The following is a 126,979-nucleotide window of genomic DNA, read 5'->3' as shown; positions in this document are numbered from 1 at the left end:
AAATGATAAATATTGTCATTAATTTCTATGACTATATCTATTAATTATATGTACAATAACTATAATATTGTAAGGATTTTTATTAAAACATTAAATTGTGTGAAAACTATATGGCATACAAATGTCATATGAAAAATAGTATTTCGATAATATCACTATTGATATATCAATATTATATTTTATATTGATATACAGTATAGTTATATATATCTTAATATATAAAGCAAACAATTTGCTGTCTGTTTGAGCTCAAATGCAATCAATTTAAGCCATTGACAACATTACATAATACTTATGAAATGGTCATCGCTTATATATACAATATTTATTAATATTACAAATTTCTATTATTTTTAACACTGCATTTTAACCATTTATCATTTCTATTATTTTGAAAAATAATATTAACGAAACATTTGATGAGTTGTATTTTACTGTATAATATTTTGTGTACTTTAATATTAGTACTAAAGTATAATAGATTTATGGCTTAAGATATGTTAGATTATATAGATTTTCATTCATTGCATTATAATTAAACATAAATGATAATATATTATAAAACAAATAAGCATGTAAAAATTATTATTTAAAAACAAAATAATAATATAACAAAATTCTGAAATAACTAATTATTTTAATATTGTCATATAATTTATTAATTTTGAAATGAATGAATACTTTAAGAAATATACAGTATTTATAATTTGTTTTTTTCAGAAAAATTTCATTAAGAGTCTTAATTTAAGACAATTATATGTTTTCAAATTTGTTATTTAAATATATAGTATGATATAATGCATTTATATTAATTATTCATCTATGATAATCACACTTATAAATGACTTTTTGAATTAAATATTAATATTAACAACAATACAATTCACATGTTATTCTCTATGATAGAGATATTTAAGGAATTTCTAAATTAAATATAAATTAATATTTAGAGGATTTATCATAAACTGGATGTGTTATCATATCATATGCTATGATATGATATGATTGCCAACACATCACATGTCAGTGAATGTGATCTTAAATTTGTGAGAAAATGAATTTCTATATAGAATTTTATCATTTATTATATTTTATTGCCTTATATTACATATGATGTCATATCAAATAATGCATTCATTTGTCATTTTTTTCAAACCAATAGATATAATAAGCAAAATATACTGTTATTGGCCAGTCATTCATTATTCATTTGATTTTAGCATTTTAAATAAATAGATGAGTGTTTTTATGTAAATCATACAAATAATAGGTTTACAAATTTGATTAAATGTTGTTTACATGCATTGTCAACAATAAGCAAATAAATATTAATTTTTTGTTGGATCAAAACAATAGAAGTAATTTAAAAATAGTTTTTCTAATTATTGTAACTAAACATCACTACAGTACTAATCATTACAAGTAATAACAATAGAGTAATGTATTAAAAACAGTGGAAACGTGTGTTTGAATTAATTGAGTGCCGAGAGAACAGTCAAAAGACAATGTAAGGAATGTCAACAATGCGTTCATTAATACCATTTGGATAACACAGCAAAGGTATGGACGACAAGACAATAGCCCATCAGTTCATCTCAACTACAAAAATGAGATCACTTTCATTGTGATGACTCATAGCATAGCAATGTTAGGGATGTATAGTATTTTGATTGTTAAATACATTCATGTCATCTCACATGAGGCAAAATTTTTTAAAAATATATATACAATCCATTTAAATGTATAAAATTCTTTAAAAAAATATTTAGCGAAAAACATTATTTTTTATAAATTATAAACACGTCATTAATTTTAATCAAAGTCTTATTTTTTTAACTGAAATATTATTTAATAAATTGAGCAAACAATCAGATTTAATTATAAATGTTTAACAATTTAATATTATTTATACATTAAACATTAATAAGTAAATTAACAATATATTAATTGATAATTAGAAAAATCTTTATATTTGATTTCCAGTAGTTATTTGCCATATATTGTAGCGACTGTAGGGTCACAACAATTGATTAGATTAAATAGGAATTTCCGCTCCGACAGCACTTTTAGCTAAATTGAATGCCTATCCATAAGTGGCTTTGGGTTTGGTATAGACTATCGTATAGTATTTGAAGATAACTGAGAGACAAATTATACGATTCAATGGTTGCATTAAAACTAATATTTAAATTCAGTAATCAGTAAATACTTTCATTAGTGTATATGATATGTTGTGTCATTCAAACTACTTGTCGTTTGCATATCATTTGTGATTGTTATTTGCACTGCTGTTCAAAAATACATTTACAATAAATGCATTTATAAATAAAATACTGTATTTAGGTTTAGTATTGTTTGCATTTATTTTGTTAACATATAGTCAGAGAATGATTTAATTTGTAAATTAACATAAACTAATACATTTACAAATGTCCACAATGTTTAATATGCTTTTATATAATAACTATAATATCATCGCTAATAAAGTACTTAAAGTATTAGTGCTTTTAAAAATTCTAATTTAAATATTAACTAATAATTATAAACAAATGATTGAAATATAAGCAATAAATGAGATATAAGTATTTTAATGAACAGTTTAATAATTTTAATATTACTAAATATAAATAAAATATTACATAGTATTAGGGTAAATATAATCTTACTTCAAATTACAAAATTATAACTAACTATTTAAAGATTAAAATCATGGTTTATTGTAGTACTGTACAAACCAATACAATACAATATGTATTAAATGATTTTGATTTTGTTTAGTATATGACATGATATTTTAAATACAGTATTTATCAAATGAATCCATTTTTAAAATGTATTGTAATTATTATTTTATTTGTTTTATGATAGACGTTTAGCATAGTTAATACTATAGTGTATTAACTTAATAGTGTAGAGGATTGTTGGGCTGTAGTACCAGGTTCAAATCTCACTTACGACTGTATTACATTTGTGTTACATTTGATGTATGCATACTATAGTATGCACTTTGATAAAGTTCAGTCATTGCCAATCTTAGATGGTCTGGTCCTCTGTAATTAGGTCTCTCTCTCTCTCTCTCTCTCTCTCTCTCTCTCTCTTTCTCTCTCCGATTCAATCAATTGCTGCATTAACCCGATTGAGTAGAAAAGACTAAATTTAAGGTACTGTCTCCTCAATCTGGGAGTTGATATACTGTATCCCAAATGTCTATTTTATACTAACGTAAAATTACTGATTGTTTATAAATTTTAAAAAACAAAATTATTTATGATTTATACGTTTATTTGACTTTAAGCTTAATGTTATTATTATTATTTTTTAATAATTATCAATAGTAATTGATTAATAATTACCAAAATTATCATATCACATTTATTTAATATTTTATGATTAATTTAGGGTAAAGTGCAGCATAACATTAATAATTTATTTATTACTGTACTTTTAATTTTCTTTTATTTATTAAACTTTGAAAACTATAACTACTGTATTTAAATTACATAAAATTTATGTTAGTGTATATACAGTACTATCAATATATTGTTGACCTAAAGCTATATTGAAGTTTTAAAAAGTTTACTAATTATTATTAAAATAGAGTTTATATTAATTGAATAGTTTATTAATTCATGTAATTTTAAAACATTGCAATCAGTGAGTGTCAAGTAGTGTTGTTTTCACCAGTTTGTAATGTTTTCAATTTTGAACCAAACTGTAAGTATTGGTGTGAATCATATGAAATGAAACATATTTACAAATATAGTGACAATTGTATGCAAAGTGTAACGGATCTGTATTTGACATTCAAATTGTTGGTTTTGTATGACAATAGCGTCAGCTGTCGTTTGAATGCATTGTCGGGACATTAATAGGGCTTAAATTTTTTTCTGCTTTTGGCGACTTATTTTAACCGCAAATATATTGAAAAATATTTTATATTTTTATTTATTCAATATTGTATTGCATGTTATAATGATATATTTGCTATAATACACAATGAATCAGTCAGTCCTATAAGTGCCAATTTGACAACTAATACACTGCTTATATGAACCATCAATCCATACATAAATCACAAACAAAACACAGGTTTTCCCACAAAAAAAACTGTATATATTTATGTTTGAATATTATATCAAATATCTCATATTGTACTCAATTATATCTTATAAAGACTTTAAGTTATAGTGTATATGTTAAACACAATATTCAGTGAAATATAATATCAAATTATTAATATCAAAATGGCTTAAATATTAATTCTCAATAGATTGCAATATTAAAAAAACAATTTAAAAAAATTGATTTATTAATGATTACATTAGATTAAGTTACGATTTAATACAGTAGTATTTGCGGTTCAATCTCAAAGTACTACTAACTTATTCGGCACTCCCGGAGCACAACACCTATAGACCCACTGATTCATGCAATTCATATGGTGTCGGGGTTTTAGTTGTAATATAATGAGGACACACCCGAATTGGTTCAAAACTCAACTTATTTCAACCATTAAATAGAGTTTATATCAAACAAATAGTCATTAGGTCTGATCCAATGGCTAACTGGGCTGAGCTTCACTTGCTTTCACCAGTTATATACAGAGTGACAAATGGCTTAACACTACTAAAAATATTTAAATTATATTTATATTAATCACACAATCTATTTACTTATTGAACATTGTTTTACTTATAATGAGCGTATGTATAATATGTATACATTGTATGATAAATACCTGTTTTAAAATTTATTGACAAATCGTAATATATAATGTAGTATTTAATAACATATTAGATAAACAAATAATAGATAAGTAAATAGTGTTGTATAACAATTTAAGAGATTGTCAAACTATTTTAACTTTACTATTAAACAAATAGAAATTAAATAAAAACTAATTTGACACCAACTATCAACAAAATAAATATATTTTTTTAAATTAATGTTTAAAATTCAATAAATTTTAGTTTAAAAGATTGCACTTTTATTATAATATATTAGTTGGAAATGTTATTAATAGTACTTTAGTGTAATGATGTCTAGTGTTTGAAGCATACATTCATTTAAATGTTGTCTGTAATGCCTTACAGCCAATTAATTGCCACAAATGTCACTAATTTATGTTATTTTCTCGTAAACCATCATTTTTTCAAATATATTGATCACAACATTTTCAAACTATTTTAATCTCTCTCTCTCTCTCTCTCTCTCTCTCTCTCTCTCTCTCTCACACACACACACACTCACTCACTCACTCTCCATACTTTTTAATTATGAATAATGTAATTATGAATCAATTGTGCAAAGATTTTCATTAATTATAAAAATTTTTGATATGTTTGAGGTTTAATGGCAAATGTAAAACACTAGTCAAGTACTTAACAAATAACATGATATTTAGTGATCAACTAATGAAAAGTTGTTTTTGAGTAACATTTTCTGTACTATCTTTAGGCAATATTTCGGTTCCATTTGTTTGACTATTAAAGATATTGTCACTAATAAAGAGCTTTTAACACAACATATCCATACAATAGTTATCTACAATACTTTGAATGAGGAGAGGGCTCATTGAGTGGGTTTGGGTTGAAACCCCTGTAAACAATATATATTTCTATAGCAATATATGATTCATGTGATGCACGAATCAAATTTGTTATCCAATAAATTGTTAGTTAGTTGTGCTGTTGTCTCGTTACACACCATTATATACTACAATAGAGACAAAAATATTATATGTTATGCTCCGGGCTTTCAAAGTGGGAACAGCATCTCTTTGAAAATACATATACATCTCTTGTTATTGTCAATCGTATAGTTGTGATGCACTGCCCTAATCATCAAATGTAGTGCTAATAATAATGAGACATTTGCTTTATATCTATAACTAATAGAAATATACTGTATCTTTATATATTATAATATATATAGCATATGGGAATAGTGTTATACATATGATGAAAGGGTAGGCATTGTTTTGCATCCCCTGTTGCTAATGTCATTGCAGACACTTTCGCTTAATGCAGTGTTTTGTAATAAATGTATACTTTTTTGTTATCGAAAAATGCATTTAATTGAAGCCACAAATCATTTGCAAATGCTTTCCGTTTACGCAATTCTTCTATTATTTAAAGGAAATAATATTTATATTTTATTGTAATATTCTTTCTTTTGAATCATTGAATATTATAAAACTTTAATTATATATAATTTTATATTTATTACCACTGAGATATGTTACATATTGCATTGATTATACTTTATTATGATAATAAATTATACAAAATTATAATGAATTATAAACAAAAAAGCTATTAAAAATTGTCAATTAATTATTATTTATACGATATCTATTGATCTAATACTGTACTATATATATTGGAAATGTTATATATAAAAATTAAAACTTGATTTGTTAATATTATTGTTAATATAACTTTTTATCGCATGTATGTCCCTTAAAGCAATGTAACTCTAGTTGTAATTTATAGTCATAATTTGAGTGTCTTATCAAAAAAATAGTTTTTATCGGAAAGTTATTTAATGGGCTATTTTCGGTGTTTGGCATTATAGTCAAAATTGCTGTCAAATTATCACAATTGTCTGTTATTATATAAAATTAATAGGGTATCTTTAAATAAAGTATAGCGACAATATATAAACTTATAAAATACAACATTTAATATAATGAGTGAATCATTAAAATAATGTTTCAACAAATTAGCGCCAGTGCTGCGGAAACATTGGATGCTATGAGTTATATGCAATTAATATGCTGTCCGCGTATATACCATATATATATACAGATATTAAGTTAATAGAAAATGTGATTCTGTGGTAACAAAATTGAGATATAATTGTGTATTCAATTGATGGTCATTTGATGAGCAAATGATGTGCCATTGATTTCTACTGTTTTTACGTGTCTTTTCTCTCTCTTATCTATTTTATGCTTCAATTCATTCTCTATTTTCTTCTTTTACTTTTGTCAAACAAAAATTACACTAAAAATCAAAACAATTGTAATCGCAATTATGTATAAAAGCATCGATAATACTATGAAAAAGAGAGAAAAATTGAGATATGTTTTGTATGTGTAGTGTTCATCACTGGTCACAGACATAGATCTCTCATTAGTGATTGAGTTGGCTTTGATTGAATTGAATGCTTCACTAAATAACACTCTATATTATAGACAGTTATCAGAGATTAAGAGCATAACTCTTAGGCAAACCTCATTAAACGCTTACTTTCAAATACCAATCATATTGTAGTTCATTGTAGTCACTAATGTATAGTATATACTCAATATATATATATAATATACAGTATTTATCTCTTTTTCTATTAAGTTAGTTATCAAATATTAGTCTCTGATATTAATAATTAGATTTTTATAAAAATGTCTGTATCGACAAAAAAAAGTTGGTTCTAAATAATAGTAGTTTTACATAATACTACTTTAATAAAGTTTATAACTTTTATAAATATTGAAAATTTCATTTAAACTATTTGTTTAAGTACCTATAATGAATTTTATTATTATATTTTTTTAATACTTGATAATTTTGCAAATACTTTATTATTAATGTAATATATATTTTTGAAAAAGTTTTCTGACTAATAATATTTAATATTAAAATTAGTATAAAATGTAAAATTTTCATAATTAAGTGATATTTAAATTATTTAATAACAATATAACTTATGCTAACAAACTAAAAACATGAATACTTACGATTTGATTGCGTGTATAAATCGTTTATATAAATATATGATATTTTAGGTCATAATTTTTAAATTAAGATAATGTTCACTACATAGCATATTATGATAAGATTCTCGTTGACATTATGTCATTATGTTGTGCTTAAACTTATCAAAAATAAGCTAAACTTAAATTGAGAAAAATTGTGCTTTTATATGATTGATATGCGCCAGTTATAAGTTATTATAAACTTTTTTTTAATTTTATCATTATTAAAACATTATTTTATAAATATTTACCATAAATTTTTATTTTATATATAATTTAGTAAAACAATTATTTAACTAAATATTTCAACAGTATCAAAATTATTTATGAATATATATTTAATCAATCTATACATAATATAATAGTTTATTTGTCTAAAAATCTATAATTTAATTAAATTATACATAAATTACATAACAAAAAATATGAGATATAATATATAGTAAATTTGTAATACATAAAAAATTAGATATATTCAGAAAGATTAGAGATTTATTTTTGTATAAATTTTACATAATTTAATTTTTTTTAATGTTACAGTTCTTAACAGTAACTTTTTTCATTGTTATTTAATGTACTAATTTCTATCAATACTTATATTACGTTACTTAAAAGTTTATAAATAATGTCTATTATAATTTACCATAGTTATATAAATAAAATTAAAATTATTATTTTATCTTAATACAATAATTTATTGAATTAATAAAATTGTTCATGATAATAGTTTGATTCAATCTTACTTGTTAGTTGAAAGTTACAACTTGTAACTCAATAAAAATATAAAATTGAAATATTTATTAAGTTATCAAAAATATATGCTATTTTAAGACAAAATAAAATTGAGTTTAAAATTCTGATGATTTTTCATACAACTAAATCAAACTATAACTCTCTAAAAAATCAAATTTTATATCAAAAATAATTCAACCATTTATTTAAATTTGTTTATTTTATCAAATCAAATATTGCATTTTTATTTAAATCAAAATATGTAGTAATACTGTAAAAATTATTTTTTGTTATATTAGCATTTGATAAATATGGTCCAGAAAAATATTGAAACTAAAATTTATGCTGACTTTTATCTAATATTATCATTGTGATTAAATAAATTTATGTAAAATTTATAAAAATTATTATATCATAGTCTAGTTTTATAATATTTGTATACAAAATAATTCTATAAACTAATGAAAGAAATAAACAATTATATATATATATTAATATACAATCAAAATTATATTTTAGTAACAGATAGTGTAGATAAAATACAAATAAAAGTTTTTATATAACATTTTATTGAAGATTTTAAAAATATTAATATACAGTATACTGTAATTTAATAATATATGTTAAAATTCATTTTTCATATACATTAATAAAATATAATGTGGAAATAAAATAAATTTAATGTATTATAATTATTCACTGCCATTATGAGGACATATTTTACAAGATTTCTATCTATCTATCTATTTATCTCTGACTAAACAAAATCTTAATATAATTTATATTTTGTAATCATTTTTCCGTGAAATTCATGTCTGAATGATTTTATTCACTTTTTCTGTAGGAATAACATATCAATTAATTATCTTAAAATTTAAAAAATGACAATTTTTAAATATATTGTCATTAAATAATGTTATTTAGGGATACACATAATAACTACATAAAAATCAATATCATTTTTAGATCAAATCAGTGTATAATATAAAAATATTGTCTTTTTCTTGTTTTTATAGTATTATATAAAGTGCTTATAACAATAAAGACTGTCTTTAGAGTCAAAACAAGTGTATTGTTATTATGGATACAAAAGTCGTTAAAAGTCTTATGTTTCAAAACTACTACAAAAAGGGATAACCTTATAGTTAACATTATATACAGACAAAAAACAGTTAAAAGTGCTAAATGAAAGAGACAGACATAACACATATGATTTGATAGATATAGTGGTTGTAAAGTAGTGGAGAAATCAAAAGAGGAAAGACATTAGAGATGAAAAAATATCACAAAATATCAGAAATGCCAATAATATTGCTATAGATTTCTGGGCACAAATCACTTACACATATATTTTCTATGTGTTTATTATATGGTTTATAATAAGTGACAAAATGTAATAAATAAGTTTGCCTTCAAATCGACTATAAAAGGAAATGGCTGTACATTTGGTGTGCATTGACTGTATATTACGGACTCTGATTCCCAAAAAAAATCGTATATATTTCTCTGTAAAAAATAGCAAAACTTTATTTCAAAACATCTCATTGATGTACAGTGTGTTAGTCAACCAACACTTGATTGTACTTATAGTTTGATATCAAGTTTGAAACACAGAAATCTCTCTCTTTCTCTCTCTCTCTCTCTCTCTCTCTCTCACACACACACACACACAAACACACACACACACACACACACACACACACACACACACACACACACACACACACAAACAACACATACTCCCACAACGAACCATAAAATACATTATTATTACTTTAGGGACTCATGAGTTTGAAGCTGAGCGCACAAAACTAGTCTGAACCTAACCTACCCTAACCTACCCTAACCTTCACTCTTTTTAGTTTTTGAAATTTTTTTGAGTGTTTGAGTATTTGGATGTGAAGAAAATAAGGACTCAAAAATAGGAGATCATCTCATCTACCATTACTACTAAGTGTCGTTCCCTAAGGATATCTTTTTTTTGTAGAAATGCATTATAAATACTATAAATGTATAATGTTTAATATAATAGACACATTCAATATATACTATATACTGTATATATATATAACACAATGACTTTCACATTAAAAAGCTTAAGTATGAGATGAGATGACCCACTCTTTACAGATGAAACACAAACTCATTGTTTTGTGAGCCGTTTTTGAGTGCTTTTATCAAACAAAAAGCATTCAAATACCATATCATACCGTAACCCACCCTCACTGTCATCCATATCCCTCTTTCGACCCCTTATTCACATTTGTCTCGACTCTCCTCTACAATAGGAGTTCGCATTAATCTTATTATTTGTGAGTGACTTCTCTCTCTCTCTCTCTCTCTCTCTCTCTCTCTCTCTCTCTCTCTCTCTCTCTTCTCACTCACTGTTTTTCTCCTCATTGCCCAAACTATCACATTCACTAATAGGCCGATCTTAAGCTATAGTAATCTCACCCAAATCTCTCACAAATGACAAAAAATATTATTAAAACAATATTAATGAACTAAAATAATATTGTTTGCTCTCTTAACCAAATAAAAAGTGTCCATTACTTGGATATATCAAATGTAAAAATTAATAGCAAATTAATTATTGGATACTGCAAACATCATCAATTACAATTATTTCAATTGACCATTAAATAGATATATTTTGGGCAATATTGACCAGATTAAATATTTAAATACTGCATAACAATTATTGTAGCTATTATTTTATATACTGTAAAAATTATAATAAGATAATGTTACAAATAATTTAAATAATTTATTTAGTAAAAATATGTATATAAATAAATAATATTACATCGAAAACAATGCTATGACACTGTATTAAATAATAATTTTGATATTAATATTCTCAACTGGTTTTTAAATTTTTTTGATATCCAAAGTTATATAATATTATAATACTTTACTGTATCATTATTTAATAATGTATAAAACAGTCGGTATCTAATTATTAGACGTCCATTTTATAAACATTACTTATGATTAAAATTAAAATAAAAAATCTATAATATTATATAATTGTAATATTACTAAATACTAATAATATACGAATTTAGTTCATATGATTCAAACTCCGAATATTATTTTACTATTGATTGTTATTTTTATATCTTTAATTAAAATGTTTAGAGTTTAAGAAAATACAATTAAGTTGATATCAATATTAGTAATTTAGGTTTTCTAGCATTTAAGTAATGTATTGAGTAATTGTTTAGCAATTTTTGTTTTAAATATTTGTTTTAATTAGTTTATAAATGTCGTTAAAACATTTGTGCCTTGATGAAATTTAAAATAGAATTTATTGTTGATTGAAAATTTTAATTTTCATCTATTATTTGAATGAAAAATTGTAAATAAGAATTAGAAAATAAATAAAAAATATTATTGGTGTCAAAAATGCTATTTAGATTTGTGACCAAAAATTACTTATGATGTGTCGCTTTCAAGCATTTTTACTATTATGTAATAATAATAATAATAAATGCTATTTTTTGTTAAACTTATACAGTATTATGCTACATATTATAATATAAATATATATATATATATACTGTATATAAAAAAAATCACATGAATTACAATGCAATTGACTGAATTAGATAATGTTTTTTCATATAAAGTTGAGTAATATTAAAGTGAAATAAACTATAAAAGAGTTTGCATTTGAATGATTGGCTGACGATATTGAAGCTAAAAGATAGTATTGTCTGACATCAAGTAAATGGATTGCAAGTACTGCCAGAAGTTTTTTTTAAAGTGAATACAAAATGATTTATATTTATTACAATCTCAACCCTAACAGCAATTGATTTATTACTGTTTATTGTCATACAATTTACTTATTTTTTATTTATCCATATATTTAATGATATTTTTGCCATCAAAGTATTATTTAATTTTTATGAACATTATTTCAAATTTATTATATCTTATTTTTCTTAATATGTACCAAATATTTTTATAATATAATAATCATAAATTCTAAATAATAATATTAAAGAAAATATTAAAATAATAATAAATAATATTTTAAAATACAAAAGTTTTATATAAAATATCTAATTAAATTAAATTTATAATCTAACTTTATTTGATATAAAAATATAAAAAATATTTTGAATCTATAAATTATAATTATAATATATAGTGAATAAATAGGGGTTTCAAATAGTAATACATTTGATATGTCAGCACATTATTTGAGGACCACTTTACACATGAATGACATACACCCGTGTAATCTTCAAACATATTACAGATATTTTACGAGTTTTTGTTTAACATTATATGAGAACCAAAGCATCTGTCCTTAAAACAAGTAGAGATTACATCTATTGAATCCAATCTACCAGTGCTGTGGTTCTCCTATACATCGTATTTATCAATACTATTATACAAAATATTTTAATATATTTAATATAAAATATAGTAAATATTGAATTTTTTAACATTCATTATTGTATATCACATATAACTTTCATTCAAATTATGTATTAACTAATAAATTAGGAATACTTTTTGTATATATATATATATATATATATATATATATAATTTATATATGATAATAGTATAAATTTAGTATATCCTAAAATGTGTTTATTTTTTAATATCATATTAACAAAAGTTAGTAGATTTAATGAAATACATGCAGTAAATGAAACGATTGGTTTCATAATGCTTTCAAACACTCAAAATGTATTATATATATACTCATTGTATTTGATGTACTTTTTATAGGTAAAAGACTTAGATTTTATAAATACAGTCGGTTTATATCGATTAATGCATCACTAACTCCAACTCCAACTCTACTTCAGATAAAGTGTGTATATCTGAGAGAAAGAGAGATGAATTGCACGGTTGACTGTCACTATTATAGTAAAAGACAGGTAACTATAGTTTTATTATCATTGTTGAGCATAAAAGCAAAAAGGTTTTGATCCGATAACGAGCGTCAGCGTCACGAACACAGATCTGTACCAACATTTCAATACCAATCAGTGCCCACGTATTGTCTACTTTGTATCAGCACTTGTATGTCATACAGCCATGTAGTCGCTCTTTCTTAGTGTGTGTGTGTGTGTTTGTGTGTGTGTGTGTGTGTGTGTGTGTGTGTGTGTGTGTGTGTGTATGTATGTATGTATGTATGTATGTATGTATGTATGTATGTATGTATGTATGTATGTATGTATGTATGTATGTATGTATGTATGTATGTATGTATGTATGTATGTATGTATGTATGTATGTATGTATGTATGTATGTATGTATGTATGTATGTATGTATGTATGTATGTATGTATGTATGTATGTATGTATGTATGTATGTATGTATGTATGTATGTATGTATGTATGTATGTATGTATGTATGTATGTATGTATGTATGTATGTATGTATGTATGTATGTATGTATGTATGTATGTATGTATGTATGTATGTATGTATGTATGTATGTATGTATGTATGTATGTATGTATGTATGTATGTATGTATGTATGTATGTATGTATGTATGTATGTATGTATGTATGTATGTATGTATGTATGTATGTATGTATGTATGTATGTATGTATGTATGTGTGTGTGTATGTATGTATGTATGTATGTATGTATGTATGTATGTATGTATGTATGTATGTATGTGTGTGTGTGTGTGTGTGTGTGTGTGTGTGTGTCTAACAATTTTTAAGACACAATCCATAAGTACTCAAATTTTGAACATTTTTTTCAATCGACATTCAAACCATTGATTTCTTTATCAGTAATGTTGTGTGCATTTTACAAAATCAGATGACATTTTAAATCTAGTTTTATACCAATTTATCCAAAAGTGACAATAATAGCAAAATAAATCAGTTTTCATGTTTTTAATGTCCATATGACTCAAGTTTTATAGATATGATATCATATAATATAAGAAAAATTATTTTTATTATTTATATGCAAATACATTATTATAAAATTACGGTATTATTTTTTTATAAAATATTAATTTATTTTATTTACTTGATTGAAAAAATAAATATTTGAGTTGTATAACATAAATTGAGGTAAATTGTAAAAATATAAAATCAAATATAATCTCTTTGTATATATTCACAAATATTTATAAAATGTCATTTAATGTTGATTTGAGAGGAATGCTTCTAAAGCTAATGTAAAGCTATGTCTGGCTTTACCACAGTTAGTATTACTTGAGTTTTCCAATTGTGTTTTAATGACGTCCAACAATACAGACAAATCATTGTTAAAACTAAAATCTTTAAATGACTCATAAATTGCCCGAAAAGAGGGCTGTTTTTCATTTAAAAAGACTCCGCGATTGCCATGAATTATACGGACACCAGTTTGTTCGGCAGGTTTACAGACCCGGGTATAAATGCAATGGTCGGGTCGGTAATTCCAATCACAGGTAAATATGTATAATTTGTCTACAAATACAAATATGATTAGCTTTGACAAATATGATATATTCAATATATCAATAAATAATAAAAAACCTGAATTATAATGAAAAATAATATTAATGATATCCTGATCACCCCATACTATATTGTGCTTATATAACGAAAGATATGGCTCTAAATAGTCAGTCCAACCAAAAGTTCTCATTCGTGTCAAATTCATAAGCATTACACCAGAGTTAACGCCAAGTCTCTCGACATACGGGTGTTTAGCAAACCTATGATACCAACTGCTAGCAAAGTCTTCACTTTCGGGAGACATTGCAGCCATTTGTGAACTATTCATGCTTTGAAATAAAGTCCAGATTTGATCAATCGGTGTCAAAAATAAAACATCGGTATCAACGTAGAGGACTGAGTCTATGTCCTTTAAAATTGTCTTAATAAACACAAATCAAATATTATTATCAAATAAAATAAATTATTAATTAATTGAATTACTGGTAAAAATAGTCTCTGAGCGGCACATAATTTAAACAATTTTCTCCATTCCTCAGCATTCAGTGTATTAGGAAATGAAACCAAATGTATCTCAAATGATATTCGACTTAAGATATGTTTTGGCCATTCAGTCAATAACTATAAAACAAATTACCGTAAGATATGAATGAAAACAAAATTTAGCGATTAATCAAAATATTAAAATTACAAATTGTCTTATAATCTGTCGGTTGTCTTCATCTGTCATTATTATGAAATGAAGTCTACTTTCAGTGAGAAGAGCTGCAGACTTAAGTGTTACAAGACTTTGTTGTAGTGTTTGATTACCACAGACTGTAATCGCAATCTTCATCGTATGTCCGCTATATCCACCATATCTTCAATAAGATAATTGTCATCAATATTATGATAATATATATATATATTATACAAAATTATCAATAAATACCTAATGACACGATTCTTATCTTCAAAGTTGTCTAAAAACTGAAAATCTTCGTTAATTTGATTATCACTTTTGAGATCAATTATCGGTGTTACGACTTTATAGTCGTTGACATCATTTAAGTCATAAATGTTTTGATTTAATTTCGGATCATTTTTACTATCATCTGATTTGAGACCATTGGTTGCGGAAGACGTTTCAATGAGCTTTTTGTTGACCACTTTATGGCTAATTGTGACGACAAAGACATAAATGAAGATCAATAGCAAAACCGTTACTTTCATATAAACGACAACTTTATTGTTGTTATTAAATATAACAAATCGCATCAATTTCTTGAAAATCATCGCTAAACCAATTGATCCTCTTTTTCATCATATGTTTAATCGTTTCATTACTGTTGATGTCTTCTTCAATAATACAACTTTTGATGATTTGTTTCAATAATTTATTTTATATCACATTAAGTGATCCATAAATGCTATGATATGTTGAATCAGGTGTTCAATGAATAAACAATTGGATTAATCAATGCATCGATCAATCAATTGATTTGTTATTGCATTTCAAATATAATATACTATTTGTCAACAAATATCAGATGACATCATATGTTAGCCAACCCTTCACTTCATAAATACTATTACTGTAAACACACTTCTCTTTGTTCATCAATCGACTCAATGGCGACCCCTTTAAACATATATTAATATTAATACTAAACTTATTGATAAAAGCGCTGAATTCAAAATTATTAACTAATATAAATAATATTATATTATAATATTAATAATTAATAGAAAATAACAAATAATTTATATACAGTTTATTAGTTAACTTTATTTATTAATAGAAAAAATAACAATAAAATACAAAATCAATTAACGCTATAAAATGCAAGTTTTTGCATCAACTTATCGTTAACTAAAATACCATTTCTCGATAATTGAGACAATAATTGCTGATTTGTATCATTTCCTTCAACAATATTTCTAATGGCAAATATAGACCATTGCATTATATATGGATTTTTGGCGTCAATATTACAACAATCGAGTATCACTGGTATGCCATCAAACTCTCGGACCCAGTCTTGCATTTGTTGACATTTAAAGACCAAATTCCCAATAATTCGGATTAAATCACGTTTGAAACCAAAGACAGGATTCTGTGCTTCGCAATCACTTTCGTTGATTTGTCTCAAATGAGGTATTTCTTTAAAATGAGAGTTTTCTTGTGTTTTGGACAACAATTGAATAGTTTTCAATGTATGGACCAAACACTCTAACAATTGTCTATCGCATTGCAATCGTAACAAAAGTGGTTCAATAGTTGTTATTTCACATAAAACTGATAACATTTTCGAAACGTGTATTGTTTTGTATTTAATTTCTTCTTGAATTTGATTATCATTTGTTTGGGAATCAATTTCATAGATATTGGAAATGTCTTGTTTGAATAGTTGACACAAATAGTCGATATTATTATCATTTAAATTGTTGGCATTAAATTGTTTATCACTTTTAATAAACTCATACATTATATCCAAAATTAATATTTTTTGCTGAATTTGAAATCTATTATAAAAATAAGTCATAAAATTATTACAACTGAAAAACAATTGCAAAGTCCAGAGACACCATTCAGAACCCGAGTTATGAATTACTTTTAAAAGTAAGTCTAAAATATTTAAAATTTTTGTCAAATCTTCATTTTTCTCAAATATTTTAACCATAATATTAAGGTTTTTGTGAAGACATGAGTATAATATCATACTTGAAATCAATATTATACTGTCGTCGCCCTTAAAGTCTAACAAATAACTAAATAATAAAAAAGATAACTTTAATAACAAAATCAATGATAATTTGATAAACAATTAAATAATGAATACCTAAACAAATCAAAGGCAAACAATGACCACAACTTGTCTTTAATATGAATCAAATCTTGATTCGTGTCATTCAAACCACTCAATAAATTACCGAAGAATTGTAAACAACATTTCATAGTTTGAATCAAATCTTTTCTATTAATACCGGCATCGATGGTATCTAATGTCTCAATACTCTTATAATTACTAATCAATTGATTAAATATAGAAAAACTGGTTTCAAGAATAGATCCATTGGTGATAATTTGCATTTTATTAGCAAAACAGTCAACCAATGAATTTCTCAAAAGTCGGAACAATTGAGTCAATACTTGACGACATTCTTCATGAGTTAAGAGGCAATTGTCTTGAAGTGTCATTTCATGTCCTATTTTGGTCAATAATGAAGACATCATCTGCCAGTTGTTGTGACTTTGGCTCAGATTTAAACGATTGTCTTCATGTTTCAAATGATCAGTGATTTGTTGTAAAGTCAACAAAAGTGACGACATATCTATTAAATTGGTGTCTAATTGATCCAACAGTTTGTCCATCACTTCATATGTATTTCAGATTTAACTAATACTAAATTTTTTATGATATTTACTAACATTGCAAACATGTGTTCAATATATTCAATATATTGTGTATTTGCTCTCAAAAGAGGTCACTATTTTGTGTGAAATATCAATATTAATATAATGTTAGACAAACTTATTAAATAGTTTGTAAATTTATGATAATTAGTTTAAATAAAGATAAATCATCACAAATGGTGGTTAACTATGATTACAGTATTATATGGTTAACTAAAAACGGTTACCTTTAGGGGCTTTGCTTTTAACATTATTGTCGCCTTCAATACAACACTGTATTAAATGCATTGATTTAACTATTAACGCGTGAAATGTACTAAATTTATTAAAATAAAAAAACAAATACTAATATAAATACATTAAAACATAGCAAACCACCATAACTTTCACCACATCTTAACCCCATCCCATCCCATCACCACTTCCTAACCTCACACACCCCACCCACCTAACCCCCAAACTAACCCAAATATAAAGGTATTATCAATATAATGGTATAACATATAAAAACAATATTAAAAGCGAAACCCCCTAATGTAACTAAAGCCCTAAAAACATTAAAGTAATATAAATTCAAATAATTTGGACAATTTAACAATATATTAACAAATAGACTATTTTGCAATTTTCAATGTTATTTCTATAGTATTAATACCTGTATATCAGTCAATGATAGTCAATGACTGCAATCAAGTAATTCACGCTATTATTAAAGGATAATTCAAATTAAAGTTAATTATATAACGATATATTGCTTTCAATGTTTAATAATGATGAACTCATTTATGTTTTTTATATTTCTATTGACTCTATTAGTGCACACCATTGATAGCAAAGAAGATTCAGATGATAATGACTTAATTGCATCTGAGGGGCAATTAGGGCATCAAACAGATTCTGATGAACAACAAGAGGAAAACACTACAACCGTTGACATTAACAGATTGCATGTGTCTAACCATCAGATGATATATCACAGACTCACTACTGATCCTAAAACTACAGACAGTCGACAAAAGTCAACGCATAAGACTACTGTAAGTCAAGACAGACAAACCACACAAACAACTAAAAGCTATGAGTTGTGGGGCCATAGCCTCTGGTTTTGGATTATTATCGTTATTATCGTCTTAGTTATCATTAAAATAATTCTTATTATTATTTGGTTTTTATTTTGTTGCTGTTGTGAGTAAAAAATACAATTAATTTATTAAACAAATTACTAAACAAATATAATTAAATCATTAATTTTTATATATATTAATTTTTTTTAATTTAGGGCCTTTTAATATATAAAATATTAACTATAAGTCAATTAAAAAACTATTTCTGCTTAAATTATTTATCATTTAATTTGTACAAACTTTTAGAATATGTAATAATAAAATTATTTATAAGACATAATGTTATTTTAGATTTTGTATTAAATATAGCATATTTTCAAATATGTAAATGTCTATAAATTATATTTTTAATATTTATTACTTACAAATTATTAGTATTGTAAATATTAATATATAAATTTATATTATATAGTTAATATATGTATTACGGTATTATAATTTGTATAAACAAATTATATAATAAAGTAAAATGCAATTGAAGTGTTTTTTGTGTTAACTCCAAAATATAAAATTTGTTTTATTTATTTATTTTCTTATAAATAAAATATTTATTTTGTAATACAGTAGCTTCGGATTATTTATTTATTTAATATACTGTTATATTAAAAATCAAATATTAATAAATTTTATACTGTAAATTGTAATTTTATAATACATTATATTGTTAAATAATATTTTGTATATTATAGAATTATAGTTATGAAAATCTATATTTGCTTATAATACAATTTTTATACTTATCATTTTGATTGATTAGTCAATTATTGATTTGTCCATTTAATATACATTATTAGACCATCTATTTTATTACAGTCAATAAAAATTTTGCAGAATAACATTTTTATATGAAAAACATATTTTTTATTCAAAATTGAAAAATTATTTTTTATTTTTTAGCAATTTATTTTCACAAATTGTCAAATTTTTATGTAATAGTTATGGTTTTGAGCACTCATATGGATAAGCATAGAATAATGAAAAAAACTTTTCATTGATAATGTTATTTAAATTGCCTAAAATCATGTATAGACGCCTTTTTGGTTATCAATTATAACACATTTATACATTATTAAAAAATCAATTTAAATGTAAATACTTGATAATAACAATATTTTTTATTAATCCATTGAGTTTAAATTAATACTAATTATACTGTATTTCTAATTTTATTTTGATAACTTATTAAACTAAATGTCATTTTATAGATAACTTGATTGAAATTATTTGATTTTTAAACATAAATCAATATACAGTAGTATATAATTGAATTATTGATTGATAATTGAATTACTGAAACTATTTTTTTAAATCATAAAACTTTAAAATATAAATAGTTTGAAAATAGTCTAATGTAAGTGAATAACTAATTGTGATGTTTTATATTCAATAGTTGTCATATATTATGTATTATATATTATACTGTATTCTATATATCATAAATTATATTTCGATATATTATAAATTATATAAATTTCATTTTATTGTAGACGTTGACAGAGTTTTTGACAAAATCTGATTAATTATTATAAATGATTTGTTAATGTTTTTTAACAAAATCTTTTATTTCTTTAATTTATTTTCCGTACTATTAATTTAATAGTTATTATACTGTATATCATTACATTGATATGATGTATGTTAATGTTTATATTTAATTGTTTTAAATTCATTATTAAACTATTAGAGTAAATGTGATATTGTTTTCACAGACAATAATTAATTTTTATTTACTTTAACTAAAGTTGACTAAAGTATTGATATAATATAAATAAACATTACTTTCTTTTATTAAAGTTGACTAACTTTTAATGATTTAATTTTGATTTTAATTTGTAATGTTTGCAATAAACTGTGTGTAATGAGTAAAATCATAAATGTTATACTGTATGTCAACATTATTATCACGTAATACAGTATTACTTTAGCCATATATAAAATTAGTAACAAAATAGGTGAGTTTAGTTTTTTAAAATAAATTTTATTTGGGATTAAAATTAAATAATAATATTTAATTAACAACAATTGTTTTGTTTCATTGGTTTTATTGCTTTCAATTTATATACACTGATATTTTAGTACAGAGAGGTATGATATCTCAGAAACAATTAGAACTAGTTATTAAAAATAATATTGTTTTATATAATACTTACATTTTTTATTAAATAAAATAGTTTTTGAATATTGTTTCATATAAAATAAAAGTGAAAAAGTATATCAGTATAAAAGTGAAATACTTTTTATGTATTTTATATTTCAAATAAAACATTAGCTATTTATTTATATAGTTTTAGAATTATTAACAAAAGTAATATTTCTAATAATAATAATAATTATTGATATTATTTAATAAATTATAATTTTGTCAATATTTTTAAAAACCTAATATGCAAGTTAATTAAAACAAGTGAAATGACAATATACTCTATTATTTTTATTTTATGATGCTAAAATTTAAATTTTTATAATAAATGCCATAAGTATTTAATTATTTTTAATTTTAATTTTACATAATTTTGAATATATTTCTGAGATATATTAATTTAGAATCTAAATTTTAGATAAATATACCAGTTCCCAAATAATTTTAAATATTAAAATTAATATATTCTAACAAACAATAGTTGCAAATAAGTAATTATTTTTAAATAAAATTTCTAAAATTTAAAATATAAGTATCATAAATAAGTTTTGTTGGTTCTTTTAACTTTTATTAGATTAATTATAGTATTTTTAAGATAAATTATACCTTAAAAACGAGACTCACCTATTTATCGACAGATTTATATAATTTTAATTATTTTAACCAATGACTCAGTTTGTGTTGTATTAAGTTTGACGTATCCTTTAAATGAATATTATTTAAACTCAAGACTTTAAATAAAGTTCAGTAAAATATTTCAGATATTAATATAATATAATTGTAATTAAATTGTAATTAAATAAAAAATTTATTTTATAAAAATTGTTTTTTTTTAAATACTGTTAAATCATAACTTATTGTTAGAGACGATATTCTTAATGTCTGTCACTGAGAACAAAGCGCCCACTTTTGGCACTTCTGCCGATCCAAGGGTTGACTTCTTCTTCCATATCATAGAAGACGCACAAAAAGACAAGACATTAGATCTGCTGATAAAGTCATGGGATTGCCATTCGTTGGATACTTTGAAACTGATGGCTCATATGAGGGATTGTCGTAATGGGAAAGGCATTCGCAGACAATATCACATGTGTTTGGTTTGGCTTTTCAACAATCAGTTCCCAACACTAATGGCTAATCTTAAAGAATTGGTTTCATTTGGTTATTGGAAAGATTTGCTTAATTTGCTTATGATTTTACTGTTTGACGGACACATTCCCGAGTATATGGCCAAAGATGATGGAAAAAGAAGTAAAAGATCCGTTAGTCAAATGTCGAAACAGAATAACAAATCCGTATTTCCATTGTATGATAGACTGGTTTTGAGAGGTCTTAGAAAAGAAAGACAAAAACTAAAGAAAGAGATGAAAGTTGTCATCAAAAAGACTAAATTTGATGAATCGTTAACTGAAATTCAAACAAAAAACGATGAATCGGCTGATTATAAAATGACACCAACTGTGCCAACCAGAGCACAGGCTCTGCAAATGAGTCGAAAGATTTTTTTGCAACAACGCTACCAAACGGATGACAAATATAGCAAAGTTTATGATAAAATTGTTGATTTATTTGCTAATCAATTGAAGATTGATTTGGAGAAAATGGCAAAAGATATTAAATCAATATCATTGGCCGGGAAGTGGGCGCCAACTAATGCCCATCACTTCGATAAATATCTTTCAATTAGTTTACCGATTGGCAAACGTTTGTGTCAACTGACGAATAAACTCGAATTGAAAGACAAACCGAAAGATATTTCAGAGTTTTATCAGAAGGAAGTTTGTGCTCCGATTCGCAAATATCTAAAGATTCCCGAAGTCTTTATGGCTTCAAATCAGTGGTCAGACATCGACTATAGTCGAGTCGCTTCCAAATGTATGCAAAAGAATAAGTCTGTGTTTATTAAATACGATAAACAAAGATTTGAAGAATACTTAAAATCAAAGGAAACCATTGCCGGTGCTGTTCTTAAACCCGTCGAACTCGTGGATAGGGGTCGGGAGTACATGAATATTGGTTTCAACAAAGAAGAAGATAATATTGAACAACAAGTAATTGAAAAACAATGGCTTAGTCTTTGTGAAGACATTAAAAAGAAAGGTATTTTTAAAATTATATTATGTTTTACATTTAATAGCAAATTATTTAATCAGGTGGAGGTCTCTTTGATAATGCCATTGCTGTTTGTGATGTCAGCGGATCCATGAATGGCACACCAATGGATGCGGCCATTGGTCTCACACTTCTAGTAATGTATTTATCGGCCGAACCGTGGAATTCACTCTGTATTACATTCTCTGAGAAATCAGAATTTCATTTCGTTGACAAAGACAAGACATTTATTGAGAAATTGTCATCACTTCAGACAATGAATTGGGGATATAATACAAACTTTAACTCAGTTTTCAATTTGATTTTAAACAAAGCGGTCGAACAGCGCCTCACAAACGATCAGTTGCCTAAAGTGTTGATTGTGTTCACAGACATGGAGTTTGATGTAGCCTTTCGTGACGCTAATCAAACTAACTATGAAATGGCCAAAAAACAGTTTGAAAAAAGAGGCTATAAATTGCCTCCAATTATATTCTGGAATCTCAGGTCAGATAAGACATCGATGTCAACACCCGTCCAAATGAACGAAATGGGAACCGCATTACTGTCCGGATATTCGGGTCAACTCTTATCTCTTATTTTAAAAGCCGATGACTTGGAAAATATAACCCCATATTCAATGATGCGGTCGGCTATCGATAACAAACGTTACTCTAAACTTAAAGTAATTTAAAAATACTACAGTAATGATTCACTATTGAAGTTATTTTCACAAATTGATTGTTACCTAAAAATTATTCTCAAATTATATTATTAGATAAAAAACAAATTTGAATTAAATTTAATATATATTTGATATCTACAGTATATGCTATTAAAATTTAAATTGTCTTTAATAAGACTATTTTTGCCAAATTTGCAAAATATTATAATAAATGAATAAAATTCAAAGATTATTAACGTTATTACTAAATAAATTTTGTTAATTTAAAATTTGTATTTTTTTATTCATAATATTTTATTATTTTATAAAATTATATATTTAATGCAAACAATTGTTTTCTATAATGTCATCAAAATACAGTATATAGAGTACTGTTATATAAACAGTTCAATATATCATTGCAGTTACTTATGGCAGCCATAAAATTGTCTTTAATTACTGTACATGAATTAGTCGCCAATGAAAATAACATCTTTGATAAAGTCTTCAATAATTGTGAAAAAATGTTTTTTAGTTTTATATAATTTTTTTTGAAAACTATGAATAATAGAACAAAAAGTATATATTTAATACAAAAAAGACTTCAAATACGACTCAAAACATGATATTTATATAAAATAAATTTTTTATATATTTATTTATGTATTAAAGTTTGAAAGAAATTCTGACATTCAATTCAAAGTCAATGAAGTCGTCGCCAGAAATCTGCGACCAAACGAGTCATCGACACAACAAAAAATTTAAGTCTTATTAAAGTCAAAGATAACAACAATTGAAACCACAATTCACTTAATACTAAGTCTTTTGAAATCTCTATTTCTTATTCTTCTTTCAATTGGAATCACTTCTTCTTTGTCTTTACTATCAGAAAAAAAACATTTGAATATTAAGTTTGTTAACAACAAGTCTCTCATCTTTTATAATATAGATTACATTAATTTTATCCAAAATGTCTTTCTTTTATTACAAAAAAAAACCAAAAAAGATGAGAAACAAAGTGTTGTTGTATTTAATTATAATTCTTATATGTAATACATTTTATGTCTAACACCAGTAATTTAGTATAACTTCTTGTCGTCAATAATATTGAAAATTAGTTTATATGAGTTGACATCGGTTTCACAGTTACTTCAGTCTTATTGGTCACTATTTATATATTTATGTCTTACATAAAAACATATGTAAGTTGTCTATTGGAAAACAGTATCAAATAATTCACAATTTTCTGAGAGATAGAAATAATACATTTAAAGCTATTTTTAAAACATGAATAAACAGTTTATTTATAACTATTTGTCGAAATTAAACTAATTCATGAATACATGAGTATAGTTTATAAATTAATAATTTTTAAATGATATTATGTGAAAGTATGTGTAAATAAAATAACCTATAATATGAAAATAACAATTTGTTAAATTTAATTATCAATTTATAGCATTATTTTATATGTTCACAACCATAATATATCCAAATTTAGTTTAATTAAGTAAACATTAAATTCATGTTTTATTAATACCATATGAAAATAATTAAATAAACACACAATAAAATTTATTATCCACTCTTAATTGAATTGAATTTTATTTATATTGATAATGCTAAATTTTAGTATAATTTTTTGCATCTATATTTTATTAGGATTTGAACTTTATTATAAAGATTTAGTCATGTCCTGATTTTATCAATTAATGTTTATTACTAATAAACATTTAATAATATTAACATATAATTATTTTAATATTGTAATATTATAATTTAATAATATTCGTGGCATTTATTACATTATAAATAACAAAAATTTATAAACATTCAAAATTAAACAAATAAACTAATAATTATTATATAACATATATAAATTTTTAAACTCCCTCTCTGGTAATGTTATTAAAAATATTTCACTAGAATTTATCAATTATATCATAATAGCTGATAATTACTTTGTAATTGTAAATACATGTAAAAATAACTTAAGTAAAAATATATATATATAATTAATATCTCATACCAATTACTATATTTGAATAATAGCAACTGTTATAAGTATTTAAAAATCCATATACCATATATCAATAAATTAAATTAAAATATTAATTACATTATCATAAAATAATGAAAAATAAATTACTCAAAATTGTGTATATATTTAGTATACTGTATATTCAGTATCTTTCTTAAAATAATTTTCAATGATTACAACTCAAAGTTAAGAATATAATCATTTAGTGTAAAGAGTATGTACTGTATGTTTAGGTTAAACAATAAATTGATTAAACATAGAGTTGAGACAACTTTCATTTCATTTACTCATTTAAATTCTTATGATATTTGATAATAATATATGATATATAAAACCGTTTGAATAATTATGAGTACATTTGATTGACATATAAGCGACACATTAATATATTTTCATCATTCAGTTCACTGAATGTGTCGCATAAAACCTAACAAATTTGCATATTTTTATAATAAAATAATGATTATATTCTAAAGTTTATACTATAGAATCAGTCAAATTCCTAGTAAATTACAATAAATTAATTAAAAATATATAATGAATTTGAATAATTTAGTGAATAAAAAATTATAGAATTTAAATAAACTTTTATTATATATTTAATATTATAATTTAAGTGATGTTTTATTTTTGTGATAAAGGATAGTTTATTTTTCTTTATCACATTAAACTAAGACAATTAAAATTTATTTTTAATTACGTAAATTATAGATTAATTATTTAAAACAAATAAAAGTAATTATAATAAAATAGATTTAGATATAGAAGATAATTAATATATTTTTCAATTATAAATAAGTTACATTTTTAGTCTTTAAAATAAATTATATTATAAATATAATGTACATTTTTGTCAATTATTTATTTTTATGTTAACTTTAATTTAATTTTAATCTTTCAATAAACTTATATTATTTTCATAAGTTATATAAAAATTATAATATTATGAAATTAAATCTATAAAATTTTTTATTAATTTATCATTTGGTTAATATATTTGTTATTAAAAATTGTCGCTTTTATTGGCAAATGTCAATCATTTAGTAGTTTAATCAATCGTAACATTAGTATAATCAGTGAAACGACGCGAATCTCAATAAGAAAGAGAAGTCAATAATCTTGAGCTCTGTTTCTATATATTATACAATACTATACTATATATTAATACTATTATATGTTATGCCATTCTTCGCATTCAATGATTTGTTTGAGAAATGAGTTACCACTGTATAACTGAAATGATAGGGAAAACCTAAAACATAGGCATACATACACTCACACAAATGACAGACAGACGGACAGACAGATAGACAAACAGATTGACAAACAGACACGCAGACAGACAGACAGAAAGAGAGAGAGAGAGAGAGAGAGTACAGTTAGATTTTGATAGCCTTATCCATTGGCATCGCTATAAGTCAATGATAGACTCGTCTGTATCCGCGAAGCTCAAGGATTTGATGGAAATAGGAGGCGGCGATCGTCGTGTATATTGTGTTATATATTGCTGTTCATAGCACAGCAATGGTGGTAACTGTGCCGGTGAGACAATGCTCTACTCACACAAGTGGTGGCAATCACTTAATAGTGGGACAACAATCCTGTTAATGATAGACCAGTTCAGCACACATGTTGGCCGAGCCCTGTCCGCCGCCGCTCCCGACGTTGTCTGTATTGAGAGAAAAGGTCCGACACATCTTCTTCTCAAACATGTTGTGTTGTGGACGTAAAAAGGTCTGTCCAATACTTAACATCTTTGATAATATTATATTAATATCTAAAAATTATTATTCATTTTATTAAATAATTGAATAACTCATTTGTCAATCAGTTTAATTAATACAGTATTTACATAATTTTATTACATTATTATTATTATATTTGTTGCTTAATATAAATACCGTTTATTATTTTGCAAAAAAATTACATTACTATTATATTAAATTAATAATTTATTTTATTGAAATATGATTAGGGATCACGAGATGTGAGGGGACAGCATATAATAGGTGAGGGCAGTGCCGGTGTATACACGAATTTGGCACACCATCATCACCATCAACCAGCTGTAAATGCCACACATTTTAGGAAAGCCATACAACCTACCAATGTTTATCACAGCCAACAGTTGCCATTGAGATCACGTATGCCTGAAATGGTAGTTCAAAGTGATTTCCGCAAAGTTAGTGGCATTACATCCGAAGTGTTCCGACAAATAGAGGCCGTCGAGAATGACTTCGACTCGACGACCGCCGCATACTTCGAATCAGTCGAGAAAAGAGGAGAAATGGTTATCCGTCTCCTTAATCCTCATTCACTGGGAAGGGCTGGCATTGATGCTCATCGTCGGTATGCAAATACTTCAGGCGGAAACACACAGTTTGTTGAGATCATTAAAAGGCCGGGACAGACATTAGGACTATATATACGTGAAGGCGATGGATATCGATGTAGTGATGGTGTCTTTATATCCCGTATTGCATTAGAAAGTGCTATATATAACAGTGGTTTACTTAAAGTGGGTGACGAGGTATTAGCAGTTAATTTAGTGGATGTGCGTCGCATGTCTTTAGACGATGTAGTCATCATTATGTCGATTCCCAGAAGACTTGTGTTAACCATCCGTTCCCACATATATTCGGGAAGTCAATCGGCAATAATGGCCAGAAAATCATTAAGTAATGATTACCGAAACCCTCCGATAGTTGTGGTCAAGACTGAGGTAGAAGATGAAACATTTGATGACAGCATTCATCGCGACACAGAAAACGGTCACTTAATGCAGGCCAGACTTAAAGGATTGCCCGATAATATTCCAGCCACGGCTGTGCCTTTAGATGGCCACCAATATAGAGCATTACCTCCTCGTCCCGGTATAGATGATCAGGTGCTTCATTATAATCAACAACCGTTACAATTAAGAACATCTATGTCTGGCATATATGAAAATCCGGTGCAAATGAGAGAAGACGCGTGGAATGAACAGCAAAGGACAGGTATGTCTCGACATTACGGCAGTATTGTTACACAACAACCAAATTTGTTGCGTCGACATTATCCACGAACTGCTGATAATCTCTGGGAATGTGTCTATTCATCGGGATATACATCAGATGTGCCGCTAACATCTTCATCACGCCGTAGTGGATCATTAGGTGTAACCCGTGCTGCCATTCATAGACCTCCATCTAATGCTCCTCAGCGGTATTGGGAGGACTATGCTATGGCCGGTAGTATTGCTAGTAGTGATCCATTAAGAAGACGAAGACTGTTAAGGACAGAGAGTGATCACGCAATACCCCCGACAATGTCTGATGACTTTCTCGACAGATATCTTCGACCATCGAGCAGATCAAGTGTGTCAGCCGGATATCCTTCAAAAGCTTCTATGCAAGACTTGAAGTTCAGACGATTAGACGAACTAAGAAATCAATTGACAGCAAATCAGGCCATTAATAATATGTTAAGACGTAGGGCTTATTATGATGGAAGTGCTTCAGACACTGAGGCCAGTTCTGGACCCTCTCAGTACTTACTAAGACAACGAAGCTTAGGGTCATATTCTCGAATGACTAGAGGAGGGGGCGGTTCGAGGGATTCATTTCAACTGAGAAGTAGTTCACTTCCACGCACTCGACCCATACATAGTGACTATCAATATTTACGACCACAAACAAGACGCCCTCCCAAACAAACTGTTCGCTTTGAAAGACCTCCTATTGGTTATGATGAGGATAGTGATGGTGCTGTGTCTGCACCAGAATTGCCGGCCAATCGATCGCGAAGATACGGTATTTTATTTTTATTAAATTTAATTTAATTAATATAAATATAATGTTTAAATAAATACAATAATTTCATTATAAATTATAGTAATTTTTAATAATTTAAGATAAAACTGACACTTAATTATATTAAATAATTTATAGGTCGGCGCACGGTTTCACCAAATAATTACTCGTCAAATGACTACCAGAGATGGATGGTTAGGGCGCCGTCCACTTCAGCTATTTATGAATGTGTGCGCAAAGGAAAGCAAATCCCTTTGAGCTCCGATTCAATCACCAAAATCGCTGTTTCGGCGGAAAGTCTTCTCGACACAATACGATCGGTCAGTTTTTTTGAGACAATTTTTATCTAAACTTTTATAATATAATATAATTATTATTTGCATTACAATAACGACTAACATCTATACATCTATAAAGCTTACAAATACTATTTAAATGTTAATTTTTAAGTCAATAACATTACAAATATAATATGAATTATATATTTATTAGGAACAGAAGCGAACACTTTTGGCTGATTTATATGCAAGTCGTGCAGCAATTCTCGGAAAGACATCACAACTGCTTCCCATTAAACGCGATGAGTCTAACCGATCGCTTACCAAAACTCCGATACTATCACATAATATAGGAGTGGACTACTTGAGAGCATCTATACCTAATCCGACACCAGTGAAACCCAGTGATGACAGTCGACTTAATTTGGTGACATTAAATCCGCGCGAATTCTTTAAGTATAGACCTGAGAAGCCGGACCGTGGACTTCAAAGTAGTGATGGTTTTAGTGGACTATTAAATGTGCATTTATTGGCAGGACGTGGCCTACGGGCCAGTACTGGACATGTGAGTGAACACTATAGGGACGTGTATTGTGTCATTGAATGCGATCGCATACATAAAGCTCGGACTGTTGTCCGAAGCGGTGAACAGAGCTTTGATTGGGACGAAGTGTTTGATTTAGATTTATTTGACACAAAAGAAATTGCATTTTTATTATACACTTGGGATCCACAGTTCAGACATAAACTCTGTTATAAAGGAATACTATATTTGTCTTCATTATCATTGAATGAAACTCCAGCCCATAGTTTGGCTTTAAAGTTGGAGCCCAGAGGGACACTGTATGTCAAACTTAGATATAAAGATCTTCAGTCAACATTCCAAAGAACAGTTATCAGTCCCATCGGTCAGACAGCGAATGCCGTCTTTGGTGTTGATCTCGAAACTGTTGTCAATCGTGAAAATTCTGGACTCAATGTACCGATAATTATTAAACGATGTGTCGATGAAATTGAAAAAAGAGGAAAAGATTTGCCGGGAATTTATAGGTTATGCGGGTCTTCGGTTCGCAAGAAAATGCTTAGAGACAACTTCGAGAGGAATGCGTGGCTCACGGATCTCAGTCCCGAACATATGCCCGACATTAATGTCATCGCAAGTGAGTTATCAAACATTTCTTTACTTTTAAAAAAATATTTTTTGGGTTTTAAGATATAATATAAACCTAATATTTATTAATTATATATAAATTATTACCAATATTTTGAGCCAAAATTTATTTTTATGTATCGATAAAATAAGAGTTTTCCGATACAGTATACTAATGTCTATTAACTTAATAGTATTAAAAGTTGTTTAATTGAAGTGATTTTTAACTTTAAAAATATAATTTTAGTAAAAAAGATTATACTTTGATAATCTTATGTATAATTATGGTTTTTGTAATAACTAAAGTATTTATATTAATTACACTATAAACTTAAATATTTATTTACATTTGTTACTAATTACTGCATTTCAATTTTTTTTTGGAAATTTTTATTAAATATCTAATAATTTAGAATAATGTCGATATTATTAGATTATGTGTTAATAATAATAATAATAATATCAATTAAAAATAATAATTTTAATTATCTATAAAATAGTTTTAATATTTACTAGTAATTTCAGCAATAGAAATAAAATTTCCAAAATTTAATATTTATTTGAGTCAAAATACAAACCCATAGCGTATATAACTTAGTATACCTGAATAACTGATAAAAAGAGCTATCATTTAAGTTTGACATCTCAAACAAATTACAGTCAGTCTAATGATTTGAAACATATTGTTAATATTGTTCACAATTTATATTTATAAGGTTTTTATTAAAGTTTTATAGTATATAGAGACTGACATAAGATTTTATTATTTTGACATTTTATTTTGTATTAAATAAATAAATTAATAAATTAATAGTATTCGTCTCAATTGATTTAATTGATTAATTTAATAATAAAAATGAGTGAATTTATTAGTCAAGATAGAGGCCATGAATTCTTGAGTCAAAATATAAATTCAATGATTGCAATGCGAAAGAGGTCTCATACCTTTCCGTCCGCCGCTTCGGCTATCGATTTGAGTGATTGTGACGACTGTCTGAGCGATATTAATAGCTCTTGTGGTGAAACTAATTGTCATCTGAATGCCAGTAATGATAGCGCATTCTCATCGCCACAACTGTTAAAAGTTAAATATAAGACATTAGAGGAAGAGAGCAGTAGATCTGCTAAAGAATCAAATGGAGATAAATGGACGAAACAATTAATTGGATCACCGAAGACATCCATTACACACAACACAATGAATCAATCGATTTCTCCGATACCTTCTCACCAATTGATAACCAATATTCCTTCTCCAATAATGTCTCCGTTCTTAAGCCCTTTTCTACCATTGCGTTCATATGTTGGAGGTCTTATTAGTCCGTTTTCAAGTCCGATGTATCATAATTATCCGAGTCCTGCATTTAACACAATATCAAATCAGGACCGAGTCATAGAGTCGGCAAAATCACACCGAAATGCCGCAACTCATGCAGATCCACGACACACATGGTCTGGTATATTGCCGACAACTAACAGTCAAAAAATTCCCGTCTATTCGTGTAAAGTATTTTTAGGTGGAGTTCCCTGGGAAATGACTGATCACGACATCAAACTGATGTTTTCTCGTTTCGGAAACGTGCAAATCCTACGGCCCGGTCAACACGTGAAACTGTCCCGTTCGAGTCAGAACAAAGATAAAGCGGGATATCTGTATCTCATCTTTGAATCAGACAAACAGGTTAAGGCTTTATTGAATGCCTGTATCCATGATTTTAGTAATGGCGGGAAATACTATTTCGCGCTCAACAATACCCGTTATCGACCAAAAGATATTCAAATAATTCCCTGGAATGTGAACGACACAACTTATGTGAAGAACCCATCGGCAAGAGTTGACGCAAATAAGACAGTATTTGTCGGCGCTCTTCACGGAATGTTAACCGCTGAAGGTTTGGCCACTATTTTAGAAGACTTATTTGGAGGAGTAGTCTATGTGGGCATTGATACCGATAAATATAAGTATCCAATAGGATCGGGAAGAGTAACTTTCCAAACAACCAAATCCTATACGAAAGCAGTTCAGGCGGCTTTCATTGATGTCAAATCCGCCCGATTCCAGAAAAAGGTATTTCTCTTTATATAAAAAACAAGTGTTTTGATAACTAATGCTTTGATAACTTATGTTTAACTAAAGGTTCAAATTGATCCGTTTCTTGAAGACAGCAATTGTAGTAATTGTCGCACAGAAAAAGGTCCCATTTTTTGTCGCGATGTTTGTATGACTTACTTTTGTCGCAACTGTTGGGACGGTATTCACGCAACGGAAGGCATGAGAGGCCATCAGCCTATTATGCGAACCAAAAACAAAGTCTAATTGTTTATTATTGTCTATTATTGTCTTGGATTTATTACTTATATATCTTTATTTTTATATTAATATAACTTAATACGATTTTATTAATAATAAGTATATTTAAAAATTAAAAAACTAATTAAAATAAATTATAGTAAATTTTGGCTCAATTTTATATGCAAAAAGTATTTCATTATTAAATTGAGTATTACTTCTAATGCATTTATTTTGGATTTTAAAATTATTAAAATTGAAATATGCAAAACAAATATTTTATATATCAATAATATATTATAGATTTTTTTGTTCAAATAAAATATATTAAATATAATATTAAATAATATAATATAGTATACAATTATTGTAGATTCAATACTTAATATATACCAGTAAATATCAAATAAATTTCTATATTTATTAAAGGCTTACTTAAGGACTATATCCGTGAACTACCGGAGCCATTATTTACTAAAGCACTGTTTGATATGATGGACGATGGCGTGAGTGTATGTCTGGCCGATGACCCGACCGGTAACGTGAAACTCATGTTTTCAATCCTTGAATGTCTGCCAAAGATCAATAGGGTTTGTATTGTATAGTAAACACTAATCTACTAATCATTATTTGTTTGTTTTATAATCTGTTAACTTAACGCATATCTCATGTAATATGTTATGTCATATCAATATAGTGTACGGTCTTGTATTTGATGGATCACTTGAAGAAGATTATGAGTCATTCAGATAGGAATAAGATGTCATCTCAAGCCATTGCCATCTGTTTTGGACCACTTTTTACGTGTCATTCAGAAAGTGAAAACCTTCACAAACCGATTGAAATTTTCAAGTTTTTGCTCGTTATTTGGCCTAAAAGGAGAAGTAATGAAGTGATTATAATTGAATAAAAATATGATATATTAGTAATTTTCATATCATTGGATATATCTATAGCTTCAAAAAGTGGAAGCAGTGATATAACATCTGTGAGTAAAGGATCTGTGGTTTCAAATCAAGATTCTTCACTATCATTAATGCCATCGCATACTATCTCATTATTAAGTCAATCCAATACCATTGCTACGACCGCAACAACTATTACATCGTCATCGATGGTCATAAGCAGTCATTTGCCACCCGTAAGCATCCCATCGACTTCTGCAAATATGTTACCGCCGACATCAGCTCTCACACCCGGGCCCTCACCAACAGCCTTAACAATAGAAGAAACGCCTACAACGGGTGCTATTATAGCATCGACAACATCATCGGTAACAACAACACCATTTGCAGCCACAACGACAACAACAACAAAATTAAGTTCTGCGACGGGTTTAAGCAATGAACCTGATTTTGGACATCAGGTAAGCGCTAGTTCTATGATGACCACGATATCCAAAAAGAGTGTGGCATTTGCTCAACCAAATGATCATAAGAATAATAATAATAATGGAACCGGTAGTGGAAGTGGTTATGTTAGCGGTACTGGTTCTGGTCAGTGTCGGGCACTTCCCTTTCCACCATCTAATTGCTAGCATTGACGATTGATCCACAATATTGTCTATTTAGTGATTGTTATTTGTTATAATTGTTGTGACCAACTAATACACCAATGAAATCTCACTCTAGAAGTCTATCAAAAATAAAACATTGTGTAAACTCTCTATTGTTTTTAATTTGTGATAAAACACGTAAAACCACTCAACTTATAGATTTAAGAAGTACTTCAGCGATCATTTGTTTTCATTTGATATATTGAAAAATTAACAGAAATTGAATAATAAAAATTGAAATAAATTCATATAAATTAATATAAATGAAAGACAACTATTTACTAGTTTTTATATAGTAATAGTGTGAACACACAACTAAATTCACAACTAAATTATTGTCTAATTATTACTTAATTTATTACTTGATTTTGATGGACAACTACTACATCCATACATCACTTACTTCATACACATCCACCTTATGACTAGTCATTGAATTAATTGTCAAAAAAATACTTAATTAAATCGTACCAAAAATCAATGTTTTAAAAAATAAATACAAATTTATACGAAACTATTACTATTGAACCATAATATTACCACAAAAAAACTAATTTTAACATTGTTAATAATTAAATACATTTTGTGCACATTATTAATAACATAACCGATGAAAATCTAACTTTCAATAATAAGTTAATAGTAAATATGATATTATTTTAAACAGTAAATCAGTTATTTATTGATTAATGTGATTCTCAATTGAATATAAATGATCTCTCATACAGAAGTATATAATTTTATCAAATCTATATAATTTAATTGTTATATTGCTATAAAAACCGATTTATTAATTTTATAGAAAATTTTAGTGTTAGACAAGTTATTTCTTGAATATTTAGTTATAAGTTTTATAATAAAAAACAATGTACAGTATAGTACCTCATTGTATAACTATTATATATTATTAATATTATATTATTCAGAAATAATACACAAAAATATATTGTTTACAGTTGTAATAAATATTCAATATTATATTAAGTCTAATTAAATAATCTATATATTTATTAATTTTTATTTTGTTTATGTGATACCATATCATATCATTCAATGGTGAGAATCGTTTTCTGGGAACACTTAGTTATGTATATAATTGTTAATTAATGATCTTTAGTGGAAATCTAATATAATATAAAAATTATAATTATTGTTTAAATTGACTATAATTATATAAAAAACATAAAATCAATTGTTTTACTCATAAAATATTGTCTTTAGATGATTATTTAATATAAACGCGACTCATCTGATAATTAACTGTAATATCATTATATAACTACTAAAACAAAATAATTATTAATATGTAATGATTATTATAACTATTGTGAATATTTATTAAAACAATTAATTACTATTTAATTAGACTGTGAGTTAATATAGCTAAAAACATAATATACAGTACAGTATAATAGATTGTGATTAAAAATAATAAAATTGTTAATTTAAGATTACATTATACTGTATTTGCATTTTATAACAAACATGCATTATAAATGACATTAATTATTAAAATCGTTTTTTTAAATTGAAAACAATTTTTATGTTTATTTCATTATATAAATTAAATGCACTGCCAATTATTAAATTAATTTTCAATAAATTAATTGTGATTTGAAATCTAATAAACTCTATTATTTATATAAATTATATATAATAAACATTTTAAAAATAATTATAATCGTCTAAAGATGCTTATAAAACATAAAAATGTAAATTTTATTTTTAATTTACTTTTGTTTTTTATATAAAGATTGTAAAAAATCATAATTGTTATCCAAATAAAATATAAATAGAGTAAAAACGTCTAATAATATTAATATTATATTTTAGAAACTTATAGTAATATTAATATTAATTTAACAGATTTTAATAAATAATAAATTCTTTAGATTTTATTATTAAAAAATATTGTAATAACAATTATTATTTCTAAATCTTAATTTAATGTTTATCATTATCAATATTTATAAATTTATTTAATTGATTTAATTTTTTTTAATCTTAAATTTAATTAAATTAGTTAGTAGAAGTAATCTTTTTAACATTGAATTTATTTTTAATATTTGATTTAAATTACAATTTTGTGAAAATTGCTAATTTTTATTTTTAAAACTAACTATTAATCATATAATAAACAGTAAATTTATTATATTAGTACAAAAAATATTTTTGTTTAATTTTCAATATAATTATTTATATATCAAATATATATACTCAAATAACCATTATATGACATCTATTTGTTTTATTTATAAAAAAAAGTTAAGCTGATATTAATTTAAATATAAATTTTATTTATATTTTGTTATAAAGTCTATTTAAAAGTTTTAAGTAATGAGTTTGAATATTATTATAAAATGTCAAAAAAATAATTTATCTCACACTGAGTTAGTGACCATAAATTATAGCATCACTTGAAAAGCAGTAAACATTTATTTAATAAATTATCAGATAATTTAAATATATTTAAAAATATATGCTTTTATATAAAATATAATATAATATATAATTTAGTCTAAAATTTAGTTGAAAAACAATTAAAATTTTGCATTACTTAAAAATAAAACACAAATTAGTAACTGATATTTATAATTATATTTTTTAAATTATAAAAGAATAGAAACAAAATATATTTTACAATTATTTATTTTCTAATAAAATAATGTCAAAAATCACAAAAATATATTTAATTAGTTTAATTGTTATTTAATAAAATTGTTGTATAATTTGTATATTCAAATGTACAATAAATAAGTGTAACAAACGTTTAAAAATATCTAACACTGCAATTTTAAATTAAAGTGATAAAACATGATTATATTTATATTAATAGTATACACTGTATATATTATTTCATATTTAATATATATATACAGTATATATTACTATACATTAACTGTATACATTACTAAATCTAAAATAATTGTGTTAATAAAAATTATATTTACTCTGTATACTGTATAGTAAATACAGTATATATATTTTTAAATATAAAATAATATATACTTTATATTAAAATTAGGTGATTCAGTAAAATATCAGTGAACGCATTGTGAAAATCTGAAAAATTATTCAACTAAATCATAATTTTAAATACGAAAAAACTTTATTATTATTATTAGAGTGATTACTGGTATCATAGACTCAATAACCAAAGATCAAAATGTTGTAAAAAGTGAAATCATATTTTTAGAAATTAGTATTTCTAAAGCTTTATTTCATATATTGTTTTGTTTGCAATACTAATGGCAATCATTATATACTTGTGTTGACTTTAAATAAATACTTTCTAATTAATAAATAATTGAGTTTACAGTCAATTTAAGATAGTTAATCCATTTGTTATTTTTGACTTTTTATATATATTTTTAGTTTTATAGTTTTAAATATTATTATTAATAATAGTAAAGTAAATTAGTTAATAAGTAAGTTTTATATTGAATTATAAGTAATAGTCAAAATTATATACTGTATTTTATTTATTCAATTTATCATTACTGACAATAATTGCAAATTATGTCTATTTCTTAATTTATATATCCGACTAAATTTTAATATAAATAATATAATTAACAATGTTTTATCGCAAAATGATTTATAACAAATATTATATAACACTTTATGGTTTTTACTGATGCCTTTAAAAAGCAAAAATTAATGAATAAATTGTATATAATATAGCCTTAAGTTATTGGTTTCCCTCAAAATTTTTATTTTAATTGAAAAGTTTTTTATTTTTGTTACAAATTTGTTACAAAACCGGTTCGAAAATATATATAAATTAAAATTCTCACAACAAAGTTGTAATTAATACTAACGATAACATTAATATTGCATTTAAGGTATATAATAATTAAGTTAAATTTAATATTAAGTTAAACACTCAAATGTATTGCAATTTTAATCGAGGATTTCATTGAAGCGAAACATTATTAGATTTATTTCACTGTTTTAGAAACGATTGTATGAATGAATGTAAGAGTGAGTGATTGAGAGAGAAAAAGAAGAAAGAAAGAGAGAGAGAGAGAGAGAGAGAGAGAGAGAGAGAGAGAGAGAGTTATTATTTTTATTATACAAAAACGACTATAATATTGTCAAATAAAGATATAATTTAAAGATTGCTAATCTATTTTATTTGACTATATTTTTGTTAATAATAAGGTGTAATTGTATATATTAAAAAAGTATTGTTAAATTGAAATCTTGATAGAAACGCTTGATATATGTTTCAAAGATTTTATATCTAATTATTATTTTATAAGTTTGAGTATAATTAAGTATTAATGAAAACTTAAAGTTAAGTAATATTTTTATAATTTGCTAATTTTTATTTTTTACGGTAAATAGTTTAACAAACTTAAGTTGTGGGAGTATTTACATATGTTTTTCATATATCGGAATCATTCACTTGTATTACCAAATATTATGGAAAAATTGAATAATAAATGCAATTGAAGTCAACCATCGACTGACTGGATGTTTAAATTCTCAGCAAATGATCTAATTTTGAATCAGAATTTTTGATGGCATCTAATCACACATTTTTATATAGTTTTCTATTTCATTGATATTTGTGATTACAAAAGTTATATACTCTTAACTTTAATAATGTTTATGTATTGTAAACTTTAATAGTGCTTACAAAATATTATTATCTTTAAGTTAATTTTAAAACAATAAGTTATTAAATTTAATTAATATAATCTCTATAAGAATTATTATGTCTTTTATATTATTTTTATTGTATATATATATATTGATTGATTCTAAAAATAATTAATATTATAATCTTATTATAACTGTAATATACAGTTATGTAGAAAACCAATTTCAAAGTTTTTATTTTCTTTTTAAAATATGATTTCATTTTGTACTAAATACTGTATAATTATATTTAAAACAAATGATAATAAAGATATATTTTATTTTATTTTGTTAAACTTTATTTTTCAGCATGGTAGTTTAAGCATTATTTTATAAAATATTTTTTTTAAATGTTTAATTTGATAAGTATCAGCATTTTACAAAATCTTCAACGTTTTCAAATATATATATTATTATTATTTCATATTAACATAATATTATGTAAAATTCTTTATCATATAATAGCAATTTGGATGCAAAACCTGGATGTAAAGGGCGTTAACAATTGGTCTCACTTAAGACACAATTATTTAGGGGCACTAAAGTAGACAATACTTGAAGAGATATACCAGTCATTAGACAAGTGGTGCAAACAGTGATTGTGTGTAATTGTGTTGTGTGTTATGATAATCTATCAGCTCTTTCAATGTTTTATACATACTGTATATACTGTACAACAAGCAGTCACCCGCCCAATAAAAAACGGGTTTAAACATTGCCTGTTGAGCACCGGGAGGGAGAGCTTTATTCATATAAAGTGTACTGATTTTTCTACACTAAAGTGCCGTTATGTAACATTACATTACTTTTTCATTTCATTTATTATATCAGTCATTTGCATATTATTATTATTCAACAGTTATACACATAACTGATTACATGTGTCTTTCCACTCGTGTGATTACATTATATAATATTCTAGTTATTATTTTTAAAAATGCTTTTTTCAAAAATTGTTTTATAAAATATATATTTCAAGATAAATTAATTTATGAAAAAAAGTGATGTTTTTTATTATTAATGGCAAACAATGATTTTAAGTAAATTAACTAGCAAAAATATGCTATACTAAAATTACATTTAATTATTTATTTTGTTTTAATATTTTTAATTCTTTTATTTATAATGTGTTAATAATTTTATTTTATTCTGTATTAATACTTTTTATGATTTATTTATATATGTTAATCTTATTTTATTAACTATATATAAATTTTAAAGAGATGTTTAAAATCTTATTGATGCTAACGTTTTACAAAGTATTTGATTGCACCGACAATAATGTTATTGAATTGCCAGCATTTCAGGTAAAAATCTTATTATTTATACATAGTATTTACAGTTAATTTTACACACAATATAATATACAAATTATATATATATACAGTATATATATATATATATATATATATATATACCATAACATTATTTAAGGATTATACATATATATAATAACTTTAACAAAACTATTTTTAACAAAGAGATAATCTATTTTTAATATTTTTGTATGAAAACAATAGTTTTTTTAGTTAAAATTATACATAAATAAATTAATAATATCAAAGCAGTTATATACAAATTTATTTTAAAAATATGAGAATTGTATTACAAATTGTAAATTTTTTCAGTAATTTAGGTTTCACTATTAATATTACTTATCCTTAATACTTGATTATACAATTTATTTTATTTTAAATGAAATCAGTTCATAGTTTTTAACTCATTGAAACTCATATGTTTATATAATATATAATATATTTATTGTGGTTATTTAAATAAAAAAATACAAAATACTAGACTACATTAAATTTTTCATCTTAAAAAACAAATATTTATTTTACAAAATATAAGTAAGTTTAAACATTAACTGTGGTTTTATTATATTTATTGTATTTATAATGTCAATTTATAAATATTAAACAATTTAAGATATTTTGATACAAAACTTTTAATATTTTTTTAAAAAGTCTGTCAAAAATCAATTAATAATGACTATTTTAATGTTATATTATTTTTTTAAAATTAATTAAATTAACAATAGCATTATTTATAATTTTACATAGTTTATATTTTAAATATTACAATTACAATCTACATAAAAATATGAATATCATAAAATATATGTATTATTATATAAATAATTGATTAAATCTTACAAAAACTAAAATTATTTTAGCAGATGATAATAATAATAGTACAATACGTTAAAGTTTATTAACTTTTTAAATGTAATGTAAATTATGGTTTTGTGTATATCATATGCAAAATCAACAATAAAACTAATGAACTTTTGTTTCAAAAATCTAACTTTCTTTTAATTTCAGTTAATTTTTAAACTTAAATACAATATAATATAAATATATTGTAGTTTACTGTACAGCATTATTAATAACATTACGGTATTAGAAACAATAATAATTTTAAAAATAATTATTATTGCTTTTAAATAGTTTTTATGTAATAATAAAATTGCTTTGTGAGTGTATGCATTTAATAAAATTTTATTATTAGGAATTTTTTTTAATTTTCTGTTTGATAAAATTATATAAAAATATTAATTAAAATATTGTATTTCTATATAAAAAATTATTTTAATAATTAAATTGAAAAAATTCAAAATCACTCGCAATTTTATTTGTAATGAAAATGTTTTTAGAATATTAAAAAATTTCCGCATTTATATAAATTATTGAATGATAGATAATAAGATATTTTAAAATAATACGATAACAAATGTGATATATGTATCCCATTGACAGTTATTCATGAAAAGGGCATTTAATAAATGCTATAATATTATATATCAACCCAACAGTTGCACACCTACTGTATAAGCCCTGTGCTATAACAACACTGACTCCACAGATATCTCATCCGTAACGACCATATTATACTATAATCTTTATTTTGATTCAATTTTATGACAATTTTTGTCGGGTCAGTGAGTTATATGGACTTATGATTTGCATTAATAGTTGGGAAATGAATATGTCTAGTGGTCATTACCACATCATTGGATAAATTGTTATGCTTTTAAAATTAGCTTATTATATAAACATTATAAATAAAATTAATTAATTAATTAATTGAATAGTTTGTTGAAAACAAAAAGTTCACAGTTAACAACAGTTATGCAACCATTAAAATTGGTCACAATTTGTTTAACCCTTAACTGTAAAATTTGCTTTTTGAATGTCAGTTCATGTCATCGACTTTATGCTTGACTCTCTCTCTCTCTCTCTCTCTCTCTCTCTCTCTCTCCCTTATACACACACATATGTATATAAATACTATATAAACACTGTATATACTCTCTCACTTGTTTCTATAATTTACATTATTGAAAAATAAATGTTCTTAAATATCGCACTATAATCTGTAAAACACAACTTAATGTTAAGTTTGTTGACTTATATATTTTTTTATGAATGAGTGCCAAACAATTAATATTTGTAATTTTTTTGTATGTTTGACACGATATAGGATTATAACAACATGATTGTTATTATAATTCTGTAAATTAAATTAAGAAATAAAAATTATAAGCTGTATAAATACACTTATTAAACATGAACATAATTATTATATTTAAATTAATGTAAACTTAGATTTATATAAATAAAAAACATATAAACTATCATAAATTAATGTATTTTATATAGTTACATAATTAGATTAATTAAATAAAAAATTTTAAAATTATAATTATCAACAGTTATCTAAATAGAAATTATAATTAATATAAATAATACATTTTAATGAAAATAAATGCAAACTAATAAAATTGTTTTTATATATAATTATATAATATATATAACTATATAATTATTAACAACATAAAATATATTTTAATATATTGTATAATCTGTCTATTATATTCAATATAACTATGCTAATTGAAATCTAATTAAATGTTAAAAGTTAACGAAGATTAATTTAATATATATTAATATATTATTATTATATATATTAAGTTTATCTAATAAAAAATAAATAAATAAAAAGTTATATCTTTAAACTCGTGTTTAAGCTTTTAGCTGTTTTTATAATATTGTTTTTAAATAGTTTAGTTTGTTATATTTAATTTTGTTTGTTACATTAATTAGTTTGTCTAATATGTGATTTTTTATAATATTTTTATTTTCTGTATCATATAACTTAGTTTATAATAATAGAGCTACTAATTGTGCTATTGTATTGTATTATGTATTACTATAATACAATATATATAATTAATAAAGTCATAAACATAGTATACTGACTGTGAGTGCAAATTATTATATAAAATCTGTTTAACTCTTTAATGAATTTTAGTAATTTAGTAATTTTAGTAATACAGTAGTAATTATATTTAAACACTTTAATTGATATTTTGTTAATGTTATTTATGTATGCTGTATTAGATTTATTTGTTTATTAAATAATACAATATAATTAATTTTTTTTTTAAATTATTTCTAGTATTACTATAAATTGTGTGTTATAATTATAATTTTTTAGAAATAATATTTTAAAGTACAGTAAATTTATTTATAATAATTATTTATTTTATTAACAAATATAAAACATAAATACGATATTTTGTTGAATGTAATAACTTAAATAAAGACCAAATAAAATATAATGTTTTAATATACTGTAATATATTTAAACTAATGATAATTCTTTTAAACTATAAAATTTTATTTCAGACTGCATTTAATCTCAATTGAAATAAACTAAAAATATTTATTATAATGTAAATTATTATTGATTTTATTATTAAAGTTATATTTAACTCAAAAATATAGTTGTTGTGTAAATTATTGATTAATTTGTTAAAATTTAAAATAATTGTTTTTTATTATTAGTGCTAATTATAATACAGATTATATAATTTAAAGATTTATAAAAGGCAGGGCTTTAAATAATAAAGATTTACTATTTTTTTATAATTATAATAAAAATATATTTTATTTTTAAACCTTTTTAATATAAAAATAAAACATTTTGATTCATTTAAGTTTTTTATTTTACTAAATGTTTCTAAATTTGGTTTTAATTTTTTTGCTTTGTTTTGTTTTATTGAAAAATTTGTTTTTATTTTTTTAGATAAATACCAAACAAAATAAAGATTCATCACAACAAACATTACACACATATTTATCAGATAATGAAAGATTGCTACTGTTTGGGCATCAATATAGTGGTAAAATATTATATTATTTTATGTTATATTTTTAAAAAAATAAAAGATTACAATATGTTTATATTTTAATAATATATTACTAAAAAGTTCCCAAATATGAGGTACTTGAAGGAAAGGGTGTTTCTAAATATGCTATTTTTGCAAAGTCAAGAAAAACACGCGAAATATACAATAATGATATCAATGACATGAATACAAGTAATATATTATATAATAAATCATTTGAATCACTTCCAAACAAAATTAATGTGAACTTTCGAGCTTTTGGTGAATTATTTAAACTTAAATTAAGAAAAAATTATCGACTTTTATCGCCAATGTTTACTATTAGACGTGAATTGATTGATAGAGACATGAATGTAGATAATGATGATAATGAAGTTCATGTCGGCTCTGATTGCTATTATCAGGGATACGACAGCTCTCATCAAAATAGTTCAGCCGCTATATCCCTGTGTGACGGAATGGTATGAATTATACTATAATATAATTTTATTTTTCATAATTAAAATTTATTAGACTTTATAATATTTATTATATGTAATTTATCATTAATTTTTTAAAACTGTTTCTTTAAGATTATACTGTATAATACTATATCTAAAATTTATTGTTAAAAAATAATAATAAATAATTTTTTTTTATAATAAAGATTTGCTACATATTCTCATTATTATATTCTATATTTACTAAAAAAATCTTTACACTGTATACTGTGATATTATTGTAGACAAGCTATTTAAAAAAAAAATTGAATTGTAGTTACAATTAGCACCATTGTACTTAATGGAATCTATTATTTTATTTAATATTTTTTTGTATATACAGTAAATATATATAACAATTTTATAATGAGTTTATTGACTTTAATTTGTTAATAGAGAGGTGTCATTGAAACAAAATCAGCCGTTTATGTGATTAATCCATTGCCACAAACAGTTATTAGTCGGCCTAACACATGGATGGGTGTGGATCCAAGTCATTCACATTTATCACATCCTCACGTAATCTTAAAAAAGGAAAGTCTTGATGAATATGAGTGTCCGCACAAACGTAAGTCATTTCACGCCATCACATATTTCTTGTTATAATTATATAGAGTATAGTAATGGTATAATTATCACACTTTTGTCTACAATATAATATGATGTCTGAATTAATGATATCTAATTGTATAATATTATGGTTTATGACTCTTAGGAGAGCACATCAATGAATCCAATGTTAACCATTTGTTTAATAATGATCTCAATATTGACAACAAAACCAATGGTCGTTATCGACGTTCCGCCAAAAGTCAAACCGAAGATAACATGAAATTAACGGTAGAGACGGCGGTCTTTATAGATGAGACACTTTATACACTAATGAAACAGACATTTCCAACGGATACTGAACAACATATTGTTACTTATGTGTTGACTATCATGAATGCCGTCCAACTGCTCTTCAAACAGCCGTCACTCGGAAGGAATGTCGATATATCAGTCGTTCTCATGGATATACTTAAACAACAGCCCAGAGTAGGTCTAACTTTAAGTTTTAATTTATACAAATTAAATACAATATTTTTCACACAATTTCCAGTTTTAATCTTTAAACATTTTTTATCATATAATATAAATGAATAGAAATACCGGTAGATTTATAATAAAAAATAATAAATTTATCTAAATTACAAGAATTTAAATTATAATAATATGAATATTTTATATTTAAATGATAAAAATATTTGTTGTAAGGACTTGGCGTCATCTGACAACATCGACACCTATCTGACCAACTTCTGTGTTTGGCAACACAAGAAGCGTCTTCACAGTCGAGGTGTGACTCCTCGTTGGGATCACGCCTTACTATTATCGGGGTCTGTCTGTCATTCATTAGATATTATTATTATAAAACATTTTATTTACAATTATGTTTAAATGTCAAAAGTTGTATTTGATTACATTAATGTGTGTTATATAGGATAAACATGTATGTCATCGATGGTTTGGGACGTAAGAAAAGACATGTTGTGGGTTTGGCGCCCGTCAGCGGAATGTGTAATTCACTTAACAGTTGTACCATCTCTGAAGGCACCAGTTTTCAGGTTAGTTTCACTTATTTTTGTTTTGTGTTTTATTTTTATTTATATATAATATTTAGATATCTTCAGTACAAACAAAATATAATAAATATAATACATTTTTAATGAGAAAATTATTTAATATTTATATTATTAATATATTTTAATTTTACAGACAGTTTTAGTTGCTGGACATGAAATGGGTATATATTTTTAATAAAAATTGTAATTATTATTTATTAAAAATTTATTATTTTATTATTTTTAGGGCACAGGTAGATAATAAAATATTATTTTTAATCTAAGTTACATAAGATTATTGCTTATAATAGCTTAGGGATGGAACACGACGGCACCCAAGACGGCAATTCATGCAATAATGACAACTTTGTAATGTCGCCGACATTAGGTGCGGGCAAAACTACGTGGTCATCATGCAGTAAGGACTACCTGGACAAGTTTGTACGGTCAAGTCAGGCCAGTTGTATATTAGGGTCGAGCCAACATATCAATATTATCAATCAATTTATTCCGACCGACAAACTTCCGGGTCAGACATTTACCGCAGACCAACAGTGTGTCCTTAGGTTTGGCGCTGACGCTAAACATTCACCAATGCAAGCACTGGAAGATATTTGCCGCTTAGTTAGATGTGATGTGGGAACGGGACGTAATATCATTGCATATCACGCACATCCCGCACTTGAAGGAACAACTTGTGGAAACAAAAAAGTATTAAAATTGTTTTTATTATCATTTTTTAATCAATTGTTTTTAGTTGTGTCGAGAGGGTCGTTGTGTATCTCAAGAGACTAATATTAAATTATCAGTTTATCAGTCAACTACTGTTTCCATCAACACATCCACTCCTATAGATGGAGGTTGGACTGAATGGTCTCCATACAGCTCATGTAGATCTGAGTGTATAACTAATTATAATAGAAAACCTTTGGGAGTAATGATATCTAAGAGAAAATGTGAAAATCCAATGCCTTATAATGGGGGCAAAGCATGTGATGGCAGTGACAAAAAAGTACAACTTTGTGAGGCCAGTCGGGTATGTCTTTTACACAGTCTGTACTTTTTTGATAAAACTTAGGAAACATGTAAATGATTTAACTATAAAATTATTAAATCTGTTTTAAACTAATATTATATATATGACATAAGTTATATAATTTCTATAATAGTTTTAATGCAAATTTGATTTAAATAGAAGTTCACAGATAATTTCATATAAGTTATATTAACTATAGTTAAAAAATTAAAAGAAACTTTACAAATACTAGAAATATTGTAAACTAAAATAAGTTATTTTGTTAAATATATTTAACTAATATTGAATTTAAAAATGAATTGAATACTATGTTATTTGAACTTTAAATGTCTTAAATAAACCCGAAAGTAAACAATAGTTTTAATAAAATATTTAAAAGATGCGTTAAAATCTATTTAAAAATGAATTATTTGGTGAAACATCTAAAGCTTTATTAAAGCCAACTCTAATTTTTAGTATTAAAAAAACAATAGTTTAGTCAACAATCAGATTATTTTTACATGAATTTTGCGATAAAAAATATATTATTAAAGCATTTAAAGAAGTTAATATTTTGTTGTTGTTAATACTATCACTTTATTATCTACACTTAATAATATATTATAGCTAAAAATAGAGTAACAATAAGACTATAGTATTGCTATAATAAATATTAATGATGAATCCTAATATTGGTAATACTGTTACTCAAAACCAGTCTTAAATTGATGCTAACCTCATATTAACCTTATAATCATGTCTTAAATGGTCACGAAATTTTACATAATTAGTTATTGTTACTCATATTTATTAATAATATTATTTATAGCATAACAACAACAAAAATCTCAGCAAAAAACAAATAAAAGTTTAAGAAAAACTAAAAAATTTAATTTAAACTAAATTACATGTTTTCACTAAAACTAACAATATTCATATTAAAGATATGATATATAGGCTATGATATTATTTAAATAATTTAACCATATTTTTAAAAAATGTATATCATTTTCTCGGGTTTTGTAACATTTACATAATTCACTTAATAATTGCTCTCAATTGTTAACAATAATAATGAAAGGCTTAAGTTTCAATTCAATTATTTAAATTAATTTTGTTATAAAAATATTTAGGTAAAAGTAATTTTTTTGTTATGGTAAAAATTTTACAATTTTTATCAATACTCTATTTTATTAAATCTGATTTCAAGTAAATTTTGAATACAACAAAAAAATTAATTTGAATTTATCAATACTATAATATAATAATAATAAAAAATGAATCAACACATGAATGAACTAATTTTATATTTTATAGATATGTAACTCCTATTCATATCGAAGTATTATATCAATTGAAGACTATATAAGCGACACGTGTAGAGCAGCGGCTCTAAGAAATAGCAATTTAGAGCAAAGAGGAACACAATATCCTAGTTATGACTGTAATAAATGAATCAATCATTTATAATAAATTAAATTAATTTTAATATTTATTTTTAAATTTTCGATCACAACCTATACATTATATATATGTTTGATTTTATAGTTTCACATTCATGTTATGTTTGGTGTCATAAGAAAGGAGGAGGTTATTTGACACAGGGATGGAAAATACCAGATGGTTCTCCATGTGGTGGTCACGAGGGTAATGGTCAGTCCTATAACAATCGGTATTGTTTTGATGGCGAGTGTCGTTATTTTGATTGCAATGGTTTCAGTAAAAGTGGTGCTAAACATGAAAGTGTTGTCAATGGAGAACAATGCACTTCCAGTTCAAGTAAGGCTAACATTTGGGTTAATTGTTTTTTACATACATATAGCGAGATATATATCTTTTTTATATAATATAACACTTATATAATGAATACATTTATACATAGACTTGCTTTACGAAAACCCTGAGGATCACGGGTGGGGTCATTGGTATCCCATAAGTAAATGCAGATATAATTGTCAGACAAAATCAAAGGGCTTTCGACTCGTTAGTAGAGATTGTAATTCAATGTAAGTTTTAATTAATTCAATTTTAATCAATTTCAACAAATATTTTGCAAATCCTATAATATTATATCTTTTACTCCAATTTTGATTGATCTGTAAAATTAATTTTACATATCAAACAATAGCTTTAATCTAATGGATTAAAATATATTGTTTTAACAACAAATTATTATATCATAATACACTTACAAATAAATTATTATGATATGGAAACATACACTAAATAAATAATGAAATTAATTATTTGTTGTTTTTATTATTTTATTAAAATTTATCAGATATTAACATTTCTAAATATTATAAATCGCTTAATTAGTCAGAAAACAAACTAATTTGTATACAGTATAGATAAAACATTAAAATATATTTAACTTATAATGTTTTCTTTAGTACTGTATATGAATAATTATTTGTACCAGTATAAATTTTTAAGTTTTGAATTATATTATGAGAATCTCTACATCTATAGTATAAAACTATTTTATACTATAAGTGTAAAAATAAACTTAAATTAAAACTGAAAATTTCAGATCTAATTGTGGCCCAAAAAGGGAATCATTTCAATTATGTGACGATCAAAAAGATTATTGTAATAACATTTTGGACACACCAGAGGAATACGCCAACAAAATTTGCCAAAAATATCAAATAAAATATCCGACATTACTTAGTGGACTCGGAAAGCAATTGTCTTCCCAAACAAGTATATCTAAATAATACAGAAATTATTGCATAATAAATATAATTAATTTTTTAATTATTTGAAGCAAATATAAACTCTGGGTGTATAGTTGCCTGTCAGGACAGGATCTGGAAGGACATCCACTACCAAATGGATGCTTTTATCGACGGAAAGTTCCCGTTTGGCACCGATTGTAGCTTTGGTTCCGCAAAAAATGCTTATTGTTTGAATGGGAAATGTATTAAATTTGACGAAAATAATATGCCTTTTGATTCAGGTTTAAAAATAAATACTAAATACTATAAAATTTGTGAATAAAAATCTAATTACAATTAAATTAATTTATACGCTTAGATGCAAGCGGTAGAGTACAAGTCAAACAATTAGTTAGTGATGAATATTTGCATCACAACCGACACAAGAGGTCAAACAAAATGATATTTAGGAAATCCGGTGTTCAGGAACATACAGATATACAGTCAGAAAATGCCAGTTGGTTTAGTAGAAACAATTGGACACCTATTCTACCAAATACATGGTCGGCACCTAACCCTTCACGACCTATATTACTGTCCAGTTCTGATAACACAAACCAAACATTAAGTGTTGAACCCTATGTCTGGAGTATATCAATGAGTGAATGTGACCGCTATTGTGGACAAGGGTTTAGAAAAATTGAAGTTCAATGTCATGTTGGGAAGTATAGAGTAGACGACTCCCTGTGCAATGCTAATACCAAACCAGTCCACAACACCATTGAACACTGCAATTTGCAACCATGTATTGGCAGGTAATTCATTCATTAATATTTTGCTATTGTTTCACTGTATTAATAATTGTGTTATAATATAATATAGTTTAGTTTAGGTTGTAAATTTAAATCATTATAAATCATTATAAATTAATTGATGCTTAACTTAATAAATGATGTTAACATAATTCAAAACTATTACATAAATATCTTAAAATAATGATTTATCTTTTATGTGGAAAATCTATAGAAAAAATTAGACTATTTTTAAATATCACAATATTTTATTTTATATTTAAAAGATAAATACTAAAAATAATTAATTTTTACATAAAAGATGGAAAACCTACGAGTGGACGGCCTGTACGGCAACGTGTGGTCGCGCTTATCGGACACTAACCGTGTTTTGCATTCAAAATACATCCAATAATTTGTTTGCTATAATTGATAACAAATATTGCAATTTAGATCAAAAGCCAAAACAATTACAAATATGTCAAATACCACAATGCAGTTGATTTGCAGTCCTAATTGAACATGATAATTTTTCTATTTGTAAATATTATTATATATATAAATTTATATCTCTAGTTGTATATATCTATATATTGAAAATATTTATTATATTATTTATTATTAAATTATAATATTATTTATTAAAAATGCATTTTCTACAAACAAACAAATATAAACAATAATTCACATTAGTCAAAATATTGTAATAATCATAATTTAAGATTCATATGATTCATATTTTTAAATTTATTAAATTACAATAAATGAATTTATAAACAAAATAAAACTTTTTAAAATATTGCATTTTACTAATTAAATTTTATGATTTTTATCAACAGTATTTTGTTAGTTATCTTTAAAAATATACTAAATTTTAATATGATATTAATTTAGTAGTAATAATCAAATTAAGGTATTTATTAATTACGATACTAAAAAATAGCTTATAAGTAACATATAGTAAAAATGTTAAAAACTGAAATATTAATGTAATGTATTAATATGATATACCAATACTGCATGTATTGCATTATTACTTTATTACATTATAAATCATAATTTATAATATATGTTTTATATAATTAATATTGTTAATTTAAGTTATAGTATAATATTATTATGATGCAAATCTATAAATTTAATCTAAAAAATAAGATTATAATAAAAATACAATGTTTTAAAAATTATGCTAATGTTAGATTCTATTTTGATTGCAAACATTGATAAACTTTTAATAAAAACAGTAATTTATAAGCTATACTATAGCTGCTATAGTATAGCTGCTATACAGTATTATTAATATTATATAATAATTGTAGCTAATGTTATAATACACTATATACGGTACAGTACTATGTACTGTATTATCAACTTATATAAAACTTTAAAACCTATATAATTATATATAAAAACAGTACAACATTTATAAGTACAGTATATATCATATTAATATTTACTGATTATAAATACATTAACTTTTTTACAAATTAAAAACTAAAACAAACACACCTTGTAGTATAAACTTATTAAATATAAAATTATAAATTAATAATTGCCTGAAAATCTCAAACTATAGTGTAATTGAATTTATTAAATAATAAACATTTCTTTAAAATACATTTATCTAAACAATCAGTGAAAAACCACATAAAGTTTTGCTCTCTTATAGCTTGTGTTGGTAATTTTTCGCAATTCAATTTTCGATTGCCGCAATTGCGGAAAATTGCGTGAAATTGCTTGAAATTGCGCGCATGAGGGAATGTATAAAAATTAACTTTGACAACGTTAAAAATTTTGTTTACAATAGATTAAGAGAATTTACTAATTTATTATTATTTTTACATGGTTTTTAGATGTCAACATTTTATGATAAAATAATTAAATTTTATATAATTAATTTGTTTTTATTCATATTGCTTTGCCATTTAAATTTTGTTAATTGTTTAAAAATTATAATTTTTTTTATGTTACAATTGCGATTTTCGCAATCGAGCTTTTTGCAATTGCGGCAATTTCACGCAATTTCCAAGCAATGCAATTGCGCATTTTGCAATCGGTACATCACTACTTATAGCTAATCATTCAATTAAAACATTTACTAAAGGCTTTCATAATTAATTTGATTAAATTAATATTTAAATCATTATATTTAATACTATTATTAGCTTAATGTTTGTTAGTGTCATGGATAGTGTCAATTCAATCAAATAAACTTTATATACATTTTGATGACAGAGAGTCAATATATTGTATGAAAATTGTTTAAATGATTGCAAATATGTTAGAAATATTAGTTTTGAAAATCATTTTTACAATTTTAATACATTTTATACATTATATATTATAATTATATTACAAAATTATTACTTATAAAATAATTTATACAATAATTGTATGGAGTCCATCAAGTCTACCATACTATGGACAGTAAGCATAAATAGGTGGGTGCTCTCCATTATTTTCAATACAAATATCATACAACTACTGTATAATACAGTATTAAGATTACGTAAGTTATCAAAACTATTAACTTTTAGATAAAGTTTGTGAGAGTAAAGGCATTATAAATAATACTGAAAATTATTATTTAAAAATAGTTATTGGGATTATAGGATATAGGGATAGGATGTCATGTAATTGAATGGTTGGGTTGGGTTTGGTTTGGTTTGGTTTGTGTAATATTTATGTTATATAATGACAATTGTTTGACAGTTAATGTGTTTGAGTATACAATACGTCGACTCAGTTGAGTGTAAGTGATATCCGGTTCCCAACACTAATGGCTGACAAACAATGAATCATTCAATTGATATACCATTTGACACATCACTGCACTGTTGACCACAAGTGCACCTAATTTGTTGTCAATCCAGTGATTGTCATCCAAATCAAGTGCTCTATCATTTGGTGGTCAATCACCGTAAGTGTCATTGATGTCTGGCCCACAACATCCCAGTGCTAGTGAGTCGAGTGCGGGTCAGTACTACTGAGCAAACATTGTATTTGTTTACATACAGAGACACACTATATATATATATATATAACATAAACACAACATTTATGACATTTTATATATTAATATACTTTAATTGATTCAATTATATAATAAATATTTGATATTATGATTATATTTTTAAATATAATTTATAATAAAATTATTGTTAATTTTTTTAATACTTTTATTTATTTAACATTTAATAATAATTTGAATAATAATAACATTTCAATGTTTGCACAATTGTCTTATCCATTGATTTATTTTATTAAAGATTTGAAACAAAACTTGATTATCAATTATAATTAAATTATTGATTATATTGATTGATGTATTGTTATGATGACAGACAGCGACCAGGACTTCGACCCGACGGCCGATATGTTAGTCAATGACTTCGATGACGAGCACACACTCGATGAAGAAGAAGCTATTAATGATGATATGAATGGTGACGAAGAGATAGACGACTTACAAAAGGTATGAATTATTTAATGTTTTTTTACCACAAAATGTTATCAAATTTATTGTAACTAATTGTGTGTTTTATGTAAAGGAGGGCGAAATGCCTTTAGAAGAGCTTTTGGCAATGTATGGCTATACAGACAAAGTGGCCTCAAGTAGTGATAAAAGTATAGAGAGAGCTGAGGCCACATCTACTACACCGTCGGGTGAATCCATTTCCCAATTGACGTGTGAACCCAATAGTAATTCAACTACTAGTCAATTGATCGTCGCTTCTCATGTCTCGCACTTACGTTCCTCTCAAACCTTCACTCACATCAATAACCAAAATATGGTCAGCGACTCATCTGATGATGAATCTGATGAAGATTTTTCTGCCAATGAGGAGGATTGGAGGCGTACTATTCAAGTGGGCTCCGACTATCAGGCCTCCATACCAGAAGGTTTGTCTCGATATGACGGCGCACCTGCATATGAAAATGAAGACAGACTGCTATGGAATCCGTCATTTTTAACCGACAAAGACATTGAAGAATATTTGATAAAGTTTTCTCAAACTGATGAAAATGGTGAAGAAGTTGTCTCATCAACATTATTGCCCACCGGATCTCATATTAGAGACGATGAACAGGCTCTCTTTCTCTTACATCAGTGCGGCCACAATGTTGATGAAGCCATACGACGAAAGAAAACCCAACATAATCTTCCTATCGTTAATGAATCCATGAGCTCGTGGTCTGAGGAAGAATGTAAGGCATTTGAGGTTGGATTAAGAAGTTATGGCAAAGACTTTCATTTAGTTCAGCAAAATAAAGTATTTTATTAAATGATTACTTTTTCAATAGTTTTGCTAATTAACGAATATTTATATGATTTGGGTTTAGGTTAGAACAAGATCTGTAGGAGAATTGGTTCAGTTTTACTATTTATGGAAAAAGACTGAAAGACATGATTTATTTGCCACTAAATTTCGATTAGAAAAGAAAAAGTATTCATTACATCCGGGAACGACGTAAGTCAACGATAGACATAACTTATTATTTATTATTAAATGGATTATAATTTTAGTGATTATATGGATCGCTTTCTCGACGAACAAGAAAATATGGCGCTCACTAATATGTCCTCATCGTCTTCATCACTAAATAACATCCAGTCTTCAAACAAACAGTTACATCAATCTTATCGATCATCGCCATCGACACAAAATCTAAGTCCACACAAATCGGATCACATATTAATGGACGATTTGTCGACACAATATCCAAATATAAACAGTTTATGTGACTCCGGAAGCAATAACTCCAGCCATTTAAGTGGTGCTACTATTGGCTCATATGTCAACGGATATTACAAAAAGAGTGAAAGTAGTAGTGATAGTGTCTTAAGTAGTGTCAGCAGTGGCGGTATAAGCGCTGCAAAAGTGGTTTGTCATTCAGTGAATTCACACCATCCGACACATAACAGCCATAACCCGCATTTGACGAGTGATTGGGTCGCACAACAACAGCAACACTCAGTCACAACAGCCTCACATACCATAACAACAACCAGTGCTCAAACAATTGGTTCTGATGTTAGTTCAGATTTCATCAGACGACAGCCTATTTCATCGACATCTTCACTAATTAATGACTCTAACGTTAACTCAAATACCAATACTAACATTTAAAACATATTTTATAATTATTGAAATCAATCCATCGATCATCACTCGACACATCTTTTTTGTCTAAATTTTTTGTTTTATAGTTTTTATATTTAATGATAATAGCAAATAAATATTTAACGTAATTATAAGATTATGATATACGCTATTACTTATGAATGGATAACAATTGTCATAAATTATTTAATGCCATTTTTTTGGTTTTTTGTTACAAGTTATTTGATATAATGAAAACTAATTGAAATCTTGTTATAAACAAATACCAATGATTAATTTATATAACAAATAATAATTATTATATAAATTGTTTAAATAATTATTTTATTTTATAATAATTATTACATTTTATTTTAAGCCTCTTATTTGAGATGACATTTGTGTAAAGAGTTATCTTATAATTAATAATAATAATAATAGATGAGAAAATAATGCTTATTGTTTGAACATTGGTCACTCTAATATTATTTATTTGTATATAATTTAAATATATAAACATAGTATTATTTACTGGAAATTGTTGAAAAAATTATAATTTTTGTAAACAATATAAATTTATAATAACATAAATATTGAAGAATGGGACCATTCATTAATTCATCAATTTATGCATTAATTAACATTTGTTTGGTTATAAATAATTGAAATTTAATACCATATGACTATATATATGTTAAATCAGAGAATATTTTATTTAAAACATTTGTTTTTTATATCATAATATTACCCATAATTTTCTTTATTGATACGAACAAAAAAAATATTTGATTTGTAATTACAATATATTTATTATTTCATAAAACATGAATAATTTGTTAATCTTTTTTGTTAATTTGTCAACTATTTAGTCAAATATTGTTGAAAAACTATTTTAATTTGTATTTAATTTATAAATAGCGATATAACAATTAATTGACATTAAAAAGCCTTACAAAAGTTTTCATTAGATGTCGACTTATTTATTTAAATATTTCAATGTTTACTGTACTGTATAGTGACTATAGTCTGTTTTATAGTAATATTGAAATAATATTAATTCATGAAACACATAAAAATTCACTAATAATGCCATTTATACTAAAATAATGTTATTTTATAAAACGAATCATAATTTGTTAATAAAAATAATAATAAAATACAATAATTTAGTGAAACAAAAAGTTTAGTATTAGATTTGTACTGTATTTACCATAGTATCGATTTATCACATAATTTAAATAATTCAATCATATATATCATTGATTTGCGATCAAATAAATTAAACAACAAACAAATGACAATTATTATCATATTTTTCATATGATATACAGTATAATAGTATTATAATTAAAATATGATGAAAACTGAGAAGAAATTTATCTAAAATAATATAACATTTTCATTAGTGATATTTTATTAATTATATAGCATTTACTATTAGTTTTTAAGATATCATTTTATCAAATAATTTATTAGATAATGTAATTTCAAATATGAAATGTGTATATAATGTAAATTATATATTTATCATATTTTTAAAATATAATTTAAAAGTCAATTATACAAAAATAGTCTAATTTTATTAATCAGTTTACAGATTAAGTGCACTAAAGCCAAGTCATTATAATTTATAAAATATTAATAGTGTTTAATCAGTCAAATGAATTGCCATTCAATGCTTTCTTAACATTTGATATCAAATTCAATGTTTTCATTATAATTGCAAAATATTGTAGTTTTCAATCAATGTTTTAAAAATAATGTAAAGTATTAGTAATACTACTGTAGTATTAATAGTCAATGCAATCAACTCTTGAATGTATTGTTTTATAAAATTATTTTCAAAGCATTGGGTGGAGTCTAACATCATATGTGACACCCATTCAAAGCATTAAAGGCATATTCAACGACATTTTCTGTACTTTTATATATAAGTCAATTTCATTGTAATCACAAGTGATTGTCATACATATAAAGTAGAAAAATTGTTGATAGAGTTAAGTCCTTTATTATGTTTATTAAGAAATATTTGATTATACAGATAATGCCAATTAAAAGTTTAAATTTGAGTAATTAATCGTGTATACAGTTAACTTTACACTAAGCAATGTAACATAGTATACAGTTACCTAATGTTAGATAAATTATATACAGTACCTTGGCTAAAGCATTATATAATATTACTCAAATTTAAACTTTTAAGTGGCATAAACTGTATAATGTTGTAATCATATGAAAGGCAAGTATTTATGCGACACTTGTCTACAAATTGTCGACAATTTGTTTGCAATCGACTAAACAAAACATAGAAAAAGTGAATATATGTTACATATTGTACTCAATTGTATTGAATGTCTTATTAAGTAATCTATAATTATATGACATTTAAAGCAATGATTGGTTTATTTAGTGACCAAATATTGTGTCAAATGAGTAGACATTTGTGTCACACAAAGCACTGACGAGTCAACCATTGAAGCACTCAATCGTCACTACAATTGATCCAATTTTTTATATCATATTTTCTTAATAGTTATTCAAAACATAAATCACTTTTACCTCAGATTTATCATTCAAATCACTGAAACAACTGTTTTCCCATTTTTTGGTCAATAGTTTAGAGCCATTGAAGACAATATAATAATTAAATTAATTGATAATATAATATATGAATACCTTTACGATGGCCTCCAAGAGTACGACGACTCGCGAGCCGAAGACACCTTTAAATCCATTGAATTCAAAGAAGTGGTATTCATTGACTCAGTCTTCTTCGTCCACTAGTACTGGAGGACGTTCGCCATCATTATCTCCAGAACCAAATTGTGCCATTTGTTTGGGAAAAATTGAAAACAAGTCTTTTGCTGACAAATGCTTTCATAGTTTTTGTCGTTTATGTCTCTTTGAATGGGCAAAAGTGAAGGCCGAGTGTCCCGTATGTCGGCAATCATTTGACCGAATTATTTACAACATCCGAGCGATGGACGACTACGATGAACATGTGATCCAAACGAGTCATAGACCACGAGTGGGCCCTCATTTTCATCCGCCATTTGGTTACCACGCTTTCTTCAACTTCGAGGGAAGTCAACGTTTCCGATACCCGACAACAATGACTCCATTTCGTCGACATATGATTGATCTGCAATTAAATGAATTGAATCCCTCGGTCACCCGTTATCACAATTTTTCAAATTTTCTACAAATACTTGATAACAGAAGAATTCGGGAACAAAGGCTAAGAAATGATGATTCAAGTAATGCAATCAATAATAATAATACCATAAGAAATAGTGCCACCCGTACGCACAGTCCATCCAATTCCCGAAACTCGCCACTAATTGGTTTTAATGAACGATTTCGACTGCGAGGTGAAGACCCAATGATTTCTGGTCGATATCCTGCATCTCGTGGTTGGACTCCTAGTTTTTATCCCAATCCACTTGAATTAGATATATTTCCACCACCAGTGGGTACTTCAGCGCATAGACGATATGTATACGATTCTGACCTATGGGTGTTGACCAACGGTGACGGAAATACGAGTCGCACTCGGGAAGTGTCGGCGCGATTCTTCTCTTCAAACCCCGCGTGTACTCATAGATTGATTCCATGGCTTAATCGAGAATTGAATGCAATTCTTCAAAACCCTAACGAAACAGAAACATTAATTCCGCGAATTATGAATGCATTGCTTATGTATGACATAACAAGTGTTGGTTTCAAGAAAATCATTGCAACATTTCTTCTAAATAAAACTAATCATTTTATTCACGAATTCTATAACTTTGCCCGAAGTCCACATGATATGGAACAATACACACGATTATCTATTTATGTTCCCCGACATAGAGCTGATATTGTCGATTCTGAAGCACTTCCCGTTCCCTTAGGATATCATTTAGATCCAGATATTGCTTCACCACCTAATCGTAGATCACATCGATCACAAACACCGGATTCAATATCAAGTGATGACTCGAGTATCCAAATATTGGATTGTCATACACAGGATATCACTGGAAGTCCATCAAATTCTTCAGACAACGATTTGCAACAAAATGATTCATCATTTAGTCCAAATGTTTGGCAAATTAATAACGAAGATAATTCTGATAGTTGTCGGTCATCCACAGAGATACGACAATTGATAACACCATCGCCACGAAGCACACAATCTGTTTGTGCGAATTCAAATAATTTGAAAACAAAAGCTGTTATTATTGGCTCATCTTCTGATACGACTTCACGTGAAAATAATTCGGACGTAATATTAAACAATATTGACATAATTGAAGATTTGAATAATCCTCAACCGGGAACTAGTGGTTTGTCACGAGGAAGAGAGACTGCTAACTCTAAATGGTCTGATAGTGAAACCACAGATGTCGATGTGGGCAATGAACTCGAGGCTGCAATCGCTCGATTTGAGCGCAATTACAAATCGGAAGTGAAGATCGAGACCAATACCGATAATAAGAAAACTGATGATAACAATGATGACAACAATTCTGATTGTAGTAGTAGTTCTGTTCAAATTGTTGGATACGTTAAGCCATTACATGAAAGGACTCCAGAGTTTATAGATTTAATTTCATGTGATGAACAAAATGGTGTTAAAGACAATAAATATAGTGATAGAAAAGTTGAAAAAAGTAAAAGAAATAAACAGAAACACAAAAAGCATACAAGAGTTTGGTCGCCGTCTCAAAGTTTTGCCAACAATTCTAATGATCCGAACGTTTGCACCACTAATAGGAAATACAAACATAAGAACCGAAATAAAGACAAAAATAGAAGTAAAGAGAAGCATAAATACCGATCACATCGACGGTCAAAGCGTTCGCGCTCTTCATCTACAACATCGACAACGAGCTCATCGACGAGTTCTTCGAGCAGTTGTGAAGAGTTGAGAAATTTGACTAAAAGAGAGAAAAAAAGAGGACACAAACATAAGGCTCATCGAAAATATAATTCAGATACCAGACGATTAAGATCTTCACCAACATTTGACAACAGAAGATATCTGGAGTCAAATAATAGTTTACAAACTGATTACACATATTTTGCTAACAACTCTTCGGCTAATAATCAAACAACGAGGCCATTGACGTTGAGCTCTGTTGTCATACCTAAACAACCAATTGATGAAAATCGTTTTATGCGGTATTATATATACAGTGATTCCGACTAACTTAATACCGATTCCCTGCAACTTATACCCATTCAGTAGAATTACATATTAAATATTTAAAATTTTAATTTACAATTTAATTGATTTTTTACTAAATGATTTATTATATATTTTAACTTTTTGTGTAATAAGTTACTAGGATTAAGATATTTGGTTGTTATTATATTACAACATTCATAATTGGTTTACTTTTAAATCATTAGTTTATTGATTGAAAATATGTTAATTTGTTTTATATAAAATTAATTTAATTCTTTTAATGACTATTATATTAAGAGCTAAAAGCAATTAATGTATAAATATTGTAAATAAATAAATAAATAATGATAATGATCATAATTTTTACAATTATATTAAATGAATTTAAAATTGGAAAAATTAAATAATTTAGTTTTAATTGTTAGCTAATGTATAAAAGTATATATGAAATAAAGATCATTTCAAATTACAATTCATAATTTTACATTTTATAAGATACATGTATTGAAAACATTAGAGTTTATTGAATTATTTTATTTAAATACTATTAATTAGTTTTAATGCATACAAATAATAACATTATTATTAAAATATTCAATCATTTAATTTAAATGCATATTAAATGTTATATTAATTGTTTTACTTTAGTTTTTCACTTATATTTAAACTTATATTATTGTATAATATTTATGTCTGTATTAATATAAGCACAAAATCATTTACAAACAAACAAAAAATTAATACATTTTATTATACGATTGTTTCATCATATAATAAATAGTATAAAAGCAATCGTATAATAAAATGTATTAATTTTTTGTTTGTTTGTAAATGATTTTGTGCTTATATTTCTAATATATGTTGTAAATAGTATATCAATGGAGAGACAATCCCTCAATGATTGCACATTTTGAGCGCAATTGTAGTGACATTTGGCGCTTAAATGTGTGAATCAATACATTGAATGAATGAATCAAACAATTGTCTCATTTTGAACATCACTTGTCATTCATTGCTTACACATTGTCCACACATTGGATCCACTTATCATTGTTTTGATTGTCTTATAGTCGGTGACAATACATTCATAGGTCAGTCATGTTTGAGGCACGTCTTATTCATGGAACAATTCTCAAGAAGATATTGGATGCCATTAAAGACTTAGTAACAGACGCCAGTTGGGACTGTCAACCAAATGGCATGTCTTTGCAGGCGATGGACACGAGTCATGTGGCACTTGTGGCCGTCTCACTGCTTTCCGACGGCTTTGATAAGTATCGCTGTGATCGCAATCTCACTCTTGGCATGAATTTGATTAGGTTTGACACTTTGAATCTCTTTTATTACAATTAATATTTAATTTTCTTTGTCTTTGATTATCATTAGTCTCTCAAAAATAATCAAATGCGCTGCAAATGACGATACGATTACTATTAAGGCCGGCGATGGCGGCGATAAAATCATGCTTTTGTTTGAGGCTCAGAGTATGTCTTTTGTTGGATTTGAGACCAATTTTATTTTGCCTATTAATTGAATGTTTTTTTTTGTTAATTTCCACCACAGATGAGGCAGAAGTGGCTGAATATGAAATTAAATTAATGAATTTAGACTCAGAATACTTGGGAATTCCGGTGAGTTTTGTGTTTTGGCAATTATAATGTTTTCCGACTATTGATTTGATTGTCATTATAGGATACGTCGTATAACGTGACCATTAAGATGCCTTCGGCTAAATTCCAACGCATTTGTCGTGATTTGAGTCAAATCGGAGATGCGGTCACCATATCGTGTGCTAAAGATGGCGTCCGCTTCGGTGCCACCGGTGATCTCGGTTCGGGTTCTATTCGATTGTCTCAAACGGCTAATGCTGACAAACTTGAAGAAACGGTTCAAATTTCAATGCAAGAGGCTTTGGTTCAATCATTTGCACTCAAGTATTTGAATCATTTCGCAAAGGCTACTCCATTGTCAGCTCAAGTCATTCTTAAGATGTCACCAGATGTACCATTGGGTTAGTAATTCAACCATAGGTTAAGTTATGCAAAATAAATGATAATTTTATTTATTTTAGTTGTTGAGTACAAGATATCGGACAACGACGATGAGAATCCATCTGAAATCGGTTACATTCGTTACTATTTGGCGCCAAAGATCGATGACGCAGACGTTGATATGTGATGAACCACTCATTGATACATACATTAATCGAAATTTGAATTTATTTAATGATTAATATTATTTTAATCTAATCATTATGTAGTTCAATGGTTTTGATAATTTAATTAAATTTGTTTTTATAATCGTTTACTTTTATTCGTTAATTAATTAACATTATGGAAAAAAATATTTTTATTATAAAAAATCAGTTGATATCTAAAGACTCGAGATGAAGGTCTTGTTGTGGATCAATGCCAACCAAACAAAATAGTATTATACTTAAAATAAAGATAAATGGAAACCAATGATTGATATTACTGTTGTTGTTGTGATTACTTCTTTTGGATTGACTTTGGGTTGACTTTTCATTCATATATATAAGTGGTTTTGAGGTAATTGTGTCAATAGTTTTAGAACTACTAATGATATGATTGTTTGTTAATGTCGATGATATACTCATTACCGGTGATGAACTGATACTATTGTTTACCTCATGAGTTGTGTTTTTATTTTCTTCTATGGATATCTTATGAACTTATAATTGGTTTAAATTATACTTACGGTAATTATTGTATTTTAAATAAATTTTAATCATTACTTACAAAAGACATTAGCAAAAGTATGCGTTACTGGATTCGTATGATATAAAAGTTGAGAATTATTGGTAACAGTTGTATGTCTTTGTGTTATATCAATCATTTTCATATTAATAACTTGTGGTTCTTTGACTGGAATCGGCTTATTAGTAGACAATCGTATCAAAGACAACAAAATTACTATCAGATAAAGCATTTTTATAACTAAAAAATAATTCAATTGAAATATTTGAAAACATTTATTTATAAGTTAGACTACAAAGTTAAATGTCAATTCAATATTTAAATAAACAGTTAATATAATACAGTAGTTAGCACTTTATATTAGCACACATTGATTGTTGCCATTTCACACACAAACAAAACAATTAAAATTTATAGTAATTAACTCAAAATACTAACTAATGTATATTATTATTATATAGTAATAGTTAATGATAATAAAATAGGGCCGATCGGAAGTATAAAGCCCAGTGATAAAACAGTGTTTTTTCAACGGAAAATACTTTTATGGGTCCTAAAAAACATTAAGTGATAAAAATAAAAGTGCGGAAACACCTAAAACCTACTCAAATCTAACATAACATAACTGACCCCACATACATAAACATAGTGTAAAAAAACAAACTTTAATATATAGAAATTATTAATCATGCATTAAAGCACGAGAATAAAAATTATAATTATTAACAATTATAAAATAATTATAAAAACATTTTCATAATATAATTATATAATAAATAGCTAACATGTTGTTCGTTCTCAACCTAATCTAAATTTCAATGTTAACCTAATCTATACAGTACTGGGGTTACCGAATCAGTGTTTGTCGCGTTACCTAACCTGGTGTTTGATCCGCAACCTTAACCTAATTATAATGGTATTACACAAATGTTAACTTAACCTAACCTAATGTATTAGTGTTCGCTCCGTTACCTAACCTGGTGTTCGATCCGTAACCTAACCTTATTTTCAATGGTAACTTAACCTAATCTATATAATACTGGGGGTTTAAAAAAAATTAATCTATCGAATAATTAATATTAAAAATATTAATCTCGCGCTTAGTTCTAAAAATAATGTATTATTATTAAGTTTTATCAATAGTAATATTCTCGCGCTTACAATAACAATTAGATTACTGTAATGTTATGCTATGTATGTCAGGTCAGGTATGTTAGGTCAGTTTTGAGTAGGTTTTAGGTGTTTCCGCACTTTTATTTTTATCGGAATATGTTATTTAGGACCAAAACAAGCATTTTCCGTTGAAAAAACACTGTTTTATCACTGGGCTTTAAACTTCCGATTAACCTAAAATAGACCTAACTCATCCCATTAATACTATCCAACCAATTAAAATGTCTATCATATCATGCCCTTCCATATCATACCTTACCCTATCATACCATTCCCAAACTATTGAATCTAATTCATATAAATTAAATTAAATAAAAAAATTTAATGCATTTTATAATTCAGATTGTATTGTCTGCGTGTAAATTGTTAACAATTAATATGATTTGTTTTAAACAGAATTTAATTGATTACAATTTTAAAAATCAGTTAATCAAACTATAGTCTCGCTATAGTATTTGACAAACAAAAAGTGCATTCAAACCAATTGATTGACAGTGAGAATGGATCCAAAAGTACCGACAATTGAAGAAATGTCCGCATCATTGAAGCGCAATGCCGTACCGCTACTCATTGGGTTTGCTGTGGGAGCACTGGTAGTCTGGCTTAAGACACACCATTAGTTCTTCATTTATGTCAAAAATCACTTCAAAGTACAACTATTCACTAAAAACAATATTGTGATGACTATTATTTGAAAATTTTTATTACTTTTATATTACAAAAATTGTTATTTTAATCTAATGCAGTAAATAATAAATTATTGTTTTTAAATGATTTTTATTTATATTTATTTGAAATATTAAATCAATTTTAAACAAATAATAACCGGTTATTATTGAATAAAAAATAAATTTTATGAAAACATATGTTTTATTTAAGCAATCATTTCATTGATATTACTTTTTCTACAACTATTTCATCTTTTCATTCATATCTTCTTCTTCTTGTTCTTCGTTTTCTTCTTTTTCTTTTCTTTTTTCTTTCTTTTTTCTTTTTTGAATTTAACTTTCGATAATTTGATCCATTTCTACCTCTCACTCGCTTTGGTTGTCTGTGAGAACTTTGAACAGGATTTGAATGCATAGAAATACCAGAAGATGTATCACTAGAAGTACTATCAGTTCTGAGTAGTGCTTCTACTCCTTGTCTTCGGCCTTCTTTCGATATGTTTCTGTTGAGTGTTTCGGCAGATTTTGTTTCCCGATTGATACCGATGTCACTTGGATTGGTTGCGGATGTCTTCAATGTCTCCGATGTCGTGTTGTTAACACTTTGTTTTTTGTTTTTTAAATCAGCATTAGTTTCATCTTTTTTTTCATTTTGATTATTATCTTTGTTTTCTTCAGAAGAATTCATTTTCAATAAAATCAAATAATTCAATGAAAGGGTTAAAAAATAATTTAAATCTTTTCTCTCTATATATCTATATATCTCTCTCTAGATATTAATGTATTGATTATAACTCACGTTAATTACAATATCTTTTTGTACAAACATTTTGTTAAATATGTATTGTTTGATATTTACAATTAATTTGATTATTATTTGATATAACTTACAGTACTGTATAATACAGTGAAATATTTCTAAATTTATCTATACATCAATACTTACCATTGAATGTCTAAAATTGTCAAAAGTATGGGAAAGTAGTACTAAACTATAGAAGCAGTAAATGAATTAATTAGTGTTTATATAACTAAACATATATTATATAAACTATTGAATCAATCAATCGTTTGAATGACTGTTATATTATTGAGTCATTGACTCACACTTTGACGTTATGTTAATCATCGGTCACTCAATGATTGCATTATAAGGTTTTGAGTGATTGAGTGTCTCATCCATTGTCGACAATCAACTGATCCAAAAAATGTCTGATTTTATTCATTGCAATATTTGTCTTCATTATGGACTCACTGATCAACGGATCAAATATTATTTGACTCAATGCGAGAAAGTTATGTGCAGTGAATGTCTGAATACAGCGATACACAAATGCGCCAAATGTGGACCAAATACTTGTCGATGGATTGAGTTGAACAGTACCACCAAACCAGACATACAACTCTGCTTTCAAGACATCACATCACAGTTCAGACGACTTGAAAAAGTAGAGAACTTTCAGAAACAACAGCGCAATCGTCTAATCAAAGGATTGATTGCTCGTAACCAACAATTGGACGCTAATTGCTCTCAAAATCAACTGAAGATAGAAAACCTTGAGAATGAAAACAAGATATTAAGACAACAGATAAAACTGTCCAATAATATCGTTAAACCGACTCCAATGGCGGCTAATCTGTTTGAATCAATGTTTGAAAGTAAACTTAAAACAGAAACCAATGAAAGTAAGACTTTTGGCGAAGAATTGTTCACAAATGAAGCACAAAAACAGCCAATTTATGACAACACTATACCACAAATTGATGACCAGTTTAAGCCGCCATTGAATTCAATCGATGGAAATCAATTCAAAATAAATGAAACAATTTTATCAAATCCATCGATTCGTTCAATGAATAAGAAATACAGTCCTTTGCAATCTATTAGAAATCATAGGATCTCTTTGGGTAATACATTAAAGGTTATTCCGAGACACACAATGTTGTCAACTGATCCAAACAGTCGCATCACTGATCGTTTTATTAACAGTTTGAAACCACCAGAACTGTCGCCAATGACTGTCACCAAAAGTAAAGGATTTGTAACTAATCTGTCGACACTGTCGTCTGTCTCAACCCGAACTCCTATTAAGTCAAGTCCATCGACCAGCTATTCTTCGGTAACTAATTTGAAAAATATGTATCAAAATTGATATATAATATTAATATTTGATTTAAAATTACTATCAAATAATATTAATTAAACTAAATTACATAATATATTTAAACAAAGTTATCAAAAAATATTATTAAAAATTTATGTAAATTTAGATACAGTATATATGATAATTAATTTACAATAGAAACATATTATGCGTTAATCTATTTATTAATTATTATTAATAAAGTAATTATTTATAATCTTTAATATTACTATTAATTTGAATAATTTATTATAATTTATTTGATAACTTTTTAACAGATTTTGAAAATTGTCACAATTTTCGAGACATTCCAATGTAATTGATTTTTGATTAAAATATATAAATATTAACAATTTTAAATTATTTTATAATGTCATTTAGATTAATAAATCTAGTTTTAATAGCTTTAATTAAACTATCATTAATAATTGCTAAATATTTATTTATAAATATAATTGAATCTTACCGTAATTATAGCTATTGATTAAAATTGTTTTTAAATAATAAAAATTAAACAACTTTAATTTTAATAATGTTGATATATTTAAATTTTTCATTTTCTATTTAATACTGTAATAGCAAAAAACATTTTAATCTTTTGAAATTATAATTTTAATGATTGTATTACCAGTAATCAAACATTTCATTCATATATTAATACTGTAATAAAAATCATATCCTATATATGCCGACTTCGACACTACAGGTATATTATATCAATGATATTGTTTATCAATTATTAATTATAGTTTATTAGTATTAATTAAATTAGTTTAACAATTTTATTTATTATATAAATTTATTCAATTATAACTAATAATATTGTTTAAGCCATTTAATAAAATTTAGAGTATTAATCAAATATATGACATTATATATAGAAGAAAAACATTAATAATATACTATAAATAAAACAAAATTATAAATAAGTAGTAGAAGTGTATGCAGTCTTAATGGGTGAAGAAGTTTTACTTCTGGCTCTTGGTTTTGGTTCAATACCACCCTTAAGATAGGCGTAGTCTGAATGCATTCGCGCTAATTCTTCGCAACTATTGATCTGAATTTTGTCACAATAATAGTTCTCATTTAATGTAAGAACAACATCAAGAAGAAAGGCTGCGTTCTTCTCGATGAACATATGTTCCGATTTAAAGAGTGGACTCTTAAGCGAAGTTGCGATGTGTTTCATCTGAGCTTTAAATGTAACAATTAAGGCCTCAATCACTAATTTTTTAGTCACAGAATTTGTTAATTTTAATAAATCTTTCAAAGAATTGAAATATGATTTGGCAAATGTGGTTGAATTAGAGGTTAAATTAACACAATATTCGTCGACAATATATTTATCAAAAGATGTGATACCAATGTCTTTCATATCTTCTAAAAACTTTGAAATTTTCATTTTATTATGAAAATTCTGTGGAACCCATTTATCTTCAGCTGCTCTTAATTTGATGGCCTCCAAGAGTTTATCTTTTATTTCAGTGATAATCCTTTCTATATCTGTCTTTAAATGTTTATCTAAATAAAAAAGAAAATCCATTCCAATAGATGTTTTCATTTTAGAGCACTGGTAGCGAATTATGGCCACACATTCAGCTGCAATCGATGGAGAGACTTGAGTGGTAAATACATGTCTCGAAAATAAACCAATAAAATGATTCAACTGATTCCGAGCCCACGAGACTAGACATGCCATCGACAATGCAATAGACTGGCTCTGTGTTGGCGATAGTTTGTCTCCATTGACACACAAATTATCGTTTATTAAAGATGTCGGAGGAGTTGCTACTAAACCTCCATTTGTTTGAATACTCAAATCAAAAGCTTTCTGAAATTCTTTAGTTGTTTCGATGACATTATTAAAGAAGACGGAACTCATTCTTTTGATGTACTGAAGAGTCGCGCCGTCTATTTTCTGTTGTTTCAAACAAAACTTAAGTAAAGCACTTCTTTGGTTAAGAAATAACTTCGTGGCCAACGAAGACTTTCCTAGTTTTAATAATAAGCGCACCGAACGTCTTGAAGAACGAGGACCCGTCTGTAATGACCGATCGGGTGCTATCTGTAAATCGTGGGTCAGGGCGTCGATTAACTCTTTAATTCTATGCTCTACTCGTAACTTAAGATCGGTTTGCATTATATTATCACAACATTTGGGATACATCTGGAAGTGTTCATTCACTCGAAGCACTAAACTTACAGCGTCTTCAAAGTTTCTCTGAGCAATACATACGTCTAAATCTTCGGGAAGTTCTGTCAACCATTGAGGCACTAACTCTGTATCAGATTCATTCACTTCTTCAAGAAGTTCTGCCTCTTCAAAAGGATTCAAAATTGAAGCATAAGGTCTATCAATAGGAGAAATCGGTGTTTTGACACCACTAGCTGTGCCATCAATACTCATATTTGATATATACATCAATGAATCCCTTCTCTGTAATGTCAACGACGCTTTTCTCTGTTTCTTCGCTGCTTCGAAAGCATCCAACCATTGAATCTTAGTTTGTTTTGAATCAGTTCTGAACACTTTAGTTGTGGGAAACATCAATATCTTGAATGCTGTCTCTAAGTTTGGGTCTTTAACATTAACGACAGCAATATTATCCAAATCATAAATTGACTGAAATTTATATTTCTTTTGATTTCTGGAAGCATTTGGCGGAAGTATTGACGAAACAATAAGTCCATCGTTAAGAAGTATTGCAAATATTGGTTGAATAATCTTGTATTCGTTTGAATCCAATTCCATGAGTTCTCCAGAGAAGAGAACTGAAGCCCGAGTTCGGGTCTCAAGAATGCCAGCACTTCCTTCAATTCGGTCCAATAAAGTACTTAATTCTTTGGAAACGGTATTAACCGTAGAATTAATCACTTTTTCTTTGTGTTCCTTCACTACTCTATCCAACGCCTCTTTCTTTTCGATGGCCGTCAAAGCGGGTCGTTGTCCGCCAATAGATATATCAAGAAGTGATGCCATAAGGTTTTGTTGATCAGTCAAGAGATGACTCAATTGAAACATTTCATTCTTCAGATAAGAAATCTCTTTTGCCGTTTCAATAAAAAGTGAGTAATTCTTGTAAACATTTTTCTTCAGCTGAGAGTTGGTGTCGTCGGCCAAACTCTGGACCTGTTTGCGGGCGACCAACAGTCCATCAATGCTTACCGACGCTTTGGATGTGAGTTCGCGGACCAAATCTTGCGGATCAAATGATTGAGACGCCATTTTGGCCGTCGATATGTCGGTCATTGCGGTCGCAGTTTTGTTGACCACTTCTCACGGATTTGTTTTCAATCAATTCATTGACTTTACGTTATATTTAACTCCTATTAATTGACACTCAATTACGTCAACTAATTGTTAATTTAATTTCAATTGAATTACTTAATAAAGGGTTTGAATGTTTTGATACGTAATTTATGAATAATAATTAAATAAAAACATTGACAACAAGTGCGGCAAATATGATGACATCGGACGGCAATAGAGTGAGTCAAATGCCGTTGAGTTGTATTTGTTTTGAGCGTCAAGTGTTGCACCACATCATCACTAATACATCACTTAATACTAGTGTTTGACTAATTGTCACACAATTTAAGCCACATTTGTATTGTCTTTAAAGACAGTCATCGATGTATTGATGATATTCTTGGTGTTGAAGTCATTAGAAGAGGCATCCGAAGAGCGACAGCACTCGTCATCACAAATGTTGACTAAATTTGAGACAAAGTCCGCGCGCGTCAAAGGGGTTGCATTTCATCCAAAGAGACCGTGGGTTTTGGCCAGTCTTCACAACGGATTGATTCAGTTATGGGACTATCGGGTTTGCACTTTGATTGATAAGTTTGATGAACACGAGGGACCCGTCAGAGGCGTCTACTTTCATAGTCAACAACCATTGTTGGTCTCCGGCGGCGATGATTATAAAATTAAGGTTTGAATCCTATTGTCTATTATTGATGTTATTGTATTGATTGTCACTTTTTTTACGACAGGTGTGGAACTATAAGACCCGTCGGTGTATATTTACATTATTAGGACACTTGGACTACATCCGCACCACTCAGTTTCATCACGAGTATCCGTGGATTCTCAGCTGTTCCGATGACCAAACAATTCGTATCTGGAACTGGCAGTCGAGGACTTGTATCTGTGTTTTAACTGGACATAACCATTATGTTATGAGTGCACAATTCCATCCGAGTGATGATCTGGTAGTTACCGCTTCATTGGACCAAACAGTGAGAGTTTGGGATATCTCAGGTTTGCGTAAGAAAAATGTTGCTCCCGGTCCAGGAGGTCTTGATGATCACATGAGAAATCCCAGCCATACAGATCTTTTTGGTACTTCAGATGCAATTGTTAAGCACGTACTCGAAGGACATGATCGAGGAGTCAATTGGGCCGCATTTCATCACTCGATGCCGCTTATAGTTTCGGGTGCTGACGACCGACTTATTAAATTGTGGCGAATGAATGATTCAAAGGCCTGGGAAGTGGACACATGTCGCGGTCATTATAACAACGTTTCGTGCGCTATATTTCATCCCAAACAAGATCTTATACTCAGTAACTCAGAGGACAAGAGTATTCGCGTTTGGGATTTGACTAAAAGGACGTGTCTTAATACGTTTAGGCGAGAGAACGACCGTTTCTGGATTATGGTCGCACATCCGACACAAAATTTGTTTGCTGCCGGACATGACGGGGGAATGATTGTCTTTAAACTAGAGCGCGAAAGACCTGCTTTTGCTATTGAAGGCAATCTTTTGTATTACGTTAAGGAAAACTTTTTGCGTAGACTTGACTTTACAACGGCTAAAGACATACCTTTAATGCAATTAAGAAATCGCGGCCGAAATCCAGTCTATTCAATGAGTTATAACCCGGCAGCCAATGCCGTCTTATTAACCACAAGAACATCAAATTTGGAGAATAGTATTTATGATTTATATGTTGTCCCGAAAGACAGTGATGGACACAGTCCTGAATCACCTGAATCTAAGAGAGCGTCGGGTTTGACGGCTGTTTGGATTGCAAGAGACAAGTTTGCTGTCTTAGACCGAACCCATTCCATTGTGATTAAGAACTTGAAGAATGAAGTGACTAAAAAGCTATCGACTCCGGCATGCGATGAGATATTCTATGCGGGAACTCGTATGTTGTTATTAAGAGATGTCGAGGGACTCATACTCTATGACGTACAACAGAGCCGATCATTAGCCACTGTTAAGACACCGAAAGTTAAATTTGTTGTTTGGAATAAAGATATGACTCATGTGGCCGTCTTAAGCAAACATCAAATAACTATTTGCAACAGAAGAATGGATGTTTTGTCAACCATTACTGAGACAACAAAAGTAAAGTCTGGATCGTGGGATGATTCTGGTGTCTTCATATACACCATTTCCAATCACATCAAATATGCTCTGACTAATGGCGACTATGGAATTATCCGAACTCTAGATCTTCCTATTTATATCACACGTATTCGAAACAATTCAGTCTATTGTTTGGACAGAGAGGCAAAACCCAAAGTGATGACAATTGATCCAACAGAATATCGATTTAAGTTAGCTCTTGTGAATCGCAAATATGATGAAGTCTTACTTATGGTTAGAAATGCTAAACTTGTTGGTCAGTCTATCATTGCTTACTTACAGAAGAAGGGCTATCCAGAAGTAGCGCTTCATTTTGTAAAAGACCAGAAAACTCGATTTGCTTTAGCTTTAGAATGTGGTAACATTGAGATAGCCTTAGAGGCCGCACGAAGTCTCGACGACAAGACTTGTTGGGAACGTTTGGCCGAAGCAGCACTACTTCAGGGTAACCATCAAGTCGTGGAAATGGCATATCAAAGAACTAAAAACTTCGATAAATTGGCTTTTCTTTATGTTGTGACCGGAAATTTGGAGAAATTAAGAAAAATGATGAAAATTGCAGAAATAAGAAAAGACACGTCAGGACAGTTCCAAATCGCACTCTTTTTAGGTGATGTTGACGAACGCATCAAAATACTTCGAAATTGTGGACAAACATCTTTGGCTTATCTTTGCGCTGCTACTCATGGTGTCCAAGAAGAGGCTGATGAACTTAAAGAGTCATTTGGAACTGATAAACAATTGCCAGTTCCTGATCCTAACGCTGTTTTATTACAACCTCAGCCACCAATAGCTCCGTGTGAGGACAACTGGCCATTATTGACTGTTTCTCGTGGATTCTTTGAAGGAGCAATGGCTGCAATAAAAGGTAAATCTGGTATCACTTCGGCTACTGATATCATAGCTGACGATGAAGACGCTGGAGGATGGGGTGATGATGCAGAACTTGAATTAGATGATGACGAAGGAGAGAACGGAATTGTTAAGGATGATGATGAAGATGGAGGAGAAGGTGCCGGTTGGGATGTCGAAGATTTGGATTTACCTGAATTGGAATCAACAGCTTCTGCTGGTGTTAGTGGTGGTGATGACAATTATTTTGTTCCCCCAACAAAGGGTGTTCCCCCAACACGTCATTGGATAAACAATTCAAAACTAGCAGTGGATCATGTATTGTCGGGGTCATTTGAAACTGCTTGTCGTTTACTCAATGATCAGGTATTGTATTGTTTTATTGCATTTTATATTTAAAATAATAATTTATTTGATTTAAATGATTAAATGATTTACTAAAAGGTTGGAGCCGTTAATTTTGAATCATTAAAGCCTTTGATGTTAACCATATATTCGCGATCGAGGACTGCATATCAAGGATTATCACATTTATCGACAATGTATTGCTATCCGCAAAGGAATTGGCGCGACGCCGGACCTAAAGGTGGTTTGCCTGCCATTGGATGCAAACTCCCAGATCTTGTACAGCGCTTACAAACATGTTATCAATTGACAACTGGCGGCAAATTTCAAGAAGCCGTTGAAAAATTTAGAGCACTTTTACTAAATGTTTTGTTTTTGGTGGCCGACACCAAACAGGACATTGCAGAAGCAGAACAGTTACTTGAAATTTGTAAAGAGTATACATTAGGACTAATGTTAGAATTAGAGCGAAAAGGTTTACCTAAAGATACATTAGACCAACAAAAGAAATCGTGTGAAATGGCCGCTTATTTTACTCATTCAAAACTACAACCCGTTCATCAAATGCTTACTTTAAGAACGGCTTTGAATTTGTTTTTTAAGTTAAAGAATTATCAAATGGCCGCTTCTTTTGCCAGAAGATTGTTAGAATTGGGTCCAAAAGCTGATGTGTCGGCACAAACTAGAAAAATACTTCAGGCGTGCGATAAAACTCCGATCGATGAACACAAACTCAATTATGATGAACACAACCCTTTCAATATATGTGCGGCCAGTTATAGACCCATTTATAGAGGAAAACCTGAAGACAAATGTCCGTTATGTCAGTCTTCATATATGCCTCAATATAAGGGAACTCTTTGTGTAGTCTGTAATGTAGCACAAGTAGGCAAAGATACCATTGGACTCAGGCTTAGTCCACTACAGTTCAGATAAACTAATAAGACTTTGATTTACTGTTTTCTATTAATAATTATTTATTTTCAAATTTTAATAATTTTCAAGTAATGAAGTTAATTATAATTTTTTGCTTTTTCATTGATAATAAAGTAATTTAATAAATAAAAGTTTTTTTAAATGTTAAGTTATATCAATATTATTTATTTATCTGTTTATTTATTGTAGATAAATAATTAACTGTATATTTATACGGTAATACAAATATTTATTGTTTGCAGTCATAAATGCATCCTATAATAAAAGTGTTTATTAGACTATTTTTGCATACATTATTACAAAAATCGTTTGTATAATGAATTTTAAATAATAATTTCAATATAAAATAATTAAAATGATATTACAATTACAGTAGAATTTAAATCATTATTACAAATGAATTTATATATATATATATATATATTGAATATGAATTACAATTTTTAAAAAGTCGCTCTAAATGTATACAACATAATGAGTTTATTATTTGTATTCATATACTGTTTAATACTTTATATAAAAAGTATCAGAGTATAGACAGGTGTTAACAAAGTGACCCCAAATGCCAAAAACACAAACTAAACAAATCATAAGCATTATTATTATAGACATTATAGCACCGGAAGCAGCTTTTGGGAACTGGTGTTTGTTATCAATTTGTTTTACACTTTCACACAATTATTGTATATTGAAATTTTCAATAAATTATATAATATTGTTCTCTCTCTCTCTCTCTCTCTCTCTCTCCATTAAGACATTTATTTGAACATAAATATGATTTGATAGCAATTGATGCCAAATATTACAATAATTATTGCAATAAAATAAAAATCAATAAAAACCAAACTTATTATTATATTCGAAATAAATATTTTTCGGTGACAATGAAAGGGAAGTTTATGTCACTTAAATATCTATTATATTTGTTGTACAAATTGAATATTCAATAATAAAATGCATTGACGACTATTTTCAGCTCATGGATGTAATTATATAATAAATTGAATCCTTGATATGAAACAAATGATAGACAATGAGTTACATAATCCAAATGCATTGGAATAGGGATTGGGTGAAAGTAAGCACAAGTGCGGCCAATTGTGGTACAGTAGTTCACAGCCATTACCTATTGTTACAATATATATATATATACCTTTATGAATACATTATATATCCGGTCCAATATCACAAACAAAATCATACATTTTTTGCCAACTATTTGTTATCAACGACACGAAAGTCTAAAAATTATTGTTATTTCAATCATTAATGATTTGTATGTCTATTATGTGATCTTATGAAGTGCCAGAAGTTTATTCAATATCTGCTATGTTTCAGATATTTCAAACTTAGTTTTAGTTGAAAAAGTTAACTGTTATTTTGTCTTTTTGTTATTTTTATAGTTAATCACATAATTTCTTATACCTAAGTTTACCTGTATTTTGTATTTGTGAATAGAAAATGATTTAACAAAATTTGTCGTATTATTTAATACATAGTTTAAATGTGAATAAAGTTTTTAAAAATGTATTTTTCTATACAAAATCAAATGAATTTTTCAATTTTTCTTAAGGCGCCTATAATATACCAAATAATAGTAATTAATTTTATTATATATAATTTAGTAGATAACATACAATCGGTTGGTATTTTAAAAAATTGTATTATTTTTTTGAATATTTTTCAATATAAACAGTATTTTAATTTAGAAATCGATATCATTTGGTGTAAATCAAAGCGAAACAGAATTATGTGATTTGGCATTCATTGGTAAAAATAGCTAATAAAAGCTGATTTATTAAACATTTATTTAATTTTTAAAAATACTTGATATTATAAAAAATTTATTTGTAATTTCTATCATATGATAACATTGATATTTTTCTATAATGGATTAACAAATGCTTATATTTTTGAAAATATTGAATTAATAGATGAAAACGATAAGAAAAAAGCATTGAATGAATTTATTGATATAAATGCCAAAAATAACTCTTCATTTAAAATTTCAAATCTTAAGCGTAAACGAAGAGCCATTAGTAAACTAAAAACCATTGAAACAGCAATTTTTGTGGACAAACATCTACTCAACAAATATAGTGGAATGAGATCTGAGTTAATCCGACAAATTCTTGCCATTATGAATGAAGTGCAACTCATTTATAATTTTAAATCAATGAAAACAAGGATTAAGATAGTGATCGTTAAATTGGTTTTTCTTAGTCAACCCGATTCGGGTCCGGACACCGCTAACGGAGATATCGATCAATATTTAGATAATTTCTGCAATTGGCAGACGAAGAAGTGGAGACAACAAAATTCATCGCATCGTTGGGATCACGCGCTTATGCTAACCGGGTTTCACATCATTATCTCTCTCTCTCTCTCTCTCTCTCTCTCTCTCTCTCTCTCTCTCTCTCTCTCTATTTTATCGTTATTTTATTGATTTATTTAGTTTCTATTTATTAAAACCCATTGATTACAATAATTTAATTATTTATTAGACTCGATTTGTATAAACAAAACGGAGACACAAAAAACAAAAAAGTGTTGGGTATGTTATGTCATGTTAATTGACATTTACATTGATTTCAATTGATAGAGTGTTTATTTATTAATTTAGTTGTTTTTATTGAATAATACTATTGTATTGTATTAATAGGGTTAGCCTGGGTTAACGGTATGTGCAAACCTACCTATAGTTGCACTTTAAATGAAGGCAAAAGTTTTGAGGCGGCATTTGTTATCGCACATGAAATGGGGCACAGGTTTGGGTGAAATATTTTAATCTTTCAAATAGTTATTATTTGATGATTAATTTGAATCAATAGTTTGGGTATTTTGCATGACGGCACTGGCAATAATTGTGATGGCGATAAATTTATAATGTCTGAGAAAACTGGTCCTGGTAAGATTAACTGGTCACCATGCAGCAATATATACTTGGACAATTTTCTAACGTAAGAATTTTATTACTAATTATTTAAATTTTAATATATTGTTATCAATATTATGTTAAATAAATTAATAAATTATTGTTCATAAATATTTTTTATTTAATTCAGTTAGTTTTTATTTATTTTAATAACATTTTAGTAAAATTACTATAATTTAAGTATATTTTAGTAATGGAAAATACATTTCTTACTATTTATAACTAAATTTTCAATCTTTTTTCTCTGAAAATCTAATTTATTTGATATATATTTTATAATTTAATTTTATATTATACTTTTTATATTTTATTTTACAATATTACAAACATTGTATGTTTGTTATTGATGATCCCTTACCTATAATTTTTATACCTATTTTTTACTATTGTTTTATATTATTAAATTAATTTATCGAAATGTTTAAATTCTTAGAGTTAGCAAATTTTGACAAACAACTATAGTATCCATTGTTAAACCAATATATACTATATATATACTGTATATAAAATGTATTATACAGTACAGTATATTTGATAAATATCTCACATACAATTCATCCTTAAGAGATAATAATATATATCTAATAAATATAAAAATAACAGATTTAAACAAAATTTTTACAGTAAAGCAAATGCCAAGTGTTTAGACGATGAATCATACCCTCCGAGTGCTGACTTGAATTTTGAGAGAAGTAATCGATTGCCGGGCGAACAATACCCACCTAACAAACAGTGTCTTTTAGCACTGGGATCACAATATAAGACTTATACTTCAAGTAAAGAGCCTTTTAATGTAAGTCGTTATCAATTCAAAAATGTTTATACAATATTTGTTTGTCTAAAAGTTTACCAAATAATTTATATAAAGTCTATTGATTTGATGTGTTTTTAGGATTGCATTTGCATTACATATATAAATAAGTGTTGATTTAATCGATATGTTTTACAATTTGTGATTAAAATAAATTAACATTTTTCAGGATATATGTCGTGAATTATGGTGTTTATCGGGTTCGTGGGCAACACCAGCACATCCAGCACTGGAAGGCAGTACATGTGGTGACTCAAAGAAGTGTACGCAAGGCGTCTGTCAAAGTTCTTCGGCTTATGTATCACATCGTTCTGATCATACCTTAAGTCATAATTCTAATAGAGTTATGCGATACGAGTCGACAGAAGATTCAAGTAATACATTGCTTTCAAATCAATCTAACGATACAACTATGCGCTCAAAGAGTCTCTCGCGAACTCTTATGGATAGCATTAAGGGATTTCTACGGTCGGCCACAACCGGTGCTCAAGACTTCTTCAAACTATTTACCGGTTAATCCAATGGCAAATCCTTTCAAATATTTATCACCATTTTTGCAATTTTCCTAAATTTTATTAATTGTATATTTTTACTAATTTACTAATTTAGCAATAGTAAAATTAGTAGATTATACATTACTTAATACATAGATTTGTTATAATATGTTAAATTGTAAAAATGATTTTATACTTATTTGAATCAAGATTATTTATTTATTTATATCAAGATATTTTTAATTATAAAATAAAACTCGTAATTACAGTATACACTTGTTAGTTAACATCAATGTCATATTAGTTATATTATAGTTATAATGTCAGTTCATTATAAATTAAAATCAATAATATAATACTGTAGTTGGAATTGTTATAATTTTTATTGCAAACTTAATACACATTATAAGTACCAGTATTTAAATAAAAGTAATTGTCATTAAAGTATGCAAATATATAACATTTAAAATCTATTATTTGGATGAATGCGTTTGAATTCATCATCAGTAAGTGGTAACCATTTTTTGCCCATAATTTTGGAGATTTCGTCAAATGTTCGCTCATATGAAGTGGAGTTATATTTAATCCATTGATAGTAATGGTCGGACCAATCGGTCTGTTGTTTCCAATCAAACCTCTTAATGATAGCATTTTTTCGGACAATAAATTGTGTCAACTGTTGAGCACTCGTTATAATAACTAATAAAGTTGCCGTCGATATGAGTTCCCTTATTATTAATGTCTTCAGATTTGGACACATCTGAGATAGTAATACCTAAAAAAATATCATTATATCCTCTTTAGTTATTTCATAAAACATTGTTTCTTTAATACTGACAATTTAATTGATAACTTATTTATAATACTATATTTCATTAGTTTTACATTTTAATACTATAATACTACTAAAACTATGTCTAATAAATCTTTATAATAGAAATAGCTCTATAATAAAATTTTAAAAACTACTTAAAATATTGATTTTGTAAACTATGAATTAAGTTTTTAAAATTAGCAATAATTTAAGTTATTATAATTTATATAAATATTATAAAATTTAGTCTAAATATAATATACACAATAATTTATATTTATAGTTGTTTTAATATTTTTAATAAAATTATTTATGCAGTAAAAAATACTTTATATAATATTTAATATTAAACTTAAAGTATAATTACAAGAGATGTGTCAGCTCTTTGACTAAATTTGTTGGACATATGATATCGAGGCAATCCATGAAAAGCCAAGTGCTCTAAGTTTGATGAATACATTGAAGTTATAATGAATAGCGATTCAGACTTCATTGAGAAGATAGGACTGTCATATATGACTGATTTGACTGATTCACTCTCTTGCCATACAATCTGTTTGAAGACAATTAAATTTATTTATTTTATTTTTGCAATTTCATCAAATTTACGTTATTTTATTTATATGCAATAATGTAATGTTTTATTTGTTTAGAATCTATTAATGATTATATTTATATACTGTAGTATTGTTTACTGTGTCTATTTTATAAAACATTGATTAAGTTTATTTATATTAAAAAGTGATTTTAATTTATATTTTAAAATCGAAAATTAAAATTATCTTTAATTTTCATCCATTTTAAACACAAATTTATGCATATTTCTATTGATTATTTTAAACATTATTATTAACTGTGAATATAAAAGACATTACAAACCAAAATTGATTTTTAAAAATTATGAACAAAGATACTTTAGTAAAATATTTTTAAGATTATCACAATTTTAAGTGATTATCCAATAAGTTTCATAAAATTTTAAATACAAAAAGTATTAAATCATATAGATTGATTATATTTTTACATATACTTTTAGTTTTTATTTATATAACATTAATTTCGATTTTATTAATATTTTGTTAATTTTAATTTAATATAATTCTGTATATAAAATTTAAATGATGTATGTAAAATATGTTTATCTCTAAACATTAAAAATTAATGTTTTAATAATTTATTTATAAGTATCTCTTTCATATGAATAAATTTCAGAAATTAAAAACTAATCTAAAATTAATTTATTAATTAATGCAAACGTTACAAAAACCTTGAATTCATGAAACTGTTTGCGTTAATTAAATATTAAGAAAAATCTGTTATTAAAATTTCCGTTTTATTAATGTATTAGATATATACTGTATTATAAATATAAATTTATATATAAAGTATATTATATACAATATTTTATTTTATATGTAATTTATCTTAAAATTATAAATTAATTTAAACTAAAACTTAAAATAAATAGATTTGCTTTTAAAATATAAAAATAGTAAAAATAATTATAAATATTGTTGACTGACCTCACTATTGACTTTCCCGGTGACGACCAGATGTATGCGCATCAATGGGTTGTGTTTTGAAACACTCCTCCATGTCTTGGAAGAGATGGGTTGACAGTATTCAGTGTATTTGTTTTGAACTATCCATAGGTCTTGTAGTTTAGTGTCTGATAGCATCACAACTATATCGTCACTTAAATGCTATACAGAGTCAACAAAATTTACGAAACATCTTATTATAAGCATTTCATTAATTGATTTTTTTGTTAAACTTCACTAAATAGACTGTATATTATAATAAGTAATAAATTATTAAACAATTTTATTATAATTAATAATGAAAAATCTTAAATAATTGTTATTGATTAAATTGTTCAATTATTATTTTAATTAAAACTTTATTTTTAAAAAAGCAAAAAATAAATATAAAATAAAATATAAATCAAAATTGATTATAATTATTATATTAAGCAACTTATTATAACGGATGTCTGATTTGAATTACTAATTAGCACTTTTTAATAATTAAAGGTATTATATGTTTTTATTTTATAATTACTTTTTACTGTATTTAACTCTATATAATTTAATGTATACAATAGTTGACAATTTATATCTGTAAAACATTTATTTAATTTTATTATGATAATTTTTTAATTATAAAAAATATTTTGCATTATTAATTTAAAGTTTATAAATGTTTTGCTAATACTATTTATTTAAATTATTGAGAATATTATTGTGCATTTTAACTTTAAACAGAGATATTTTTTTATTTATAAAAATTGTTTAGATATATATATATATATAATATACTTATATATATTTGATATATATAATAATTGGCTAGATTAATACTGCAATTTTTGTACACAAGGTTAACACTTAAAATTAAATCAATAGTTATTATTTATATATAAAATATTTTTAAAAATATTTAATTAAATATGTTGTATATATTTTATAATAATATTTATTTGATAATTCAAATAATAGTAATATAGGTATATTGTTTAATAGAAATCAAATTGAATTATTATAAAAGTTATGTATATTTGTGAGTAAACTTGATTTTTGTTTAAAAATGATATTGTATTGATATTAAAAATACTGTACCTGTGGTGATATAACCAAATTTTTCAAATTGAGAAACACTCCCACATGTAGTATAGGATATAAAATTTTACTACAATTCAATAATGTTAATGATTTAAGTGTTTGACAACAATTGATGGCCACGTCGTCCAACAAATATTGGGCTTCACTCGGCTCAAGAAGTAGATCTCGAAGTGATAAATATAAAAGACCTAATATATTGAGTCATATCAATCATAATTTGTTAATTAATTATATATTACTTCTTATTTCAAATTTATGATAAATCAAGGTTAAGAAAAATATATAATATATTTTCACTTTTTATTAATGTTTGGATTAATTTATGAAATAATTCAAGTTATTTATAGAAAAGTATATAATGTTTTAATAAAGTATTCATTTTAATATATTTATACATATTATAAATTATTATTTTACAAATATACTTAATTAATATTTAAAATTTATTACAAAATTATTATTTATCTTAATTTATAATTTAATTAATCTATAATATCATTAATTTTATTATATATTAGATAAAATAAAATTATTTAAGCTGTAAAATATATAATTAAAATCTTAATATAATATTTGCTAAATCTCCATATCAATAGTCTATTTAGTTTTAATTTTTAATAATGATCTGCTATTCATAGATCTCTTAATTTTATTGTTGTAAATGACTTGAATATGTGAATCATTACTTTATTAAATATTAAATAAACTGCATATTAATTTCACAATTTAACAATAGTATAATAAATGTTTATATTGTTATATTAAATTACAAAATAATAAGTCAATTATAATTGATATTGTGATTATCATTTTGTTTATTAATACTATTATTTATTATAAAGTTTATATAAAATATTAGTGTTTATATGAAACAAATAATGAAAACATGTGTTTGTTTTATAAATAAAAAACAAATGTAAAATATAGTTACCCTTTAAGTTTCTCAAGAGTCTCATTAATGACTGGAGTAGTTTACCTCCCGTTCCAAACACAGTCTCTTGATTGCCATCCCTTTCCAATAGTTGATGACACGAAAAAGTGAAGTCAAATGTATTAACTTTTCTCAATGGGTTTTGATCGTAAAATTCGGCAAAATATGACAATATTTTCATAAATTCATACAAATTAAAAAAATTGACCATTGGTTTGATTATAATCTTTTTTAATTGATGTCCGACTCTGTTGAGGAATATCTATTGATATGACAAAAATAATAACATTTATTATTGATATCAAATATGAAATATTATTATAGTAAACAAATGCTAAAAACTCATATAAAAACTCATAAAATTTTATTTAATGTTTTTATTATATAATATTCTAAATTGATGTCAAAATATGCTATTTTTATTTTTAATTACTACAGTATAAACAAATTGAGTAATACCTGAGTCCTATAATGATCTAATGTCCTCTCATATCCCAAATAATAATTATATTTTCGTTTAGTAAGTGTTTCGTCATTTAATACAAAAATAGCCCAAACTTTTGATGAATAAAATATATGAAACCAATGTTTGCAAACTTGACTCGCGATGTGTTTCTCTTTAATAGAAAGCAAACCAAATATATCTTCGAGTAAGACATCCGGCAATGACTGCCACCCAAACTCATTGTCTTCTACCATATCTTTACTAAATATAATAACATTATTATATATTATCACATATTTGATAATAGAAAGAAAGAAAGAGAGAAATGAAGAATAATTTTTTTAGTTATATTAAGTTTTATCAAATAATTACTTTTTTACTATAAAAATAAATAATTTTGCATCAAAAATAAAATTTATGTTATTAACATAATAAAACTTAATTATTTAATATAGAAAACATTATTTAGTAGCTTAATTAACTACTTAAATAAACAATTATTATTTGCAACAATATAATATATTTTACTCATTAGTATATTTGTTATGTTATTACTTCAACAAAATTATATTATATATAGATATATATAAATTATTTAAACATGAAAACTGTTTATATTAATTTTGCGCAATTTTTATGTCATTTAGTTATGATATATATTTGTCAAATATATTTATTAATAAATAATATAAATTATTAATATTTCTTAACTATTATAGTAATGCAAAATTCGTGTTAATATACCTTTCATTTAAATCGAGTTCACAAATATTTTTTAATAAATTCATATTTTTTTACATTTAAATAATTTTATTTTCTTTAACTTTAATTTAAACTTTTCATTTTATTCATTGATCATATAATTTATATTCATATACTGTAATACTGTCTCAAATATAATTTATAATATAAATTTTATTTAATGCTTTACTTATAGTATTCTTGTATGAAATCAATGATAATTATAATGTTTCTAAAAAATATTAAATATAATTTTGGTATATTTCACAACACTATGTTATTTTAATAAACAGTTCAATCAGTCTTTAATCACAATGTATTGATAAAAGATATATTAATTTTAAATACTTTATATATACAGTATTTGTATAGTATTTTAACATTATTCAAGTAATTTAATAGAAACTTATGTAAAGCATCTAACGGTACAAACAGTTTAAATATTATATTACTGTATATTATAAATCATAAAAATGTTTTGCTGATAATAATAACATTAATGAAATTTATGTTTACAATCAAAATGTTTGAGTAGTAATATTGATATAAAGACAATGTACTTAAATAATACGGTCTTAAGTTAAGACTCTTAATCATTAATATAAAATTTTTGACTTTTATATACTGTAGTTAAACATTAGATCATTAACACGTATTATGTATTATTATTTATAAATCAGTTGCCATTAATATTATACAATAAAATCATATATTTTAGTTTATTTATATTATTTTTAGTGAAATGGATATCACATTTAATGTTTTAGTAATTATTATTTGTGAAAACAGAAAACAATGGTAATAATAATTTCACTATTTTTAACAAATGTCTTATAAAACATACAATTTAAGTATTTTAATAATAATTTATTATTATTATTAAAGTTATTATTAAAAAAATATGAAATTTGCACATTACGTGCTAATTATATGTTATAATAATATAAATTTTTAATTGATATTTTAATAATAAGTGAAAGTGTGGGCAAAATTGTAGTTTCAGCGCATAATTATATGTTTGCTATAAAGAGATTTCTCCGTTGATATGCTATTAATAACTTTTTATCTCTTATGTCCTTTGGGTTTGGGTTTGGGTTTGAACTCCAAAACTAATGACATCTTACATAAGATTTACTCAATTTTTAGTACTTAACTAAATATATTTGTTTTAGTATACATTATAATATTTTAATAGTAATAATGTACATATACTGTACATATACTGTACATATACTGTACATATACTGTATTTATAATAACTGTGTTTAATTTACAATTATGTAGAAAATTACAAAATTTTTGCAGTTAATTAGTATACATATTATTTAATAAAACAGACTTATAAGATTATATTAGTTAAATTGAATAAATATAATGTATATATATGTTATTAAATATAACATCAAGTCGTCAAAATGTATTGACTCATACCTTATTATTATAATGGTTTATATTGTGTATAAATAACTAAAAAATCAATAAATTGTTGCAATTATAATACATAAATATTATGTAACAAATAAACTTTAAATACAATGATTTTTAGCAATGCAAATGTTAAATGTTTTACTAACTTTAATGTACTGTAATATACCATTTAATGTTTAATACAGTAGTTTTTAGTATGAAAACAATAACTTATTTTTATTTTATGCTAAAATATGATGATAACTACTATATTAATAAATGAGTTAATAATAAATTATAATAACTTAAATTGTTTATTAAATAAAATTATATTCAATATATTTATGCAATTGATATGAAAAACAATTTAAGCGCTGATTGATTATGAATTAGTTATATAAATCTATATATGCATTAGTATTATATTCAGTCAAAATAAAATGTGGATTTGACATTTCAATTATTATATAAACATTAAGTTTACAAATAATTTTTTTTCAATTTTCCGTTTGATATAATATTTGTTATATACACTACTATTTTATTGAATTTTATTAGTGAGAACTATCTTTCAAAATACGGATAAAGACAATACAGTAAAGGAAATATAATGTATATCTTTTTAATATATTTTTCAAAATAGCGAAACAAATATAATTACTTTTTTATGTTTTTATATATGAAATGTTTTCAATAAACACTATTTAATATTGTATTTATAGATAAAAACAAATATTTTTACAATATTGGTTAATACAGTACATATAAAGATATAGTTTGTTTATATATCTTCATTAATTGTAAATTATAACTTAATTGAATGAATTTTTTAATACTTATTTTAATCTTTTATATTAAATTATTTTTAAAAATAACAAACTCTATTTAATTGTATAATATTCAATATATTGTAATGTATGTACAGTATAAACTTAAACGATAAAAATTATATAAAGTGTGATATTTAATGTAATGAGGAAATTACAAAAGCAAAATACAATTCAATCACACATACACACACACATACACATACACATACACATACACATACACATACACATACACATACACATACACATACACATACACATACACATACACATACACATACACATACACATACACATACACATACACATACACATACACATACACATACACATACACATACACATACACATACACATACACATACACATACACATACACATACACATACACATACACATACACATACACATACACATACACATACACATACACATACACATACACATACACATACACATACACATACACATACACATACACATACACATACACATACACATACACATACACATACACATACACATACACATACACATACACATACACATACACATACACATACTAACAACATTTTTCGAGCTTGCATTTTAGTTTTGTAGTTATTGTAGAATATTTTATAAAAATATCGGAAGTTATAGTTAATTAAAATAAAAAATAAGTGAAGAATTAAATAATTCAATAATTGTTTAAATATTTGAACCATAGATTGCTCTGATCTTACAAATACTGTATTTAAATACATAGCTAACTATTAATAATACATAAAATAAGTATTTTGTATATCAGAATATGTAATAAAATATTTACTAAAAATTAATATTTATTAAGAGTGTTAAGATACTAATATTTTAATTAATCTCAAATAAACAAAACAAAATAAATTAAATAAAAAAAATTTCTATAATAAATTCATAATAAATTATAATTAATTTATATTAATTAAAATGATTGTGATAATGAAATCAAATATTATATTGAATATATTAACTAATAGTTTTTAATTTAAGAAAAGTTTATCTTGTAGTGTTATATTTAAGCTGAAATTTTAACTAAAAATAGTATATTTTTACATTTATTTGTATAGTTTTTTAAGAATTTATATTTTATTATAATTTAAACAGTCAAAATGTGTATTAAAAACATAATAATAAATAAATATGTATTTTAATAATTTGTAAGTTAAATACTTATTATAATTAACTATATTAATATCAGATAAATTAATTGTTATATCTGATGATTATATTAAAAATATGTAAATTTGTATTTTGAATGATTTAGTTATAATGAAACCAAAGCAATGGTAACCATACCTACCATTACATCCTTTTCTCTACAAAGCTATTGGAGTGTTATATATGAGAGACAGTGAACACAGTGTGAGAGTGAGTGAGAGCTCAATATAAACACAACTGTAATACCAATAGTTAGCGAATCGTTGCGATGAATGTGATTACGACAGACGCGATGATGTGTTTCCAAACAAACCATACATTACTATGAAATCCCAATCAAATCAAATGTTTCACATTATCAACAAATAACAACTGTCACCGGTTTTATCAAAAATCAATATATTATAAATCATTTTAATTATTTTTACCAGTTTATCATAAAAGAGATTTTTATTTTTAATTATTAATCAAATTTGTCTGTTATTTAATTTATAAGTGCAATCTTTGCCTAATTATTCGGCAATAGATTTAATAGTTAAACAAAATTGTATGACTTTTTTATTTTAAATATTGATATTTAAATATTTTATATATATTTAAAATGATAAACTATAACATTTGAAAACAATAAATTGTTATAGCTTAAAACCATATTATCTTAACTATAATAGTATTATTACTACAATATTCTGGTGTTTTATTTTTATATGCAATAACGTAATGATATACACATTTTGATAGCTCCGGGAATGTGTGCTAAATGTATAAAAAAAATGGTTTTATTTTTTTGGCACAAAATTACAAAACGTTCAATGATTTTGTGATTTATGAGAATAAATGAAACCAATTAATGGAAGTAAAAATCATAAACTAATTTTTTATTGTATATACTGTTAAAGAATCTGAACCTAAAAAAACTATTATATAATTATTATTGTATTCAAAATGTAACGTCAATTCGTCTAATTGCTAATCAGTTCAAGAATTAAAAATAAATCAAGAATTGATGTTTTTCTTATTTTTTTATTATAACATATATAAAAATATCAATGATTTCAATAGTTGACCTCAATTGACAATTGATATACATTTTTTATCTTTGCTAAGATTTAACTACAAATGTCTTCAAGTGTTAATGTAACAGAAAGTCATAATAAAGTTAATAATAATAATAATAACTGTGCTTCAAGTGATGTGACTACCGGTGCAATTGTAGACGACTCTAATCAGAGTACGTCCTCATCAACAGCATTGGATCAGACGCACAGTCCATGTTTCGGTTCCAACGGCTCTGATCCGGTCAGTCGTGAAGCAGTTTCACCTGAATCTGAGGACGGGTCGGGAAATGTATTTAATTTCAACCGAAATTTAAAACAAACACAAAAGAGTGTCTGCTTTCACAGTGTAACCGCACAGTCGGGAGAAAAAAAGGTGTCAAACGGTAAGATTATTATCATTTAAATATATATTTAATAAATATTTTATATACAATTTAATGCAAACACCATTTTGTTGAAAATAAATACATGTCTAACAATATTCTATATATTGTATATTTTTTCAAATGACTTTATTTGATAGCTTTACAACAAATAGGTCACTAAATCATATTATATAAAAGCTCATCATTTACTTATTTATATATTATTCGTAACAAAATATAATACAAACCAATTGTCTATATACCGGCACAGTTTGATTAACTTGTTATACATGTTTGAGCATCCGTTTACAAATATATTACAAATATATTCTTGTAATTCTTCAAAATTACATAAAAATTTTGAAAAATTACAGCAATATATTTGTAATATGTGTTTAATAATGTCAGTAATTTTCATGTTTTAAAGATACAAATATAAATGATTTTTATATTAATTTATGAAAACAATTAAAAAATTCTATATACTTGATAAATATATTATAAAATATAAGTATTATATAGTTATCATACAATACTAAATATCAAATATATATTTTTCAATAGTTGCAAAAATGCTTAATAGACTTAATTTAACGTAAAATTGATTCTTTTGTAAATAAAGTATCAAAATGTACATCAAATGAAATTATTTATTTAATGTCACAATACTTTGTATTAAATTTTGTTAAAAAGTAACTTAAGAATCAATGACTATAGATTTGAAAATATCAATCAAATATATATTCATTTATTTTAAATAACATTTTATAAAGAAATAAACAATTAATAAATTATTTTTATAATCTATAACTAAATTTAACTTAATTAACTGGATAAAAATCTCATTGTTTATTATTTAATATTGAATAATTATTTTATTTAAGCATAATTAAATACAAAAACATAATATTATTAAATGGTTAATTATCTTATATTTTATTTATTTCTCATTGTAACAATTTTCTAGTCATTTATTAATAATTTCTAGCTATAATGCTATCTATCGATATTTAAAATTGATCAAATATTTTATTATAAATTTAACGGTAGTTTATTTTTGTGAATTATTTAATGTATTTGTTGTACTAAATATCTAAACTATCGACATTATATTGTATTATATCCATATTATATTTGTAACGGATAGTTACCTAACTATCCTTTACATATGATTTTTATATTGTTAAATTACATTTAGTAAATATTTTAGAAATTTAATAATACTATAACGTAATTGAATTAATTTTTACATAATGTTTACATATATTACATGTAATATATATAATATTAATAGTAATATACAGTATTATAATTTTTATAAATTATTTAAATATAAACGTATAAAATTTAAGTTTTTTAATTGACTAAACAATGGTATTAAAACAAATTAATCTGTAATAGTTTATTTAGATTTACAAAAATTGTATAAACGTTTATACTTAAGGTGCAAATACATGCTCTATAATTTAGAGTCTATTATATAAAATTTATAGAAAGTAAATCTATTGAAACAAATTATTTGAGAACTATTTTTAATTTAAGTGCAAATAATAATAATATTATTATTGATCTAATCTTTTAAATCATATTATTTTCATTTTAGATTTCTCTTTGCTAATGAAATTCTTTACTTTTATAAAGATTTAAAATGTTTATAACATTTGTATGTAATCTTTAATACAATTTTGAATTTCATGAGCTATTATTTGACAAATAATGGAAATATTTGTTTTTACTTTATTTTTTTAATAAAAGAATTTTATTATATAATACTTATTTCTTAATAAATACTGTATTTATTAGAAATACATATATAATATAAACAATTACAATACTCTATATATTTTATAATTAATATATAGAATTTTATTTTAGTTCGAGAATTTTGTTTTTAAAAATACCATTTTGTAGTTATACTTACAATTATTTTATCTAAAATTTAAATCTAAAATTATTTATATATTTTACTGTACAAAAAGATAAACTAACTAAATAAAAGATATTTTTTAAAATTATAATAATGATATAAAATATTTTTGTAATTTTAATTATAAATGATTACAGTGGCAAAAATAATAAAATCAACTTAATTTGTTTTATCTCTATTTTATTCTCTATCTATACCACTATTTTACAATTTATTATATTGACATTGATAACATTTAATATATTATCGGTAATAGTTTTTAAAATTAAAATGGTATTTTAATAATAATACTAAAATATAACATTAAAAATATATTAAGAGATAATGTTTTTATTAAGCATAATGTTATTAATATAATGTATGTATAAAGTAAGTACAATATTATTGATTTTTAAGTGTTTTATTAAAAATAACTTAAAATAGGATAAAAACAAACGTATAATAAACAAAACATTTGGTCCGATATTGATATGTTTTTATTATAAATTCACAATTATTATTACAAATACAAATAATTAATAATAACTCATAAATTACAAAATATACATTTCATAGCATAGATAAAAACATAAATTGCAATAAGAAAGCAAAATTTCAATATATTTTGTGAAATTAATATAAAACAAGTTTAGTAACAAACGTTTGTAAAATTTTGGACAATAATAAAGTAGAATATTACATATCATTGCATTTATTTTTTGTATCACATTTTATATTTATTAACATAATCCCAGTTCAATTTATGTAAATACATTAAATAGATAAAAATATCGTATTTAATACAATATAATTAGTGATGAAAATCTCACTTAATTTTATAAAAATTTAGCCAAAATTTCAATGAAATATTTAAATTGTTGACTTTTTTAAAGAAATCATTTTCAAAAGTTGTTTTTTGTTAATCACATTTATATTTTTGCGAGTTTTTGAATTATGATTTCAGAATTTTAAAAAATATAAATAAATTAGAAATGAATTTTTTGATGAAATATTTTATTTGTTTATTATTTTTTTTTAATTATAAAAATATATAAACATAAATCTTTTAATAAAATAAGATATAAGTTGCTTCTAAAATGCAGGTTATATTAGAAATAATAAATATAAAAGAAAAGATTAATTTCTTAATTTAAACTAATTAATAAAATTAATAATCAAATTTATATTATAATATAATTTTAATATCAGCTTAAAAGTTAATGAATACAATTACAACATTTTAAACTTTATTTTCTTTATTCTGATTTATCGATTGATTTTTTGTCGATAACACTGTTTGTTGTAATTATTAACATTAAATTTGGCTAAAATCGAGTTTAAAGTTCATCACTAAATGTAAATAAATAAGTATTTGAATACATTTTACAAATATATTTTAATTATTGATAATTAAATTAGAGAAATAATAACTATTTGCTAATATCTAAAGTATAACTATTAAATAAATTATTTCAGTTAAATTTTTATTATTTCAGATAAAACACAATTTGTACATAATTGTGAATTTTTAAAAAATTAATAAATTTACCAATATTTTTCATGACAATATTTAAATAAAACTCATGAGTAAACTTGAATATACAGTATTAACAAAATTAAAAATAAGCAAAATATATAATATAATTTGTTATTTTATTTTTTTGCGATCAATCATGTTTATAAAATTTATAATATTATTGTTGTCATTAATTTTAGTTATATTTATATTTTGTGTTATTTTACAAGTTTTTAATACGTGATATATTTTGTAATCTGTAATATAATAAAATATTACATTATATTTATATATTAAATATTGTTAGACTATATCAAAGACTTTAGAAACAGATTAAAAATATTTATTATTTTTATTGATTTACTTTACTTTTAAATAAAAATTATAAATATATTATAAATATATTATAAATATATTATAAATATATTTTAAATAAGAAATTAGCTCTAAAAACGTTTTCAATAATATTCTATACTAACATTTATTGTTAATTATACCGTATATAATACAATATATAAATTATATTAATTATATAGCGAATTTTGTTTGCGTAAACTAACAATACTTATTTAAATGTTTTCAAATTATGTTAATATATTTTTTAATATACTTTTTATTTATACATTATTAATATTATTATAATCTTCTATTGATGTCTATTACTGACTACTACTAAATAAATATTTATTAAAGTAAGTATTTTAAATATTATACATTTATTTTGTCATTTAATACTAATCATACAAAAATATATTCTATAATAAACAAAATATACCAAAAAATCTTTTGGAATAAAATGACAGAAACATTATATTTTATAAGACTAAATGATTAAAAATAATAATTTATAGAAATTGTTTATGTAATAATAAAATAGTATTATAATTTAAATTATGAAATTAAATATTGCAATAATTGATATTAGTATTATAAATGTTAATATCATATATGAGGAAATATTTTGTGGTAAATAGTATTTAATAATTATAGTAATACATAAAAAAATGTGTTCAGTACTTAAAATAGTTAGTATTGTTTATACTACTGTATAATAATATATAAAGTTAGTATTTTGTATATAATTAAAATTTAAATCTATTTTTAATATGAAGTATATTAAAACAATAAAAGTAAAAAAGACTAAATATTATTCACAACAAAATTTTTAGAATACCTGATATATAATTTTAAGCATTTATTTACATTATTTTTATACATTTATACAGAATTAAGTTTTAATTAAAAAATTGTTTAAAGAAATCTATTTTTTCTGTAATTTTACACTTTTTGTGTGTACTGTAGTATACTTTTTAAAGGGTATACAGTATTTCTTTATACCTGTACTATAGTATAACTAAAATAATGATGTATAATCTATGTATCATCTATACATACTGTATATTAAATTATATTGATTATGTATATTATAAATAATCTATATTTATTTATAGTTTAGAAAGATTATTTTATTCGTTAAATGTGTATATTTGAATTAATTATGTAATTTTACTAAATAATTATTATTAATAAATGTATTAATTTAATTAGCCTACAATTTAGTCTCAAACAAGTCCTCATTATTGATTAAATTTACTTAAATTTTATAAGTAATAAAATGTTTATTGCATTTTTCTAAACATTTGATTGCACATCAAATACAGTAATAAATACGGTTAATAAAAAATTTATGCAATTTGAGAATATTTAGGTATAGCTGAGCTAAAATTTTAATGTATTTAATTATATCAATAATATATTAACAATAACTCAAATACAAAATCTATTAAAATATACATTAGTATAAATGTATTATATATAATGTATAAAATGTATATTTGATATTAAATCTTATTATATTTATTGATAAAAAAGTATTAACATTGATATATGTGTTGAAATAGTAGTAAAAATAAGAAAAGGGAGTGAAGACAATGGTTTATTGCAAATGATTTGTTGAATAAATAAATGACTTAACTATCAATTTTTGACTATAATATTCAAATATTTTGATTAATACTTTAACTGATTTTATTTGTATTGAATTGTTTAGCTCTGGACTGTTTGCAGCACATGATGAATGGCAGTACACTTATTAAAGTTAAGGCCAGTTCACGACAATACCGACGATTTTTCACTTTAGAGGAGGACTTAAGTGCTGTACGATGGCTGCCGTCATCCAAGAAGTCGTCAAAAGCTAAACGTATGTATTGATTGGCGAGAAAATTGTTTTTAATTAAACATTTAGTATACATATGATAGTATTGAAGACAAAGTTAACAAACATTTAATTGTTAGAGTATTTGATACACATTTGTTTAGTGTCCGCAAATAGCTTTGACAATAGCACTGATGCCTCAATAAAATGATTCAACTATTATAGACATACAATAAAAGTGTTGACATTTAATTAATTATATGACATCTCATTTTAGTATCGATCCGAAACATCCGTGAAGTGAGACCCGGAAAAAATACTGAAGTCATGAAAAACAAAGAGATCGGCGGAACATACTCTGAGGACTGTATCTTCTCTGTCATCCATTCAGACGACTTCGAGTCACTTGATTTGATTGCGTTGTCACCCGAAGAGGCAAACATATGGGTTACGGGACTTAACTTTCTTATAGGTCTTAATAAATGTAAGTTAATTAATGTATTTAACATTTTACAACTTTAAATCTATTATAAGGTATACTTCTCTTATAATGTCTATTTAAGTATAATAATTAAAACTATTAAAGTTTATAAACATCTCTTATATCTTAAAAATTTATTCACTTTTGTTTTGATCACATACAAGGGTTTGTCGTATTTATTTTATTTTGTTAGACAAATCTTTATATTCACATATTATTAGATAAAATTATAATTATAATTCACTAAAAAAATTATTTTATTACATCAGTAATATAATAGTTTATTAGTGAAAAACATATTTTAGAGTTTTTATTTATAGAAGATATATTTTTATTAACCGTCAATATATAATAATAATGCAATTAATTTACAACTTTATATATTGAAATAATACATTTTTATATAAAATTTATGAAAAATAATTAATAACTTTTAATTCAGTCAAATATGATATAAACATTTTATTCCTAATATTTTATTTTCTATTATCATAATTATTGTTACTTTTACATTTCAATACAGGTATATTGTAAACTAATTTATATCATAAATATAGTATGTTATTAAAGCTATTAATGTTATTAATATGTTATAAAATGTCATCAAAGGATGTGTTTACAATTTCATAACTTTTAGTAATTTATACATTTATTATTTAAATGTAAGTCTGTTAGTAATCTAAATAATAACTGCTAATCTGTTAACATAAATGTTATATTAATTTTAAAATTATAAATTAACTCATAATTTGGTACAAATAGACATAATATTTAATACAGTAATTATATGATAAAACTTGTGTTTTCAAATGTACATAATTAATTAGTAATTATATAAAGTTAATGTAATGTTTTTATAATTATCTTTTATCTATTATTTATAATAGTAAACTATACTATTAAATTATACTATAATATGACTTATACATTAAAGATAAAAATTTAGTTTAATCAAAATTTACAACAAATATAAATGTTTAAATAGTTTATTAATTTATTTCATTATAAAAATGGTAAATCTGCTAAAACTTAATTAAAATACTTATTTTCTTTTCAAACAAGTTTTAACTATTGACATATCAATAAAATTGATTTTATTTAACAAATTTTATTAAATACTAAGTAATTCATTAATATATCAAATTTATTTATAAAACATGAATATACAGTATATAACACACTTATGGTATAATATAAAACTGTACATTATATGAATTTAATTAATTAAAATCTAAACAATGTTTGAAATATGCATTTATGAGATTACAAATATATTTAACTTAATTACTTATTTTAACAATTAAATTGAGATTAAAACACTTTAGAATATTTATATTTAATTAAACAATTTTTAATTTATTAAAATAACAAAAAAATGAATATAATGTTTAAATAAAAATTTATTTATTTGTATAATAAATTAATGACATGTCATGTGGTTCAGCGCCGGAATCATTAGAGAGCCGACAGAAGATGCGGGAGAAATGGTTGCATCAGATGTTTGATGCGGCAGACAGTGACCAGAAGGGAATGTTAGACGAATGGGAGACCATTGCGCTGATGAAGAAACTTAACGATAAGCTATGTATAAGAAGTTTGAAACAAAAGATTATGGAATTTGAGTTCGGAAAGGATGAAGAAGAAAGAGGAAGAATCAGTAAAAAAGTATTCATCACTTTATTCACTGAAACCGCAACCAGACCTGACATTTACTTCATTCTTGTTCGGTATGTCTTAAGATAATATATTATCAAAAATAATTTATGAATGCAAATGACATTTATTATACAATATCATAGATATTGTGGAAGAGATTACATGAGTGTAGAAGACTTACAACTCTTTCTAGAAGGAGAACAGGGAGTCTGTGGTCTGACAATTGACGAGTGTTTAGATCTGATTGAAAAGTACGAGCCATCAGAAGAGGCGCGACATAACAAACAATTACTTATCGATGGTTTCACTCAATTCTTGCTCTCCGAAGAATGTGATATAATGTCAGTTCATCACAAAGAGATCTGTCACGACATGTCTCAGCCATTATCTCATTATTTTATTTCAACGTCTCATAACACGTCAGTTGCCTCAGAATAAAAAAGTTTTAAATCCATATTAATCTATAGATTATTTGCAGATATCTATTAGAGGATCAGCTGAAGGGTCCGTCAAGTTGTGAAGGATATGCCAAAGCTTTACTGCAAGGTATGTATCAATTGATTGACATTTCAGACATTAATCATAATAATGACTTACATTTAAAGAATGATATATTTATTTATATTTCAAAATTTTTCTAAATAATAGGTTGTCGTTGTGTGAAAGTGGACTGTTATGATGGCACCGACGGTCCAGTTGTATATCATGGAAATACATTGACTTCTAAAGTAGGTCTGGAGGACGTCCTCGAGACCATTCACGCCAATGCTTTTGTCATCTCTGAGTAAGTATTAATCTTTCAATAATAGTATTTAGTAGTTAATTAATAATATAAATATTTAACATAACTGATAATACAGTACATCAATATACTCTATGATAATTATATAACTAATATAAATATAAATTAACAGCATTATTATACAATAATATTTTACATTAAAATATTACAATGCTATTAAGTTTTATTTTCAAATAAATATTTTTATTATCTATAAAAGTGCACAAAGTTAACAATATTATTAGATAGACTATTTTTTATGACATAAAATATATTATTATTTAATAATACAGTACGACATACAGTATTGAAATTATTCAATTATATCAAATTTAGATTTATATTTCGAAACATTAATTGTAATTAATCATCATTAAAATATAACTTATTTTATGATTTACAGAATAGGTAAATATAAATATTTATATTATTATTTTATTTGTTATATATTTATAAGAATTGTTATAGAATTTTAGTATAAATTCAGAAATTATTAAAATGTTATATTGCAGTAATTTATAAATACTTTTTTATATCAATATTTTATATAATTGATTATTAAATCTTTACTACAATATCAATCTATAATACTATTTGTTGTTATTATAAAGATAACTATACTAATGCCATATGTTATATGTCAAATAAATTTTTATAATTTATCATTTAATTGAACTGTAAATTTTCATAAAAAATACCAAATTGTAATTTTTATTTGCATCAAATTGTTTAAATATTTACTAACAGGTCTCTGTTAAAAATATTATAAAAGTAGATTATTGATCACAATATTTGAAAAAATTAATATAAAAATCAATAAATTAAGGTTTTGTTGAGAAAAGGCATCCAATAAAATGAATTATTGTTATTATTGTAGCAAATATACGGTCTTTCATTTAGGGATATTTAAAATGAATTATTAATATTATAAATTTTATAGGATAAGGATAAAATAGCGTCTAAATCATAGACTAAATTACTATTTTATAAAATTTATTTAAATGTTTAGTGAATTTTGTTTTATGAAACAAATTTGATAAACCATACCAAAAAAGTTAATGTTTTTTGAGATAATTCTTAAATGATGTTTAAAGTGAGTAATTACAATACAGTAGTGGTTTATTGCAAGTTAAATATAAAAATTATCTCAATATAATAAATGATATAAGTTTTCATTCATAAATCATTACACATATATTTAACTTTTATGTAATTTATACAGATATTAAATAAATTATTAGTCAATCTAGTAGTAATAGTAGTACTAATTAATAATAATGTTTTGATTGTTATTAGTAATTAAGTCATTTATCGATTTATTCAATTTTGTTGTATCAAATTCAATGTTATAATATAAGGAGATATAAACAATTGATACTATACGGCATTTATGACAACTATATCCTATTATGATAAATGATAAAGTATTGTTGTTTGTAATTAATAATTACTAATTTTCATAAGTACTATGAATTTTAACCGTTATTTATTAAAGTAATTATAATTATAAACTCAATTTATCAAATATTAGAATCAAATTGTTTTAATAAATTATTATACACTAGAAATTACAAAATATAAATAATGGTTTGCAATAACTACTATAATTATAAATAATGTATCAAACGTATCAAAATGTATTCATACATTATGTGAGTTTTACATCAAATGTTGTCAAAAAAAGAGAAATTTCTAAAATAATAGAGAAATTTTTAGAAAGTTTCTAAAAGAAATTTCTGTCTCTGAGATCTCCATTTTCGTGTTTGTCTTTCGGTATTTTTTTTGAACATTGACTAAAATTTTTATAAAAACTATTGTTATTTTATATATAGGAATCCCATTTGTATAGTAAAATAGTATATAGCAGTGATAAAAATTAAGTGTTATCATTATAACTTTTTCATTTAGAAATTAATGTCATTCTTAGCACATTTGAAAAATTTGTATTTATATTTTAATTTTAACCAGGATCTTTACATAAATTATAATAAAAATATATTTTTATGTATTTATAATTTTAATCACTGGTATATACTGTAGTATATACATTATGTCTTATGTCTTACAAGTATAGTATTACAATAGCTATAGATATGGGGATCTCATAGTATAATAATAAAGTAAAATTTCTATAGGAATTTATTATTGAAAAATTTACTATAAATTTTCTCAGGGAAATTTATTAGAAATTTCTTTTTTAGTCAATAACCAAATATCTCTAACATTATATGAAACTTAATGCCTGTTAGATGTTATGTGCAGACAATTACTTTTGTTACTCTTAATAAAATACTTTTATTATACGATTGGATATTTGATGAGAAAAATCATTTATTAATTTAAGATTTCTTATATTCATTTAAGAAATTTGATAACTTTAAACTATTTTTATTATAATAAATATAAAAATATCTTAACTTGACATGACTTAACTAATAATACTGTACTTTTGAAAAATAAATAAATGTATTTAGTTTTTTATATAACATATTTATTTTTTACCTTAATTTACTAAATATTAACAATAAATTTTGTGTAACAGAAAACATTATACTTTGAGGCAAACAAATTCAGTCAAATTATATAATAAAATTATCTAAAATTTATATAAGAATTATTTACTTAAAAATGCTTTTGACAACAATAATAGTTAATATTGTTTTATTATTTTAGATTTAAAATGTATAAAATTTTAGATAAATAATACATTTAAAATGTTAAACATAGTTATCCATTGATAATACATTTGGAGAATCACTGTTCACTAGAAGTCCAGAAGCAAATGGTATCCATGTTTTGCAATATATTTGGTTCGTCTCTCTATATTCCCAGAGCTGAAGAACCCTTACTTGTAGCTCAAGTATCACCGGAACAACTTCGGGGGAAAATATTAATAAAGGTTTTAAAGCTTTATATTATACAAAAATATTATTTGCTTTAATGTAGTGTATTATATATTACGATTAAATAATATTTTGTTAAAGTTTCCATATTTTAATATACATTTAATCGTTTTTATTAGTTTCTCAAAATGCTACTCAAAATACAAAATTATTTCCCCATACATATTCAGTTTTAATTTCATAATTAACAATAATGTAATATAAAATTTTATATAATTTTTGTTTTAGATATTAACAGTATTTTATTTTATAAATAGAGTTTGTTATAATTTTTAATAACTTTTGTTAAATATATTATTAAAAATGAATTTGTTATTTATTATAAATATAATTCGTTAAAAATATTTAATAAGATTTATAATACAATTGGTGCACTTAATTCTTTATTTTATAACTCAGATTAAAATTTAATATTAATGTTAATATATTATCATACTATATAAATAACCATGTTTCAATATACGATTGAATTTAATAATAAAATTAATTAATTAGATATTTCAAAAATCAATATAATTAATAATATTGATAATTAATTTATTGAAGTTACTATTATTTAGAGTTTAATTAGTTTTAAATATTTAATACAATATTGGTTACAATTTAATACAAGATTAAGTACAAAATGATGATATTATTTGTAGCTAATCATCAAATGAATAAATATTTATGATTTTAATTATAAACATTTATAGGGAAAGAAGTTGCCGTCCAGTTGTCAGTCAAATGATGGCAATGTCAGCGATGAAGACGACGAATCTCGCGGTCGGGAAATACATAACAAACGGATTGCTGTCTGTAAAGAGCTCTCAGATTTGATATCATTGTCACGAATTAAATTGTATGACTTCTCACAACTACAACCCTCTCGTGAGTATTCATGTTATATAATGTTTGATTTATTTACTCAATTATCTCAACATTAAATATTATATGTATTAATAAAAAAAATTCAAAGAATATATATATTGCCATAACTTTTTCGTAAATTATTAACATATTTAATATAATAAGTGATTAACAATCATCTACTCTTCAATATTATTAAATAATACAGTATTTATTATATTATTACGAATTTAATATCACGATTGATAAATATCAACAAAAAAGAGAATCATTGTATTTAAATAACTTTGGAAATTAAATCTAAATGGTTTTGAATTATCAATTTAAAGGATATGATTAAATTTATAAATTGATACATTAATAAATTAATTGATAAAATTGAATTTCAACTTGAATTATAGAGATTTAGTATAATTTTTAAATATTTATCTGAAATAAATTGAATAGTTATTGAATTATACCAATAGATAATCGAAAAGTATTTTACTTCTAATAAATTTAAATTTATTTTAAAATACTTTAATATTTATTTTATTTTTTACAATTTCAAGAGATTTTATTTCATGTTAATAACATTTTTAATTTACTAATAATTCTTTATTTTTGTTATTTATATTTTTATGAATTATTATCACTTATATTAATTCACACATGTTATTGTTTTTTGTATATAAAAGTTAATTAAAACTAAGGTATAAAATATTATACAGCATTATTTTAATATTTAACTTTAATATGATTATTTATATATTTATTATAACTTTTTGTCTTTATATATTTATATATAATATATATATATTTATATATAATATATATTTATATTATTTGTTAAAATTTTTTCTTAATTTGCTTTGTTTCTCAGACATATAATAAAGTATAGCTACAAATTAATGTTAAATTTACGCATATATATAAAATATAATATATTCAGGGTTGCTAAAGGGGGAGGGGTAGGGTAGGGTAAGACGTCTTACCCCCCCCCTGAGATCGCGAAATTTTGGCTTTTACCCCCCTGGCCTGAAGCCAAAAAGTTAGGGGGCCCCCTACCAATTTTCGGCGCCGAAAATTTTTTTCAGCTATGAAAAATTTTATATTAAACAGAAAAATAAATATTAAATTAGTTTTAATATAAATTAATCGCTTATGTATAGAAAATAAATAGATAAAAATACTTAATTACATCAATTTAACATTATTTACACTAGTTGGGGCACTCCACAAGGGAAAAAATAAATTCCCACCAATTTTCAAGAAAATTAAGATAATATTTTAAACTTTATATTAAAATGTGTTAGTTATGTGCTTTAAAAATAATAATTTAATGGGAATTTAATGGGAATTTAATAGGAATTTAGTGGGAATTTACTCAAATTTGGCAAAAATTGACGTTTAAAAATGCAATAAAAAATGTTCACCCTCTATACCCCCCCTCAAGCTTTTTCGAAAATTTTGCCATTTTACCTCCCCCTATACCCCCCCCTGTAATCGAAAACCTTTAGCAACCCTGAATATATTACTGTAATTTAAATATTGTATTAAGTTTATGTAAATGTTTTTTATATAAATTAAAGAAATTGAGAAAGGGAGTTAAGTTTTATATTTAAATTTAAAATCAATTTTTGTACTAAAATGCATTTAATTTTATTTTTAAATAAAATCTCAGCAAAAATATAGCATTTAATAATACAGTAAAAAGATAAAAGCATTAAAATATATTCAATTTACATTTGCTTTGAATTCCTAATAATACATAAAAACATTGAGATTTTTAATAAATATAAATTCACGAATGCATTCAATATATATATATATATATATATATATAATATTTTTCTATTGATATCTGTTGAGAAATATTAGATATAAAAAGAGATTACTATTTCATTTGAAGCAATATTATAACGTAAATACTGCTGAATATTACAGTTATATACATTAAATTAAATATTATAAAAATGTAATATATATTTTAATTTTCTAATAAATTGTTATACTGTATACATATTTCTACAAATCAAACTGTAAAAGTAATTACAAATTTAAACATTTATTTAAAACATTTAGTGTACAATTCAAGCCAAATAATATTTTTTGAAATATTTACAATTATTGATAAGTTAATGTAATTATGAATTTTTATTATAAATATTATTTGTTGTGAATTTATACACAGAATATTGGTGTTGTTAAATACAAAATAAGATTTAAATAACTATTGAATATTTGATATTTAAATAAAAATATATTATATATTTTGATTTGCAGAAACCGATGTAAACCAATTGAGTGAAGCCCTGGCATCCAAACTAGCGCTTACCTGTGCCGATGATTTAGCTCATTATAATAAGACATTCATGACTCAAGTCATACCTGATATTAGTCGCGTTGACTCCAGTAATGTTAATCCATTAGATTTTTGGAATTGTGGCATACAATTGGTTGCAATGAATTATCAGGTATTCAAACACATATTAATATTCAATTTTGCTAAATATTAAACTAAAAGTTTCATTTAATATTAAATTTAAGTGAATTTGATTAAAATTATCATTTAATTCAATATGAGTTCAGATTTTAAGATACGGTAGAGTTGTTCAGTTGGGTTAGATTTATATAAAATATGAACAAAATATATCTGATTATCGATATTTCTAAACCAAATTACAGTATTTTGTTAGTAATAGTGATAAATATAGTTAACTAATTAAACCTATAAAACAAATTTGGTTTCAAATATTATCAATTAACAAACAAATGATTGAAAACAACAAAAATATTTGTATAATATATTATAATTATTAAATTGAATTATTAGACTGGAAGTCAAATGATGGACATATATCGGGGTTGGTTTACTCAAAACGGTTCATCTGGTTATGTGTTAAAACCAGCATTTCTTAGGGAAAGATTTTGCTTATTTAACTCTCGACGAAAAGATTCACTTCCGGGTATGTCATCAGTAATTGTAAAATGTATTAATTTTTACATTTTGTTATTTAAACCATTCATATCATCATATTTTAGTTTTTCAATTAGTTGTTTAGTAGGTATAGGTATTCTGAATACAGTATTTACAATATATTATTATACATTATATGCAAAATACCGTATTGTATAATATAAATACTGTATTATTTAATACTAGTTTTAGATTTCAGAATACAATACAGTGTACAGTATTATAAAAAGCCAAAAGTCAAAACCTTGTATTTTCCAACCCTATTTAATACTACTAAACAAATAAATATTTATTGTAAATTATTATTGCAATATTGTTTATTTAGGATTTTACAAATAAAGATTTGAAGTTTATATTATACGGCACTATAGCACTATAGATGAATTTTATTTAAAAATATTTTTAGTTAGTTTTTTTTTTAAACAAAATATATGGATAAACTAATAAAAAATAATTGAATTTATATGACAACAGTTTTTTAACAAATATTTTATTCTGACTATTATCACGTTTTAATTACTGAATTATTTGATATTATTTGTAAATTTCTTAATGATATCTTTTAGCTATAAGTTTTTAAATATATTAGTTTAGATCTAATTAAATTTTTATGAAATTTTGTTTTGTTTTTTAAATTACTAAAATTATATTGAAACTCATTAAAATTGATTTGAAATGTTTTATTGCCTAAAATAGTTTATAATTTGCAATGTATTATTATTATTATTATTTAATAAACAAAATAACTATTATATTAAAAATAGTTTTAATTATTTAAACTTTAAAATTGATTTTATTTTCAATTTAGTTAATTTATTATAAAATTATTTTTGATTATTTAGGTATCGATCCGTTATGTATTCGCTTAAAGATCATAAGTGGTCAGCAGTTACCCCGTCCTCGCGGTGCTTCCAGTAAAGCCACTTCAATTGATCCATACGTATTGGTACAACTGTTTGGTGTACCGGCTGACTGTGCTGAGGCCCGAACCCGAACTGTTTCAAACGATAACCCGATTTTTGATGAAAGCTTTGAATTTAACGTAACTGTTCCTGAATTAGCACTTCTCAGATTTGTCGTCTTAGACGACGATTACATCAATGATGACTTCATTGGCCAAAACGTGGTTCCCGTTGAATGCATTCAAAGCGGTTATAAACATATGAGACTCTATCAGATGAACGGCGAGTGTCTGCCAATCGCCACTATCTTTGTTCAAATCTCATTAACCCATCGCTACGGATCTAAACAAAAGTTACGCCGAAAAAGAAGTTGGTCTCAGAAACAGTCAACTGATTTGAGATCTATTGGTGTCAAAGCCATTGACGAGCAATTCAAGAGCGCTTCCCTATTGATTAATGAGTCCATTCAATTGAGAAGAAGTGTCGAAAAGGCTATCATTGATTTGTGTGATGAATGCTCTCTACAAGAGTCAGCTAATATGGCTCAATGTCTTAGAGTCGCCACATTAAGACTTGCATCGACAGCAACTGTCAACTCATGTCAAGTGGTGACCACAGATCAGGGCGTATGATATTACTATACATTATTTTTATCCAACTAATTAAATATAGTATTATTAACATTTTTAATTATAATTCACTTTTTATAATTTCATATTTAAATGTCGATTATTTTTATATATGCTATAAATAGTAATTAGTATTAATAATATAATAATTAAAAAACTATATCAATGAAAATGAGTTCAAAGTTAAAATTAATGACAAACTTTACCAAACATTGACTAATATTTTACTTTGTAATACAATATCTGTATTAAGAAAGGCTGATATAATATATATTATTAAATTGTTTTCATTGAATACTATAGTATCCATTATTGAGTGCTTCGGGAGAATTGACACCAAAATTAATGAAGACAATGAATACCATAGAGAAAGCCGTTTCTGAGTTTTATTATGTGACACAAAACGCCAACACAACCATCGAAATGGTATATCTTTTGATAAATTATATCATAATAACAGAACAAAAATTCATTATTTTTTAACATAAGAACTGAAAGATGGAGAGATAGAGTATTCAATTATTTTGTTTTTCATTATATGGTTTAGTTGTCTGAGATTCACGAGACGATTGTCACTCTCGGGGATCAATTGCCAACTTTATGCACGTCTAACAACATTAAAGGCAGAAAAGCCGACAAAATAGCCGAAAATTTTATGTGGAATATGAGTGTCTTGAAGACAGAAATGGATTTATTGAAAGCCATTAAAAACGACTGCGAATGTGCCATAAGACAGGTCTGACATTAATTCATTCATTTATTATTATTTTCATTTATTTAATACAAGAAAAGTCAAATAATTATTATGATTGATATCAAAAACTATTAATTTTAATTAATTTGACAAAATATATAATAATAAAATTTATTTACCATTAAAGCAATGAATTTATAACATTATTGCATTCATATAAAATTACATCAATTTTTGAATAAAAAATTTAATCATTTTAATTTATTAATTAATACTGTATATAGTTAATTATATTGTATTTCTAATACTGTATAGTTAAATTTACAAAAATATTAAATTTTATTGTGTTTTAGATATTTTTATATACAGTATAAATTTTAATATAAATTAATTAATTTTAGACATTTTGTGATTGTTAGATTTAATATTCTGTATAATTTTGAAAAATTTAATTTATGTGATACTTTTAAGTGACTCGAATTTCTGTTTGTTAATTAAATGAATTAAATATAATTATTAACTTATTTTTGTATAATCTCTATAATATTATTTTTGTTTTATAGTTATAGTTGAACCCAACAATTATATGAATATTTAAGTTAATTATGAGTATTATATATTTATTAGAAAAACTATTTGGCAAAATTTAACAATTTAAATTAAATTTACTGTATCGAAAACAACCTTGTTATTGTAAATTAGAAAATTTATAATATTGTTCTTATTATGTAAAGTTATTATAAACTTTTTTTAATTATATATTTTAATATTATTGGGTAATATTTTTTAGTTTAATTTTTAATTCCCCACTTGTTTATATATTTTTAATAATATTCTAAATGTATTTAATATAACATTTTATATTTCAAACTATAGATACATATACTCTATAAACTAATGATATTTTTGCTCATATTTTATAATTATTTAATATTTTAACTTAAGGTCGAAAGATTAGGTCCATCATTAAAAAGTGTTTACGAAAGGGAGAGAGAAAGCATTAGCTCGAGTTTAGCAAAAGATGCATTACATGTGCCAGTGCTGACCGGGGCTACACTGACACCACTACCCGAACCAAAACTACCCCCTCCTTCACCACTATCTCCCGGTGAGGGAAGACTTAGGAGTATTCTGAAGAAGACATCACAATCTTCCAGTCCTTCAGCAGTGGATCAAAATGAGATACATTTTCACGAAAATCTTTTTATAAGTAATGACGAATCAAACGCTTTAAATTCTCCAAAACTTAATAATAATAATAATATCTAACAATTGCTGTTATATTTAGATAATATTAGTAGTAATTAAATTATATTAATAATTTATGTGTTAATTTAATTTATATATTTTTTATAGTTATTATCGTTAATTATTTGTAATATACTGTACAACTAACTTATTTTTCTTATACTGTATATGCAATATTTTAATTATTGTTATCAATAGATACTTAATTTTATTAAATGTTGTTTACTTTATATTATTAAGATAAGCATATTTAAATTAATATTTGCACAATTAGTAGAAATAATAATTTAAAGTTTAAATTATATTTATATATATATATATTATTAATAAGTTATAATTAAATTTTAAGTCAATTTTGTTGGTATTATTGCATAATACTACTTTCCTATAATAGTACAATAATTATAAGTTCTTTTAGATTTAAAACATAATTAATATATAATTTAATTATTTTGAATTTGTGGTCTTAACATTGAATTTTAAATTTACATTTATTATAAAATTTTAACATTTTTATAATCTTGTGATAAAGTAATTAATAAATATCATTTAATTCATAATTTAATAAAAATAATAATAATTGTGCTAAACATATACAGTATCAAATACAATATTATATATTTAAAACAGAGATTATTTAAAATAAACTATAATATAACAAACTATACTTAAATAATTTGGAATTTTCTACAATAACGCTAAAAATTAATCTTACTTTAATTATTTAAATTAAAATTTATTAAAATAATTATTGATAATTCAAATAATAAATATTTAATAGGATACACATTAGTTTAGGATAAATTAATTTATTAGAATACTCTGAATAATAAATCATATAATATTAGTAATATAATTAATTTTATTAATATTCTCATTATTTTGATGTCTACCTGTTATATAACTATATTTTATTAAAAAATTACTAAAATTAAATATAATTTATTAAAATATTTTTTTTATTTTTTAAAACTAAAATTAGTTAAATAATGTGCAAATAATATAAAAGAGACTTAAATTGTGTATTCTGTAATGTATAGAATATAAGTTACAGAATTATATAATAATAATTTACAAAATATACATTTCAATGACAGAATTAAATTAAATTTTTAATATATTATAACGCAATACATTACATTAAAATATATAATTTTTAAAACTTATTTCTGCCATTGATTTGCATATAATACAGTACAATATTAATACTGTTTTTTAAATATGCATTATAAAGCTATTCACAACATTATTACTGACAAAACTTAGTTAAAAAATATATTTATAATAATTTGTAATAACAAACTAAAGTTTAACTATAAAGCAATTAACGTTGCAAAAACTATAATCTACTTTAAATTATGACATAATTTTTAACATATTATCTTTAAATTGTTTCATTAAACTAGTCTTAAATTTTTTATTTATGTAATTACATTTCATAATACGATTTTTAATTGAATTTAATTCTAAGATTAAAAATAGTTTTGTTATAATTTAAGGGAATCCATAAATTTATTTCTCAAAATTAAAATTTACTTATTTTATTAATTTTATAAAAACTAAAAGTTATTGAATTGTGATGCAATTGCCATCTTGTTTGACAATATTAGACCATTTAATATTTAAATTTTTAATAATTATTTTTAAGTGGTTCCGTGGAAACAAAGCGATAAAATCATTGATATATCTGTAATTGTAGTTTTAAATAACAATAACTTTTAAATATAAACTAAAACAAAATTACCATTTTAGCTAAATAGGATCTCAAATTATTACTTTAGTAAATTAATGAAAACACAAATATTAATTTTATAATTTTAACTGATTTTCTTTAAATGTTTTTGTAAAGTTAAATAAAATACAATATATTTTATTAAATAATAAAAAGTTTTACGAGGATATATTACTTTATAATTTTTTATTAATGATTAAATGCTCTATTAATGATAATCACATTTTAGCTAAATTACTAATGATTGGTCATTCTGTAGAATATTTTCAAAACTAATTTAGTTTTTATAAAATATGATAATTTTAATTATTGTACTAAATTTTTTTAATCCTTTTTTCAATTTTAAATAAATAAACAGTTTTCTAACAATTTGTTGAACTAAAAAACAGATATTCATCGACAAATTCATATTAAGAGTTATTATATTTTATCATAAATTTAATTAAAATTAAGTAATTAATTGAGGTTTTAACAATTTTTTAAATGACAATATCTTTACAATTTACGTTACATTTTGGGAAATTATTTAATGGATTCTCTTTATAATACAATGTTTTTTCAATATTATCAATTAATTGATAAACTTTAAACTTATTTATTTAGATAATCTGTAAAGGTTAGTTTCTCAAATGTAATATAAACATTAAAAATATATTTTTTTAATTAATAAAATAGAGAATATTTAAAATTAATTTAAAACTTTAATTATAGTAATATTATGATTAATAATACTGTATAATAAGTTTGCTTATTTAATACTGTATCTCTGATATATATATATAATATACAAATATTATTTTAAAATAACATTACAAATAAAAATTTATATATATATTGTATATTTATTGAATTATTTGCATTCCAATTATGAAAATAAAGTCTATAAGCTATAAATTTATTCAAATATTTGCATTTAGATATATAATTAACTTAATAATAATAATTGGTGCTCTCAGTTATTTTATTTTTATGTAAAATATAAAGCATTTAATTAAAAAATGAAATCATATCATATTACTAATATAAAGTAATTTTTATACAAATTATTTATTGTTATATAAAAATTTTATTATTCTCGATTTATTATAAATAATTTCATTGTATTTCTATTAATAATATACTATTAATTAATTAATTATTTTGTATTAATTATACATTATAATAAAATGTTAAATTAATAAAAATATAAGAATACTTTATTTAAAATAAATATTATTATTGATATTTATTTTTGATTAAATAATTTTTTAATGAAATAGTGTGATACTGTATATAAATTATATATATAGTTAATTAAAAATAGTATTTCACATTTATATTGTGATAATTATTTTTGAATCAGTGAAATTTTCTCTAATTAAAATCAAAACTAAATATACATTACATTAGATTAAATATTAGATAAAATATAATATTGTTTTACAATATTTATGACTGTTGTCTGTTATTTTGTGAGCTATTAGTCATTTCATTTAAATGTATGTCTAATTTGTATCCATCGGGCAATTGTTCATCAATTTTGTCCTTAATCTTAGAGCTATCAATATATTTGCGACCTTCATGTAAGCCATTTAATAGACTCATTTCGTTGTCATTTAATTGAAAGTCAAATACATTAAAATTTTCTTTAACTCTGTTCTCTTTAGTAGACTTAGGAATAGTTGGGACAGAGTTTTGAATTGACCACCGAATCAATACCTGAGCCGCTGTTCGCTTATGATTGTATGCCATCTCTTTGATAATCTGTTCGTTGACGAGATAGCCCTCACCTAATGGAGAGTAGCCCTGAATCTGTATCTTATTATCGTCACAATACTGTTTCAAATCATTGGGATTGTGAAAGGGATGAAACTCTATTTGATTTATATGAGGAGTTATACTACTTTCCGGTAAAAGTTTCTCAAATTCTTCAATTCCATAATTACTGACACCTATAGCCCGACAGAGACCCGAGTCATATAAGGTTTCAATTGAACGCCACGTCTCGACTAAAGTTCCCCATTTATCACTACATTTTGAAGATACTTCGGGCCAATGTATCAAAAATAAGTCAATGTAGTCAACGCCTAATCTATTGAGTGATCCTTTAAATGCAGTTTTAGTCGATTCAAATCCATAATCTGTTGGCCATAATTTTGTTGATACAAATATATCTTCTCTCGGAACACAACTCTCCTAAAAAAACTTTTTTTTGTTAACTTAAAAATACAATATTATTATTAATTCATACATCAATAGCTTGAGGTATAAAACTTTCGGTTCCGTATCTTTTGGCTGTATCTATAAGCCGATAACCGACATCTTTTAAGGCATAGACTACTGCCCGATGAGAATATCCCCCGCTATGACTCGTACCTATAAATTTTATAAACGTATACTTATTTTATATGTATTGTATAATACGGATAATATTAATAATTATTTTTAAAATAAAAAAATTAACATTAAACACAATATTGTCTAAAATTATGCGCTCATTAAGAATTTGAAGGTCAATACAATATCATAGCTTTTATTTTTATACAGATACTAAAATATTGCAAATTACAATTATATATATATAGAAATTACTATAATAGATAAACAATATAATAAATTTACATATAATTTAATTATATAGATAGATATAAATACTGTATAATTAAATTACATATGAATATTTTATTAAATTATGTTAATTATTACAAAAAGAATTATAATAAATAAAATAGATTACTAAAATTTAGCTAATTTTATAAAAATTAAATTGAAATGCAAATAAAAATTTAATAAATATTAAAATTGTAAAAAATATCGAAATACCTAACCCAACCAAAGGCATATAAACTCCATTAGTTAATCTTATTTTTGATTTATCCTCCATTTATTAATTTATATAAAAACCAATGATTTATTTAAATATTTAACCGTAAATTAATTTTGTATAAAAATATTGTGTTCAATGACTACAATACTGACATTTTGGAGAAGAGACACAAACATTGATAGTATAATACATGAAGATATCGATCGCTCGGCTTTTACAACAATTCGGCGCAAACTCTCTATAAATTGAATGAAATAAACTATTTGATGAAAATAATGTCTTTAAAAATAATTATAAAAACAAACAATAATAGTTAAAAGTAAAACAAATATAAAGTATAATATCTAATTAATTATTTAATTAAAAATAATATTATATTATATAGTTTGCATTAAACTAAAATTTTTTATTTGCTAAATTAACTTTTCACATTAATATTATATTGCAATGTTGCAAAATAGTGATTATTTTGTGCTTACATTAATTGTAATTAAATATCAGTTTTAAAAAAGATTAATAAATATAAATTTCATATTTAGTTGCGTTTATAATTTTAAGAAATTTAAAAGAGTACCTCCGATTTTGGCCAAACTGAGAGTTTAATAATCATAACAAAAATTTAATTATTATATATAAACTTTATTAATAATGTAAATCACTATATTTGATTTGAAATATACACAATCATCAGTTATATTATCACAATTGATTGTACAATAACTCAATAATTAAAAAATATAAAAATAATTTTTCATAAATGTATTATAAAATTAATATTTTTATATTTGTAAATATCATATTATTATTATAAAATTGTTAAATAAAAAATATAACATAAAATAATTATCGTTGTGTTAGAATTAAATTTTAATTTTACTTAAATGTCATTAAATAAACAATAATAATTAAAAATATTTAATACCATTTTTAATATAATTGTTGTTTAATTTTAATCACATTATTTCTATCATTGATATTAAGATCATTATTAAGCCATTTAGCAATTTGCTCAATAAACTGCTCGTTAGAGTGAATATTATTAAAAATATGATTACTAAGTCCCAAATCAAATGCTTGTTCAGCGGATAATACCTTTCCCGACATCATTAGATCTAATGCTTTATGACATCCCAGCAAACGTGTTAATCGTGTGCCTCCACTCCAACCGGTAGTCACACCAACTAATATGTGAATAAAACCGATTTTAGCATTTCTGGTCATAACTCGTATATCACATGCGGTGGCAATTTCTGCGCCACCACCTAATGCTTGTCCATCAATTGCAGCCACAGTTAGCAGTGGTAGTGATTGAAGGCGTGCAAGAAGTGAGTGCATTGATGTTGAATATTGATATCCAGAATCAAAATTTTGACAATTATTTCTGACAAAATCCAAGTCGGCTCCCGAACAGAAAAAACCATTTTTGCCAATAATTATAATAAATTTTCCCTAAAATGTAAATTTCATTCAATTCTTTAATCATTTACTCCATAACTAACTTACAGAATACCATTCTTGCAATTCTGTGATCACTTCATCAAATTGTTTGATCATTGAAACACTCATTGCATTTCGTTTGTTATAATTATTGATACAAATTGTGGCTATTTTTGTTACTTCATTCTTCGTTAAATCAATAGATCCAATGTTTTGTCTAAAGAGTAATTTGTTGTCAATATATAATACAATATATAATATAATTACAAATCAAATGACAAAATATCAATTTGTTAATATATTAAATATAATGCATTTGTATGTGTATATCATGTGTATATCACAACTTTATATGTGATATAATATATATATTGTTAAAATATATGTTTAATATATATGATTAAAATTTTTAATAATTTTAATTAATATTGTAATTCAATAAAGCTAATACAGTATAACATATTTAAAGTAAAGAGTTATGTGCAAAATCTAAAAATATGTTATTATAATTTATATAAATATGTATTTTTAAATTTGCCATGTTAATCTTTTTATATAATTCCGATAAATATTTAGTTCATTTTTTGCTATATTTTATCTATAAAAATATTTAAGTGTGTATTTAGTAACAGTTTACTTATTATTAAAGTATGTTTTTTGCATATACAGTATTATACTGTATATTATTACTCATAATAAAGTATTCATCAAAATATTTGGTTTTAAACAAAACAAATTTTGATAATATTCAAAATATTCAAAAATGCATCGCTAAAAATATTTGTTATAATTGTGAAAAAATAAACTTAAGTTATGAACAAAGATTAGTATTATTATAAATACTGTACAACTTTGTTATCTATTTTTTGCATTTTTATTAAATAATGATTATCATTATTATTATTATAAGACAATTGTAAAAACTGAAGTTATGAAGTCAAAGATAACACAATTAGAAACTACAAGCAATTAAATGTACAAAAATTGTAAGAAATATGAGACAAACAGAGACTGCTTTCATAATAATCTGTAAACCAATTGTTTGAATACGACTTCTAATATTAATTCAACAAATATTTAACATTTCTTTTTAAAATATTTGAAAATAATTTTACATATAATATATAACTTTACTTATTTTAATAGACGAATAAAACATAATTTATATTAATATATACAGTATTTGTTGTCTAATGGTTATCCATTGATAATATGTATTTTAAATCATATTTCATGAATCTAGTTATCATTTATATTTTGTATATTAAACAATACAGTAACTATTTTTACAATAAATTAGTTTATGTTATATAAATTACAGTATTACTGTATATTTACGTTATTATTTTCAAAATTTACACAAAATAATTTATACTAACTTATAATACAACAAATTTTAATATACCGTATATTAAAATACAGTAAAAATAAACATTAATTAGTAATAGTTTATATGTGCATGATCATTTTTATAATGTTTAATAAACTATGTTATCTAATACTGTATTTTAAAAAGTAAGCTTTTCCTGCCATCGCCTATTATATACAGTTAAGTTTATTACGTATACTGTATTTGTATGAATTTATTACTTTTATATATTTTTCATTTACATTTAATAGCCTATACAGTATTATTAGTAATGAATATTAAATTTAAGCGCTGCATAACATAGGAAATAACAAAATATAGATAAAAACCTTCACTACAAGTTTGATGCAATCTATTTATTATACAGTAATACTTGTAACCTATTTATTGTACTTTATGTTTATATTATAAATATTCTTCATTAAGTAAAACAAAATTAATTTTTATAATGTTAACAAAAATATTTAAATTAAAAACATTAAACAATGCATTAAATGGTGTTAATTATTATAGAAAATGATAAAAATGCTCAAATAATTTTGATCAGTCAATTATTTTTATATTACCATATGTAACTTTTTCATTTTACTTTTATATAGATTAAATATAAATTAAATAAAATTGTGGACATAATATAAAATTTATTTATCATATTATCTAATATGATATTTTATATAAGCATAATATATAATGATTAAATTCAGTTACATTACACATTTGAAATCTAGTAATTAATATATTGGTTAATAGATTAGTAAGTAATTAATATTATTAATTATTGTATTAAAGCTAAAACATTTTATTATTATAATCAAATAAATGTTATACTGTCGATAAATCAACAAATATGTAATCATTCATATATTGATTATAATATTGAATATTGAATAAACTTATATTATATATTATATAAGTTATATACGTGTTGTCATTCAATGTCTACAATAAATGAAATTTCAGTATATAATCAAACATTTTAATATAATATTCAAGGTTATTCATTGATTTGGTACAGTTATACTGAATAAATTATAAAAAAATTTTGACCAAGATACCTTTCAAAAACCTTTAATATCTTTTTACAAAAATAAAGTTTAAACTTTTAACTTTAAAAGTTTATCTTTTTATGTTTTAAAAATTACATTAATTACTTAAAAATCAGAAATATTTTAATTAAAAAATATTTCATTATCTAAAACGACTTCACATCTGTTAATAAATTATTTTATTAAAGTTTTCAAAGATCTGATTATATATCCCATAAACAATGTTATTTATATAATGTTAAATTTAACTCTTTAAAAAACTAATAATTTAAAATAAATATAATAAAAAACAAAACAATAATTATTTTGCAAATGAATATTTAGTCTTTTTATAGAAATATAACAGATATTAATATATTATATAAAACAAGTACCGTATGTACGGTATTATACACAGTATATACTTTATTACCGGTACTCATATAAACTAAAATGTAATAAATCCATAGAAACTACATTAATATTAAACCACAACACAAAACATTGAAAAGATAGACTTTATTTAAATAAAAAATTTAATACATATTTTAATAATGTGTTAACTAAAAAAAAAATCTGAAATTTTTTCAAAATTTTATTTAACCAAACTATCTAATAGAATAAAATTAAAAATTTTTAATTAAATAAACTAATTTATATCATTAACTAAAAATTAATTAGTATTAAATTGAGATCATATTACAGATTGGAAATTAATAATTAAAATTTTTACGTAATTATTAAGCATTTACTGTTTCTTCAATTTAATTAATAAAGAAAGCTTTCCCTAAACTTTAAATATACTTCAATATAAAAAATAATTTTCTTTTAAATAAATCTAAATAACAGTGATTTTATATAAAAAGCAATTAATTTTCAAATAGCATTAACTTAAAAATTCAAAAATTGCTAATTAATGAGTCAATTGAAGACATCATTACAATTAAATTACTTGTGTTTAGCTATCAGTTCTTTCAGTTTATTTTCATTAGCGCCCGAAAACTCGTCCACTTTCTGGCCATTCTTGAAGAAAACAAATGTCGGCATAACTGTCACCTTATTATCGATTGCAATGTCCTAATCAATAGTAAGTGTCAATTAATATATATATTATATTCTTAGGGTTTACCACTAAACAGACCCAACACTTCATTTTTATGTAAAAATACAATTCATATTATGATTGTTTGGTTAGTTAATAATACAGTACTGTATTAAACAACAAATACATACAATTGCCATAAAAATCATGTATTGAATTAGTAAACCAAACAATTTTAGTGGTAATCAATAAATATTTATATTTTCAATAACTATTGTAACAATTGTACCTCATTTTCATCGACATCAACCTTAATGAAGAGCACATCTGCGGCCATATCTTGACTGAGTTTGTCGAGTATAGGACTAATCATTTTGCACGGTCCGCACCACGTGGCGAAAAAGTCAACCACAACTAGTTTAGTGCCAGCAGTTGACAACTGACTGTCAAAATCAGCCTAAATTCAGACATACATTAATAATATGGTCAGCAATAGTATAATACTGTCCTTAATATTAATACATACCTTATCCGACACTTTGTGAACCATTGTTTCGATGATATAATCAATGTATGGATTGTTAGACAACTGTATACTCACTATAATATACGGCACATACAGTACTACACATACAGTACACACACTGTCAAACATTAAACGCCTCAAACGTCATACATATTGACAACCAATCCGTGCACTCATTCATACCATTCATACTATTGATAGCACACTCTTGTGTTAACCGGCGTTATGTTTGTTAGAGTTTGTAACCAAAAATGGTTCGGTTTTTTCATAATAAAAGTGTTTCGCTTTTAGTTTATATCAGTTATTAACGGTTTAGGTCTTAAAAAATTCATATTACGTATTGTTTGCTAATATTACTACAATATATTTTGTATTTTATTAAACACAATATTATGTAACTGTATTAAGTAATACGGTATTAAATCTATTTTATTTAGTATATGAATATTAAATTTATTGTTAATATACCGGTAATAACAAAATACGGTTCGGTTCTCCTTAAAACCATTTGTGAAAATGGCTTTAATTTGCAATATCTAATATACTGTACATAATATCAGTGATTGCAAGTGCTTTTGGAGTGCATTTCAGTGTAAATTTATAGTACATATAGTAATGTAATGTAAAGTAATATTATATAAGTAATCAACAAATAAATCTATGCAAACATTTGTAATCCACTATTGATAACAAAATATTATATAATTAAATATGTAATATCTATATAACAATAATTTAACTAACATTAAACTAATTTTTAAAGTAACATATCATATACTGTACAGTATTTTTTAAATATAAAACAATTATTATTTATGTAAATGAGATTTAGTTGTCATCGAAATCAAATAGTGGTGTCAATAGATTTAATATAATTTTTATTTAAATTTACAATTAAAATATATTGAATATACATTAATTTAGGGGTAACTCAAAACATTGGTCACTCTAATTGTAAACTCTATCTGTATTATAGTAAGGCTACATAATGTGTACACAAATTACTGATACATTATTTTTAATCAATAATATTATAACAATTTGCATAATAAATACGAAATATCAGTTTGTAATACCAAAAAACACTAATTTTTCTAATATTTATATTTAAATCAACAGTTATTTAACTTTTTCAAGTAGTTGTTCAATATATTGATGGACTAACTTATGGTGAGTGACAAACACGTAATGACCACCACTTCTAATGTCAATAACTTTAATCCAATTGTCTTCTCTTGCCTTTTGAATTAAAATATTTTGATGTTCTTCATAGATATCAAAGTCATTTCCATCGGTCTCTAAAATTCCAAATAAATTATAAAATATTTCTTTATTAAAAAGTTTGTCTTTTGAACTAAAGATAAAAAGTGTCGGAATTTTCAATTCAATTAATTTTTTAAGTCTTTTAGTGACAGTTTGTGTTTGAGACAAATAATAAGTCGATAAAAGAAGAGCTAAGCGATCGTAGTCTTCAATTTGATTACTAAAACCCAAACGTTTTGTCATTTTTCGCGACCAAATACTTCTTAAATATTGTCTAATAAGTCGTAAACGCGATAAATGAGTGAAAAACATGGAAACCAATCGACCCTTTATTGTGAACCACTTCGGACCGGGATTTGACAAAAGACATAATGTTTTTATATCTATTTGATTGAAATATTGATTATCTTTTGACCACAGATAAGATGCGGCAAATATTGACGAAGAGTGACATATAAGACAATCTATTTGCTGGACATTTAACTTCTGCAAGAAATCCGTCACAAATACTGATTTTTCTTCGCCTGAATGCCAGAAATGATTGGTTTCGTTGGTTAGCGAAAAATCGGGAAAATTGGGAATAATTACTCTGTAATGTTGTCCAAAGTTTTCAATAAGTTTAGTGTAGTCTATATAACTGCCGGGACAACCATGAAGTGCAACCAGAGTTGCACTTCCAGTGCGATCATTGGGTTTGGTGTCCACGTACTCGACATTTACATTGAGACCAGATTTAGGTGATCCTCTCAAATACCACTTATTACGTCCATATTTACTATCATACAGACTTTGGCACGTCTTTAGTGATAATCGGTGAACAAACGAGTCGTTAATAATTGATTGTCCGCTGCTTTCATATCGTGAGATCACTTGAATAGATTTGAAAGTACAGAGTTTAAGACCATATCTGCTATGAGTTGTCAATGTCTTCAAAAATATCATCTCTTTGTATGTAATCGTGTCTTCAATGTCTTTGTCAGTCAATTAAGAGTGCATTTCTATACAAAACTAAAACATTTATCACATGTTTATATCACTACTTAAAACTTGTTTTTAATATATTTATTAATACTTAATATCATATTATAAATTATAATACAAAATATGTTGTATTGATATTTATAGCAATTGATGTCTTAAAATGTTTTATTCAATTGTATGCCAATAGATGTGGCTATTGCTTGCATTACAGCATTCAATATAAACTGTTTTATTTACTTTATAATTAGAGTTCGGGTAACTTTCCAAAGGAGGGAAGTTCCCCAATAAAATCCATCCAATTTTTACGGAAAATATTTTATTTTTCTTCCATTGTATGCCTCTATGAAACTTCACTTAACTTTAAGTCGAGTCTACTTAAGCAAGCAATCATATGAACGCAGCTTTAGAAAGGAAAATATATTTTATATTATTATAATAAATAGTACCAAAACTTAATAATTTCCATAAGGTTTCATAGAAATATTAAAAATTAATTTAGAAATTAAATTTTAATAAATTTAGTGATTTTTTTATAAATACCATTCAAAATATTCCCAAAGACAGGGAAAATAAGGATTATTTTGATAATAAAATGATGGATCAAACTTAATCTAACCCTATGTATAATAATTACTTTATACAGAATCTACTGATTTGTACTATTTATTAATAAAACATAAATTATATAATAATAAAACTAAAGTATTGTATTATTACTCTTAGACTTATTAAGCCGTAAATACCAAATGCTATCAAACAGTATTTGATATTTAGATTTATGACAAACTATTGATATATGAAATTGATATTATACGGCAATATTTGACAAGTTTTGCCAATTGTTAGTATTATACTGTATATTTTTATAGTCACTATAGTGGGTATAGTGGGTATAGTGAGTATAGACTATAGTATAACAGTATAGTAATAAACGATAACTTTGACCATTAAAACACCTGACCCTCATATGTGGCCAATCTATATGTTGTCAGCATATATGAGATTCTCATAATGAGAATATCACAAATCATTAATTAGTTTTATGATTTTTATTACTAATTCATATTGAATTAAACATTTTTCAGATTGACAATCAAATTTTATTACTATTACGATAAATATAATAATTAAATAATAATATATAGTTTTTAATAATTTAAAATTTAATAATAAATGCTTTATACAAACGGTATGTATTGTTAATAACTGAGAATCCTATGAATACCGATCAACGATTGATTTTATTGTTTTGATTGAGATTTCATTAGACGGGAAACCAGTGTTTGCCTTATTTTCATAAACATGTCATATATTTCATAAAGTGGTTATTAATGTTTAATAAGATTAAAAACTTATAGGACTTAATATTTGTATCGATTACTAAATAAATAGTTAGTTTGTCACGTATTTTCTCAATTAATTATTTTATAATTTTAAATATACAATTTTTTTTGTAATAAACTCGTGTTAATTATTTGACTAATAATATATTTGGTCACTAATTGTTTAATTTGTATTAATTTTATTATCATTTTTTACTGTACTATCTTTAAGAGGAAATGTTAAGTTATACAACAAAATAACTGTTTATCATTAACTAACGGCACATCCTTAGAGATAAATTTTATCATTTTTTATATAATTCATATTTAAAGTAAATGTTGTTATGAATAGATTTATAAATAAATAATATATTTAAGTATATATTAATACTATTTATTAAATACATTGGAAGTGTTGGCATATTTCAAGTATTTGAGTGCTTATATTATCTCAAATAAAGTGAGTGAGACTCTCAACCTCTCCTACATCAACAACATTATCGGCACAAACATACTGTACATATACTATACATTACATAGAGTAGAGTACTGTACATACAGAAGCAAAACAAGTCAAACTACAAGTCCCACAAGTGATGGCAGACAATCAAAGAGTGAGTGAGTGAGAGAGAGAGAGAGAGAGAGAGAGAGAGAGAGAGAGAAGTGTTGGTATTGAGATCGACACGAAAGCCAATCAAAATATTTTTCTATTTAGCTTTTAGTTCTGGGATTTCATATTATTTTTTATTTTTATACACTATTTATTGATAACTCTAGTATTATTATTATATGAATGATATATTTGTCATATGATATAAAAATACTAATAATAATAATAATAATATGCTATTAAATGGTGTGTCGTTTGTCTCACCAAATAATTTGATGAATTGACTGACAAAATATTGTTTTCAAAGCAATAGTCCCTTAAAATCAACGATCAAATGATGGAAATTCCTATCGTTTTTATTAGCCGTCTATATGTTCCCAACACTCCAGCCATCCCTACCGTCCCTTTTAATAGTAGTCATACATAGAGTGTGAGAGCCGTTATTGAAAAATTCCGTTCAGCTTCTGGTGGTAGGCGTAAGCCTGTTGTCTAAACTACTTATATATCAATATATTTTTATATAAACGCTTTCTAAACATTCCGCACATCATTAGTGAAAATATTTATATTTTTATCACTATTATTATCATTATATTATTAGAAATATTAAAGTAGTGCTCTTTATTTTATAATCAAAAATATCGATCATTTTAGTCAATTAATATTAAATGAATTTAATATTATTTTAATATAAAGTTTGAGTCACATCTCTAAACTCGAAAATCCCTCACAGATATGTTTAATTGAAACACACATTTAAATATTAAATAATATATTTTAATTATTTCATTTCACATACTTAACAGTATATTAATAGTGTATAATAATAATAATAATAATAATAATTATTATTATTATTATTATTATTATTATTATTTACAAATAACTGGTTATATTGTGAATTAGAATTATAAGTTTAATAGTAGTAAAGATATAGTAATAGAAGTAGTAATTATAATAATAGTAATAATAATAATATATGAGCTGTACTTTTAAGATTTAGTCGATCCCTAATTTGTTGTATTTTAAGGATATTACTAATTGTATGGTTTAGTAGTTCACTAATAGAGCCATTGAATATGGATAAGCAATGGGTATATTTCTGTTGTTAAGATATGCCAAATGTGTGGAACAGTTGAATAAATTTTGTCGACTCTATTAGTGATGTCTTAAGCAGTGGACACAAACACCGGTTCCCTACTATTTGAGACTCTCTTAATAAGTTTATGAAAAGCTTACAATAAATAGTGAACAACGATATTATGTTAGCGGTCTATGAGTCCTAATATTTATAAACTGCATATCGTTGAGGGTCTAACTGCCTGTCCTTTTCCCGACCAATATTTCCCATTGCATTCATTATACGACAATAATATACATTGAGATGAAAGCAAAGCCGCTAACAGTAGCAGTTGTGAGGTCTTTAAGGTCCTACTATTGTCACTGTATTGATGCATATATTTAAATGATTTGGTCGACCATTTATTAGGCGTTTATCATTCAATACCAATATTAATGTATACTTCACTTCACTAACAGTTCAATAAAGCCAAATATTTTAAAGTGTTGGATATATTTATCAATTTAATAGCAATTCACTGATGCAGTATATTATATACTGTATGTACAATATATAGATATAAGTTATACCGTATAACAACTATTTAATATCTTACTATTTAATTTCTAAACATAATTACAATAACATTGATTGCAATAACATTGTGTGAACACATATTTGTAATAGAGACCATAGAATATAAATTTAATTAAATCTCATATTTTTAAGCAGTTATAACTATTTTTTAAAAATTTATTTTTATCAGACAATTGATTATTTGTTATTAAATTGTTTATACCGGTAAAGAATACACATATTATAATAACTTATAGGTATATCATATTTTTTATTATATTAATTAATTATTTCATTTTTTATAAATTGTTATATTAAGCATTAATAGATGGTCTTTGATTTAATGCTGTGAGTTTGTGAATAATTAAATTGTTTGTACAGTATTTACTGTATTATTATAATTACAATTTTAATATTATTATAATTGTTAAATCATCCAAATAATAGTCGACTATTTCAATACTAAATATTTGAATCTAAAGAATAGTTTTTGACAAAATAGTCTGTAATACATAATATATTTATATATATAAAGTACATACTATATGTGTGCGTGTTTTTGTTGGCATATCATAGTTTGTCTTTAAATACAGTACCACTAAATAATGCTAAATATACATGTTTTGCATGTATTGCTTTGGTTAGTATTTTGAATAAGCATTATGATAATAAAAATAAATATTCAATACAATGATTGGCCCCAAACTTGCAAACAATTTATACTAAAGTGAGAGAACCGGAGAGAGAAAGAAAAAAAGAGAGAGAATATAAGGTAATTCCCATAATAATGATATGTATGTAAGGGATCCGCTTTTGGCAAACGTTCGCTCCATTATTATAATGCCTTACCATTCAATATAAACTACAATAAAAGTTTGAGTTTTATATTTATGTGAAGATTGTCGACAACAATATTATTTAGATTTGTCATCACTTTTAAGTTCACTTTATTTAAGGGATATTCCCTTATCCAGTGCTCTATATATACTGTATATATAATATATTGTATGATTTGACAGGTGAGCGCAAGCAATACTAATATACAGTAATATAACATTTAAGTATTATATTTAACAAAATATATTTCATTATACCTGTATATTGTATTATATTAATTCAATATATTTTTATTATACAAATAAAACATTTTTTGGCCATTCAATTGAGCGATGATTTTAAAATGAATCTACTTTTGATTTGATTGAAATGTACTATAAGTTCAATACCTAATAACAATTTATTGTTATTATATAAATATAGTACTATATATACAATGGTTGTTATGTATTTGTGGTATAATATTTAAATGTTGCATTTGTTTGTTCAAAATGTTAAACTATCAAGCACATATTTATTTTATTAATTTTTAACTAAAATAATGAATTATAAATTATTTAATTTAAATATAAGATAGTTGTGATGATGTTTTTATTATTAATAAAACTATTTTTCTTGTTTTATTATTTATTAATTGTGTGCTAAAATTTTTATTGTATATAAATATTTTGATAAGTTTGGCAATAATACAGATTTATGAAGCAATTAATGTAGTTTACAACTGTAAACATAATTTATATATTTGTTAT

General features: G+C 24.6%; 20 protein-coding genes across 22 annotated transcripts; 11 read left to right on the top strand and 9 right to left on the bottom strand.

The window, feature by feature from the left end:
• Positions 1–14,613: 14,613 nt before the first annotated feature.
• LOC128959994 (glucoside xylosyltransferase 1-like) lies at positions 14,614–16,462 on the bottom strand. Its single transcript, XM_054306047.1, has 5 exons — positions 15,863–16,462; positions 15,623–15,791; positions 15,415–15,552; positions 15,010–15,352; positions 14,614–14,940 (listed from the first exon to the last, which is right to left on the bottom strand). Exons 1-5 carry the CDS (start codon positions 16,204–16,206, stop codon positions 14,630–14,632), a joined length of 1,305 nt encoding a protein of 434 aa, XP_054162022.1. The 5' UTR covers positions 16,207–16,462; the 3' UTR covers positions 14,614–14,629.
• Positions 16,463–16,736: 274 nt separating this feature from the next.
• Positions 16,737–18,354, bottom strand: LOC128960308 (ataxin-10-like). Its single transcript, XM_054306381.1, has 2 exons — positions 17,754–18,354; positions 16,737–17,682 (listed from the first exon to the last, which is right to left on the bottom strand). The coding sequence occupies exons 1-2, from the start codon at positions 18,284–18,286 to the stop codon at positions 16,737–16,739; spliced, it is 1,479 nt and encodes a 492-aa protein (XP_054162356.1). The 5' UTR covers positions 18,287–18,354.
• A 3,016-nt stretch (positions 18,355–21,370) lies between these two features.
• Positions 21,371–24,496, top strand: LOC128959989 (uncharacterized). Its single transcript, XM_054306042.1, has 3 exons — positions 21,371–21,404; positions 22,457–23,692; positions 23,746–24,496. Exons 2-3 carry the CDS (start codon positions 22,471–22,473, stop codon positions 24,375–24,377), a joined length of 1,854 nt encoding a protein of 617 aa, XP_054162017.1. The 5' UTR covers positions 21,371–21,404; positions 22,457–22,470; the 3' UTR covers positions 24,378–24,496.
• Positions 24,497–27,853: 3,357 nt separating this feature from the next.
• On the top strand, positions 27,854–35,597 carry LOC128959980 (rho GTPase-activating protein 100F-like). 2 transcript variants are annotated; one of them, XM_054306030.1, is made up of 7 exons: positions 27,854–28,122; positions 28,364–30,179; positions 30,318–30,499; positions 30,678–31,617; positions 34,327–34,487; positions 34,595–34,781; positions 34,854–35,597. In XM_054306030.1, exons 1-7 carry the CDS (start codon positions 28,018–28,020, stop codon positions 35,432–35,434), a joined length of 3,972 nt encoding a protein of 1,323 aa, XP_054162005.1. In that variant the 5' UTR covers positions 27,854–28,017; the 3' UTR covers positions 35,435–35,597. The 2 variants fall into 2 exon arrangements, with proteins under 2 accessions (XP_054162005.1, XP_054162004.1); XM_054306029.1 differs by having other exon boundaries at positions 30,672–31,617.
• On the top strand, positions 32,235–34,059 carry LOC128959993 (cytoplasmic polyadenylation element-binding protein 1-like). Its single transcript, XM_054306046.1, has 2 exons — positions 32,235–33,675; positions 33,745–34,059. The coding sequence occupies exons 1-2, from the start codon at positions 32,464–32,466 to the stop codon at positions 33,922–33,924; spliced, it is 1,392 nt and encodes a 463-aa protein (XP_054162021.1). The 5' UTR covers positions 32,235–32,463; the 3' UTR covers positions 33,925–34,059.
• Positions 35,598–46,639: 11,042 nt separating the features above from the next.
• On the top strand, positions 46,640–52,345 carry LOC128960307 (A disintegrin and metalloproteinase with thrombospondin motifs adt-2-like). Its single transcript, XM_054306379.1, has 14 exons — positions 46,640–46,810; positions 47,030–47,151; positions 47,256–47,379; positions 47,531–47,558; positions 47,624–47,630; positions 47,688–48,087; positions 48,134–48,412; positions 49,709–49,835; positions 49,940–50,170; positions 50,274–50,397; positions 50,925–51,097; positions 51,162–51,353; positions 51,431–51,866; positions 52,165–52,345. The coding sequence occupies exons 1-14, from the start codon at positions 46,655–46,657 to the stop codon at positions 52,343–52,345; spliced, it is 2,580 nt and encodes an 859-aa protein (XP_054162354.1). The 5' UTR covers positions 46,640–46,654.
• A 2,095-nt stretch (positions 52,346–54,440) lies between these two features.
• On the top strand, positions 54,441–57,127 carry LOC128959991 (mesoderm induction early response protein 1-like). Of its 2 annotated transcripts, none has more exons than XM_054306045.1 (5): positions 54,441–54,803; positions 55,187–55,317; positions 55,394–56,116; positions 56,187–56,314; positions 56,371–57,127. In XM_054306045.1, the coding sequence occupies exons 1-5, from the start codon at positions 54,776–54,778 to the stop codon at positions 56,972–56,974; spliced, it is 1,614 nt and encodes a 537-aa protein (XP_054162020.1). In that variant the 5' UTR covers positions 54,441–54,775; the 3' UTR covers positions 56,975–57,127. The 2 variants fall into 2 exon arrangements, with proteins under 2 accessions (XP_054162020.1, XP_054162019.1); XM_054306044.1 differs by having other exon boundaries at positions 54,441–54,818.
• Positions 57,128–59,169: 2,042 nt separating this feature from the next.
• On the top strand, positions 59,170–62,175 carry LOC128959986 (E3 ubiquitin-protein ligase Topors-like). Its single transcript, XM_054306039.1, has one exon. It carries the CDS (start codon positions 59,616–59,618, stop codon positions 62,139–62,141), a length of 2,526 nt encoding a protein of 841 aa, XP_054162014.1. The 5' UTR covers positions 59,170–59,615; the 3' UTR covers positions 62,142–62,175.
• An 831-nt stretch (positions 62,176–63,006) lies between these two features.
• Positions 63,007–64,421, top strand: LOC128959999 (proliferating cell nuclear antigen-like). The gene is made up of 5 exons (XM_054306056.1): positions 63,007–63,439; positions 63,507–63,604; positions 63,684–63,751; positions 63,813–64,131; positions 64,192–64,421. The coding sequence occupies exons 1-5, from the start codon at positions 63,219–63,221 to the stop codon at positions 64,296–64,298; spliced, it is 813 nt and encodes a 270-aa protein (XP_054162031.1). The 5' UTR covers positions 63,007–63,218; the 3' UTR covers positions 64,299–64,421.
• A 2,513-nt stretch (positions 64,422–66,934) lies between these two features.
• Positions 66,935–67,366, bottom strand: LOC128960306 (uncharacterized). The gene has a single exon (XM_054306378.1). The coding sequence runs from the start codon at positions 67,364–67,366 to the stop codon at positions 66,935–66,937; it is 432 nt and encodes a 143-aa protein (XP_054162353.1).
• Positions 67,367–67,761: 395 nt separating this feature from the next.
• On the top strand, positions 67,762–69,145 carry LOC128960305 (uncharacterized). Its single transcript, XM_054306377.1, has 2 exons — positions 67,762–68,798; positions 69,101–69,145. Exons 1-2 carry the CDS (start codon positions 67,887–67,889, stop codon positions 69,143–69,145), a joined length of 957 nt encoding a protein of 318 aa, XP_054162352.1. The 5' UTR covers positions 67,762–67,886.
• Positions 69,146–69,710: 565 nt separating this feature from the next.
• On the bottom strand, positions 69,711–72,159 carry LOC128959987 (exocyst complex component 8-like). Its single transcript, XM_054306040.1, has one exon. It carries the CDS (start codon positions 72,070–72,072, stop codon positions 69,742–69,744), a length of 2,331 nt encoding a protein of 776 aa, XP_054162015.1. The 5' UTR covers positions 72,073–72,159; the 3' UTR covers positions 69,711–69,741.
• Positions 72,160–72,304: 145 nt separating this feature from the next.
• LOC128959981 (coatomer subunit alpha-like) lies at positions 72,305–76,342 on the top strand. The gene is made up of 3 exons (XM_054306031.1): positions 72,305–72,757; positions 72,819–75,422; positions 75,501–76,342. The coding sequence occupies exons 1-3, from the start codon at positions 72,464–72,466 to the stop codon at positions 76,335–76,337; spliced, it is 3,735 nt and encodes a 1,244-aa protein (XP_054162006.1). The 5' UTR covers positions 72,305–72,463; the 3' UTR covers positions 76,338–76,342.
• Positions 76,343–77,388: 1,046 nt separating this feature from the next.
• On the top strand, positions 77,389–80,600 carry LOC128960303 (A disintegrin and metalloproteinase with thrombospondin motifs adt-2-like). The gene is made up of 7 exons (XM_054306376.1): positions 77,389–77,440; positions 78,272–78,695; positions 78,842–78,891; positions 79,000–79,105; positions 79,169–79,297; positions 79,897–80,065; positions 80,253–80,600. Exons 1-7 carry the CDS (start codon positions 77,389–77,391, stop codon positions 80,598–80,600), a joined length of 1,278 nt encoding a protein of 425 aa, XP_054162351.1.
• A 440-nt stretch (positions 80,601–81,040) lies between these two features.
• On the bottom strand, positions 81,041–85,642 carry LOC128960302 (uncharacterized). Its single transcript, XM_054306375.1, has 6 exons — positions 85,403–85,642; positions 84,944–85,205; positions 84,010–84,200; positions 82,915–83,094; positions 81,759–81,944; positions 81,041–81,352 (listed from the first exon to the last, which is right to left on the bottom strand). Exons 1-6 carry the CDS (start codon positions 85,640–85,642, stop codon positions 81,041–81,043), a joined length of 1,371 nt encoding a protein of 456 aa, XP_054162350.1.
• Positions 85,643–90,661: 5,019 nt separating this feature from the next.
• On the top strand, positions 90,662–109,665 carry LOC128960301 (inactive phospholipase C-like protein 1). The gene is made up of 15 exons (XM_054306374.1): positions 90,662–90,983; positions 96,438–96,587; positions 96,820–97,026; positions 98,468–98,750; positions 98,823–99,098; positions 99,158–99,225; positions 99,328–99,463; positions 102,188–102,359; positions 103,059–103,233; positions 105,478–105,668; positions 106,028–106,160; positions 107,014–107,699; positions 108,006–108,128; positions 108,250–108,438; positions 109,342–109,665. Exons 1-15 carry the CDS (start codon positions 90,662–90,664, stop codon positions 109,663–109,665), a joined length of 3,435 nt encoding a protein of 1,144 aa, XP_054162349.1.
• Positions 109,666–112,804: 3,139 nt separating this feature from the next.
• LOC128960300 (uncharacterized oxidoreductase ZK1290.5-like) lies at positions 112,805–114,353 on the bottom strand. The gene is made up of 3 exons (XM_054306373.1): positions 114,179–114,353; positions 113,607–113,731; positions 112,805–113,551 (listed from the first exon to the last, which is right to left on the bottom strand). Exons 1-3 carry the CDS (start codon positions 114,237–114,239, stop codon positions 112,805–112,807), a joined length of 933 nt encoding a protein of 310 aa, XP_054162348.1. The 5' UTR covers positions 114,240–114,353.
• Positions 114,354–114,396: 43 nt separating this feature from the next.
• LOC128960299 (ethylmalonyl-CoA decarboxylase-like) lies at positions 114,397–117,572 on the bottom strand. The gene is made up of 4 exons (XM_054306372.1): positions 117,565–117,572; positions 115,686–115,836; positions 115,140–115,631; positions 114,397–114,420 (listed from the first exon to the last, which is right to left on the bottom strand). Exons 1-4 carry the CDS (start codon positions 117,570–117,572, stop codon positions 114,397–114,399), a joined length of 675 nt encoding a protein of 224 aa, XP_054162347.1.
• A 1,174-nt stretch (positions 117,573–118,746) lies between these two features.
• LOC128960002 (thioredoxin-2-like) lies at positions 118,747–119,756 on the bottom strand. Its single transcript, XM_054306059.1, has 3 exons — positions 119,582–119,756; positions 119,345–119,512; positions 118,747–119,090 (listed from the first exon to the last, which is right to left on the bottom strand). Exons 1-3 carry the CDS (start codon positions 119,708–119,710, stop codon positions 118,962–118,964), a joined length of 426 nt encoding a protein of 141 aa, XP_054162034.1. The 5' UTR covers positions 119,711–119,756; the 3' UTR covers positions 118,747–118,961.
• A 944-nt stretch (positions 119,757–120,700) lies between these two features.
• On the bottom strand, positions 120,701–121,786 carry LOC128960298 (uncharacterized). The gene has a single exon (XM_054306371.1). The coding sequence runs from the start codon at positions 121,784–121,786 to the stop codon at positions 120,701–120,703; it is 1,086 nt and encodes a 361-aa protein (XP_054162346.1).
• Between the last annotated feature and the right edge of the window lie 5,193 nt (positions 121,787–126,979).

This window comes from Oppia nitens, unplaced genomic scaffold (genome assembly GCF_028296485.1).
Source record: "Oppia nitens isolate AA-2021 unplaced genomic scaffold, nextdenovo-longstitch-racon4-pilon3 scaffold4_pilon_pilon_pilon, whole genome shotgun sequence".
Taxonomy (NCBI): Eukaryota; Metazoa; Arthropoda; class Arachnida; order Sarcoptiformes; family Oppiidae; genus Oppia; species Oppia nitens.
This window is presented reverse-complemented; position numbering and strand designations above follow the sequence as displayed.

What these genes read in the sequence shown, in the direction of transcription:
- LOC128959994 (XM_054306047.1), bottom strand. Translation starts at nt 16,206, where the DNA reads ATGATTTTCAAGAAATTGATGCGATTTGTTATATTTAATAACAACAAT. An exon ending in GATAAGAATCGTGTCATTAG is followed by an intron (nt 15,792 to 15,862) that starts GTATTTATTGAT and finishes ATCTTATTGAAG; the next exon opens with ATATGGTGGATATAGCGGAC. An exon ending in CTCAGAGACTATTTTTACCA is followed by an intron (nt 15,353 to 15,414) that starts GTAATTCAATTA and finishes GTGTTTATTAAG; the next exon opens with ACAATTTTAAAGGACATAGA.
- LOC128960308 (XM_054306381.1), bottom strand. Translation starts at nt 18,286, where the DNA reads ATGGACAAACTGTTGGATCAATTAGACACCAATTTAATAGATATGTCG. An exon ending in TTTGCCTTTGATTTGTTTAG is followed by an intron (nt 17,683 to 17,753) that starts GTATTCATTATT and finishes TTTATTATTTAG; the next exon opens with TTATTTGTTAGACTTTAAGG.
- LOC128959989 (XM_054306042.1), top strand. Translation starts at nt 22,471, where the DNA reads ATGTCTGTCACTGAGAACAAAGCGCCCACTTTTGGCACTTCTGCCGAT. An exon ending in TGAAGACATTAAAAAGAAAG is followed by an intron (nt 23,693 to 23,745) that starts GTATTTTTAAAA and finishes TTATTTAATCAG; the next exon opens with GTGGAGGTCTCTTTGATAAT.
- LOC128959980 (XM_054306029.1), top strand. Translation starts at nt 28,018, where the DNA reads ATGTTGGCCGAGCCCTGTCCGCCGCCGCTCCCGACGTTGTCTGTATTG. An exon ending in CAATCGATCGCGAAGATACG is followed by an intron (nt 30,180 to 30,317) that starts GTATTTTATTTT and finishes AATAATTTATAG; the next exon opens with GTCGGCGCACGGTTTCACCA. An exon ending in CGACATTAATGTCATCGCAA is followed by an intron (nt 31,618 to 34,326) that starts GTGAGTTATCAA and finishes TATTTATTAAAG; the next exon opens with GCTTACTTAAGGACTATATC.
- LOC128959993 (XM_054306046.1), top strand. Translation starts at nt 32,464, where the DNA reads ATGAGTGAATTTATTAGTCAAGATAGAGGCCATGAATTCTTGAGTCAA. An exon ending in CCGCCCGATTCCAGAAAAAG is followed by an intron (nt 33,676 to 33,744) that starts GTATTTCTCTTT and finishes GTTTAACTAAAG; the next exon opens with GTTCAAATTGATCCGTTTCT.
- LOC128960307 (XM_054306379.1), top strand. Translation starts at nt 46,655, where the DNA reads ATGAAACAGACATTTCCAACGGATACTGAACAACATATTGTTACTTAT. An exon ending in CTGAAGGCACCAGTTTTCAG is followed by an intron (nt 47,380 to 47,530) that starts GTTAGTTTCACT and finishes TTAATTTTACAG; the next exon opens with ACAGTTTTAGTTGCTGGACA. An exon ending in TAATATGCCTTTTGATTCAG is followed by an intron (nt 51,354 to 51,430) that starts GTTTAAAAATAA and finishes TTATACGCTTAG; the next exon opens with ATGCAAGCGGTAGAGTACAA.
- LOC128959991 (XM_054306044.1), top strand. Translation starts at nt 54,776, where the DNA reads ATGTCTGGCCCACAACATCCCAGTGCTAGTGAGTCGAGTGCGG. An exon ending in TGCTAGTGAGTCGAGTGCGG is followed by an intron (nt 54,819 to 55,186) that starts GTCAGTACTACT and finishes TTATGATGACAG; the next exon opens with ACAGCGACCAGGACTTCGAC. An exon ending in ATTTAGTTCAGCAAAATAAA is followed by an intron (nt 56,117 to 56,186) that starts GTATTTTATTAA and finishes ATTTGGGTTTAG; the next exon opens with GTTAGAACAAGATCTGTAGG.
- LOC128959986 (XM_054306039.1), top strand. Translation starts at nt 59,616, where the DNA reads ATGAATACCTTTACGATGGCCTCCAAGAGTACGACGACTCGCGAGCCG.
- LOC128959999 (XM_054306056.1), top strand. Translation starts at nt 63,219, where the DNA reads ATGTTTGAGGCACGTCTTATTCATGGAACAATTCTCAAGAAGATATTG. An exon ending in CAGAATACTTGGGAATTCCG is followed by an intron (nt 63,752 to 63,812) that starts GTGAGTTTTGTG and finishes TTGTCATTATAG; the next exon opens with GATACGTCGTATAACGTGAC. An exon ending in GTCACCAGATGTACCATTGG is followed by an intron (nt 64,132 to 64,191) that starts GTTAGTAATTCA and finishes TATTTATTTTAG; the next exon opens with TTGTTGAGTACAAGATATCG.
- LOC128960306 (XM_054306378.1), bottom strand. Translation starts at nt 67,366, where the DNA reads ATGAATTCTTCTGAAGAAAACAAAGATAATAATCAAAATGAAAAAAAA.
- LOC128960305 (XM_054306377.1), top strand. Translation starts at nt 67,887, where the DNA reads ATGTCTGATTTTATTCATTGCAATATTTGTCTTCATTATGGACTCACT. An exon ending in CATCGACCAGCTATTCTTCG is followed by an intron (nt 68,799 to 69,100) that starts GTAACTAATTTG and finishes ACTTTTTAACAG; the next exon opens with ATTTTGAAAATTGTCACAAT.
- LOC128959987 (XM_054306040.1), bottom strand. Translation starts at nt 72,072, where the DNA reads ATGACCGACATATCGACGGCCAAAATGGCGTCTCAATCATTTGATCCG.
- LOC128959981 (XM_054306031.1), top strand. Translation starts at nt 72,464, where the DNA reads ATGATATTCTTGGTGTTGAAGTCATTAGAAGAGGCATCCGAAGAGCGA. An exon ending in GCGATGATTATAAAATTAAG is followed by an intron (nt 72,758 to 72,818) that starts GTTTGAATCCTA and finishes TTTTTACGACAG; the next exon opens with GTGTGGAACTATAAGACCCG. An exon ending in GTCGTTTACTCAATGATCAG is followed by an intron (nt 75,423 to 75,500) that starts GTATTGTATTGT and finishes ATTTACTAAAAG; the next exon opens with GTTGGAGCCGTTAATTTTGA.
- LOC128960303 (XM_054306376.1), top strand. Translation starts at nt 77,389, where the DNA reads ATGCATTGGAATAGGGATTGGGTGAAAGTAAGCACAAGTGCGGCCAAT. An exon ending in CACGCGCTTATGCTAACCGG is followed by an intron (nt 78,696 to 78,841) that starts GTTTCACATCAT and finishes ATTATTTATTAG; the next exon opens with ACTCGATTTGTATAAACAAA. An exon ending in GCACATGAAATGGGGCACAG is followed by an intron (nt 79,106 to 79,168) that starts GTTTGGGTGAAA and finishes TTGAATCAATAG; the next exon opens with TTTGGGTATTTTGCATGACG.
- LOC128960302 (XM_054306375.1), bottom strand. Translation starts at nt 85,642, where the DNA reads ATGGTAGAAGACAATGAGTTTGGGTGGCAGTCATTGCCGGATGTCTTA. An exon ending in TAGATCATTATAGGACTCAG is followed by an intron (nt 85,206 to 85,402) that starts GTATTACTCAAT and finishes TCATATCAATAG; the next exon opens with ATATTCCTCAACAGAGTCGG. An exon ending in ATTTGGTTATATCACCACAG is followed by an intron (nt 83,095 to 84,009) that starts GTACAGTATTTT and finishes GACTCTGTATAG; the next exon opens with CATTTAAGTGACGATATAGT.
- LOC128960301 (XM_054306374.1), top strand. Translation starts at nt 90,662, where the DNA reads ATGTCTTCAAGTGTTAATGTAACAGAAAGTCATAATAAAGTTAATAAT. An exon ending in ATTTCAACGTCTCATAACAC is followed by an intron (nt 99,099 to 99,157) that starts GTCAGTTGCCTC and finishes GATTATTTGCAG; the next exon opens with ATATCTATTAGAGGATCAGC. An exon ending in GCGAATGTGCCATAAGACAG is followed by an intron (nt 108,439 to 109,341) that starts GTCTGACATTAA and finishes TTTTAACTTAAG; the next exon opens with GTCGAAAGATTAGGTCCATC.
- LOC128960300 (XM_054306373.1), bottom strand. Translation starts at nt 114,239, where the DNA reads ATGGAGGATAAATCAAAAATAAGATTAACTAATGGAGTTTATATGCCT. An exon ending in TATGCCTTTGGTTGGGTTAG is followed by an intron (nt 113,732 to 114,178) that starts GTATTTCGATAT and finishes TAAAATTTATAG; the next exon opens with GTACGAGTCATAGCGGGGGA. An exon ending in TTATACCTCAAGCTATTGAT is followed by an intron (nt 113,552 to 113,606) that starts GTATGAATTAAT and finishes AAGTTTTTTTAG; the next exon opens with GAGAGTTGTGTTCCGAGAGA.
- LOC128960299 (XM_054306372.1), bottom strand. An exon ending in AATTGCAAGAATGGTATTCT is followed by an intron (nt 115,632 to 115,685) that starts GTAAGTTAGTTA and finishes TTTACATTTTAG; the next exon opens with GGAAAATTTATTATAATTAT. An exon ending in ATATCAATGATAGAAATAAT is followed by an intron (nt 114,421 to 115,139) that starts GTGATTAAAATT and finishes TTCAATTTATAG; the next exon opens with AGAGTTTGCGCCGAATTGTT.
- LOC128960002 (XM_054306059.1), bottom strand. Translation starts at nt 119,710, where the DNA reads ATGTTTGACAGTGTGTGTACTGTATGTGTAGTACTGTATGTGCCGTAT. An exon ending in TTCACAAAGTGTCGGATAAG is followed by an intron (nt 119,513 to 119,581) that starts GTATGTATTAAT and finishes GTCTGAATTTAG; the next exon opens with GCTGATTTTGACAGTCAGTT. An exon ending in TTGATGTCGATGAAAATGAG is followed by an intron (nt 119,091 to 119,344) that starts GTACAATTGTTA and finishes ACTATTGATTAG; the next exon opens with GACATTGCAATCGATAATAA.
- LOC128960298 (XM_054306371.1), bottom strand. Translation starts at nt 121,786, where the DNA reads ATGATATTTTTGAAGACATTGACAACTCATAGCAGATATGGTCTTAAA.